Genomic DNA, 144,179 nt, shown 5'->3' with positions numbered 1-144,179 from the left:
GTGCCTTCCTCCATTTTGGAGCTGAAAATGTGTTTCAGAGCTTCATGCTTGAGCTGTCCAGATGGCTGTCCGAACATTCCCCGCAGGGATTCCATGATCTCATGTGCTGAGACCATGAGCTCATAGTTTTTGGCCAACACATCACTAAGACTGGCCAAGATATAGGCTTGGGCCTTCTCGTTTACCCGTGTCCAACGCTCGTATGTCGCCCAAAAATTTCGAGTAGCGTTTTGAGGTGGAATAGGAGGATAGTCCTCCATAAGGCAAACTTCAGATCTTTGGCCATTCAGTTTTTCGACGCTAAGTAAACTGATAGTGGTTGTAGCCATTTAATACTGTTGCTAAAAAAAATGAATAAACTTTTATAAGACTTTGCGAAAACCACGTTTTTAACCAATTAGTTTTAGCAAAATAGATTCCAAGTACCCTAAGTGATAAGAATTCTATTTTGCAATGATGCCCTAGTGAGGCAGGACAGACGTCACCGATAGGGTGATCAAATGTCCTTTATTGGGATGAGACATTCTCAACCATTAGGCAGAACCAACTCTTGGAACTGAACCTAATAACCACCATTTGTTCGATCAAGAATTGTTAACCCTTAACAATTTCGCGTAAGTGTAACCCCTCGTTTTCGACCCCAGAGTCCCACCCTAGTGCACCCACCATAGGAAAAAGGCAGATTAGGACAAGAGACTAAGAAACCTTATCCTCTTACAGGAGATCAAATAAAGAAACGCGCAAAACAACCATCCTATAAGGGGACACTCCCAGGGTGCCTCGAGGCATTGCGCAGAAACTTTATTTAATCCAACGAGAGAGACCATGGGATATGCTGTCGCACTTCCCGCTCCCACTTAATATGAACATTCTCTCTAACCACCTTGATATTGACCTACCCAAACATCATTCTTTAGGGGGACACTCCCAGGGTATCACGGGGCCGAGGATAGATCTCATGGTGTTTACTATGAGGGAGAAACGCGAGAGGTTTAAATGAAGCATCAAATGCCCCAAGTACCTCCCACTGAATGTTCTACCTAAGGGTTTATTGACCTAGACAATCCGGCTACTGATTATAATCTAAGTCATTTATTAAGTTTGCACAAAAAGAACTTTTGTCTTTGAAATAAAACAAGTCCAAGTAGTCACATTAAACTCTTTAATAGATTGTCCTTAACTTGCATGCATGCATCAAATCTATCTAATTCACCTTTCCAGGTAGGGGTGTTCCGTTGCCATCACCTTAAATACCCCAGTCTAGACAGAACCCGCCTTAGACAAAAGGTCCCTAATAGATAGATTTGCTACACTTTAACCTTTTACCAATTATTTTAGTTCTAATTTCATTTTATAACTATTATAAAATAAACAACTAAAACACACATGCCACATAATGAAGTATTTATAATGCTTATAAATATTACGCTAAATAAATAACACATACATAAATATAATCCTTATATTATATGATGCATGAGCATGCACTTACATAATTTAAATCATGCTTCACTAAATCATAACACTTACAATAAAGAGAATATGCATGATCAATGCATAACCTAAGGTGGGATTTATCTATATGTGCATACCATATGACATAAAAGAAAAATATACATCGCATGTATAAAACCATGGATTAATGGACCGGGATGAACCAAGACAAAATTGGAAGGAAAAAAAAACTATCTATTACATTATTCCATCGAGCAAACTAGTTCACAAGCGAACCAGGTCTTGAACCACTGGGCGAAGCTCTCATCGTTTAGTAAACGCCTCCAGGTAAACGATCGTGTAGCGCACACTAGACGATAGCGTGAAAGCTAAACGATCGCATAGACAACAATGAGGTCGCGAATTAGCACACAAAAGGTAAACAATTTACCACACAATTACTCCGCGATCGTATAGTCAGTAACTAAGCGATGAGGCTTGCTGAGCTATACGATCGTCTAGTGTGATACTTAGCGATTGTCTATATGATATGACCAACTCTTGATCATCTTCTTCCTCGAAGAATAGCAACCCTTGCTCCGACCTTCATCACGAATGACTCAAGACTTAAACTAACTTTAAAATTTTAGACTCGATAGCAATTAATTGTGCCAAAAAACGTAGGGGCCTATACAATTAACTGGAGAATTCAAAAAACCGAGGTAACATCCTAAAAAACTCCATTAATCCATACATCTACAAAAGAATTAACAATTAAAACAGAGAGTAGACATGTTACACCTACCGAGAATGTAAATGCAATTCTTTTGCAGCAATGAATTGGAATATCAGAAACCGAAAGCTCTGATACCAATTGAAGGAACTCTTACTCAAGAGTACCTACGAACAGAAGCGGATCTTTCCAATTCATGTGACATAATTTCTACAAATACATTTGAACATACTAATATGAATTTATAATGCAAAATTATTGGCATGCTCAAAGGAACAATAAATAAGAGATCAAGAGATCATACCAGTTGAAGATTTATTCTTCATAGCAAATCTCGCTTTCAGTAAGCTATCGCTCAACAAATCCCAATCATCTACCTTTAACAGTCTCCACACGAACAGAAGAAAACGGGGACGACATAACCACTCAGAGCCCTCAGTATTCTCGGAGTGAGAAATCCAAAGGGTGGGCTTTGTTCGGATTTGGTAGAGGGAAGGAGGAAGGGAGATCGTATACAACAATCAAGCAAGTGGGAGAAAGGCTTGTCTATCGTATAGACAAAATGCTTGATCGTTTAAGTGAAGTATACGATCGTGTAGGAATAGGTAAGCGATCGTCTAAACGATCGTGTTGGAAAAGTAAGCCATCATCTATACGATCATTTAGTAAATGTTTGGCACTAAACGATCACTTAAGAAAAGGTAAACGATCATTTAGTAAATAGCGCGCGCGGTTGTAAGCGTTAAGCGATCGCTCAGCACTATCGTATAGGTAAGAGATCGTTCAAGCACTATCATATAGGCACAAATTTTACTAAGTGATGACACACTTCAACACTATGTCCGTGCCTCCAATGCCTAACACTTCATGAGCTATTTAAGCATCTCAAAGTGATTCTTCAACTTACTCATCCGAGAAAATAGAAGAGACGCCGACCTATTATCCCTTAACCGTCCAATTAATAGATAATGAATATAATCACATTATATTCATAACTTATGGATTAATATCATATATTAATCATAGTATTTTTCGTCCACTAGATATAAATCATATTTATATCCAATTTCCTCTAAATTAATGTATCTCATACATAATGTTAATTATATCATATATAATTAACTAGTTCAATTATATCATACATAGTCGAACTCCCTCTTGTCAATTTGAACATTTCAAACTGACCCAAAAACTGATTCTCAACTTGTATCTAAGCTACTAAGGGGACCTTATGGACCTATGGCTCAAAGCTCCAACGGTACGTGAATAACTGACTAAACTCTTTAGCCACAATGTCCACCATCCGTTAACTGCCAGACATTCCACTAAAGATCGACAGTTGAACTCTTCTTACCATAGATATATTTCTATGTCCATTGGATATAACCAATCATCAATACGATGACCCTTCACAGATGCTCGTAAGTACAGCTTGCCAATTTATCATTTTGCCACTGTAGTTACATCTTACTCCTTAAGTACCACTGATCCCTCTAATGAACAATACAACATAGTCCTACTATGTGTGAACACCTCTCGGGCTATGAGAAGGTGTGTGGCACCACATTGTTCAAACCCTGGGATCAACCCTTAAGAGAGCAATCTATCTACTTACATTTGCTTTGGGGAAGGAGTGAACTCCATCTTATGAAGCTAAGTTCCCAGCTCCGAAATCAGACGAATCCTCAAAGTGGTAGCTTTGAGTCGGCGCTCTGGCCACTCGCATCCATGAAAATAAAAGGACTGCCCTCAACAGCAGGGGTTATCAACTCACTCAAGATTGAGGTCATGTTATCTATGGTCATCCTAGTGAAGTAAAGTCTCTGTCATGAACGGAGTTATATGACGAGACGTTAACACTTCGAGGTCAGGTCTTATACAAACTCTTTGTATAGGACACCCTTGCTTGCATGTCCCTTACACAAATGATCAGGATCAGACCATCTGTGACAAGTCACAACACTTGTAACTATTTCACAAAGCGAGCTGCGTCCATAGTGTTACCAGGATAAGGTTTCCCTCCTATATCCATATACTACAGACCATTTTGGTTGTCACTTAAGACATGATCCACTTGTATGTCACTACAAACATGCTTAAGTTACATAAAGACAACTAAGGGTATTAAGTTTATTGGTTTGTGGTAAAATAAAAACATCTAAATTTGGAAAGTCAAGAAGTGAAGTAAATATCATATATATTATACATCACAAGCGTTCGTATAAAATTGTTTACAAACTACAAGACACGAGACTTTAGGGTATAAACCCAAACAATAGTATGTTTCATTACCTAATTATATAAATGTTATATGTGTTAGTAATGAAATGAAATTGCATGAAGCATGACACTACATTAGATAATTTATAAATGTTATAATTTATTAAAGTGTGTCAAAGCATGCAATGTATGTTTTAATTTGTTTCATTTATTTATAATGTTATAACAAAATGAAATTAGAAATTAAAATTGATAATTTAGAATTGCATGCAAAACTTTGGTTAAAATCATCTTTTAAAATTTTTTTAAAACATGATTCAGATAGACCTAAGATCACGTTTCTAATGAGATTAAAAATTTAAGTTTAATCTTTTAATCAGTTTAATAAGATTAAATTGATTCTTAATAAATGATTAACTTTGTAACAAATATATCTATAAGGGACCTTTTTTTTAAGGCTAGTTTTGTCTAGGCTAAAGTATTTAAGTTGACGAAAATGTAACACTCCTACCTGGGAACTTATCCATAAAGGTGAATTAGATAGATTTGTTACAAACATGTAATTTTTTTATTAAAGTTTGTTAAAGTGTTTAATAGACTTTAATCAAAATTGTTTAACTATCCAAAGGCAAGTGTTGTTTTTGGGCAAATTAAACTTTCACTTAGTTAAAATCAGTAGTCGGATTTTTCTAAGTTAATAAACCCCAATTAAAACACTCAGTGGGAGGAAAATGGGGTATATGATACTTAATTTTTCTTCTTCACGTTTCTCCTTAAAAAGTTCACATCGTGGGATCTATACTCGGCCTCGAGGAACCTTGAGTGTCCCCCTAGGGATGGGCATTTGTATATCAATATCAAGGTGAATGGAGAGGGTGTTTATAGTAAGTAGGAGCGGGACGTGTGACAACACATCCCTCGATCTCTCTCATTAGTTTGAATTAAAGTTCCGTGTATGGCCTCGTGGCATCTTGAGTGTCCCCTTAAAGGATGTCATTTTTGCATGACGATTTATTCGAACTTCAGAAACGGAAAGGATTACTTTAGTTTAATATCCCAATCAATTTTTCCCTATGGTTGGCTCATTGGGGCGGAACTTTAGAATCTAAAATTAAGGGTTACACTTACAAGAAATGTTAAGTGAGTTTAACAATTTATGGACCGAACAATGGTGGCTGATAGTTACAGAAAAATTGAGTTGTTTTGTCTATTGGTTGAGATTGTCTCATTCCAGTGAAGGGACACCTGATGATCCTACGATGGCTTTTGTCCACTCTCACTAAAATATCATTGCAAAATAGATGACACTTAGGGTACATTAGACTTTTTCGCTAAAATTGATTGGTTGTCTTGATGGTTTAATGGAAATAGACTAATATAAATAATCTGTATGGTTTCAACAAACTTATTTGATATGACTTCCGCAACGCTTAATTTATTCGTCGCTGACAAATTAACGAGTGAAAATTACACTTCTTCAAAAAACACGATCAACACAATCCTAATCATCGATGACCTCCATTTTTTCCTAATTGAGGATTTCCTCCTATTCCAGGTCTCAATACTGCTCAAAATGTTCGAGAAGCATACGAGAGATGGACATGGGCAAGAGAAGGCCCTAGCGTACATCTTGGCAAGCCTTTCCGAAGTCTTGGCTAAAAAAAGCATAAGCTCATACTCACGACTCGTGAGATTTTGAAGTCTCTGAGGGGAATGTTGGGACAACCGTCCGCATAGCTCAAGCACGACGCTCTCAAACACATCTTCAATGCCCGTATGCATGAAGGGGCATTTATTCGAGAACATGTTCTCAACATGATGGTCCACTTCAATGTGGCAGAGATGAATAGGCTCGTCATCAATAAAGCCAGTCAGGTTAACTTCATTCTGGAATCTTTACCTGAAAGTTTTCTACAATTCTGTAGTAATGCTATTATGAATAGGATTGACTACAGCCTGACCACCTTGCTTAACGAGCTACGAACCTTCCAGTCTTTGATGAAAACTAAGGAACAGAAGGGTAAAACAAATGTTGCTTCATTCTCTAAGAAGTTCCATAGAGGTTCGACCTCTGGGACAAAGTCTGTGCCTTCTTCTTCCGGCACCAAAAAGTGAAAAAAGAATAAAGATGGAAAGGGGAAAGCTAACCCACTAGTTTTTGCCCAAAAGAGTAAGAAAGACAAGGTTGCAAAGGGAATCTGTTTCCATTGCAACCAGGAGGGACATTGGAAAAAAAATTGTCCCAAATATTTGGCAGAAAAGAAGAAAACCAAGTAAGTTAAATATGATTTGTTTGTTTTGGAAACATATTTAGTGGAGAATGATGATTCGATTTGAATGATTGATTCATGCGCCACTAATCATGTTTGTTCTTCATTTCAGGGAATTAGTTCCTGGTGACAACTGGAAGTTGGGGAGATGAAGATGCGAGTTAGAACTGGGCACGTCGTCTCAACTATTGCCGTGGGAGGTCTCCAGTTAACTTTACAGAATAAATATATTTTGCTAGAAAATGTATATATAGTTCTTGGTTTGAAGAGGAATTTAATTTCTGTAAAGTGTTTATTAGAACAAAGTTATTGTATACATTTTTCTGTAAATAAAGTATTTATTTTAAAGAATGGTGTCAATATTTGTTCTGTTGAATGGGAAAACAATCTTTATTTGCTAAGACCGTTAGCAATTAAAACCCTCCATAACACTAAAATGTTTAAAACTGCGGTAACTCAAAATAAAAGACTTGGAATTTCTCCTAAAGAAAATGCCCAACTTTCGCACCTGAGATTAGGACACATCAATCTCAATAGGATTGAGAGGTTGGTGAAGAATGGACTTCTAAGGGAATTAGAAGAAAATTCTTTACCTGTGTGTGAGTCATGTCTTGAAGGCAAAATGACTGAAAGACCTTTTACTGGAAAATATCATAGGGCCAAAGAACCCTTGGAGCTAGTACATTCAGACCTCTGTTGTCCGATGAATGTAAAAGCAAGAGAAAGGTTTGAATATTTCATCACCTTTACTTATGATTATTCAAGATATGAGTATGTTTATTTAATGAAACATTAGTTTGAATCCTTTGAAAAGTTCAAAGAGTTCAAGGCAGAAGTTGAAAATGCATTAAATAAAACAATTAAGACATTTTGATTTGATTGAGGTGGAGAGTTTTTGGATCTAACATTTCAGAACTATTTGATAGAGCATGGAATTGTATCACAACTCTCAGCATCTGGTACAACTCAACAGAATAGTGTATCAGAAAGGAGAAATCGAACCCTGTTGGACATGGTTTGGTCTATGATATGTTATGCTTTCTTACCTAATTCGTTTTGGGTTCTGCAGTACAGACTACAACGTATATTTTGAATTATGTTCCATCTAGAAGTGTTACGAGAACACCTTTGGAATTATGAAATGGTTGTAAAGCTTGTTTACTTCATTTCAGAATATGGGGTTACCACCATATGTGTTTGAGGCAAATCCTAAGAAACTGAAACCTCGTTCAAAATTGTGCCTCTTTGTAGGCTACCCAAAAGGAACGAGAGGTAGTTACTTCTTCGATCCTAAAGAAAATAAAGTATTTGTGTCGACAGATGCTACTTTTCTGGAAGAAGACCACATAAGGAAGCACAATCCCCAAGTAAGGTTGTATTGAATGAACTTTCCAAGGAATCCACTAAACCTTCAACAAGAGTTGTTAAAGAATCTAACATCTCAACAAGAGTTGTTGAAGTTGGATCATCTAGTATGTCAAATCCTTCTCAAATGTTGAGGGAGCTTTGACACAGTGGGAGGGTTGCGAACCCATCTGTCCGTTACATGGATTCAACAGAAATCTTAGCTATGGTAGCTGACGGAGATGTTAAGGATCTATTGTCTTACAAGAAGGAAATGGGGGATGTTGACAAAGATGAGTGGATGAAAGCTATGGATCTCGAAATAGAGTTGATGTACTTCAATTTGGTTTTAGATCTTGTAGATCTACCTGATGGGGTTAAACCTACAGGTTGTAAATGGATCTACAAGAAGAAACGGGGTGTTGATGGGAAGGTGCAAACCTTGAAGGCTAGACTAGTGGGAAAGGGTTATATCCAAGTTGAGGGAGTCGACTATGAGGAGACTTTATCACCTGTTACCATGCTGAAATCTATTTGAATCCTCCTGTCCATTACCTTATATTATGACTATGAGATATGAAAAATGGACATTAAGACTGCCTTTCTAAATGACAATTTTGAGGAGACTATTTATATGGAGCAGTTTGAGGGAGTCATAACCCAAGGTCAAGAGCAAAAGGTTTGCAGGCTTCATCGATTCATTTATGGATTGAAGCAAGCTTCTCGATCTTAGGACATAAGGTTTTATATTGCGATCAAATCTTATGACTTTGATCAAAATGTTGATGGGCTTTGTGTATACAAGAAGATTATCAACTATTGGGATTGGTGTCCTAATTCTTCCGGTAGTCTCGTAGTTTATAAACATTTTGTACACATATTGTTATTAATAAAATAAATGTTATTTTATAAGCATTTACTCAAATCCAATAAACTAAGATCCATGGTTATTTCATGTAACTTAAGCATATTTGTGGAGAGATACAAGTAGATCATGCCTTAAGTAATATCCTAAATGGTCTATAGTATAAGGATAAATGAGGGATACCTTATCTTGGTGACACTACGGATACGACCCATTTTGTAGATGTTACAAATGTTGTAAAGTGCTACAAATGGTTTGATCCTGATCATTCATGTGGAGACATGCGAGCGGCGGTATCCTATACAAAAAGTTTGTATAAGACTAGACCACGAAATGATTAGTCTCTTTATATAATGCCGTTGATAATTGAGACTTATATTTCACTAAAATGACCATAGGTGACATGACCTTAATGCTGAGTAAGTTGGGAAATCTTGCCTATGAAGGCGGTACTTTGATTTGTATGGGTGAGAGTGGCCAGATCGCTAACTCAACAAGCTTACCATTTTAGGGATCTGTCTGATTAGGGAGCTGGGAACTTAGCTACACAAGATAGAACTCACTCCTTCCTCGAAGCAGGGTTAAGTAGATAAATTGCTCTCTTAAGAGCTGATTTTGAGTCTTAAACATAGTGGCCATACCCTCTCTTTGGAAGATAGGACTCAATCATAGTAGGACTATGACTTATTATTCATTAAAGGAATCAGTGATACTTAAGAAGTAAAATGTAACTACAAGGGGAAAACGGTAAATTGGCCCAGCTGTACTTACGAGCGATTTGTGAAGAGTCATCGCACTGTTGATTGATTATATGGACACAGAAATATATTGGTAGTGCGAAGAGTGCAATATATTTGTAGTGCGAAGAGTGCAACTGTCGGTCTTTAGTGGAGTGACCAACAGTTAACGGATGGTGGATCTCATGATTAAAGAGTTTAGCCAATTATTTACGTACCATTGGAGCTTCAAGCTATAGGTCCATAAAGTCCCCTTGGTAGCTCAATAGGTTCAAGTTGAGAATCAAATTTTGGGTTAGTTTGAAGTGTTCAAATTAACAAGAGGAAATTCAATTATATGTGATATAATTGATATGATGTATTAGATACATTAATTGGAGGAATTAATATAAATATGATTTATATTAAATACCATAAAATAGAAAAAAAATTATGGTTTATATGTTTCATATGATGAAATGTTAAAACTATAGGTTATAAATATAATATGATAAGTTGGTTATTATATTTATTTATAACATATTAATTATATGCTAATTAATTATTCTTTTTCTCTAATAACCGAATTGAGTAGGAGGTTATTGGAAGTTATGGTAACTGTGAGATAAAAGGGTTTCGGTTTTCTAAAATTGGTAAGTTGATGAGTCATTCTGAATATCTCACAAAAATGTGATCAAGTAAAAGTGTTTTACTAAACGATCGCATAGAGAGCATACACGATCGAGCTACGATTTTACTATACAATAGTTACTCGCTTAATCATTGCTACACGATCGAGTAGCAAAGTCTATACGATAGGCTTCCGTTTACTAAACGATCGAGTATTTTGTCTACACGATAGACAACTTTCATCTCCCACTTACTCGATCGTCTACCTCCTGCTTTCCTCAATCCAAGATCATACAGAGCCCACAACTTCTGGATTCTCACACCGAGAATACCAAGGTAACATTTGTGGTGGTGTTCTAATTTCGTTCGAGGATCGAGTTGGACTCGATTAGGATTGAGGTTCATTTAGACGTTCGTTGAGATCGTGTTCTGATCGTTGGTTTGAGTTTGTGCTATTGAACGAGTTGCTGACTGATCAAGGGATACTTGAAGAAGAGTTCTTCAAAGGTATGCATACTCTATCCCTTATATCTTCATTTTAAGTAGCATACTGTAATTTCTGATTATGCATAATTGTTTCCGTGTAAATTGTAATTGTTTGTGTTCATTGTCAATAAGATTTGGAACGATCCACTTCCGCTGCTCAAAGGATGTCTATTTAGATTTCCTTCATCAACTGTTCAGTAGCTTTCCTAGTGTTATAGGTAGACGATATTCTACTCATTAGGAATGATGTAGGTCTACTGACTGAAGTTAAAAACTGGCTAGTAACCCAATTCCAAATGAAATATTTGGGAGAGACTTAGTTTGTTCTAAGAATTCAAATATTTAGAGATTGAAAGAACAAATTGCTAGCTCTATCTCAAGCATCATACATTAACAAGATGCTTGTCAAGTATTTGATGAAGAACTCTAAGAAAGGTTTATTACCTTCTAAGCATGGAATTATATTATCTAAAGAATAGTGTCCTAAGACACCTTAAGAGGTTGAGAAAATAAGACGAATCTCCTATGCATCGACTGTTAACAACCTAATGTATGCGCTGTTATGTACTCGACCTGACTTCTACTATGCAGTAGGGATAGTCAGTAGATATCAGTCTAATTCAGGATATGATCATTGGACTGCCGTAAGAATATCCTCAAGTATCTAAAGAGAACAAGGGACTACATGTTTGTGTATGGTTCTAAGGATTTAATCCTTACAAGATACATGGACTCTGATTTCCAGACTGATAAGGATTCTAGGAAATCCACATCAGGATCAATGTTCACTCTTAACAGAGGAGCAATAGTCTGAAGGATCACCAAAAAAGGGTACATTGTTGACTCCACTATGGAGGCTGAGTATGTAGCAGCTTATGACTGCTAAGGAAGCTGTTTAACTCAAGAAATTCTTGACTGATCTAGAAGTCATTCCAACCATGTCAAAACCCATCGCACTTTATTGTGATAATAGTGGTGCCATGGCTAATTCCTGAGAGCCTAGAAGTCACAAGTGTGGGAAACACATAGAACGGAAGTATCATCTCATTTGAAAGATTGTGCATCAAGAAGACGTGATCGCCACGCAGATGGCTTCGGAGAACAACGTTGCTATCCATTTACAAAGGCCCTCACGAGTTAGGTATTTAAGGGTCACTTGTAGATGGAACATGCCACATTTAGACTAAGGCAAGTGGGAGCTTTGTACTAGGCGTATTATGCCCTAGTTTATTGATTTTTGTATTTTCTATTTTAGTTTGACTTTTACATTGTACACCCCTCTTGCTTTAGATCAAGTGGGAGATTGTTGGGGTTGATGCCCTAAATCTCGTAGGGTCCTATAGTTTGTAATTGTATTGTACAAACATTTTATTTATGTAATAAAATATGTGATGTTTTAATTCAAAATTAGTTGTATTAACCACAAACCAATAAACTAACATCCGAGGTTATCTTGTAGCTTGAACATATATATAGAGACACAAGTGATAACCTAAATGGTCTGTAGTAGATGGATAAGGTTGAATATCTTATCCTGGTGACATTACGAGTATGGCCTGCTTTGTAGATGCTACAATTGTTGTAAAGTGCTATAAATTATCTAATCCTAATCGCTCATGTGAAGATATATGAGCGGGGATATTCTATACAAAGGAGTTTGTATAAGATCGGACCATGAAATGTTTTAGTCTCATTATATAACATCATTCATAACAAAGACTTACATTTCACCAGAATGACCATAGGTAACATGGCTTGAATCTTGAGTGAGTTGTGAACTCCTACCTATGAAGGCGGTCCTTTGATTTTTATGGGTGAGAGTGGCCAAATCGCCAACTCAAATGGTCTACCATTTTGGGGATTCATCTGATTGAGGAGCTGGAACACAGCTACATAAGAAGGAATTCACTCATTCCTCAACGTCGAGGTAAGTAGATAAATTACTCCCTTAAGGTCTGATTCTAGGGTTTGAATAATGTGGTGCTACACCCTCTCCTAGCATGAGAGGAGTTTAATCATAGTTGGACTATGATTTATTGTTCATTAGAGGGATCAGTGGTACTTAAGGTGATATATGTAACTATAGGAGTAAAATGATAATTTTGGCCCAACTGTACTTATGAGTAATTTGTGAAGGGTCATTGTACCGTTGACTGGTTATATCCAATGGACATAAAAATATATCTGTAGTGTGAAGAGTTCAGCTATCGATCTTTAGTGGAGTGTCCAACAGTTAACGAATGCTGAATAATTGATTTAAAGGAGTTTAATTAATTGTTCACGTACCGTTTGAGCTTCAATCTATAGGTCCATGAGGTCCCCTCAGTAGTCCAAAGGAATTAATGAGAATAAGTGTTCGTTGCTATCGTGTTTCGCTTTAGGAGTGTATCGTACAAAATAAATTGTAAGAATAAGTTCTAAGTGATGCGTTGATGCTTTGATACGTTTAAGTATTTGTAACGCGTTGGTGCGTTAGAGAAATGCAATAGAACGCGTAACACTCCTAATGACGTTCAAGTTTTCCTAAACCAGACCCAAGTATAAATCTAATTTAGGTTCCTGGTAAGTCCAGGGTCGAATTCAGGGATTCAGTTAAATAAACACAGACCTTGCGTTATATCTATTGTAGGGGTTTTCCTAAATATATGAAGAGAAATGTGTTATTTACACTAAGTGCTGTGCCTGTGCAAGATGATACAAAAGAGTTGAGTTGTGAGTGATGGATCATGCGAAAATGAAGTTTAATGTGAGTGGATGCGTCGGTCTAAGATGAATGTACACAAATCAAAATGTAACGTGGATGAGATGGGATGATTTGCTTATCTTTTGTTTATGCGTTAGACTTTATTCAACACTTCTTAATGCGAATAACATGCAAAACCTATCTCTAGGATGCATGTGTCTAACACAAAATGCACCTGTAAGTCTATCTCTAGCTGTACTAGACGTCCTACTTGATGTAGCTTAATTATTCTCTCGAATAGTCTAAGTTAAAGATGCTTTTACCAAGTGATCAAGTCGACTTAAGCGTTTGAAATGAAGTTTTGCATAAAGTATGAATGCATTCAACATAAACAAGATATAAACAATGGCAAAAATGTGATGGATCAAATATATGAATTTTATAAAGAAGTAAATTGTCTTTATAAAAACAATATTCAATCAAATGAAACGAAAGTGATAAATGAGATGAAAGGAACTGAGTCAAGTCGCAGAGTACAATCTCTTGCTCTTTAGCTCAATTCTGTTGTGTATAATCATTTGTATAGGAAGGGGATGAAGTGTCTTTCTCAAGCTTGGCTTCCTCCGCTCCCTGACCGACGGTGATGGTGGTTCTCAACCCTTCTGATCGTCTTAGCACCACAGTATAGCTTAAACCCCAACTACACTAATTACAGAGAGTAGGGATCTTGATAATTTCTGAACTGAATAATTTTCTAACTCCGAACTCTGGAGGGACTTCATCTATTTATAGGCGTTGGTCATGTCCACATGGTGAATGGGCAGCATTAAAGTCCATACCCTGGTCAGCATTAAAGTCCATGCCCTGGTCAGCCGCTTGACTCTTGGGAGATTTTCAGACACCGCCTGCTGCTTGGAAGCTTTTCAGACACCGCCTGCTGCTTGAAAGCTTTTCAGACGCCGCCTACTGCTTGAAAGCTTTTCAGGTGCCGCCTGCTGCAGGTGCCCATACTTGCAAATGGTGATATGACACAATCAGCCTTGATCAATGAATCTTCTTTGCGTTGAACTCCCTCCGACGCATGGCCCATGCGTTAGAGCTTTCCCTGCGGCACCTTCTTGATTATGCGTTAGCTTTTTGTAAAGATCCTGCAATACAATACGTTAGTGCCGCGATATTTAGTAATAAAACTTCTTTTGCATGAGTTTGCTATTGTTTGAGTAATTCTATGCGTTTTTACTATAAATGAGGAGAATTTATCATTAAAGACCTTAGTTGTTCCAACTTAAGAGTAAAAATAACTTGTATTTCTACAAGTTATCAATAAGTTTTTGGATTAATTTGAATTCTTCAAATTAATTGAGGGAATTAATTAATTATATGTGTTATAATTAAGTTAATATAATTATATGTGATATAATTACTATAATGTATTTGATGTATTATAATATTAAGTATTTATGAGAGAGTAAATATTTGAATATGATTCAAATATTAATTATATTGGATTCATATATTTAAATGTAATACAAATGGGATTTATATTAAATGTCATTAGTGAGAGAAAAGAAACTATAGGTTATATTGTATATGATACAATATAAAAACTATATTATATGTTATATTTGATATAACATATAATTTAATATATATTATATGATAAGGTAATTATCATATGAATATATATTAAATAATTTATAAATAAATAAATTTTGATTTATTTATTTTTTTCGTTTGAAAATTATTTTTGGGAGGGAGTTGTAACTCCCACAACTCCCTCCCCCTTCTTTCTCTCCACTACGTTAGTGGAAAGAGTTTTTTTAACAGAGGGGTTTTATTCTTTTCTCTTCCTCTTTGTGTTTTAACAGAATAAAGTTTTTCTGTAAATCTCACCTCTCAATCATTTGCTTCTTCCTCTTCTTGCTCCTCTCTTTTTCCTTCACCAAAATAGCCAAAGCCCCATTCCTCCTGGATTTTCATCAAGAGAATACCGAGGTAGTTGTTTGTGGTGGTGTTCATCAGTTCAAGGGAATCCATTGAAGACTCTTCTTCAAAGGTAAGGGTTTTGAACCCTAATTTGTTGGGATTGGTGTCCTAATTCTCCCAGAGTCTTGTTGTTTTGTAAAGATATACATTGGTCAATGAATAAAATAAGTATTATTTAATTTTGGCATTTACTCATATCCTATAAACAAAGCTTCTTGGTTATCTTATGTGAACTTAAGCATGTATATGTGATATACAAGTGGATCATGCCTTAAGTGATAACCTAAATAGGTCTGTAGTATAAGGACTAAGGTGGGATACCTGATCCTGGTGACACTACGGATATGACCCGCTTTGTAGAGGTTTGTAAGTGTTGTAAACTCCTACAAATGGTAGATTCTGACCATTCATGTGGAGACGTGCAAGCGGGAGTTTCCTATACAAAGTGTTTGTATAAGACCTGAACCATAAGATGACTAGACTCTGTATATAACGCCATTGATACTAGAGACTTGCATCTCACCTAAACAACCATAGGTGACACGACCTCAATCTTGAGTGTTTTGGGAACTCCTGCCTTTGAGGGCGATCCTTTGATTAGTATGGGTGAGAGTGGCCAGATTGCCAACTCAACATGCCTACCTTTTTGAGGACTTGTCTGATTTGGGAGCTGGGAACTCAATCCACAAGATGGAATTCACTCCTTTCCCGAAGTAGGGATAAGTAGAGAGATTGCTCTCTTAAGGGCTGATTTCGGGGCTTGAACATAGTGGCCACAACTTCTTTTTGGAAGAGAAGACTCAGTCATAGTAGGACTATGACTTATGTTCATTAGAGGGATCAGTGGTACTTAAAGAGACAGATGTAACTAATAGAAACATAATGATTATTGGCCCAGCTGTACTTATGAGCGATCTGTGAAGGGTTGTCGCACTGCTGATTGGTTAAGATGGACACATAATATATTTGTGGTAAGAAGAGTTCAGTTGTCGATCTTTAGTGGAGTGCCTGGCAATTAACGGATGGTGGATCTCGTGACTAAAGAGTTTAGTCAGTTATTCATGTACTGTTGGAGCTTTGAGCTATAGGTTCATGAGGTCCCCTTGGTAGCTCAATGGATTCAGTTGAGGATCAGTTCTTGGTGTTGATTTGAAATGTTTAAATTGACAAGAGGTATTTTGATTATATATGATATAATCGGTTTGATGTATGAGATACATCTAGTAGAGGATTAATGTAAATGAGATTTACATTAAGAACCATGGAATAAAAAAAGAACTATAGTTTATATGTTTCATGAGATGAAATATTAAAACTATAGGTTATAAATATAGTATGATAAGTTGGTTATCATTTATATTTATAATAATATTAATTATTGGATAATTAATTCTTTTTCTTTAATAACCAAGTGAGTGGGTGGTTATTGAATTCATGGTAACCATGAATTTAAAAGGAAAATGGTTTTCATTTTTTTAAAAAGAAGATTTACAAAACGATTGAAATTTTTTTTGAGATTTTTCTTTCGGCGCAAAGGATCTCACGGTAGTCTTCAAGTAAATACGGATTTACTAAAAGATGGTTAGGCAACTAAACGATTGTGCAGTATTTACTAAATGATCACATAGTTTTGCTAGACGATCGCTTGCCCAAAGTAAACGATCGTGTAGAGTCTATAGGCGACAGACCAAGCTAAACGATGAGCTAAACGATCGCATAGCTTTTGTTAGATGATCGCTTAACTTTATCTAAACGATTGGGCATCGACCTATACGATAGGTCTTTGCCATCTCCCACTTGCCCAGTCGTGTACACGATTGGTGTTTCCTCCTTCGTCTGCTTCATACTAAGTTCGAACAAAGCCCACCCTCTGGATTCTCACACCGAGAATACCAAGGTAGCCTTGTTGGTAGTGTCAAACTTAACACAACATCGTCGAGGTTTTCTGGAGGCCGTTCATGGTGCTGTGGAGGCCGTTCGTGTTGTTGAGGAGTTCGTGGTCGAGGCGATCGTTGAGGACGAGCGCGAAGTGTTCGTTGCTGTGTCAGTCATGTAGATCGAGCATTCGAGGTTGCTGTTGTTCGAGCGTTCGTGAGCAAGGAACGTGGAGACGAGGCGACAAATGTTCATAGAGTTCTTCCTTGTTCATTTGTTGTTCATGCTGTAATTTCTGCATTTTAATTGTATAACAACTTGTTTGAAGTTAACTGTATATGTATTGTTCATTCATGATTGTGCTTTGGAATAATATTTCTTCCGATGCTCATGGAAATCTCAGATCCGATTTTCTTCAATTGGTATCAGAGCCAGGTTCTCTGATATTCCAAATTACAGATCTGAAATTAACGCATTTTTCAGTCGTGGTGGGTTTTTGCATTTATGGTTAACTGTTTTCTTTGTGGATGAATTTGATGAACGTTTCGGGTTTAAATTTTTATTTTGTTTAAACTTTAGTTATTACAAAGTGTTAATTGTAAGGGCCCTTGTGTTTTTGGGCGAAATTAACATCGCAATCGAGTCTGTAATTCAAAAGTTTTGAGTTCGTCGAGTCGTTCGTGATGAAGCTTCGGTACATGGCGATGCAGTTCTCAACGGAGAAGAAGACCAAGCATTGGTCGAATCGTGTAGCCTTAGGTAAACAATCGTAGGGATTTTACTATGCGATCACTTAGTAGTTTTTTCTAGACGTTCGTGTAGTATTTTCTAAACAATCGTTTAGCTAATGCTAAGTGATGGGGTAAATCGTTTACCATATCGCGTAGTGTTGGTTGTACGATCGCGTAGGCGCTGGAGTAGGCGCGCGTTAGAAGATCGAGTAGTTAGCAAGCTTCATCGCTTAGTAACTACCTATACGATCGTGCGTATGCGATACAGAGGTGCTAGATTAGCGATCGCTTGGCGATGGTGCTTCGCGGCATTGTAGTCATTTAGACGATCGCGAAAGACGGGCGTTATGCGGAGCGCGCTAAGTGATCGTGTACCTCAGGCTTCATCGCTTAGTAAAGGTACACAATCATATAGTAATAACTAAACGATCGTTTAGCTCTGGAGCGCTGGTAAGTGATAGAACAAAGAATTTGTTTTATCGTGCAGACGATCGCGGGGTGCATAGTACACGATGGTTGGTTGGAGAAGTGATGCTTTTTCCGAGCGGTTCAAGACCCGGTTCGCCTGTTTGAACCGAAGACTCCTTGTCTTTGTAATAGTTAGCTTTCCTTTTGTGTTTTTAAGGCAATTTTACCCGGTTCATCAACATTGGTTGTTTATACATGTGATGTATGGTACTTATATGTCAAAGCGTTTGTTGTATAGTTAAAACCCACCTTAGGTTGTGCAATTACTCATGCATCATGTATTATAAATGTTATAATATTACATGAAGAAATTACTTGAAAGCATGTGCATGCATCATGAAATATTAGAGTTATATTTTGCATGCATTGAGCATTATCATGCATCACCATTTTCTTATAAGTGTTATAGTCTAAGGGTGAATGGAAGCATGTTTCGCTTGGTTCATTGCGGTTTTGTATAAGTGTTATATAAAAGAAGTAGCAATGAATCGACAATTCATTGAGCATGACACTTAGACAGTTTATAATCATTATGAATGCCTTGCACGTGTTAGCTTAGCATTGTGGTTGTTTCCGTTTATAAGTGTTATAAAGAAAATTAGACCTAAAATCAATAATTCAGAGTTGCATGCGGACTTAGGGTGAACTCAAGTTTTTTAAAAGGGTTTTAAATTTGGATTGAGATAAATCTAAGTTCAAGTGGTTCTAAAGAGTTTAGTAACCTAGATTAATTTTTTAAAATCGGTTTAATAGGATTAAATTGGTTGAATAAAATATTCAAGTTGTTGTAAACCTATCTATAAGGGACCTTTTGTCTAAGGCGGGTTCTGGCTAGGCTGAGGTTCTTAAGTTGACGGAAACGTAATACCCCTACCTGGGAACTTACCTGGAAAGGTGAATTAGATAGATTTTCAATAAGCATGCGACAATTTGGTCAAAGACTCTGTTAAAGAGTTTAATAGATGATGATCAAAAGTTGTTTCACTATCCAAGGTAAATGTTACTCTTGAGAAAACCTAAAGGTCACTTAGTTAAAATACTTAGCCATGTTTTTTTCTAAGTAAGCTAAACCCTAGGTTATAAAATACTCAGTGGGAGGAAAAGGCGTATCAGATATGTCTATGATTCCACTCACGTTTCTCCTTGCATGTTCACACCGAGAGATTCATGCTTGGCCTCGTGGTGCCCAGGATGGATCCTCCTTCGAATGGTGTTTGCATGAGTCAATATCAAGGTGGACGAAAAGAGTGTTTATAGTAAGTAGGTGAAGGGTGTGTGTCAACACGTCCTATGGTCTCTGTTATTGGTTCACATTGTGAGATCATTTTGTACGCCCTCGTGTCGCCTTTGGAGCATCCCCCTTCGAATGAGTTTTGTGCAGTTGTTCAATATCAAGGTGAACTCTAGAAATGGATAGGGTCGCTTTAGGTTTTTCCCCATTCGGATTTTTTCCCTTTGGATTGGCCATTTGGGACGGACATCTAGGGATTAAAATGGCAAGTCACACTTACGGGAGATTGTTAAGTAAGTTAATGATCTCTTGGCCAAATCAATGATGGCTTGTCATTATAGGAACAATAGTTGTTCTGTTATTAATGACTGGTTGAGAACTTCTCAATTCAGAGGAGGAATAACTGACTTCCCTTCAGCGGCTTTTGTCCTAAACTTTGAAGCGTCATTGTGAAACTAGATATCACACGGGGTTCATGTTAGTTTTTCTAAAACCTTATTGGATGTTGTTTTGTTTTACAACGGGTATTTTCTTAAAACCTAACGTAGGTCGATGTGTTTTTCTTTTCAGAAACTCATTAGTATTCCCGTCTAAAGCTTTTAAAATGATCGATTATTTACAGTGGAAAGAATAGTGTGAAACGAATTTCATGGCAAACGACCTCTATCCCACTACTCTCCAAAAGAGGAGACAAGACAGTAAATATGATTTATTGGTCTTGGAGACATGTCTGGTAGAGAATGATGATTCTGCCAGGATCCTCGATTCAGGTGCTACCAATCATGTTAGTTCCTCTTACTAAGGATTTAGTTCCTGGCAAACGTTGCCACAGGGAGAGATGACTCTTCAAGTCGGTACTGGTGAGGTTGTGTCGGCTGTTGTTGTAGGTAGGCTGAAGTTATTTGTTGACAAGAAACGTTATCTGTTACTGGATAATGTTTTTGTAGTTCCTCATATTAAGCAGAACTTAATCTCGGTTTCTTGTCTCATTGAACAAGGCTACACCGTCTCCTTTTTTAAGAATAAAATGTTTATTTTCAAGAATGGAATGGAGATTGGTTATGGTTCAATGGAAAATAACTTATATGTACTAAGGTCATTAGTCGTAAACGCCTTGTTCCACACTAAAATGTTCAGTATGGCAACAACAGCTAAAAGACCAAAGGTTTCTCCAAAGAAAAATGCCCATCTTTGACATCTTAGGTTAGGTCACATCAATCTCAATAGGATTGAAAAGTTGGTGCAAAGTGAAATTCTAAAGAGTTTAGAAGAAAACTCTTTGTTGGTATGTGAATCATGCCTCGAAGGCAAGATGACCAAATGACCTTTTACTGGAAAAGGTTACAGAGCCAAGGAAGCCTTAGAGCTTGTACATTCAAATCTCTGTGGTCCGATGAATGTTAGAGCTCGAGGTGGGTATGAATATTTCATCTCTTTCATAGATGATTATTCAAGGTTTGGGTATCTCTTCCTAATACAACATAAGTCTGAAGCCTTTGACAAGTTCAGGGAGTATAAGGCTGAAGTTGAAAACTTGTTAGGTAAGAAGATAAAAACATTACGATCTGATCGTGGTGGAGAGTATATGGACCTCCAATTCCAGAACTATATGATAGAACATGGGATTGCGTCCCAACTCTCGGCCCCTGGTATACCTCAGCAGAATGGTGTATCAGAAAGGAGAAACAGGACCTTGTTGGACATGGTTCGGTCTATGATGAGTTATGCTCATCTTCCAAACTCGTTTTGGGGTTATGCAGTGCAGACTGCATGTTATATCCTGAATAACGTTCCCTCAAAAAGTGTTTCTGAAACACCTTTTGAGTTATAGAGTGGCGGTAAAGGTAGTTTACGCCACTTTAGGATTTGGGGCTGTCCGATACATGTGCTAATGACTAACCCAAAGAAGTTGGAACCACGTTCGAAGGTTTGCCTCTTTGTAGGCTACCCCAATGAAACGAGAGGAGGATACTTCTATGATCCGAGTGAGAACAAAGTGTTTGTTTCAACCAATGCTATCTTCTTGGAAGAAGATCACATGAGGGATCATAAGCCACGAAGTAAGCTCGTTTTACGTGAGATCTCTAGTGAGATTGAAACTGTTGAGGGGTCAATAAGGGTTATTGAATAGGTTGATAGATCAACAAGAGTTGTTGAGGTCGGAACGTCTAGTCAACCAGCTCAAGAGTTGAGACTTCCTCGACGTAGTGAGAGGGTTACGAATGATCGCTACATAGATTTGACTGAAGCCCAAAACGTCATTACGAATGATGGGGTCGAGAATCCATTGTCTTTTAAGAAAGCAATGGAGGATGTTGACAAAGATGAATGGGTTAAGGCCATGAACCAGGAAATGGAGACTATGTATTTCAATAACATCTAGGAGCTTGTTGATCCACCTAATGGGGTAAGACCTATTGGGTGTAAGTGATCTTTAAGCGAAAGAGAGGTGTAGATTAAAACTTTCTCACCTGTTGTCATGTTGAAGTCTATCCGGATTCTTCTGTCCATAGCCACATTTTATGATTATAAAATATGGCAAATGGACGTCAAGACTGCCTTTCTTAATGGTAATCTTGAGGAGACCATTTATATGATTCAACCAGAGGGGTTCGTAGTTCCAGATCAAGCACAAAAAGTTTGCAAGCCCAATGGGTCCATTTATGGGCTGAAACAAGCATCTCGATCTTGGAACATCAGATTTGACACTGCTGTCAAATCGTTTGGCTTTGACCAGAATGTTGATGAGCCTTGTGTTTACAAGAAGATCATCAATAGCTCAAAAGCTTTCCTGGTATTGTATGTGGATAATATCCTACTCATTGGAAATGATGTAGGGTATCTGACTGACATTAAGCGTTGGCTAGTTGCCCAGTTCCAAATGAAAGATTTAGGTGAGGCACAATATGTTCTAGGGATCTAAATTATTCGGGATCGCAAGAACAAACGGTTAGCCCTATCTCAGGCATTGTACATTGATCAAATGTTGATTAGGTACAGGATGCAGGATTCCAAGAGGGGTTTGTTACCCTTCAGGCATGGAATCATTCTGTCTAAGGATCAATTTCCTAAGACACCTCAAGAGGTTGAGGAAATGAGACGGATTCCCTATGCTTCTGCTGTAGTAAGCTTGATGTATGCAATGTCGTGTACTCGACTCGACATTTGCTATGCAGTAGGGATTGTCAGTTGGTATCAGTCCAATCCAGGATTTGATCACTGGACGATAGTCAAGATGATCCTCAAGTATCTTCGAAGAACGAGGGACTATATGCTTGTCTATGGAGATAAGGATCTGGTCCTTATAGGATACAACATTGCTGATCCCTTTACAAAGGCCCTCACGGCTAAAGTGTTTGAGGGTCACCTGGAGAGTCTGGGTCTGCGGGACATGCGGCATCTTGTCTAGGGCAAGTGAGAGATGATACTGGGGTATGCCCTAGTTTATTGTATATTGTATATTTTTATTGTATTGTACATTAGTCTCCCGTGTCATTAGGATAAGTGGGAGATTGTTGGGATTGGTGTCCTAATTCTCCCGGAGTCTCGTTGTTTTGTAAAGATACACATTTTTCAATGAATAAAATAAGTGTTATTTAATTCTGACATTTACTTATATCCAATAAACAAAGCTCCTTGGTTATCTTATGTGAACTTAAACATGTATATGTGATATACAAGTGGATCATGCCTTAAGTGATAACCTAAATATGCCCGTAGTATAAAGATTAAGGTGGGATACCTAATCCTGGTGACACTACGGATACGACCCACTTTATAGAGGTTTGCAACTGTTGTAAACTCCTACAGATGGTAGATCCTGACCATTCATGTGGAGACATGCGAGCGGGGGTGTCCTATACAAAGAGTTTATATAAGACTTGGACCATGAGATGACTAGACTCTGTATATAACGGCGTTGATACTAAAGACTTCCATTTCACCTAAACGACCATAGGTGACACGACCTCAATCCTGAGTGTTTTGGAAACTCCTGCCTTTGAGGGCGGTCCTTTGATTAGTATGGGTGAGAGTGGCCAGATTGTCAACTTAACATGCCTACCTTTTTGGGGACTTGTCTGATCTGGGAGCTAGGAACTCAATCCACAAGATGGAATTCACTCCTTTCCCGAAGTAGGGATAAGTAGAGAGATTGCTCCCTTAAGAGCTGATTTCGAGGCTTGAACATAGTGGCTGCAGCTTCTCTTTGGAAGAGAAGGCTCAGTCATAGTGTAACGGAAAAATTATTCTTAAACAATGTGCTGATACAAATATGAGATACTACTTCTTAATATGCGTTAATTATGAATATTCTTGTAGTATGTCTTGTGTTGTCACAAGTTTCCTTACGTTGTAACCAAGTATAATTCCACCGCAAGTTTCTCGGTGTGATCCGAGGTCGAACACAGGGACTGTTTGAGGTTATTGTGGTATGTTCATGGTATATGCGACCAAGTTTTTCAATCTTTAAAGAGTGATTACACAAGTATATAAAATTTCGGTAAAGTAAAGGAAAGCAGTAAAATGCGATAATAAAATAAGTAAAATAAACTTAAGCTAGATGATACAAGATATAGGCTCATGATACAAGATGTTGGGGTCAAGGGTGGCTGTGAAGGTTATGCAAAGAACATGGAATGCGGCGGCAAGTCTTATGTACAAACAAAAAGAGAAAGATAACTAATATAAACAGCGCAAGTTTCTTAATTGCGTTGAAGTTATAAGTACAGTTCCATTTTCCCTTGGCGTACATCTTTCAGTGATCGGCCGTGCTCCCACATGTCTGTGGTGAAACAAAGACGAACGTAGTGAACGCAAGGTTGCTTCCATGTCTGGAAGTATTATTTGCTTTAGTTAATGCATTCTTCTAACCTTCTCTCGACAGATCAGAATGGCATCTTCACTTCTGCTCTCAAAGGTGAAGATTTCATCTAGCATGCTTTAGCTAAACGCATTTATCTCTTTAACACAAGTTAAGTACTCGTTTAATTCATAATAACGACTAGGGGATTAAAAAGACATCATGGGGAAAGTGATTCACGGAGGAATAGAAGTAGACATAAATTGGAATATGAAAGCAATCGAAACGTTTAATATCTCTATTAAGCATTTGATACATGGTGTGTGAATGAAGAGATAAAGAGGGTGAAATACAATGATGAAAAGAGATAGAACATATACAAACAAGTGCCAACGTCTTGGCACCGATCCAGGTGGAGATTTGCTTGCCGGATTGGATGGATCAGATGGATGGATGAGATTACCTCTCAGGCTTGCTCAACCGGTAGCAGGATGCTCAACACAGAGCTTCTCGATGGATATTTAACATAATAGAACTGAGACTTACCTCTTGGCCTTGTCTCGTCTTCTTCCCGAATTTCTTCAGTTAAGCACTCAGCTTAGCCTTTTCTCTCAACATTTTAGCAGCAATTAGCCCCGTATCCAGTAGCATATCTTTTCTTTGAAATCTATGGGGTATTTATAGGCGAGGACCTTTGACTCCGGCCTTATGGTCTCCACTTGCTGTTATGAAAATTCCGAAGATGGAGGGATATTATTCCTTCTGTTATGCAATCAGACCGTCAATTCTGCACAACCGTTAGTTGTACACGTGTCTCAATCCTCCACTTTTGCGTTGTTCAGCTATATCTTTCGATCGAGTATTCGCATGCGGTGTTTATTTTTATTACCGCATGCGGTTGAAAGTCAGCTCTGGATCGACTATCACATTGTGCCGACATTGCGTTAATCGTCTCTTCATTGTTGGTTGACGGGCGCAATGTGACAAAGATGCGTTGATTAGTTCTTCTTGAGCCTTGAGCGCAAGCGGTGACTTAGTTTTCCTGCAAAACAGAGTAAAAATATCTTTTTCTTCCATCTTAAAGATGTTAGTGGGTGTAATTGCGATAATTTATATTATTGTATTTCTGAGCTAACGAGGGCATGAGCTTGTAGCTTAGATCAAAATTTTCGTTACAAGTTTATGGCGCCATTTTCGGGAATTAGTTAACGGTTTATTGTTTAAGTGTGTTTTTGGTATTTTGTAGGACAGATCTCATTGTACTGGCTGTTCAACGCGGAGAGCAGTCTGACAGTTTATGAGTACTGGTGCTGAGCCAAAATTCGAAGCTGACCCTAAGATCGAGCATACTTTTCGTGCAAGGGCACGTCAGAATCGAATTAGGCGAAAGAAGACAGCCAACATGGCAGACAACAATGATAATGTGGTATCGGTAGAGAATCAAGGAGTTGTTCGGCCAGCGCAGGATCTTTTTTCCTGATAGCTGACCGCAACATTCCCATGAGGAATTATGCGGCACCCAATTTGTATGATTTTTCGCTTGGAATCTCAAGGCCTACTGTGGAGAAGAACGCGCGGTTCGAGATTAAGTCGGTCATGTTACAAATGATTCAAAATGTCGGGTAGTTCAGGGGTCTGCAAGGTGATGACCCACATGCCCATTTGACCAGCTTTGTCGAAATTTGCGGCAACTTTTCCTTACCTGGTATAACCCCAGAGAGTATAAGACTGTATCTTTTCCCTTATACCTTGAGGGACGAGGCTAAGAGGTGGGCTCACTCACTGGAGCCAAATGAGATCACTTCATGGGATCAACTGGCAGAGCGGTTCATGAAGAAGTTCTTCCCACCTGCCGTTTAACTCAAGGCGACGAAAGGATGTGCTAAACTTTGAGCAGATGGAAAATGAAACCCTAAGAACCGCCTGGGTGCGATTTAGAAGATTGATGAAAAACTGCCCGCATATCGAGATCCCCGATTGTGTCTTAATGGAAAATTTTTATAACAGTCTGAACCGAGCAATGCAGGCTGTTGCTGACGCCTTCGAGGCAGGAGGTTTTATGGATAAAACATACATAGAGGCTAAGGTCATCTTCAACCGCATCTCGCAGAATATGGATGACTGGATCGATGATGGATATGGAGGTCAAGGCACCGGAGAAGGAAAAATGAAACAGCCATTGTCCCTACAGAGACAATGACCACATTGGCCACTCAGATGGCCGCGGTGACCTCGATCCTCCAGTCAATGACAATTAACCAAGTATCCATGGCTCAACAATCAGCATAATTGGCTACACCGGCTCAAGTGGCCGTAATTAGTTGTGTTCATTATGGAGGGGCTCACGGAGAAGACATGTGCTCATTGACTCTTCAGCAAGTATGCGCCATCCAGAACAACCCCTTCAGCAACACCTATAATCTGGGCTAGAGAAGCCATCCTAACTTCGGTTGGGGAGGCAATCCCAACCAGGGGGGGTAGTTAACCATCAAGGGGGTAGTAGAGGGAATCCTCTTTTTCACCACAATCAAGGGCAACCAAGGCAACCGCACACCCAGCAGTCATCATCATTAAACACCTCGGGAAGCTCATTGGAGACACTGTTGAAAAAATACATGGATAAAAACGACGCAGTGATGCAAGCGCAAGCGTCTTCAATAAGAAGTCTAGAGATCTAAGTAGGCCAGCTGGTCTTTGAACTGAGAAGTCGAGCACCGGGAACGTTGTCCAACAATTTCGAAGCCCCAGGATCTACAGGAAAGGAGCAATGTCCTTAGGACATTGGGCAGGCAAGTCTGATCGCCTGCGGAGATTTGGATTACGATCACTCATGACAATACAATTTTCGGTCCATATCTCAATACTATGTTTAATGCTTTCTTAAATTTCTATCTATTTGAATTCTGAATTTTGTCTTTGATTCTGCATTTAATTCATTCTTGACTTTATGGATTTATGTCTTCATTTACTTCTTTGCATTTAATTCTGTCTCGTCTTTAATTCTTTGAGTTTTTATGTAATTAGTGCGTTGAGCTTTAATGGTGAATGATTGAGAAATAAGAGAAAATTTATTGCCGCAAGTCGTAGAAACTTGCGTTGATGGATTTTTTTTTAAAAAAAAATAAAATATATAATATGAAACAATTAACAACAAGTACGCAAGGCGATAATGGACGCATTTTGAACTAAGTAAGACATGCTTTGCGTTCATTCAACCCAAATGCATTGAAACCGAGGGGTGTGTTGTGCGCGTATATATCCTTTACCCGTCCTAGCTAAATGCACTATGTTGAGGTATCCTCCAGAAATGCGTTTGGTTAAGGGCTGTGTTGCGGGGATATATGCGTTGTTGCCCGTCCTCAGTGAAAATGCATTTGCGTTGGTGAAGCACAATGCGTTAATCTTTATCTTGCGTCCATTCGAATAAAATATTAAAGAAAATTCTTTTTGCATTTGAGAAGTCCAATCATTTCGTATCCCAAAGTAATGATGATTCAGCAGACGAAAGGACAATTTTTTTTTTGAAATTCCATAAATGAGGGAAATCGATCGACGCGCCTTTTTTAGCTGCTCGAGGCCTGTCACCGCAAAAATCGCGTTGGGCCCACCACGACCTGACCTATAAAAAGAATCCCTTCCCTTATTGTGAGATTTTTACCACATTTGCACTCTGAAAAATCTTAGCGCCAGCATACATAGCTTTCTTCTTCCCCCAGCATCCCAACGATTTTCCAGTTCTCCCGAGCTTATCGTCCATGGCTGACCAAGCTTCCAACCAAGCTACCTCACCATCAACCCCTTTATCTGACTAAATCGCCATGCGAGAGGCAACATTCCTTGCTGCCAGTCGTAGGCTTACTGCCCAACCACATACCGTCCCAAGAATCATCGATAGACCCAGAGAAACCCATTGTCCTTTCGACCTCCTCTGTTCAAGAGGGGGCAAAGCACTGAAAGTACTCCAATTCCAACCCCAGCTGTCTCAACCGAGAGCGAGAAGAAACGACGTGATGACACTGAGGTGTTTGGCAACATTCTGAGCAATCTGGAGCAATGAGATGGACTACCCGAGGCAGGGGTTATAAACCAACCATTGTCGATGAAGGAGGTGGCAGTGGTGGTGAATGAAGAGGTGGTGGTGCTAGAGGCAGTGATGAACGAAGAAGAGATGGAGCGAGGCACTCTGGCCTTAGAGACTTCTGAGGTAACTGCCAACGCAGAAACCTATGACGGAACCTCAAAAGTTGCGGTAGTGGTGCAACTGGAAGTAGTAGAAGAGGAAAAGAAGAAAAAGAAGAACAAGGGAAAGAAGGCTGAGGAGGCTGAATCTTCCCATCATCGCAAAGAAAAGAAGAATAAAGAAAAAAAAAGGATGATGATGAAGATGAGGAGGCCACGAAGGACAAAAAGAAGAAGGAGAGGGAAAAAAGGAAAATGCGGCAGCGTGAAGAAAGGCGCCTGAAAAAAAAAACAGAGAAGCAGAGGGCTGCGAGCCCTGAAAAGGATGGAGAATCAACCTCCGTGAGGGAGGATAGGGGCGAAACAACACGACTTAGGGAACCGGTGCAACCTGAAACAATGCAATTGGTTACGGCCGAAGAAGGAGAAGAAGCATAAGGAACCCCCTAATGCGGCGTCGCAGGGAGAGTGCGCCACAAGGGTCAACTATTGACCCTCAGAGATTAATTTTGGCATTGGAAGAGGAAGAGAGAAAAAGAAAAGAAGAGGAGGAGAAGCAAGAAAAGATGGAGAGGGGCAAGCTCATCATCGTAGAGGGGAATAGAAGAAGAAGATTGAAGTTTGAAGAAATGCGACGCAACAATGAGCTTGCCAAACTTGAAGGGATACAAGCACGAGAAGGAACAGCATCTGTTGCTGGCCTCTGAGCAATTTGAAGAATAATTTGCGAGAGAAGAAAGAGAAGAAGAAGAAGAAGAGAGGAAAAAGAAAGAAGAAGAGGATAGATTATTGGAGGAAAAGAAAAGGAAAAAGCGCGAAGCCAATAAGCGGCGCTTATATAAGAAGAAGGGAAAAGAACTCGCAGAGCACGAGAAAGAAGAACAGCAAGAAGCGGGAAAAGAAAGAAAGACAAGTAACCCACCTTGCATTGGCTAAGGAAAAAGGCAAAGCAATTGTGGAGAGCAGCAAACCCGCACTGGCCAGGAAGCGTTCATCAAGGGAAAAGAAGAATGATGATATGTTGATCGAAATGGGCTTTTTTCCTGTGCCGAATCCACTACCTGACCTTATCACGAGCATGATTGTGGAACATGGGTGGGACACATTCTGCCAGTGTCCATCCATCATTGTGCCTCAGGTGGTGCAGGACTTCTATCACAGACATCTTCATGGAAATAGGGATGCGGTAACTTTTAAAGGAGAAACAGTATCCTTCAGTGCAAGGGACATCAACGAAATATATCAAATGAAAGACAACCCTGATGCACCAGTGAATAAAATTATTGATGATCCCACAGAGCAACAGATGGAAGACGCGCTGAGATTATTAACGCAACCAGGCACGAAGTGGTCGGTTTTGCTCAAAGGCATCTACACTCTGGAGGTCAATTCCTTGCTTCCGGAGGGAAGGCTCTGGGTTTACCTGGTCAAGAAGCGGCTGATCCCAACAATGCATGATAGAACTGTATCAAGGGATCGGGTCATGGTTGCATACTGCATCGCACGCAGCATTCCTATTGACGTAGGGCAGTTGGTTGCAAGGCAGATCAGAGCATTGGTGGGGCATATCCGGGGGCAGTACTTCTTCCCGGGGATCGTTTCAAGTCTGTGCCTGTCTATGGGCGTAGGCATTGATAAGGAGCCCATGCTAGAAATCCACGGCCTCATCAACAACAAAATATTGAAGCTGCTCCTCAAAGACTCCCCACATTGCCCCGAGATGCCAGCAAAAAGGCCCGCGATCGATTTGAATGCGCCGCAAGAACCCACGCCAAAAAGACGAAGAAGAGAAGACAAGAGAAAAGAGAAGGTCCTGGAGTCACCATCCAAGCCCTTAGAGTCCACCAACGTAACCCTTTTCCCCTCTTCACGAACATTTTACCAATCTCCTCCTTGTCCCAACCTTCTCACCTGTTTACCCAACAGCCCCACCTTCACCATCAGCATCATCATCGCAACCCACCATTCCACCACCGCAAGTTGATGACCCACACGATTTGGGTGAAGGCACCTCTGCCCACCCCAAAATGATGCTGGCGAGACATTGCAGGCACAACCCTCCATCACCTCCATGGCTGCTGAGTTAGCAGAAATGAGATCTCTCTTCTCCCAACAACAACAACGTTTCTCTCAACAACAACACTTCTTCAACAAGCGATTTGAGGTAGTAATGGAGTGCATTGATGATATTCAACACAGTGTTGCCACATCAAGAGAGGCGCTGATCAACATGCAGCGCAACATTTATAAAGTCCATATGCACGAGAGAATGATTGCGGAGTGTAATCAAGAGTACTTCAACTTTCTCACTGCATATCTTCATGGTTCGATAGTGCCCTTAATCTCCGACAACACTTAATGTTTGACGAAGCGCCTCTTGCACCACCTCAAAATCAACCTCCAGACCCGCCAGCCCCTCAGCAATAATCCTCATATATATATATTTTTCTTTCTTCTATGCGACCATTACATATTCTTTTAAATTCATTTATTCCTATATGGGTTAATCTGAATTCTTTGATTCTTGTACAGGCACAAATTTTTGTATTGCGTTAATTTGTAATTATTTGTATACCGTGTTAATATTCAATACAATGAGTACATATTCACTCCATTTTTGCCTGTGCCTTTTTCTTTATCATCCTTTGTCAATATTTGCGATATTCTCAATCTTTTACTTTTGTGTTAATCATTGCATTGCCATGATGTAATATATATGTTATACTTAAAAACATTTCCCATACTTAGTAAATTCAGACTAACACTTAGTTAATTCTTAGTTTAGCAATACTTTACCTTTTATCTTTCAAAGTTCTGCTCAAACCTTCTTTTTGAAATTTTCTTCTAAGTGTTTGTCTAGTCTATCCAAACAACGCAATGAGAACCTTATTTATCTTTAAATTTGGGGGTGAGGAAGGTCTGAGCAGATAAGATCAAGAATATGCAATGATTAAGAAAATTTGTTCATTTTTCGTTCATTTTCGTTCATGTTAAAAATAAAAATAAAAATAAAAAATAATAATAATAAAAATAAAAAGAAATATTCATACAAAGCTCCAATGTCAGCGCAAGGGAAACCGTTAAAAATGTTCCCAACCTGATAAGAGTTTAGTTGTGAAAGGAGCTTGCTCGTAGTTGGATGTTTGTATGACACCCGTAGGAGCAAGCCAAAACGAAGGTGGGTTTCCAAGAAAACGCAATATAAAAATAAAAAAATTAACAAAAAATGCAAGAGACAACTCCTCTGAAATTCATGAGTTAAAGTTGAAATTGGCACACAACCGTAGTTGGATGTTCGCATGATACCCATGGGGACAAGCCAAAACGAAGAGTGTAACCATGACCAACAATCTCTAATAAATAACGCAAAGTTTTGACCACAACATATAGATACATCGAGTTGTTTTGACAAGAAGAGAAAAACATTCTATTTGGAAAAATTAGAAAAGCATCTTTGAGTAGAATTTTGTTAGATATAAGAATAAAGTAGGGCTTTGTTAAGAATTAGCAAGGATAGGAAGAAATTGCAATGTCAAGTAATGTGCTTAAGTGTAACATTCGAAGCAACCAATCGATGCAAAAATATTGGATAGGAATTAAGCTTTATTGCCTAAGTGGAAGATATGCTTGAGAACAAGCATATATCTAAATTTGAGGGTGTGATAACTTGTAGAAATACAAGTTATTTAGACTGCTTTATCTAGATATTGCGGGCAAAAGTGAAGAAATATGCGTTGATTGTATGAAAATTAGCTCAGAAATACAATAATTATAAATTATCGCAATTACACCCACTAACATCTTTAAGATCGAAGAAAAGGATATTTTTACTCTGTTTTATAGAAAAACTAAGTCACCACTTGCGCACAAGGCTCAAGAAGAATTGATTAACGCATTTCTGTCACATTGCGCCAGTCAACCAACAATGAAGAGACGATTAACGCAATGACGGCGCAATGCGATAATCGGTCCAGAGCTGACTTTCAACCGCATGCGATAATAAAAACAAACACCGCTTGCAAATACTCGATTGAAAGATGTAGCTGAGCAATGCAAAAGCGGAGGATTGAGGCACGTGTACAACTAACAGTTGTGCAGAATTGACGATTTGATTGCATAACAGAAGGAATAATATCTCTCCATCTTCGAAATTTCCATAACATCAAGTGGGGACCACAAGACTGGAGTCAAAGATCCTCACCTATAAATAACCCATAGATTTCAAAGAAAAGATATGCTACTGGATACGGGGTTAATTGCTGCTAAAGTGTTGAGAGAAAAGGCTGAGCTGGGTGCTTAACTGAAGAAATCCAGGAAGAAGACGAGACAAGGCCAAGAGGTGAGTCTCAGTTCTATTCAGTCAAATACCCGCGGAGAAGCTCTGTGCTGAGAATCCTGATACCGGTTGAGCAAGCCTGAGAGGGAAGCTCATCCATCCATTTGATCCATCCGATCCGACAAGCAGATCTCTGCCTAAATCAGTGCCAAGACGTTGGCGCTTGTTTGTATATGTTCTATCTCTTTTCATCATTGTATTTCACCCTCTTTATCTCTTCATTCACACACCATGTATCAAACACTTAATAGAGATATTAAATGTTTTGATTGCTTTCATATTCCAATTTCTGTCTACTTTCGTTCCTCCGTGAATCACTTTCTCCATGATGTCTTCTTAATCCCCTGGTCGTTAATATGAATTAAACGAGTACTTCACTTGTGTTAAAGAGATAAATGTGTTTAGCTAAAGCATGCTAGACGACATCTTCACCTGTGAGAGTAGAAGTGAAGATGCCATTCTGATCTGTCGAGAGAAGGTTAGAAGAATGCATTAACTAAAGCAAATAATACTTCCAGACATGGAAGCAACCTTGCGTTCACTACGTTCGTCTTTGTTTCACCACAGACATGTGGGAGCACGGCCGATCACTGAAAGATGTACGCCAAGGGAAAATGGAACTGTACTTATAACTTCAACGCAATTAAGAAACTTACGCTGTTTATATTAATTATCTTTCTCTTTCTGTTTGTACATAAGACTTGTCGCCGCATTCCATGTTCTTTGCATAACCTTCACAGCCACCCTTGACCCCAGCATCTTGTATCATGAGCTTGTATCTTGTATCATCTAGCTTAGGTTTACTGTACTTATTTTATTATCGCATTTTACTGCTTTCCTTTACTTTACCGCAATTTTATATACTTGTGTAAACACTCTTTAAAGATTGAAAAACTTGGTCGCATATACCATGAACATACCACAATAACGTCAAACAGTTCCTATGTTCGACCTCGGATCACACCGAGAAACTTGCGGTGGAATTATACTTGGTTCTAACATAAGGAAACTTCTGACAACACAAGGCATACTACAAGAATATTCATAATTAACGCATATTAGAAGTAGTATCGCGTATTTATCAGCACATTGTTTAAGAATGATTTTTGCGTTACAAGTTTATGGCGTCGTTGCTGGAGAACTGGTAATGGGGGTATGAGCTTGAAGCTTAGATCAAAATTTGCGTTACAAAGATCGACAACAGATATAAATTGTTCACTAATAGTGTGTTAGCTACGTCCACGGGCAGAGGGAGAACAATATTATTAGAGAGAATGTTTTCAAAAAATTACATCATAACGGCTCCTCTAGGTTAGAGAGTTTATATAGTGCACTACTCTAAACCCTAGGGTCATAATCGTAAATAACTACAAATAAATAAATATGCTGAATACGAATTCTGAATAGGTTGGTTGTTCGAAGCACCAACAAACAGATTCAAGGCATTTCAACAAATGCTTGATAGGGACAAGACCCTCAAACTATCTCCACAATGGTATGATATTGTCCACTTTGAGCATAAATCCTCATGGAATTGTTTTCACAATCTCAATTTTTTTTTTTAATTCCCACATACTATTCCCAGACATTGTTTTCCCCTGCACAACCAAACATAGTCATCCTTGATTCCCAGTAATTTTATTTCCAAACATATAATTCCCAGACATCATTAATTCCTGGGCATTGAGAAAACCTCAATTCAAACGACCCCTTAAAGGGTTGTAGGCTTTCTCTATTTTCATCTGTCCTACGACATCCATAAATACCTTTGGTTAATAAGACTTGCTCCATTTTGAGCTTAACTTTAACATTAGAACTTATCATCAAACTTAGACATTCCTTTTAACTTATCATCGCATAGCCTAACTTAACTCATCACATCTCAACCCATCTCATCACATCGTTAATACTTAATCAATTTACCTTACAGTTGGTTGAACAATGACAACCTTGTAAGAGTGTAATAACACGCAGCAGAAGTAACAAGGATCAATAAGTATTCAAATTCACTAATTTTGACAGAAACTAAAGCATGCTCATCTAAAATAAGAGAGTTTGTAGTCATACCTTTGTAGAATTCTTCAAGATCTCGATCAATAGCAGCAGTCTTCTCCAAAGAACACTGTGAACCACCTCAAGATCTTCCCCATTATCCTCTTAGAGCTTTAGAACGAGTTATGGGACTCAAGAACAGCTTGAAGCAACAAAAAACCAAAGGGAAACTCACTGCACCAGCACGCTCAAAGAACTCTTCTTCAGTTCAAAATTTTTCTCTAAGATTTCTATTGAATGCATGCCTCAAATTCACTCCAATCTTCTTTACTTATTGCAGGTGAACATGTAAAGAAGAATGATGTATGACTTGCAGCTCATGCTTGGAGTAAATGAAGATGAGGAAATGGGGTTTGTGTGAGCATGTAGAAGATGGGTAATGGAAAATCTCATTTTTCCATTTGTGCATGTTTTTTCAATTTTTCAATTTTCTATTATCAAAACTGATTTAAAAATTCAATTTTGATTTTAAAACTGAAAACATTAGTAATTTTCTAAAATTAATTTTTAAATAATACTAATTAATTTAATATCAAATATTAAATTAATTTTTGCACAATTCCATCTTCATATATTTAAATCATATTCAAATATATATTCTCTTATTTCGTTTAATTCTAATTTGAACGTTTCAAATTAACTTCTCAAGCTACTTTAAAACTTATCCATTTACGAGCTAGTAGGGGGACCTCGTGAACCTACAGATCATGGGCTCCAACGATCCGAGATTAATCGGCTAAACTCATTAGACCGATCTAACCCCCATTTGTTAACTAATGGGTCACTCCACTATATCCCATAGTTGAACTCCTCTCACTGTAGATATATTGTGTTCACTTTATATAATCATAATCAGTAAGTCGATCCTTCACAGGTTGTTCGTAATCACAGTTGGGTCAAGATAACCATTTTACCCCCTGTTAATACATCTTGTTTCTTAAGTTCCCACTGACCCTTTAATGAACAATCCGGATTCATAACACCTATGAATCAAGTCCTTTCTCTATCATGAGAAGGCGGGACCTCGATTGTTCAAGAGAACAACCTATCTGCTAACCCTAAATTAGGTAAGGGTTCCATCTTGCAGGGCTATGTCCCCAGCTATTCATCCCGTCTTATCCCCAAAATGGGAGGCTTATTGAGTAGTGTTGTTGGACTACTCTCACTGTTTGCAGATCAAAGGATAATCTCGAACAAACAAGAGTTCATAGTGAAAGAACTCTTATACAAGAGTACCTATGAGCGGAAGCGGATCTTTCCAATTCATTGTGATAGAATTTTCACATATACATTCAAACATACATATATGTATTCACAACGCTAAATTACTGGCATGCTTAAAGGATAAATAAACAAGAGATTGAAAAAACATACCAGTTAAAGACTTTTCTTCACTTAAAATATCGCTCTCTCCACGAATGACTAGATATCATTTAGCAACACCCAATCGTCTACCACGAATAGTTTTCACACGAACAGATGAAGAAAAGGGACAACACCACCACTTGGAACACTCAGCATTCTCGGAGTGAGAATCCAAAAGAGTAGGCTTTGTTCAGATTTGGTAGAGGGGAGGAGGAAAAGAGATCGTATACAACGATCAAGCAAGTGGGAGAAAGACTCGTCTATCGTATAGACAAAATGCTTGATTGTTTAGATGAAGTATACGATCGTGTAGGAAAAGCTAAGTGATTTTCTATATGATCGTGTAAGAAAAGCTAAGCGATTGTCTATACAATCGTTTAGTAAAGCTCGTGCGCTAAACGATCGTTTAGTAAAAGATAGGCGATCCTTTAGTAAATGGTGCGCCCAAGTGTAAGCGATCGTTTAATAAGCAGCACTATCGTATAGGCTCTAATTTACTAAGCGATGACCTCTCAAACACTATGCCATCAAATGCTTAACACACCGTGAGCTATTTAAGCGTCTCAAAATGATTCTTCATCTTACTCATCAGTTACCAAAACAGAAGAGACGCCGACCAATTATCCCATAACAGTCCAATTAATAAATAATAAATATAATCACATTATATTCATAACCTATGGATTAATATCATATATTAATCATAGTATTTTTCCTCCACTAGATATAAATCATATTTATATCCAATTTCCTCCAAATTAATGTATCTCATACATAACGTCAATTATATTATATAAAATTAACTAGTTCAATTATATCATATATAATCGAATTCCCTCTTGTCAATTTAAACATTTCAAATTGACCCAAAAACTAATTCTCAACTTGTATCCAAGCTACCAAGGGGGCCTTATGTACCTATGGCTCGAAGCTCCAACGGTACGTGATTAACTGACTAAACTCTTTAGCCACGATATCCACCATCCATTAACTGCCAGGCATTCCACTAAAGACCAATTAAACTCTTCTTACCACATATATATTTCTATGTCCATCGGATATAACCAATCATCAGTACGATGACCCTTCACAGATGCTCGTAAGTACAATTGGGCCAATTTACCGTTTTGCCCTTGTAGTTACATCTTACTCCTTAAGTACCACTGATCTCTTTAATGAATAATACAACATAGTCCTACCATGTGTGAACACCTCTCGGGCCATGGGAAGGTGTGTGGCGCTACATCGTTCAAGCCTTGGGATCAGCCCTTAAGGGAGTAATCTATCTACTTACCCCTGCTTCGGGGAAAGAATGAACTTCATCTTATGTAGCTGAGTTCCCAACTCCCAAATGAGATGAATCCCCAAAGTGGTAGGTTTGAGTCGGTGCTCTGGCCACTCACATTTTGGTTATCACTTAACACATGATCCACTTGTATGTCACCGCATACATGCTTAAGTTACATAAACATAACCAGGGATTTTAAGTTTATTGGTTTGTGGTAAAGCAAATAAAACATCCAATGTGCAAAGTTAAGAAGTGAAGTAAATATCATATATTATACATCACAAGCGTTCATACAAACTGTTTACAAACTACAGGACACGAGACTTTAGGGCATCAACCCCAACACATAGCTAGCTCAGGATTAAGATCGAGTTAACCTAAGTTATGTAATAAAGAAATAGTCAATTTTAACAGTAAACGGTCGTTATAAAGAAAAGTGACTATTTTCGTGGTCCAGTCTATATGCAAACTCATTGCATAGGATGCCCCCACTCACATGTCTCAACATAAACAGTCTGTGGATCACATTGTTTGTAGCACTTTACAACTCTTTGTAACAATTACATAGTGGGTCGCATCCAATAGTGTTACCAGGATAAGATACCCAATTTCATCCATATACTTATTAGACCATTTAGGCTATATACTGTTAACTTGATCCTGTTTATGTCCCTACATAAAGTTACAGTATTCAGACTATAGTCATGGATATGTTTATTGGATTTTAATAATAGAATGCAAAATCAACCACTTATTATTATTGATAAATAGAATGTTTAACACGAACTGCGAGTTCTAGGACATTCCCAACAAACCCTTGCTTACGGGTGCTCACTCAAATGTTAGGACACGCTTATCATGCCTCTGCGATGAGTGTCCACTGTGTGTCTCCCTTAACGTGCCTCAACTACTGACACCCCCTTTTTGTAGCCCCATGCTTTACTCTACGCGCATACCTTACCCAACTAATTCCTTCTCTTGCGTAAGTCCTCACTAATCGTATACATGCGTCGTTGCACACCTCCTTGGTTCAGCTACTCGCTTATTCTTCGGGTGCAACTACCTGCTTGTTCATCCATAATTTTATTCCAAATTTCAACTTCTAAATTTATAACTTAAATCTAGCCATTATTTAATTAAATTTCGTTCGAAGAACTTACTCATAAACATTTTAGCTTTTTTACCTTTGACTTTAAGCTTTAAATTCCTTCGAATAGGCTGGAAATTCTCTAATCTCTCGTGCTTACCTGAGAACTCTTCAACACCTTCTGAACTTTAAGTGGCAGTAATCCTTTTCCTTAAGCATGTGCAAATTAGCTAAACATATTTCTTCTTCACAAGGCCTATTTATACTTGAGATTGCATGTAAACTTATCTTAATTAAATGCCATCTGGCCCATAACCCCTAGTTAATGTTTCTAATACTGCTAGTTGTCCCACTTACTAAGTGATTAATCTGAACTCTTCCACTTAATTTCATCGCATAGGGCTTGCGACCAATTAAGCCCCTCCCTTATCTTTGCTTAACTTTAACATTCAATCATATCACCTTGTTTTAGGCACTTTCACAAGCCTTATCTGACCATCTTCCCTTGAATAATCTTTATAGCATACCTCGTCACATCATCTATGTGACAACATTCCTCAATCAACCATTAATACCAGAACAACATTTGTTTCAATAACGACTGGCCATCATTGATTTGGTCAAGAAATAATTAACTTACTTAACAATTTTCCATAAGCGTGACCCGCCTTTTAGGCCCTAGAATTCTACCCAGCATCCAATCCGAAAGGAAAAAATCCGAGTGGGGCAAAAACTAAAGTGACCCTATCCATTTCTGGAGTTCACCTTGATATTGACCAACTGCACAAAACCCATTCGAAGGGGGACGCTTCTAGGGCGACACGAGGGAGTATAGAATGATCTCACTGTGTGAACCAATGACAGAGACCGTAGGACGTGTTGACACACACCCTTTACCCACTTACTATAAACACTTTCTTCGTCCACCTTGATATTGACTCATTCAAACACCATCCGAAGAGGGATGCTCCTAAGGCACCACAAGGCCAAGCATGAATCTCACGGCATGAACATTTAAGGAGAAACGTGAGTGGAATCATTGACATATCAGATACATCTCTTCCTCCCACTGAGTATTTTATAATCTAAGGTTTAGTTTACTTAGAAAAAACAAAGCTAAGAATTTTAACTAAGTGACTTTTTAGGTTTTCCCAAGAGTAACTTTTACCTTGGATAGTTGAAACAACTCTTGATCATCAACCATTAAACTCTTTAACGGAGTCTTTGACCAACTATCGCATGCTTGCAAAAAATCTATCTAATTCACCTTTCCAGGTAGGTTCCCAGGTAGGGGTGTTCCGTTTCTGTCAGCTTAAGTACCCTAGCCTAGACAGAACCCGCCTTAGACAAAAGGTCCCTCATAGATAGATTTAATACAATTTTAATCTTTTATGCCAATCAATTTAATCCTATTAAACTGATTTAAAAAGATTAAACTAGGTTACTAATCCCATTAGAACCTTTGAACTTAGGTCTATCTCAATCCAATTTTAAAACCCTTTTAAAACATGAGTTTGCCTAAGTTCACATACAACTCTTTCTTATCGATTTTAGTTCTAATTTCTATTGTAACGCTTATAACAGAAACAACCAAAACCATTCACAACGCAAAACAAACATATACAAGGCATTCATAACGCTTATAAACAGCCTAAGTGTCATGCTCTATGCATTGTTCATTCATTGCTACTTTTTATATAACACTTATACAAAAAAGCAACAAACCAAGCAAGCATGCTTCCATTCACCCTTATACTATAACTCTTATAATATAAAGATGATGCATGTGCATGCGTTCTTGTAATTTCCTCATGTCATATTATAACTCTTATAATACATGATGCATTAATAATTGCACAACCTAATGTGGGTTTTAAATCTATATGTCATACACTATGCCATATAAACCAAATACATCTCATGTATATTAAACAAAAATTGATGAACCGGGATAATTTGCCTCAAAATCCAAAAAACCAAAAGCTAACTATTACAAATGCAAAGAGTCTCCAGTTCAGACAGACGAACTGGGTCTTGAACCGTCCGGTTGAAGTCTGCGTGATCGTGTACCAAAACCCATGCGATCATCTACACGAAAGAGTAAACACTTTACTCAATTATTTACCAACGCTTTCAGAGTTAAACGATCGTGTACCTTTTACTATGTGATGAAGCATGGGGTACACGATCGTGCAGCACGCAGTGCACAACGCAAACCTTAAACGATCGTCTAAACGACAATGATGTGGTGAAGCACAATTGTCTAAATGATCATTGAGCGAACGCTTAAGTATCGTATATCACATGATCGTGTAGTCAATGACTATGCGATGAGGCATGCTAACTACATGATCGTTTAGTGCGTGCGTCTTTTATTAAATGATGAGCATCAAATGCTCCCCTTCGATCATTTACCTCCAGTGTCTACGCGATCAGGCAACCAATGCTACGTGAAAGAGCACGTTACCCCATCGTTTAGTAAATACTACACGATTGCATAGAAAAATCTACACGATACGACCAATTGAAGGAAATCAGATATGAGGATTTCCATGAGCAGCGGAATGATCGTTCCAAATTCCATTCGAAATTGAACACTAACAATTACAGTCAAGAAATGGAAACTACCAGGTCATGCACAATACGAAATTACAGCATGCTTAACAATAAAATCAAGGGAAAGATCATACATACCTTTAGAGACTCATCTTCAAACTCCCTTGATCCCGAATGCTCATTCAATCTCCAAGACTGCAACACACGAACGCTCGAACACAGCGATTGCAACACAACACGATCAATCAGCAATCACCACACGAACACCACGAACACAACGAACGACCTCCAAAAACTTCGACCTCAGTCGAGTTGAGTAAGACACCACCACAATGGCTACCTTGGTATTCTCGTTGTGAGAATCCAGAAGTGTGAGCTCTGTGTGGACTTAGTTAGAGGAAGAGATTGGAGGAATAACAATTGTGTAAGCGATTGAGCAAATGGGAGATGACAAAATTCTATCGTCTAGACGAATGCTCAATCGTTTAGAAAATGCCAAGTTATCGTATAGCAAAAGTCCCCCGATCGTTTAGAAGATGACCAGCTGAGTGAACTATCATGTAGTGTCACTCCACGATCGTTTAGTCTCTCTTCAGCTATCGTTTAGTGAATCCTATTCACTTGACAGCAAACCGTGAGTCTATCCGAGAATGGAAACTCTCAAATCTTACTAAATTTAGGAAAATATTTTTCCTTTTATCTCACGATTACCATAAAATTATCAATAACCTCCCACTCAATTGGTTATTAGAGAAAAAGATATAATTATCCAATAATTAATATTATTATAAATATATATGATAACTAACTTACCATATTATATTTATAATCTATAGTTTTAATATTTCATCTCATGAAACATATAAACCATTGTTCTTTTCCTATTTCATGGTACTTAAATGTAAATCTCATTTACATTAATCCTCCACTTGATGTATCTTATACATCACACCGATCATATCATATATAATCGAATTTTCTCTTGTCAATTTGAACATTTCAAATCAACACCAAGAATTGATTCTCAACTTGAATCCATTGAGCTACTAAGGGGACCTTATGGACCCGTAGCTTGAAGCTCCAACGGTACATGAATAGCTGACTAAACTATTTAGTCACGAGATCCACTATCCGTTAACTACCAGACACTCCACTAAAGAACAAAGTTGCACTTTCCTTACTACAGATATATTTTGTGTCCATATCAACCAATCAATAGTGCGATAACCCTTCACAGATCGCTCGTAAGTAGAGCTGGGCTAATATCCGTTATGCCCCTATAGTTACATCTAACTTCTTAAGTATCACTGATCCCTCTAATGAACATAAGTCATAGTCCTACTATGACTGACTCCTATCTTCCAAAGAGAAGTTGTAGCCACTATGTTCAAGACCCGAAATCAGCCCTTAAGGGAGCAATCTATCTACTTACCCTTGCTTCGAGGAAGGAGTGAATTTCATCTTGGGTAACTGAGTTCTCAGTTCCCAAATCAGAAAAATCACCAAAAATGTAGGCATGTTGAGTTGGCAATTTGGCCACTCTCACTCATACTAATCAAATGACCGCCTTCAAAAGTAGACGTTTAAAAAATACTCAGGATTGAGGCCATGTCACCTATAGTCATGTAGGTGAGATGTAAGTCTCAAGTATCAACGATTTTATATAAAGATACTAGTCATCTCGTGGTCCAATCTTATACAAACTCTTTGTATAGGACACCCCCATTCGCATGTCTCCACATGAATGGTCAGGATCTACCATCTATAGTAGTTCACAACATTTGCAAACCTTTACAAAGCGGGTCGTATCCATTGTGTCACCAGGATCAGGTATCCCTTCTTAATCCTTATACTACAAACCTTTTTAGGTTCACATTTAAGGCAAGATACACTTGTATATCTCATATACATACTTAAGTTTACATACAATAACCATGGAGCTTTGTTTATTGGAGATGAGTAAAATAAAATAACTCTTATTTTATTCATAACAATGCGTACAGTTTACAAACTACGAGACTTCGGAAAAATTAGGACACCAATCCTAACAAGATGGCATTTAGTTTAGATAAACTCACATGCAAGCTCGTTTATAAATATGGCTTGCAAAGAAGGAATCCGTTTTTCAAAATTTCCAATGCCTAAGAATAAGGGCGAGTTCCATTTGAAGCTCTCAAAGTATTAAGAGATTGTTGAACAAGCTTGAAGGAACTTGAAGTTTTCCAACCAAATCAAGAGGATTTAGTGATCAAATTCTAAGGTAAGCACGTTAAGAAGATTTTTAGCACATTTATGAAAAGAAATTTAGTTAATTGGAATTAGATTCATAAGGTTTAAAAGATTGGAATATGAAATTATGTTATGGATGAATGAGTAGGCAACTGCATACAAAGAGTAAGCAAATAGCTAGCTGAAGGAACTCGATTTACAGAGAACCTATGAGCGGAAGCGGATCGTCCAAATCCCATTTCGATTGAAAATAAATATTTACAGTAAAACATTCAAATTATGCATTTTTAGCATGAATTACAACATGTTTGTAACTACAAAACAGGGTTCAAGTGATTATACCTTTGAAGAACTCTTCTTCACGTTAATCCCTCGAACTTTCACGAACATTTCGAACAAGTCTCGAACCAAAAGTGAAGGACACTACCACTTGGTGACCTTGGTATTCTCGGGGTGAGAACCAAGGAGTGTTGGGTTCTGGCTATTTTAGTAAGGAGGGAGTTTGTGAGATTGAAGGAGGAAGACAATTGAGGAAGTACAAGATATCACATAGCAAAGTGCTTCAATCGTGTAGTTTCTGGAGACTATCATATAGGCTCTTAATTTCGTGTAGAAAACTTAGGAAGAAGAAGAAGAAAATTGTTTTTCTTTTTATTCCTTTTTCCATAAAAAACCACTAACGTCCCACTAAGGTGGTTAGAGAGAAAAAGGGATTAATTATCTAAATAATTAATAATATAAATAAATATGGTAACCAAGATTAATTATCTAAATAATTAATAATATAAATAAATATGATAACCAACTTATCATATTATATTTATAACCTACAGTTTTAATATTGCATCATATACAATATAAACTATAGTTCTTTTTCTTTATTTTATGGCATTTAATATAAATCATGTTTATATTAAATTTGACAACAATGAATCTTATTCATAGAAAATATATTTGAATCATATTCAAATATTTTTTCCTCCAATTAAACTATAATGTATTAAATACATTATGTCAATTATATCATATATAATTGAATCAATTTAAGTATATCATTAAATTCCCTCTTATTAATTTGAACATTTCAAATTAACCCAAAAACTGATTCTCAACTAAATCCTTTTGAGCTACCAAGGGGACCTTATGGACTTATAGCTTGAAAATTTAATGCTACGTGAATAATTAATTAAACTCTTTAATTACATTATCCACCATCCAACTGTCGGGCACTCTACTCAAGACCGACAGCTGCACTCTTTGCACTGCAGATATATTTTTGTGTCCATTGGATATAACCAATCAACAGTATGATGGCCCTTCACAAATTGCTCGTAAGTACAGCTGGGCCAAATTACCGTTTTGTCCCTGTAGTTACATCTAATTCTTTAAGTACCACTGATCCTTCTAATGAACAATAGATCATAGTTCCACTATGACTAAACCCCTCTCGGGCCAAGAAAGGGTATGGCATCACATTGTTCAAAACCCAGAATCAGTCATTAAGGGAGCAATTTATCTACTTACCCCTGCCTCGGGGAAGAAGTGAATTCCACCTTGTGTAGCTGAGTTCCCAACTCCCAATCAAATGAATCCCCAAAATGGTAGGCTTGTTAAGTCGACGATCTGACCACTCTCACCTATGAAAATCAAAGGAACGCCCTCATAGGAAGGAGTTCACAACTAACTCAGAATTAAGGTCATGTTACCTATGGTCATCTTAGTGAAATGAAAGTCTCTATTATGAATGACATTATATAATGAGACTAAACACTTTGTGGTCTGGTCTTATACAAACTCCTTTGTATCGAATATCCTCAATCGCATGTCTAATACATGAATGATCAGGATCAGATCATTTGTAGCACTTTACAACATTTATAATACTTACAAAGCGGGCCATACTCGCAGTGTCACCAGGATAAGGTACCCAGCCTTATCCATATACTACAAACCATTTAAGTTATCACTTAAACATGATCCACCTGTATGTCTCCACATACATGTTTAAGTTACAACGATAACTATGGATGTTAATTTATTGGTTTGTGGTTAATGCAACTAAAATATCATATATTTCATAGACAAAGTGAATAAAATATCAAATATTATTAATCATATAAACGTTTGTTCATACAAGGTTTATAAACTATAAGACCCTACAAGATTTAAAACATCAACCCCAATAATCTCCCACTTGTTCTAAAGCTAGTGAGGTGTACAAGATAATCAAACTAGAGCATAACACAGCCAGTACAAGATCTCCCACTTGCCGTAGTCCAGTCGTGGTCTGTCCCATAGATCCATACTCTGCAGGTGACCCTAAAACATGTAGCCGTGAGGGCCTTCGTAAACATATCAGCAACGTTGTGCTACGAAGCTATCTTCGTGACAATGAGGTCCCCTTGATGCACAATCTCTCGAATGAGATGATACTTTCGCTCTATATACTTATGCGCTTATGACTCCAGGCTCATGGAAATTAGCCACAACACCACCATTATCACAATAAAATGTAATAGGCTTTGACATGTCTGGAACAACTTCTAGATCAGCCAGGAATTTCCTAAGCCAAACGGCCTCCTTAGCAGCTTCACAAGTCGCTACATACTCAGCCTCCATGGTGGAGTCTGCGATACACCCCTGCTTGGTGCTTCGCCATACTACAGCCCCTCCGTTAAGAGTGAACACTAATTCTGAAGTGGATTTTCGAGAATCCCTATCAATCTGAAAATCAGAGTCCGTGTATCTTATAAGGATCAAATCCTTATAACCATACACAAGCATGTAGTCCATCGTTCTCCATAGATACTTGAAGATGTTCTTAACGGCTGTCCAGTGATCATATCCTGGATTAGATTGATGTCTATTTACTATCCCCACTTCATAGCAGATGTCAGATATAGAACATAACATCGCATACATCAAACTGCCTACGGTAGATGCATAGGGGACCCACCTCATTTCCTCAAACTCTTGAGGTGTCTTAGGACACTGTTTTTTAAATAAAGTAACTCTATGCCTGAAAGGAAAAATGCCTCTCTTGGAATTCTGTATCGAATACTTGATCAACATCTTGTCAATATACGATGCCTGAAACAGTGCTAGCATTTTGTTCTTTCGATCTCAAAAGATCTGAATACCAAGAACAAACTGAGCCTCTTCCAAATCTTTCATTTGGAATTGGGTCGCTAACCAATTCTTAACTGTAGTCAGTAAACCTACATCATTCCCAATGAGTAGGATATCATCTACATATAACACTAGGAAAACTACTGAACTGTTGATGATCTTCTTGTAGACACAAGGCTTATCAACGTTCTGATCAAAGCCATAAGATTTGATCGCAGCATCAAATATTATATTCCAAGATCAAGATGCCTGTTTTAGTCTATAAATGGACCAATTAAGCTTGCAAATCTTTTGCTCTTGACCTTGGATTATGAATCCCTTAGGTTGCACCATATAAATGGTTTCCTCAAGATTGCCATTTAAAAAAGCAATCTTGACATCTATTTTCCATATCTCATAGTCATAATATGAGGCAATGGATAGGAGCATTCAAATAGACTTTAGCATGGCAACATGCGAGAAAGTCTCTTCATACTCGACTCCCTCTACCTGGGTATATAACCCTTTGCCACCAGTCTAGCCTTAAAAGTTTGCACCTTCATATCAGCACCCTATTTCCTCTTGTAGATCCATTTACAACCTATAGGTTTAACTCGTCCAGATTGATCTACAAGATCCCAAACTGAATTGAAGTACATAGACTCCATTTCGAGATCCATGGCTCTGATCCATTCATTTCTGTCAACATCCTCCATTTCCTTCTTATAAGACAATGGACCCTCAACCTTGCCATCAACTACCATAGCTAGGATTTCAGTTAAACCCATATAACGAATAGATGGGTTCACAACTCTCCCACTACATCGGGATTCCCTTAACACTTGAGGTGGATTTGACCTACTAGATGAACCTACTTCAACAACTCTTGTTGAGGTAATAGGATCTTCAACAACTCTTGTTGAAGATCCAGTAGTTTCTTTGGAAAGCTTATTCAACATGATTTTGCTTCTAGATCTGTGCTCTCTTATATGATCCTCCTCAAGAAAAGTAGCATTTGTCAATACAAACACTTTGTTTTCTTTATGATTATAAAAATAACCTCCTCTCATTCCCTTGGGGTAGCCTACAAATAGGCATAACCTTGAACGTGGTTCCAATTTCTTAGGATTGGCCTCAAGCACATGTGTTGGGTAACCCCAGATTCTAAAATGATGTAAACTAGTTTTACGACCATTCTATAACTCTAAAGGTATTCTAGCAACACTCTTGGAGGGAGCATAGTTTAAGATATAAGTTGCAGTCTCTACATAACCCCAAAACGAGTCAGGTAAGGAAGCGTAACTCATCATAGACCAAACCATGTCCAATAGAGTTCAATTTCTCCTCTCTGATACACCATTCTGCTGAGGTGATCCAGGTACTGAGAGTTGGGAAACTATTCCATGTTCTATCATATAGGTCTGGAAATCCAAAAACTCTCCACCTCGATCATATCAAAGCGTTTTAATCATTCTATTTAATGCGTTTTCAACTTCAGCCTTAAACTCTTTGAACTTTTCAAAGGATTCAGACTTATGTTGCATTAAATAAACGTACCCATATCTTGAATAACCATCAGTGAAAGTGATGAAATATTCATAACCTCCCCTAGCTCTTACATTCATCAGACCACAAAAGTCTGAATGCACTAGCTCTAGAGGTACTTTGGCCCTATGACCTTTTCCAGTAAAAGGCCTTTTAGTCATTTTTCCTTCTAGGCATGATTCACATACAGGTAAAGAATTTTCTTCTAAGTCGCTTAGAAGTCCATTCTTCACCAACATCTCAATCCTATTGAGATTAATGTGTCCTAATCTTAGGTTCCAAAGTTGGACGTTTTCTTTAGGAGAAATTTTAAGTCTTTTATTTTGAGTTACGACAGTTTTAAACATCTTTATGTTATGGCTAAGTATAAGTGATGCGATGAACTCATTCATGCTGTGATAAGAAATGCGATAATTATAAGTTAAAGTGTTATGTTAAGCTCAAAAGGAAGCTAATGATATTAACCAAGGGACCTCTTCTTATTACAGGGAAAAGTAAGTGAGAGAGGCTTACATACTCCTTAGATAAGTAGCTTATGACAGTGAGTGACAAGTTTTTACAATGTTTTCCAATGCTAGTTTTTATAAATGAATTTCAATGCATGGGCAGTTCAAATGAAGTTTTATATCACGATTTTCTCAACGAATGCCTTAAAATGAATGTTGATCACATGATCCATGTTTTAAAATGATGAAGTTATTTATGAGTTCCCATGTTTTATAAGCATACTTTATGTTACAAGGCACTATGCAATGATATACAATTTATGAAGTATGATTAGCTCAAATGAGTATTCTGTTTTTTGTTCATTAAATGTTTTCAATGTTTGCGCCTTGTATGAACTCTACTCCAATGTTAGTACCGAAGGTATGGTAAGGTACCCATATTTAAGTTATGTTAGGGATCCTTCACTCCAAAGATATGGTAAGGTGGTCAGTGAAGGATCCACATTGAAGGGATCTTTGAGTAGAAACGGATCTCCAAATCCCAATTCTTTTACATAACATAATTTTTTACAAAGACGAAAAACAATTATGCATTTAACACAAAAAATATAGCATGCTTATGAAAAAGAAAGAAATAGATTAGGTTTCATAAACCCTTACCTTTGAAGATGATCTTCAATGAATCCTTCGAACACCACCACGAACGGCGACCTCAGTATCCTCAGGTAGAGAACCCAAGAGGAGTGAGTGCTCTGGCTATTTTGGAAGTTTGGGGGAAGGAGAGGAATAATTGAGAGGAAGAGAGAAGGCAAAAAAAAAAAAAAATCACACACTTACGTGAAAGTGGGGAGAGAAAAAGGGGATGGAGTTGTAACTCCCTCCCATTAATAATTAAATATAAATAAAATATATTTAATTAAATAAATAAATACTAATATGGTAACTACCTTATCATATAATATATATTAAAGTATATGTTATATCAAATATAACATATAACCTATAGTTTTAATATTTTATCATATGCAATATAATATATAGTTTCTTTTCTCTCAATAATGACATTTAATATAAATCACATTTAATATAAATTTAATAATATGAATCCACTTCATATAATTAATATTTGAATCATATTCAAATACTTATTTATTTCTCAAATAAACTTTATATTATAATGTATCAAATACATTATAACAATTATATCATATATAATTAATTCCCTCGATTAATTTGAACAATTCAAATTAATCTAAAAACTGTTCTCATTAAATACCGTTGAGCTACTGATAGCTTGTAGAAATACAAGCTATTGTAGCCTTTTACTTAGAATTGTGAGAGTTGATGAGCAGAATAGCGTTGATAATACTAAGGATTCATGTAGAAAAATGAGCTTGCGTTGATCAGCACTGAAAATCCCTACTAACCCTATATCATGTGTTATTCTGCGTCAAAATGTCTATTTTTGTAGCTATTGCAGGAATCGATTACATGTGTTGATCCCAGACCATCATAAAGTTGATCACATGCATTGATCTTCATGAAGACCAGTTTGTCGCATGGAATGCTACAACTACAGTGATAACCGTAATAGAAGGTTGATCGCAGGGCGGGTGGAATGCATTGATACTTCAAAAAAAAAAAAAACAATCATGAACACATACCCTTGGAGTATAAAAAAGATAAGATGATGCTGACATTTCACCTACTGCGTCAGAAGTGGCAATGATTCAAAGCGAGATTACCAATGTTGTCAGCGATTAAGCTCTATAAATAGAGCTTTAGAGCCCAATTTCAAAGCATCCGAGTCTCGGCCTTGGGCGCATTCTTGTGATCATGATGAGATTATGAGCAAGACATTCTTTGAGATTTCTTCACTTTCAAAACCCTTTCTAAGTGACCACCAAAGCTTTGCTGGAGATAGAGCTCAAGAGAGACTACTCCACCACCCATCCATGGCACCACCGGCAGCCTTGACGTACATTTTATGGAAGCAAGAGATTGCCTATATCTAGCCCTCTACCTCTCTTTTTATCTCTTTATTATATTACATTTTGGCTTAAGACATTAATACATTTTGTAATTGATGCATCTCTTTGGTTCCTTCAACACCATCTTCATCTACTTTATCATCTTTTACTTTCATCCCAATTAGTTAAGTGTTGATTGCAAGAGTTATCGCATACTCAATCATGCGGCATAGAGATATGACGCATTTAGCAAACCACCAAGAGGTGTGCGTTGCCGAACATAGTGAGTCAATCCTCTTTGCTTAATGCGAGGCTAATTCAATGCTTGTCTATGAGCTGAGTAGCTAAAACCAACTACCCGAGAGGGTAAGTAGTGAAACTTACTAAACAAACTAAACAGTGTTCATAGAGATAGGATAATCTTATGCTCAACGCAACCATGCGTTATAGAGATATAAGCATGTGGTTGACCAACGAGAGGTGTGCAATGCGTTAGTGTGGCAAGTTGGGATTATCCTTGCGACCAAACTTAATGATTTAGTGAATTCATCCCCTCCACAATTCTATTTCTCCATGCATCTTATTATACGTTAACATATGTCGCATCTCTACCAATTCTCATAGTCAAACTTCCATTGCTCAGTCTGTTTAGTTAGGAGTAGGAGTACTGCATAGCAATTTAACTTCTTTCTTTTTATTTTTCATTCACTGCCTCTTCACAAATATCATTTAGTTACAAGACCCTATGTTCGACCTCGGATCATCCCGAGAAACTTGCGTTCTCGTTATACTTGGTGAGAGAGCAAGAAAACTTGTGACAGGAACGTATGGTCACCGCATACATGATTAACGCATATTGCATACTTTTGGAGTCGTTGTCGGGGACTTCAAAAATTTATTGGTAGGAAAATGTAATCTCTTTTGATATGCGATGATTTCTATGCGTCGATGGTCATGCGTTAAACGGAAGAGTATGCAATATGTGTTAATCATGTATGCGATGACCATGCGTTCCTGTCACAAATTTTCTTGCTCTCTCGCCAAGTATAACGAGAACGCAAGTTTCTCGGGATGATCCAAGGTCGAACATAAGGACTTGTAACTAAATGATGTTTTTGAAGTAATGCGTTTGAGGTGGTGAATAAAAAATAAAAAGAAAGAAGTTAAATTGTTATGTGCTACTCCTACTCCTAACTAAACAGACTGCGCAATGGAAGTTTGACTATGAGAATTGGTAGAGATGCGGCATCTGTTAATGCGTAATAAGATGCATGGAGAAATAGAATTATGGAGGGGATAAATTCACCAAATTATTAAGTATGATTGCACGGGTATTACAGCTCGCCACACTAACACATTGCACACCTCTCGGTGGTCTGTCACATGCTTATATCTCTATAACGGATGGTTACGTTGAGCATAAAATTATTCCTATCTCTAGAAGCACTGCTTACTTTGCTTAGTGAGTTCCACTACTTACCTTCTCGGGCAGTTGGTTTTAGCTGCTCAGCTCATAAACAAGCATTGCAATAGCCCCGCACTAAGCAAAGAGGATTAACTTACTATACTCTTGCAATGTATACCTCTCGGTGGTTTGCTACATGCATCCATATCTCTATGCCGCATGATTGAGTATGTGATAACTCTTGCAATCAACACTTAACTAATTGCGATGAAAGTAAAAGATGATAAAGTAGAAGAAGAAGATGAAGATGGTGTTGAAGGAACTAAAGAGATGCATTGATTACAAAATGTATTAATATCTTAAGCCAAAATGTAATACAATACAAAGATAAGAAGAAAGGTGGAGGGCTAGATGTAGGCAATCTCTTGCTTCCATCAGATGTACGTCAAGGTTGTCGATGATGCCATGGATGGGTGGTGGAGTAGTCTCTCTCGAGCTCTATCTCCGACGAAGCTCCGATCGTCACTCGGAAAGAATTGTGGAAGTGAAGAACTCTCAAAGAATGTCTTGCTCACGCTCTTATCTATGATCACAAGAATCCGCCCAAGGCAAAGACTCGGATGCTTTGAATTTGGGCTCCAATGCTCTATTTATAGAACTTAAACGCTGACAACATTGGTAATCCCGCTCTAAATCACTGCCACTTCTGACGTGGTAGGTGAAATGTCAGCATCATCTTATCTTTTTTATACTCCCAAGTTATGCGTTCATGATTATTTCTTCTAAAGTATCAACGCATTTCACTCGCCTTGCGATCGACCTTCTATCACGGTTATCACTGTAGTTGCAGCATTCCATGCGGCGAACTGGTCTTCATGAAGATCAATGCATGCGATCAACTTTGTGATGGTCTGGGATCAACACATGCAATCGATTCCTGCAATAGCTACAAAAATAGACACTTTGACACAGAATAACGCATGATATAGGGTTTGCGGGGATTTTCAATGTTGATCAACGCAAGCTCATTTTTCCACATGAATCCTTAGTATTATCAACTCATGTTCTGCTCATCAACTCTCATAATTCTAAGTAAAAGACTACAATAGCTTGTATTTCTACAAGCTATCACACCCCAAAATTTAGAATTATGCTTGTCGTCAAGCATGTCTTATACTAAGGAAATTCAAAACTTGCCCTCTGACTCTTCCCTTGCATTGACCAGCTTTTTAGAATATAATTCACTTGCACCTCTAACCTTGGCAGCGACACTCTCCTAAAAACTTAGCTACTTCTTATAAGAGATATTTTCTAAGTTTAATTATGGCAAGCCTCCGCTCAAAACTTCTTACTCATTGCAGACAACTTTGTGTTTAGCTTTTTACAATGCAGTCATTTAAAACGATTCAAAGCTTTGTGACTTATTATTGGATTGAAGCGTTGAATCTGGTTACGCTCTTCGTTTTGGCTTGCCCCACAGGTGTCATGTAGGCATCCAACTTTGGTTGCATGCCATATTCAACTCAACTCTTGTCTTAGTTAAATTTAGTTTGTGCCAGACAGAGGAGTTATTATCATGTGTTGATTCTGGTCACCTACTTTCGTTTTGGCTTACCTGCATGGATGTCATGCGAAGTATCCAACTACGGGTACGTACCTTTCACAACTTTAACTCATATCAGCTTGGGTTTCCCCTTTGCACTAATAGTGGAGTTTTATTATAATATTTTTTTTAATAATCATCGTAATGTTTAAAAATGGACACACTTTCCTAGACCATTCCCACCCCCAAATTTAGAGAGTGGCAGGGTCCTTGCCAAAAAGCTAAAAACAAACTCGTTCAGAAATGTAGTAAAAGAGGTTTAAGCAGAGGTCTGCACATAATAAAACGTAAGACTATCAAACTTTGAAGAAGCTACTAAAACGAGATAAGCCATGCAACATTTAGTAAGTGGATGTAGTGACCTTACATAAGTATCATCATGGATTCTATTTTATCAACGCAAAAGAAGGCAAACAGGCCAAAGATAATTTCAAAAGAATAACACAGAAAATATAACAAGAAAAGAAAGATGTGAGCAGAGTATCGATTGCATTAATAACTTAAAAATCATGCAGAGGAAATAGCCATGTGTTGAATGATGGAGAGGATTCTTCTTTCGAAACAATACACCAAGAGGAAATTATTGTCGCACCCAAAAGGAGTGAATGCAACACCACATCCATGAAAAGCAGCCACAAATCCAAAACGACAATAATCAAATAAATAAACTAAAGAAGTTAACTAGGATAGAAAAGTAAAGATAGAGTAGAAGACGTCCCTGGAGAGATTGGAGTGAATTCACCGCAAGGACTCTTCCATGCAGGAGATTGAACTCGATTGTTTAGGTCAAGGAACTCGTTGTCCCGACCACCAGAGCTTCTAGTATTCTTTGGTTGCATGGCAGTTACCACGTTCCTAAGACTGCTTCCAGCTCATGCGATAGATAACCTTTCAATCTCAGGGTCAATATTGAATTCTGGTGCATCACCTTCACTCAAATATCATTTGCAACTTGGTCGCACAAGCCACAATACGCCTAAGACCAAAAGGGGGCCTGCGAAAATACAAAACCAATTATTTATCATTCGTTAACTATCGGACACTCCAACGGTAGCTTGACCTCATGAACCTGTAACTTAAAGCTCCAACAGTACGTGAATGATTAATTAAACTTTTTAATTAAATTATTTACCATTCGTTAACTGTCAGACACTCCACTAAAGATCAACAGTTGCACTCTTCGTACTACAGATATATTTCTATGTCCATTGGATATAACCAATCAACAGTACGATGACCCTTCACAAATTGCTCGTAAGTACAACTGGACCAAAATTACCATTTTGCCCCTGTAGTTACATCTAACTCCTTACGTACCACTGATCCCTTTAATGAACAATAAATCATAGTCCAATTATGACCAAATCCCTCTCGGGCCAGGAGAGGGTGTGGTACTACATTGTTCAAGCCTTGGAATTAGCCCTTAAGAGAGTAACTTATCTATTTGCCCCGACACAGGGGAAGGAGTGAATTCCTTCTTGTGTAGCTGTGCTCCCAACTCCCCAATCAGACGAATCCCCAAAATTGTAGACTTGTTGAGTCGGCGATCTGGTCACTCTCATCCATACAAATCAAAGAACCACCCTCATAGGCAGAAGGAGTTCACAATTCACTCAGGATTCAAGTCATGTTACTTATGGTCATCTTGGTGAAATGTAAGTCTCTATTATGAATGATGTTATATAATGAGACTAAATATTTTGTGGTCCGATCTTATACAAACTCCTTTGTATAGAATATTCCCGCTCCTATGTATCCACATGAATGATCAGGATCAAATCATTTAGAGAACTTTACAACAATTGTAAAATCTACAAAGCAGGCTATACTCGTAGTGTCACCAGGATAAGGTATCCAGTCTTATCCATCTACTACAGACCATTTAGGTTATCACTTAAAACATGATCCACCAGTATGTCTCTAGATACATGTTTAAGCTATAAGATAATCTTGGATGTTACTTTATTAGTTAGTGGTTAATGCAGCTAATTTTAAAATAAAACATCAAATATTTTATTACACAAATAAAAATTTTGTACATTACAATTACAAACCATAGGACCTACGAGATTTAGGGCATCAACCTCAATAGTCATGACCCAATCTAACTCTACGTGCATGTATGACTTATGTTATTGAAATCGATGAGATCGAGCAAAAGGGCTTTCTCTCAACTTAGGCTGGAAGGTGATTGAGCAAAAGATCTTACTCTCCAGTCTAGGCTAACGTAGGAGGGATTGAGCAAAAGGGCTCTCCCTCATGTTCAGATAGTGAAGTAGTGGCATTTTACAGTATGATACTGATAAGCTTTATTTCAGGGTTTTTATTTGATATGATCTTATGTTTTCTAGTTATATTTTCTAAACCCTAATTATGATCATGTAAATGTTTATGAGCATGTTCATGTTACTTATGAACGAAAATAGGTTTTCCTAAATATTCAATCACTGAGTATTTCAAGCTCACGTGTTTAAATGTTTTCCCCCCAGTAGCGGTCGACTTCTCTAAGTCAAGTAGATCTTCCAGTTAGTCATTGAACAAGATTTCTCGAAAAACTTGAGGACTAGGTGGTCCACTATATTGTTCAACCCTGGTTTTGTCTGTATATGTCATGTGGATTCAAGGTAGAGTTGTGTCAAGGATTGCAAGCTCAAACGTTTTATATCGTTATGTCTGTTATGTAAATAAATGTGAATTTCCCTACGCTGTAGCACCTAAGTTAAAATTGGTGTTGAAGTTATGCATACATTGAGTATAAGTTTTAAACTGTATATCGGGTTAACATGTGCTCAGGAAAAAGGAATACAATAGTATGTTGGCAGTAGTTGTCATAAGAGGATTGACAATTACTGTCTTCACATATCTTCTCGGAATAAAAGGATAATCTGGGGAGGAGTGTGACAAGTAATGCACAGGCTTTGAAAATAGCAGGGCATCGATACTGCTACAAGTATGGGCCTATGACAGGTTTAACATTGTAGCACCTCAAGTTCAGTTGCAGGCCCTGGATCATTGTCCACTTAGTGTCAGGTATTATTTTATGTATATATTTATTCTGTTATCATTTTAGCACCATTGCTAGCCAGATCATCATCCAGAAGTTCAGTTACAGGCTCTAAATCACCGTTTATAGATCGTGTGTTGAGACAGTTCGGTCTACAACAAACAATACCGTTGTTGTGGCAAACCCTTCCAACACTACACCAGATTGATTTCAAAGGTAAGCACGACCAAGATCAACGTCGAATTCATGTAGAATATGTATCATTCTAGTGTGCATGTCATGATCGTTATGCACAAAGAGAAGTAACAAATGGGCCAGCTATATCAGATGACTACTTTTCCTAGTACGATTCAATCACGAGACAATTTGTCACACCTGACGACGCTTACTATTACTACATGGTAAGAGTTTTATTATCTTACGTTTTTGAAATGTATGATTTGAACAATATTTAGTATTAATTTTTTCTCATCATAAGGAATAATTTTGCTCAAGATGTACACCAGTATTTAGTACAACACAATTTACCAGAGTTGAGTTCAATATATGATAAAAACTTGGTAAATGTAGAACTATTAAGCAAACAAGACGACTCAATGTTTCTAACACTGATGAAGACGTATTTGTTGTAGACAAAAACAACAACAAGGTGAAGCTAATCTAAAGGAACACGAAGACAACCACCATGTGCAAAATTTAAGTGACTTGTAATTCAAATTTTTAGCTTCATGTGAACTTCTATCTTGAAATAAAAGAACTAGTGAAATTACATTTTATCTTGAGACACTAGATCTAATAAATGAGTGTGATATAAAAGAACAAGGAAGAAAAAACAAGGAAGAAAATTGTTAATTAAAAATAAAAATAAAATCTAAATTGAAAAAAAAAATACTTAAATCGTGGAAGAGATCCACGAGTTTGGTCTTCCTTCATAAGTCCACGCATATGTTGACATGGCAGCCATCTACTGCCCATGGTGCGGTAATGACTTGGATTAATAAAAATCGTGTACCTGGTCCCATCCTAGACTACCTTATTTTTGTCGATACTTTTTTCTCCAGTCCTACTTCTATAATTTATTTCTTAACCACTTTACTTTTGAAATTTCTTTTCTATGTACTCTATTTTTGTCATCACTTTCAAAAAGTACATTATGAACTTAAGTTGTTTTAGGCATAGTTTCCATTTAGTCTATAGGTTTAAAGATATTACACTTTTACTCTTTAAGTTTTGAGTTCGGTTTCAATTTAGTCATGGGGTTTAAAAAAGTTATAACTTTTCACATTAGATTTGAGTTTTGTTTCAATTTGGTTCACATGTTTTAAGATTTACACTTTTAATTTTGATTTTTCACTAAATATTCACTTTCAGTATCATTTTTTTTGTCACTTAATTTAAATTATTAACTAAATAAAATTTTGATTTAATTTTGCATCGAGACTTATGTGTATTTGGTAATGTAAAAGTTTTATAACTATTTTTTAATATTCAAATGCATGCTATATTTTTTTAATTTATATAATTAAATTATATTTAAACTATAAAATAAGAGAAAATGTTAGAGATAAAAAATACAATAAACGAGAAACAATAAATGATTATTAAACAAGTTTCTTTTTTTTTTTTTTTAGTTTTTTTTTTCAATAAATAAGAAACAAAAATAGTTACCAACATATTTATGTTTTAGTTCTTAAAAAATGAGAAACAAAACATAGGAAACGAGAAACAATAACATTATCAAAAGGTTCAAAGTGAATAAAACTTGAAATAACACCGGCTGAGTGACTTCATTAGCAAGTAATCCTAAAATGGAAAAAAAAAATACAAAACAAACTTCATTAGCAAGTAAAATATAATTTTTAAACATCATGATACTAACCTAACATTGGACAGAGATTTGTAGAATAATTTATTGAAATAACTTTATTAAAAGTTTAAAACAAATATGCAAGTGCAGTTACACAACAAAACAGGAGCCATCCTTTTCGCCGTCCAACGACAATCACTGCTCATCCATCGGGTCGTAACTTGAAAGGGAAGTTGAATTACGACATGTCGTTCTCATCTTTTGGAGGGCTGACTTGGTAAATACGTACAGTGTTTGGAATATAATTAGAGAGAGAGAAAAAGGGACAAGTTTTGGCTTAAAAAAAAATCTCGAAATCATTTAGCTTCCATTTATTGCGTTTTTTGTTTTTGAATTTTAAAAATTAAACATATTTTTCCGAGAAATTCTTATAGTGATTTTCATATTTGATTGAATTTTTAGTCAATTTTAAAAAATAAAAATAAATTTTTAAAAGCTATTTTTTTAATTTTCAAAATTTGACTTGTTTTTTTAAATTATTAATAAAAAATAAATAACAAATAAAGAAATTTAGAGGTAGAAATAAAAAAAATTATATAATTACCAAACGTAACCTTATTTTTCTATAAACACATATTAAAAAATGATGGATTTAAACAATATTAAATATTTTATTTAGTTATTAAGGACAAACTAAATGTTTAGTCTAAGGTGTACAGTTAATAGCTATTTGATTCTTAAAGTTTCATAATATATATTTTAGTTTTTGAAGTTTGAAAAATACTTCTAATGGTTAATTTCACTAGAAAAAATATCATATGACAATTGATGCAAATCCTCAAATTTTAAACTACTAATTAATTGCATCAGATTAAACTTCAAATTAGTAATTGTATATACTTAAACCCTCAACTTCTATAAGCTAATCAATTAAGACTATTTACCGATGATTTACAATTATTTTAGTTGTCAAGATAAGTTAGCTCAATTAACAAAGTAGATTATAATAATATTCCAACTCCATTTAGTAGTATATAAATACATTATAATTATATATAACAAAAATAAACACACAAAGTCTACAACTAAATTGATATGTATTAAAGATCGAGGCTAGTTTAAATTGTTACAAAATTAGAAGCTTAAAAATTAAGAGTGTGTTTGAAAGTGATTTTTGTACGATCAAAGTTATTTTTGTCATTGCTAAAATCATTTGACTTTCAAATACCAATATTTGATAAATGTTGAATTGATTTTAGAAAAAATTTAAATATTTGTAAATTGATTTTTTAATAATTAATTAACAGATGATTATATGTCATTCTATTTATTACTTTTTTTTTTCTCATCTTAGTTATATAATTTTTCAAATATAATGCATCATATTTATTTTTCTTATAATATTTTGATGATTTTAAAATCACCTTTGAAAGATCATTTTTAAGTATACGAAAACTATGATTAATCATGTGGAACAAAATATCAATATGTTTGTATAAAATTTGATAGTACATACTTTTTGTGAAACCATATTTCAATAGTCACGTCTAACCATATAAATACATAGACAAGTAGGACAACTGTTTTTTTTTTTTTAAATATTAAATAAATATAAGACAATAATATAAAAATAACATAAGTGCAGCTTGTAATGATCAACGACATGCGCGTCCAATCATTTGAAGTTTAAATAATATTTATAGTTTAAGATCGTTGAAGGGAAGTTTGTGTTGGGTATCGCCAGAACCAGATGAGTTGACCAAACTAAATTTTAAATAATTTTAAAATTTTGACCCAACTCTCTATTCTATAGTATTTATATTCACCACCCTCTACTTATCTGCCACGTCATGGCCATACAGAAAAATTTATTTCCTTAATATATATATATATAATATTGAAAAGCCTGTCAATTTATATATTACATACATATATACATATATTTTCTCAGTATCGCTGACTAATAATCTAATTATATCTTATGATTTATATTTTATGCATTACATATTAGTCGAGTCGGTTTCATTGAATACAATATATTACAAGAACCATCTCTCTCTTTCAATTTTCAACTTCTTTTTTTTCTTTTTTCTTTTTTCTTTAATTATAAACGGAGTTTTCAAAATTTTAAGTTTATATCTGATAAATCATTCCACTTAAAAAATTTCACTTTCAAATTGTAGAAATGAACGATTGAACTTTCTTAAAAAAAAAAAAAAAAAAATAGTAAACTTATTAACTAGTGAAATATTCATAGAAAATAGTAAACATATTAACTAATAAAATATTCTTGTTTTGAATTTAAAGTACAAATATTATACCTACTCAATTATTAAAAATTGATGGATCAAAATTATTAAAAAAATCAATTATTTGTAGTTTTGGATATTCTAAATTTTACGACCAATCAAATTCTCATATTTTTTCACAATCATTTATTATACACTCATACAAAACAAAATAAATTAAAAGGTTCACAAATTCATTAAAATTTAAAATTTAGTAGAATGAAGTTTAAGTTGACAATATAGATTAACGTAACTCAACAGTAATTGACATATACTATTTGTTTTAAGATCGAAAATTTAAATATTTTCACCTCATATTTATTATACTGAGAAAATAGCCAACACCATAAGTGACTAAATTGAAATAGTAATACTGGCGAGAATTTTGAATATCATTTTGGCTATGTTTTTTTTTTTTTAAAAAAAAATAATGTTATTCACAAAAATTCAAAGAAAAAAAATGAGAAAGGAAAGTTGGGCCGTGTGGGCCGAGGGGCTTGTAACGTCCATAAATCCATATAACTCAAATATTGAGTAAAGGAAGCAGTAATCGTTCGACCCGCCCAAGAACGCGATATGCTCTCATTTCAAAGTGGCGCCATAACGGCTACATCTCGGAGGCCACAAATTTCGATTACGGTAGATTTTGAAATGAGTTGGGGGAACTCTGTCTGAATTCTCTGGTTTCACTTCCGAATTGTTTTTCTTCTTCAAGATTTTCAGATTTCATAGGCATCTCCGTTCGCTTTCCAGTGTCTTTTAATTTCTAGGGTTTTGTGCAATTTGGAATTTTTGAAGCTCGCTAGGGTTTACAGGATTCAGTGATGGATCTTCCTCCGGAAGTTGACAATTATATCAAGGAAACAATAGATCATGCATTAGGTCTCCCTGTGTCAGCGGAGACGTTGGAGTTGAAGCTTCGTGTCTCTCAGGATGCTCAGAGGCGGCTTGGCCATTATTGCGACGTTCTACAGTCCAAAATCAAAGAAAAAGACCAGTTGATTGAGCGCAGTAGGGTTCGTATGTGTTGTTGATTTCTCGTTCTTCGTTCTTCTTCGATCCTTTTTCATTTTTTCTCACGATATGGGTTTTTACTTCGTTGTTGATAGGCTGAAGCGACAATGAACGCTCAAGCTCTGAAGAAATTTGTCGATGAGAACCGGAAATTGGCTACTGAGTGCTTTTATCTTTCGAATCAATGTGAGAAATGGGAGAGAGAGTGTTCTTTATATGATCATGACCGAGATGCTTTGATGGAGTTTGGGAACGAGGCGGATCAGCGTGCGAGGGAGGCTGAGAATCGTGTTCATGAATTGGAGGAGGAGGTTAGACGGATATCAGATGAACTGCAGTTCTTTAAACATGAATACGAGATGAAAAGGGTAACTGCATCTCCTCTCATCTGTAGAACTCGTAGTCTTGTTAGTTTTATTTACGCAAATGGAAAAATGAAATAGCATTTTTTGAGATAATTCGTGAGGATTTCACAATTTCTGTAATGGAAAGAAAGTTAAGTGCAACTAATAAGGACATGATATCTGCGGTATCAAACTGGCAATTCGGGTTAAGTAGAAGGGAGGTGTGAGAACTTCCATTCTCTGGGCAGTGTAGTGCAAGATCCTATTTGTGTTATAAAATGCATGTGGGGTGTAGTTGCGTGTGTAAGATTGCATCCTAGATTGTTTGGCTTTGGATATTCACAGGCTTAATTGCCGGGCTTCCATTTTAGGTTGGGTGCTATGCTAAAAGATTTTTTAGCACCTGGGCTATTGTTTGCAATGTTTGTTTCCTTTCTCTGATTGTTTGTTTTTTTTTAGCTGAAGGGTCATCGTCATATAGTATTGATCATGGGACTTAAGTGCTCTAATTAGTGAATTGATGTAAAGTAATTGTTTAAGCTCAATGTTAGATCATTTTTATGGACAAAGAACAATAAAATGTATATAATTAGCCAAAATGTGCATAGGTCAACAGTAATTGGTATGTAAACCTCCCTTGAAATTGGAGGTTCAAATCTCCCCTACCCTTATTTGTTGCACTAAAAATATAAAATGTCGATATCTGGATAAAAATGGTCTTATCTAAAGCTCAAAAAATTACTTTGTAGTCCTTTCATAGAAAATCAACTACTTTGTTGATTACACATTTACTTCAGTCCACAACTGGTTGAAGTTAAAATTGATGAACATGCATGTTTTACAACGATTCAGGTTAATTCATCTGCTGATGGTAGAGATTTGGAGGATAACTTACTTGAGTTGGTTTTACCAACATGTAACTCTAACGATAGAGCTACATCTGCTCATGCATTTTTAGAAACAAGCAGTGATCAAGATTCAAGCCAAAAGCTTATGGAAATGTGGAATTGGTGAGACTTTCTTTTTCTTTTCTTTTTGGTAAACTTTTATTTTCATTATATCATTACACCACTGAAGGTTATGGAACTGAAAAGAACGTAATGGATGGTAGAAGACAAAAAATGCAATTCAATATTAAAGTTCTCAAGGTGTTTGGGTGGGTTCTAACTTTGTTAATCTATGTTGAAATTTTCTCCTAGCTTAAAGCCTTCAACTCAAAAGGCTTTATCACTAGCTGCATACATGAAGGCCGTTGAGAAGGATTGTGATCATCTGAGGGTAAATCTACAAAGAGCTGAAGAAGAGGTACGGGATTGTTGCCTTTTGTATGCTTTAAGAATCCTTATTTGGCCCCAATAGTAGCGTTATTATGCTATGCTAGTTATGCAGGTGAAGTTGTTGTATGAAGAGAATACGCTTCTTGATGAGGAGAATAAGAGGTTGTTGAAACGGTATCGGGAAGATAAAATACAACACTCCGGTGATAAGCAGGCCAACAGTGGATCTGCCGCCAAGGTGAGAATCATCTATATTCTGTGTACTTTTCTGCTGTCTTGTGGAAGTTCAACTTATCTACGACATAGTACTATTTGTTTTCTGTTTTTAAACAGTATTCGATTCTCTTATGATTGTTTCCCCCTTCCTTTCAAATCTATCTTTGAAGCTGTTTCTAAAATCATGGCTAAACTTAACCAGGCCGAGTGGTCAATGAAGGCCATGATTATAATAGAGTTTAGTGGGAATGAGAATCATTAGAGGGAATGATTTCAATTTGTGGTAGAGATATTATGAGTTTTCTTGGCCACAGATATATCATCTGTACATTGTCAAGGGGATTATCTCGTAATATTAGTCGAGATGCATACTACCTCATATAAAAAAATCAGGGCCAAACTTAAATCTAGTTTAGAATCATAGAAAAGAAATAAAGTTCTCATTATTTTTTATATTCATCTGTACATGTGTGCCACACATATATACATTTATGAAACTTGGCTATAATCTGAAGTGTTTTTAAGAAAGTATATTTAAGAAGTGAAAAACTATGAAAAGCTAACCAAAGAAAATATAGAGTTAATTAGATTAGATGTTTAAGCTTAATTTTAAAAAAAAACAAAAGAACAAAAAATGGACTTTTAGTTTTTGTCAAGTGTTTTTATTTGAGATGTGACATATTTGACCTCTTATGCAGTCAAATAAGCGAAAATCATGCCCAAAAATCAGTAGTCCGATTGAAGGGAAGATTATTATTAGTGAAGTTGATTCGGCACGACAACCTCTTTCGCCTTTGCCACATAACTCCCCGGACTCGAGGATGCAAAAGAAGTAGTTGAAACCCAAGAATCACAGGTCATCCCCCTCCATTTTCCTTGTGGCAATTTGTTGCCGGAGTAAAAAAAGCATCTGACCGAGCTAACATAGCAGAATTGGAATACCAGATACTATTGACATATCTTTCACTAGTAAGAACTATGATGTTGAGCTTTTCTAAATGGAAGAGCCTTTCTTTCACTTATGTGTTTTCTTTGCTGCTCAATGTTATCAAGGGACTTCTTACTTTCGTGCCAACTGCCAATCTACCTGAATTCTTGTTGCGCCAAATCATACTTAGGCTTTGGATTTGAATACTGATGTGTAGGTCTTAAAAAAACACTAGATACTCTTTCGGGTAGATCTTGAAAGAAGAAGGTTGGGATGCCAATAAGCCTCCATTATTGAATTCATCTGATTTGATAGTACCTCCTTTTTGGGATGCCAGTGTCAGAGTCACTTAATGAATAAGTCATGTGTAATGTATTTTATCTGTTGGATTATAGGTGGGCATTTTACTAGAGGTTTCTATTGCATTAACTTATTATTGTTTAATTTCTTTGAAGCATATATTTTCTATCGTAGGGTGGATGATTTCAAGTTCCTTTTAGGGAAGTTAGATACATTCTAATTATAACGTAAAAAGGTAGAAAATATTTAGTAAAAGAATGTATTTTACCCTTAAAATTGTCAAAATATATTAAATTTCATCTTGAACTTTCAATTTCATTAGATTTGGTTAAGTATTGCTATTTGTACATTTTGTTTAATTTTTTTAAATTCATCCACTAATTTAAATGTGAAAATCTTTGTAAACTCGTTTTAATAAAATATTGGCTTTTGTATCTAACACGTGAAGTACGGAATCCATACGTGCTACCAATAGCAAGAAAACAATGTTGTCTGATCTTTTTACTCTTATCAATGTGTGAGTTATAATTGAGTCTTCATTTTTGTTCATTTGTTTGTTTGTCGTACTCTCATTCAATTTTTCATCTCACGCTAATTCTCTGTTAAATTTTGTGAGATTAGGTCAAAGATTTTCCATAAAAATTAAGGGAGTGAGATTAGGTCAAAGATTTTCCATAAAAATTAAGGGAGTCGATTTAGTTATTCTTTTATCTAGTTTTTAAAGGTAGAGATTGCCAACAAGAGCTTTGCTCGATTTTTTATTGTGATTTTCAAAATTGCTCGGAAAGTATTTTTAATCTATTAAAATCAATTTTAATAGCATAAAAAATGTATTTAAATATGTAAAATTAAATAATAAATTGATTTTAAGTGATTAAAAATGTGTTTTAGAATGATTTTAAATTCGAAAAAATAATCTTAATAATTTTAAAATTACTCACAAATATGTAATAAATCTCCGTGTCCTAAAAAAAACTTTCCACAAAACAATCCACAATTGCTATCTAAATCTAAATAATACTTTTTTAGTATCAAAATATCTAAATTAATATTTATGGCTTATTCCGAATTCGGGAAAAATATCCAGAAACGACGCCGTTTTTAGCCTTTTCCGAGCTTCCTTATCCAAATCCATGGCGTATTGGTGTAGCTCTATGTTGCTTTCAAACTAGAAGAGAGTGAACAGAGTGCGGTGAGCGCCGGCAATGGCTCTGGTTCGTCTTCCTTGTTCTTCATCTTCCTCATTCCTCCGCTCTAAACAACAGCACTTGATTTTTCTCGCGCCTCTCTCATGTCCGCAAAATCCATCTTATCCCATCAATGGCGACTTCAATCTCTCTATTTCCCGCTCTTCTCCCTCTCTTCTTTCAACTTCCATCGGCCACAATCCTTTAATTTCAATTAGGGGTAAGAGAACCAGCAAGTTTGTTTTCCAGTTCGCCTCAACCTCCCAAGACGAAGCAGTTGCGAGCTCGCCTTCTGATTCTGAAGAATTTTCTCAAACTAGATTGCTTGCTCAGAATGTGCCTTGGAGTTCTACTCCTGAGGACATTCGTTCTCTGTTTGAGAAATATGGTACTGTCCTGGATGTTGAGGTATGCAACTCTACTAACTCTAGTTTATTTCTGTGAAAGAACATTTCTCTTGCCATTTCTGTTTGACGGTTTTGGTCTATTGCAAATTGATGATCGATCTCTTTCTCTCAGCTTTCGATGTATAACAAGATCAGAAACAGGGGCTTGGCGTTTGTCACTATGGGATCACCGGAGGAGGCCCTTGCTGCGCTTAACAATCTCGAATCGTATGTAAGCAGGATGATATTTTTCTTAATTTGAATATTTTCAATTGTCTTATTGTGTTCAATTTCGTCACTGAGACTTAAAACAATGTTTAGCCTCCATTATGGAAGAATACTCGTGATAGAAATTAAGGAATATTTTGATCTGCTTGTGTGTGATCCAGAAGCTGATGAAACAGAAAAACTGAACTAAAAACTTGCATCCTGCTTGTATCTAGTGTGTAGCAGCTGCTTGTATCTAGTGTGTTGCAGCTGTTCGTATCTAGTGTGTTGCTTCTTCTATGCTTTTGGATAAATTATTACAAAGGAACAAGTTGTTGACTAAAAATTCAGTTCACCTTGTTACTTTGGGCTGAAGCAAAGTATATGGTCTTTCCATTCATTTCAAAACTTAGATTGTCACTTCCCGTATCAAACACGAATCTTCTGATTCATTTGCCTCTCACTCCCAATTATTGCACTTGTTTCTGATAAATTCCCACATGTCCTTTTGAACTCTTGTTGGCTTTATTTAATAAAATGGTTCACATAAATGCAGGAATTTGAGGGTCGTACTCTGAGGCTCAATTATGCTAAGCTTAAAAAGGAGAAACCCTCCCCTCCCGTGAAACCAAAACCCGTTACTTTTAATTTGTTTGTGGCAAATTTGCCATTTGAAGCAAGAGCAAAAGACCTCAGGGAGTTCTTTGATTCAGGGAGTGGTAATGTAGTTTCTGCACAAATTATTTTTCATGAGAATCCGAGAAGGTCTTCTGGATATGGTTTTGTTGCCTTCAAAACCAAGAAAGATGCTGAAGCAGCTATTTCCGAGTTTCAAGGGAAGGTAATTTCAGTATTGTTACTGCCTCTTTTATTAAATGAGTAGCCATAGAATCATTAAAATGTGCATATCAGCATTCTTATGGTGCTTCATCTGCTGATGTGTAGATTTTCATGGGGAGATCGCTTCGTGTTGCACGTAGTAAGCAGTTTGTGAAACTTCCCTCAGAAGAGAAATCCCAGTCTGAAGATGCATCTACTGATGATGTGGAGCTAGCCAATGCCGCTGCTGAAGTTTGAAATACGGAAGCCTCTCAATGGAAGAACTAAGGAGTTTGCCATCAGCCTTTCTTTCTTCTTCTTCTTTTCTTTTTTTGGAGGTAATGCTATCTAGTTATTCCATTAAGGATTATGCCACTTTTCTTTTTCTTTTACCTATAAATCTCCAACCTCTAATGTTTAAAGGATTCAAAGTTGGATACCCCAACAGAAAGCGCACATCACTGGAAAAAAATCCGTATGAACTAACGAGTGTATATTAGATCATTTTTGTATCCTTTTCTCTATTGATTTGCATCTAATTCCCTTGAGTGATTTAAGATATTTATTTAATCTCGTTTCCTCTATTGCTAGGTGAAGTCTTAATGGTGCTTTATCGATGGATGTTAATGTCTGAATTTAATATCTAACTAGTGAATAAATACGAATGAACTAGGTTCCATAGTTCCACTAGGATCATTCTACTAATGAATATAGTTAGAAAAATAATAATAATAATAATTTTTTTTTTTTAAAAAAAAAGAATAAACCCAAGGAATTTAAATATAGACACATATATTTGGATGAGTAAAATTTTATTACCTAAAAGGATACTGACGAAAGGGATTGGAGAGTAGATAAGATGAGAAATCTTACCCCCCCGCGAGTCAAGATGATTACAAAAAAACTCTCTTCTTCACTTTAATTGGGTAGAGAGAGAGTTATCAAAGTGCTACATTAAGAGAATTACCTAGCTACTGAAAAGGAATCCTCCCCTTGAAGTCTGTAATATTCTTGGATTTATCATTAGAGGTCTTATTATTTCTTAGATTCATATCTCCCAAGGAGTACCTGAAGTAAGGCTCAGTCCAAGAGTTTTGGTCTTTTCTCTCTAAGTAATTCCCGAAGCAATCAACATTGAAGTCTTTCCCCTGAGGGAATTTCTGAAGCAATTGATTAATGAAGTCATGGATATTTGAGGGGAAGCACCATTTGGAAATGAACAAACATGAACACACTCCATTTTCGATAATCCAAAGGTGTTCTATATATCATGCAAGAGTGACCGATGTCTTATGGGAGAAGGTATAACACACATGTAATGTTATGAATTGCTTATTGTGAATGTCTTTATCATTTCAAACTTAGTTTGCAGGCATACATTGGTTTTTACACTAAACTTACATACTTGTATATTCTCTTGATCACTGAAATCATTACTCATTTGAATGCAACCCAGCGATTCAATTTAGCCATTTTGATCCCCCTTGATTCATTTTGAAGATTCTATCTCCTATTCAAAAAGAAAAATGATGAATGGTTTACTAAACAATTGCCCCAGAATGAGGTAACATGCATCTTCACCTTGTCAGTGGGTAAATCTGTTAGTTGGTGTATGGTTTTTTGTGTTAATTTGTTATGAACCGTACTCTTTTGTTGCAATTCATCTGTTTATTCTTCTTTCTTGAAATAGAGCCAACTTTCCTTGCTTTATCATCAATTAAATTGGCTATGAATCTTGAGCCCGTGCTACTGCTTGCTCATCCCTCAGATCATAAAAAGCTAATTCACATGTTTGATTCTGCCTAATTTTGATTTTGACACCATAAATCTTAGTTAAAATGTTAAAAGCGTAAACAAGTTAAATCTCGCAGTGTATACTTGTTCAAAGGGTGATGTTGGGTTGACATAGCTTTTCTCGAAGTTGTGGCAAATTTAGAATTCGAGGCCATTATTTTACCCATGTTAGCCTAATGACCTTACTGTTCGAAAGAGCTAGGAAGGAGGAGAGTGAGTAATGAAGACATGTTTGCCACCTTTCTGAAAACTTGAGATGGAGAAACTCTCTCCCTCCCTCCCTCCCTCCCTCCCTCCTTTTCTGCTCGGAGGGAGCAGTGGGAGAACTGGCATTTACACTTGAATTGGCATCTTATGATCATGAGCTGTGTTCATTTTCGTCTTTCAATATTTTCCCTCGAGGATGTTTAGGTTCGAGGGGAGTTACTCTATTGCATAGTCACAGTATTGTATTGATTCAAGAACTTTGAAGGACAATCGGTGCAAGTTGATCTTTACGTATTTGCTTTATTTAGATAGGTTGGCGGGTGAATTTAATTCCAATATGCATTTTTGTTGATGTGTACTATATTGCATGGCTCAGTATTGTACTTTTTGTTAATGTGTACTATATTACAATTCCAATATGCATTTTTGTTGATGTGTACTATATTACAGTCATGTGTACTATATTTCACATGCGAGAACATCAAAGGACAATATGTACATTTTGATTTTTTATTTTGCAAGTGTTTGGTTGTTTAGATGATTGCTTTCAATGCTTTAAGTAATCAAGTGCTTTTGAGCTGAAGCATTTGAATGGACATTTTGTTGATTCATGTTTCATGAATGCTGGCTATCCCTCAGTGTGAAGATGCAATGGGAATCGAGTATTTGGACGATGTTATGTGGTTTCTGGAGAAAAGTGAAGATGCCAGTGCCAGACAAATGCAGTGTTCATTGTTTGTTCTTGTTCAACCCATGATAAGTTTGACCTTCTTCTTTAGAGCTTCATACATTCTTCATATTACCATGCTGCCTCTCTGTTCTCTTTCTTTCCTTCTTTTTTTCTTCTTTGAAGCTGGCATGCGGTAAGGCTGCATTTTGAAACCTTTATATGATTCTTTCTGAATTTTGGTGAATTTTTGCTTACAAATGTTGTTTTCCTTTTCATTCGAGTTGTCTACTGTGAGCTTCATAAATTACAAATGTTGGATTTGCCTGTGAAATTGTATCAGCTCTGTTTTGCGACTGATCTGATAAGTTAGTAGCTAAACCACTGCCAGAATCTTCCTACTCCACAGTTTGGACTCCTCAAACCATAGTTCTAGTTGGCTTCATCATCTTGAGCTAGCAAGACTTGATTGTCCTTTGAATACATGTTTTTCCAGCTTGTTCAACACCCACTTCAGAACATTCTTGTCTTGGTTTCTCAGTTGAAGAACAAAGGGAAAAGGTAAAAGAAGAAAGTTTTCCTGTGAATTAGGTAGCACTCTTGTCAAAATTCCAGTGGGAATTGAATATTTAGAAAAGCAACACCAATGACAATCTAATTTTGACTTTAGAACTTTAAGGAACTGTTTGGGTTGCTGTGTTAGGGTGTTGCTACTTTAGTTTGGGTTAATGATAGCCTTTGTTTCGAGTGCATATTATTTTAGTGTGGATTACAAATAAGGAGATAAAATGGTTACAAAATAGTAAACGCCGTGAACAATGAGGATTTTTAATAGTTTCACTGTATTTGGGAACTTCGACTATTATAATTATGAGAGTCCCAAATATTGAGTGAGCTATAATAGTCTATGTTATCTGAGGCAAGTTGGGGGCTAAGAAAATAACACCAAAATACTATCTTTATTACAATTTTAGCTCATTCCGGTTTCGGATAAGTAAACGGAAGGCCTAAAAAAATTGAGAGGATGGATATCATTAGGTAATCTTACCGTTTACATTGCACAAATCTAGCACTGGGCAGTTTTGCTAGGGTTTCACAATGAACCAATTCATTGTGAAGGCAGAAAATTGTGGAGAATAACAGTGGGGTGGTTGGGTTGAAGGCAACGGGTCCCATTAAAGCCACAACTCACGTGGAGTTATGTTAATGGCAATGCACAAATTAGGGATGGTTGAACCAAACCACCTTGATTTGTTCATTTAAACAATAATGCTAACAGTTCATCTTCCTTATGATAGACTTCCTTTGGTCCTTTTACTTTTTTGACTCTTACTTCGTTTGGTGAAATGTTATATCATAACCAACTACATTTCTATTCATGGACTATAGTTTAAAAAGTTCATCAACATGTCTAATTTGTGAGAGTTCAATTGTCAGAATTTGGTTCATTTAGAATTTTCATTCAAATTTTTCATTTGTATCTATATCTTCCTAAAAAATAAAATATTAAATCATAAATTTTGATCCCTATAATTTAAAGAAAGTTAGAACTTAGTCTCTAAAATTAGTCTCTATGTATGAGGATGTTTATCAAAGTATAGAGACTATTTATAAGGTTTTATCAAATCGTAAAATCATACACTTTTTGCAAATCATAGAGACTAAATTTCTAATTAGGTAATCTAATTGCAAATTTGGTCCCTATGATTTAATAAAACACTCCTAAATAGTCCCTATGTATGAGGATTTTATCAAACTATAGAAATTATATATGTGGTTTTATTAAACAATAACAATTATATTCCAACTTTTTTCAAATAATAGGGACTAAATTTATAATTAGTCGAGAGAAAAAATACATTAAATCAGGATTAGTCAACAAGTTTTTCTTGTTGGGATGGTGACAATATCTCAAACGAGATTTGACGAATAATTTTCAGAAGTCTCTGATCTTTGAATTTAAAATAGAAAGAAATTGGCATGTCATTTTAATTCCTCCAATTTCACAGCTAATTCTTCATTGACATGTAGGTTTAGTAAACATGAAGCATTCATTATGCCTCATGCCACCTCCAAAGGATAATTATATCAATTTGAAATTATGGTGTTAAAACTCATTGCATCTTTTCAATCACTTTCTCTAGTCATTATAATCCCAATGACTTTCTACCACAACAACCACAACATTAATCCCAAAGAAATGGCAGCAAAACTATCATTGTCTAGACAAACAAAACCAAGCCAGCTTCACATGCATTTCTTCATTTGCACACAACCTATCATTGACTCATGTCAAGAAATTTGGTCCTAAATACATGTAAAGTAATCGACATGTTTGCCTAAGTAAACCATTTACTTTTTTTTTTTTTTTTTTTTTTTTTGGGTCTTCCAACAGCCTAAGAGAGGTAATGGTTTCTTGAAGATATGGCAAGCTAAATCTAGAATCTAGATGTAACTATAATTAAATGGTTTTAATTAGAACGTAAAGAAATGACGAGGTTGATAATATTTGAACGTGTCAAGGGGGTGTTTGGGTTCTCCACTCCATATTTAAGACTCCAATTATAAGAGTTGGTATTTCCAACAATTATAATCTATCATTAACTAAAGTATTTCAAATTTCTCTTTGTTGCGGTGTTTATTATCTCCTATTCAAATTAAAATAGTTTGCATTTTAATACACATAATATTATAACTCAAACTACAATAATCTGTACCCTAGATACAGACTATTATAACCTAACGGCCAAACACCCTCAAGAGGTTTAAAGAATTAGAGAAAACTAAAAATTTCTTCATATGAAACTAAATTTCCCAAATTACCATTATTGTCATGGTGAAAAGTACTTGCCATAAGTATTAGGTAAAAAGTATGACTTAAGTTATCCCCCACACTACCAAAATTATTTGCATTAACACCAAACTTCACTGACTCTCCTAACAACAACTCCACTTTCTTCCCCATTATATATATGCAAAGCCTTCAATCCTCTTGTTTGCATCCTGAAATTTCTCTCTAGCAAACTCTATTCTAACGCATATCACTTGTTAAATTTTATTACCTTCAAAATGGCGAGCTTCCATGCCGGACTTGTTTGCCTCCTGGTACTTGGGTTCTGCATGGTGCAGCCGAACTTGGCTACTGTTTATACAGTCGGAGACACTGCTGGTTGGTCTCTCGGGGTTGATTATGGCACATGGACTTCAGGGAAGACCTTCGGCATCGGCGACAAACTTGGTTTGCTAACATTTCTTCCACTTTTTCTAAACTGGAATAACTTTGAACATCTTTTGTGCTTTCGCATTTGCTCATATTCATCAATTTTTTTCCCATGGGATTAACATCAAACACCTTTCGTACATTCCTATTTGCTAATATTCATCTCATTGGAATAACGTCAAATATCTTTCATGCATTCATGTTCGCCTCTTAGATAATTTCAAAACCAAATGGGCAATTTAAATAATTTTTGTCCATTCTTTTCTCATGGAAATAACGTCGCACACCTTTTGTGCATTTATATTTGCTTATATTTCCTTCTCAAATTTCTTTTCTCATGGACTAACGTCAAACACCTTTTGTGCATTCTTATTTCCTCATATTCATCTCCTTTTCCTCATGGAAATAACGTCGAACATCTTTCATGCATTCATGTTAGCTGTTAGCTTATACCCATCCATTCTTTGTCTCATGGAAATAACGTCGACCACCTTTCGTGGCAGCGTTCAACTATGCAGGAGGCCACACAGTAGACGAAGTTGGTGCCAACGACTACAAAGCATGTGCCACCGGAAACTCCATAACTTCCGACAGTTCAGGCTCCACCACCATCACCTTAAAAACCCCTGGAACTCACTACTTCATTTGCAGTTCCATGGGGCATTGTGATGGCGGCATGAAGCTCTCTGTCACAGTCGCCGCTGGTGGACCCTCCACTACTCCATCTTCAGGGGGCGGCAGCTCCACCACCCCAACGTCGCCGGCAACTGACACCCCTTCGGCTACCGGAACAACACCGGCGACAACCACGCCGACAACGAAACTTCCAGCCGGTTCGTCGAATTCAGGGTCGTCCATTTTCCCCAATTTCTACATGGCCGTTTTGGCGATTTTGGTAGGTTCATTGGCGTTAGCTGTGGGTTATTATTGAGAAGTTGAGTTCTTTTATATATATATATATATACTGAGATTTGAGATGTTTTATGTGTTTAGTCCGGCGTTGGTTTGAATATGGCCGGGATAGAGGCAGTGCTTTCTCGTTTTCTCATTTGTTTGGTATAAGGTCGTCTATTGTTCACATTATTGTTAGAAATTTTAATTTAATTTTTCCTTTTAAAAAGTTACAAAATTCCTTTTAGCTTCGAGGGTGATTTTCTTTTCTATAGAAATACTCAACTCTTTATAACTTTCTATAAATATTTCTTGAAAAAATACAAAAAAAAAAATATTTTTTAAAAAAATCAAATTAATAAATAAACATTTTATGATTTTTTCTATAAACAAGTTAACATTTTATGATTTTTTCTATAAACAAGTTAACATGTCTATGATTTATTTATGACATTATTATTTCACCCGTTATGGAGAATTTAATACTATGATTCTAACATGTCCATGCTCTTGTAAAGGTACTATCATAAATAGTGACTAAATTATTTATTATTCTTTTTTGGGTAAATGTTACATCGATCTCTGGCATTGTATTTTCAAAGGAAAAGAAAATCCCTAGCATTGCTAGAGTTTAGATCAACTAATGGTGTGTTATGACGTTATATCATCATTTTGCAAGTAATTTCAATGTGGCAATATGTACATAATTGAGAAACAATTCATTACTTTTGAACTTTTACAAGATTAGGAATCAAATTGAAGGGGAAAAAACAATAGAAACACTAAAACTTATGGTTCAGGTTTTAAGAAACATTTCATTAGAGATCAAATTCAAAGATGAAATAAATCAAAATCTAAAGACTTAATTTTGTAGGAACAATTTACTATAGTAGAGTAATGTATTCCCGTTCATGGTAAACCTAACATAATGATCATTACCACTAGAGTATTACTTATATAATACAGCAAAGTTCATATTGTTAATGAAGTAACTTTTTTATTAAAAAAAAATTGGGGTTGAGGTCAATTTCAACATATAATTTATGCAAGTTGAATTACGGTTATTTTGATGTAAATAAAAGAGTATATATATAATAAGGAAATACTATAAAAATTTTCCTACTTTTTAGCCATGTTTTGGGGAATAGAAAAAGTGCTCTCTTCTTCTGATTAAAAAATCATTCACATTGTAAAATGTGATCATTTCAGGCCTCTTAGTTTAAATATCATACACGATCTAACATCAATTCCCAATTTTTCTATGTTTTGCAAACAAGCTATAGTAAAATAGTTCAACATACACTTAGATCTCTCTTTCACACATCCAACAGCAAGTAGAAAAATGCATCACATAGAAACAGAAAGCAATATACAATAACAAAGAGAAAAGAAGAAAAATTTAGCTAATAGTTTTAAAGCATGAAAAAAAATCAGAAAATCAGAAAATTAATCCCATGAATGAAGAAATTAAATGGGCTAAATGGGCCCAGGGCCCAAAAGTTGTGGGCCCAAATGGGAAACTGTTATCTTTTGAAAAAGACGAAGTACTGTTGAAATGCACATGGGGAAAGCGTAGGGGCGCACAAAGCGACAGACCTACAAATCCCTTTGGCGTTTGTTTGTTTGTTTTTCTTAACCTTTTTCATAATGAAACCGCAAAATTTTTTAGAAAAGAGGGCTAACAGAAAAAGCCACAATCACCAGCTGTCTTCGACTCCATTATTATCACTTTATTTCTTAAGGTTTTAAAAGAAATTACAGTTCAGTTTTGTACCTTCGCCGCCGCTATCGTCTCTTCGATGAGCGGAAATTCAGTCGGAGGAAAATGAGAACACGGAGATCCGGCAGATTAAGAGATAATATGAGATCTAATTAGTAACAATAGTAACAATGAGAATGAAGCAAATCGACTCAAGCACAGTAAAAACCAAGAAATCCAAATAAATAACAATTATCATCAAGCGGCCACCGTCTAATCCTCTCGGTTCCTAAGTACACCAAAAATAAGAGTAAATAAAAAATATACTAAGGAAACTACATCAACGACTAATGCCGACAATGAAACCCTAAGATCTGCGTCTCCAAAGGAGAGCGGAAGAGAGAAGACAGACCGATCGCATTTAAAGTAGTAGAGCGGAGGAAATTACGGCCGCGATGATAGATCCAGCGGCGATTCTGTTGACGGCAGCGTCATTGCCAGGGGTGGAGGTCGGCGACGGAGCCTGCGCTGGAGGAGTTGAGATAGAAGAAGATGGAACCGGAGTGCTCACTGGTGACTCCGAAGGAGCAGTAGGTGGAGCCGGTGGAGAAGTAGATGGCGCCAAAGCTGGTGGTGAAGTTCCAGTGGAAGGAGAGGGAGCAGCGGCCGAAGGAGCAAGGGATGAAGACGGAGTCGAAGCCGGAGGAGTCGCCACTGTGGGTGGAGGAGCCGATTTCGGAGAAGAGGCTGGCGGCGACTTGATTGGAGAAGAGGCCGGTGCGGCGCCCGGAGCCTGGCCAAGAGAGCCGGCGACCAAAGCTAAGAGGACGAAGAAGACAAAGGCGGAGGAGGAAGCCATAGCCGTGAAGAATGCGAGAAGCAGAGAGAAGAAAATGGAAGGGAAGTTTGAGTTGAAGCAGAGGTTGAAGATGTGAGAGAAGAGGAGGGTTCTACAATGGCTTATACTTATAAATAAATAAATAAATATAAATATTTAAAAAAAAAAAAAAAAAAACACAGGCGTCGGCGCGTGTGAGTTTTGAAGGGAGACTGTGTAGTCGCCGCGTTGGTCAAAGTTAGTTTGACGGTGTTAAGAGCTGTCGAAGGGTTTCAGGTTTCATCATCACGAGGCCATATACTTTTTATTTAACGGTGACGGAAACTTACCAAGTTCCCTTTAAAAAAAATTTAGAGACAAAAAAAAAAAAAAAAAACTCCTACATTATCAATCTATACCGTCAACTTTCAATTTCATCCAATTAGATTCTAAATCTAAATAGATATGGTAATTTTTGGCTTTACCAAATATATGATTTGATTCACAACAATCCTCTACTTCGAGCCTCCCACAAGAATTATCTATCAATCCACCTCTTATCTAAGACAACCCTTTTTATATTGACTCAACCAACATAGTTAAGTTAAGGCCATAACTCTGATACCATTTGTTGGAACAATGAAACTCTAAATATCTTGCGATCAATGGTATAATATTGTTCACTTTGGACATTAACACTCATATTCTCATAGTTTTACTTTCGATTTCACCCCAAAGATTTCAACCAAGATAGTTGTTCTCCCTTGTATACTAACGATCATCCCCGTAATTATCTAGCTAATGTGGTACTTTATCACATTCAACATGATTATTTTTTGCTAAGTTGCCCAGTATTCTTTACAGGAAATATGTAAAACATTTTAACTTTAACTACATGAGCAAATGTCTTAACTCTTATCAATTTGAGCATAACTCAATAGTTGATAGATAAGCATATCAATTATCATTCTAAAAAAATTGATGATATGATCTCCTACGATGTAAGTGTTGAACTAAAAAAAAGTTTAATCGTTGATCTATGTTTATATTGTAGGTTAAATTATAAGTTTTGTTCTTAAACATTGAGATTTTTGTATATGTTCGATTTGTATCCTTTAAAGTTTTATAATAGGGTGATAAATTCTAACATAATTATATTATCAGTGTATTTTTTCTAATTCAACAATATGCAAAGATCAAGATTCGACCTTTGATTTTTGTTGAGATGATAATGAGCTAATTAAGTTATATTTATACTAATTTATAATTTTAATTTTCTTATGCTAAAAAAGCTTCCAACATTAGCACTAATATTCTACGTAAAGGTGAAAGTTTTGACATCTACTACATTTTAAAAACATATAAACCAAATAGGCAAAACCTCACAGCCTTTCCAAACATAGTTGCAACTTTTTGAAGTATAGGTGAGGAAGTATCATAACTTTGAAAGTTTAGACTAAAATATCCATTAAACTTATAGTTAATCAATAATATATAAATTAAATACTAATAAAGAAGTCATTTTAGAATATTTCATAAAAAAAATAATCAATATAAGATAAATATAGATTATTTATTGAGATTTTAGATAATTTGCTAAACCCGTAATTGATATATACTTTTCTTTTTCAAGTCAAATTTTACTTAAAATGTATATGCAATAAAATCTTTCTTTGTTCTTTGATTCCATGGTAATTTTTTTATGAGACATTTTTAAATCGTCAGGATAGAGAATTACTTAGGGAATGGAAAATGAACATGTCGTTAAAGAAAGATTTTCAATGAGTAAGATATCATAAAAAAAAATAGGTTGTTTTGATTTATTTATTTATGTAATGTTAAGATAATGTAGATCCAAATATGTATATTTTAGGACAAAATTTCATGTGTTGTTTTATTAAAGTAATTCTGTCTTTTTCTGTACTGAGAGGAAAAAAAAATTGTCTTTTGCGAGTAGACGTTGGTAATCGTATTTATTTTTAGTATTTTTTAAAAAATTTATATGGAACATGCCTTTTGCTATTTTTATTTGTAAATTGTAAATATTTAGTTGTTTCTTATTTGATAATTGTGAATAAATAAAATATGTTATAAGATAAGATTTTTGCCCCTTCAATCATATAATTACAAGTAAACTGAATAAGAGGGAGATACTCGAAGTATAGAATGTGAGTTTACAATTTCAAAGGAAATTACATTAAGGTTTAACTGGCAACCTAAATTATTATTTTTATTTTTTTAAAAAATAATAAAATGATTATTAACTTATGGAACTAAATTTGATTTGCCAACGTCTTACTATAACAAAATAATTTAATTTTTTTAGTATTTAAATATTGTTCATTTTATTTTTATCTAAAGGTAGAGATTTAAATCATTAAAGTCACTTATTGTCGAACTAAAAAAACCATTTATTCTTCAACTAATATTTGTGTGACTTGCCAATGTCTCACATCAATATTATTATAAAGAAGAACGTATGTGCAATCCGACTAGCACCCAATAAAAACATGTCACGTAATATTTTTATTATTACTTTTTTAAACTTTTTCTCTGTAGATAAAGAGGAGGGAACGTATAGAATTTGGTGCAACAATTACTCATTATAATAACATAATAGCTACATTAATAAAGAACGTGGCAGTTTTTTTTTTTTAATTAAATCTTAGTTCTCACAGCTAACATTAGCTAATATCCTAACTCTTAGAGGCTGTTTGGGGCATTGAGATGATATATGATGGGGAGAATTCTAATGTCTGGGAGTTCTGATCGAGTATGTTCAAGCACTGAGATGATATACGATACACGGAAGGAAAATGACGGTGAGATAAACACTGAGATGATATAGGATGTGAAGATATATCATCTCATATTGGCCCCAAACGACCTCAAGGTCGAAAATTTGACATTTCTAATTAAAATATCATTTTGATCCATTACTTTGAGGTTGATTCTACTTTTTTTCATTGTATTTTTAATAACTCTTATCATTGATCTCAGTTATTCGTTTCAAGTTATTTTTTTAATCTAATTTTATAAAATAATAATATTTTTCACTTAGGAAAGAACACAACACGTAATTATTTATTTTCAAAACTATTAGAGAGAAGGCTCGTAAAATCTAGTTAAAAAATATTATTAGTTTTCGAAAGCAATAATTGAATCTCTTTAAACTTTATTTGTAATAATTTAGTTCCTATACGTTCATGTTTGTAATAATTTATTCTTTAAACTTTATTATTCAATAAATTCATCATTATATTTTTAGATTTATAATAATGTAGTCCCTACATTTTCAAATTATAATAATTAAATGGGTAAAAACTTTTCAAAAATTAAATATTAGTTATTATATATGACTTAATATTTGAAGCTTATAGCACTTTGTTCCTAATTAGGTTATATCCAAACTATCTAGGTATGAATTTTTATTAAATCTTAACAATATTTTGCACGATAAGAGTCAAATCTTTACAAATTTCAAAATATGTGAGTTAAACTGTCGTATGCTAAAATTTAAGAGCCAAAATATTATAAAATTGAAAGTATAAAGAACTAAATCGTTATTAACTAAAGTTGAAGGGAATAAAAAGTTATTTCCATAAAAGTTAAGGGACCAAATATGATATGATTTTTAATCAACTAATTACTTTTCTAAAACAATTAACCAAATACCAAGATTAAATTTGTACATATAAAAGTAAATAACAAATTCTTAAGCACACGAACAAAGATAGTAGTTTATATATATATACACATATACATTGTTGATACATGATAGTGAAATTTTACAAGTAGAATGATCAAACTGCAACAAGAAAATGTAGGGAAAAAAGGTGGTTTAACATAGGTGGAATAGCAGATATTTTAACAGTAAATTTTAAATTACCAAGAAGAGAATTGTTCCCAAATATCATGTTGAGTTTAGAAGGAACAGTGGGATTCTTGGCCAAATAATTTCATCATTTACCCACACAATTGTCCCACCATTAATGCACAAAAATATTCTTGAGAAAGTCCCACTTCCTCCTTGTGCTTGGAGCACTAGGACAAAGAATAATAAGAAGAAGAATCCAACAGATTCATTGATTAGAACTAGAAGTTTCACATACAATTTTATGCACATTATCAAATTAGCATCGACATGAATACCAAGAATTAATTTAATTAATTTTCTTGAATTTCTTCGATATACAATTTCCATCGTTTTCATAATACAATTTTTTTTGGCTTTGATGTAGATAAAATAAATTATCCTTACACAATATTCAACCAATTTGAACATAGTTAAACCATTATCATACATATGAATTATTGATCAATAGGGCAGAAATTTGAATATCTCATTCTACCTGTTATCGTGAAAGATATAATATTGCAAGTCTCATATAGTCGAGCAAAATTATATATATATATTTTTTTAAAAAGCGCAAAACTATATTTTATTTCTAAAAATTAACCCATTATTATAGTAATCCTTTGTTTGATTGCTCTATTTGTTTATGGGAGCTGGTGGACTACAAGCCATAGTGGTGTTAACACTAAAAGTGATGAACTAGATACCTGCACAAGGCCTAGTGGAGTTGGGAAGAAAAGCAAAGAATGAGAATTTGAATAACAAATTACTACTAAAATAACCATGGACAACTACTAGGATATTCAAAGATCAAAATTAGACCTTGGTTTTCGTCACTTATATTAGACCAATTTTCAAAGTTAAATGTATGTTTCGGTTCTTAAAATTTGAATATTTTCTCAAGGTATAGTCTCTATGAATGTTTGAATGAGTTGAGTATTAATTATAATTATTTTTAATTTGTCATTTAGAAAAGTTAACTTATTGCAACTACATCAAAAATCAAGATTTCTAATAGGATGTTGTAATTGGTTAATGATAAATTTATATGAAATAATACTTACTAAATTGACAAAAAAAAAAAAAACAAACAAACAAACAAACATACAAAAGAAAAAGGTCATTTAGGAAAACAAATTTCAAAATTTTTGCCAATTTCTTAAAAAATTAGAGAAGAAATTAAAAACTCTGTTTTTATATGAATCTTTTTCATTCTCCAAATATTTGTTAGTTCACTCAATATTATACCACGCAAATTTACCAACAACCAATTTTTATATTCATTCGAGGATATAGAACTCAATTGAAAATGTTTGAAATATAAACAACTAAATTGAATCACTTTAAACAATAAAAGACAAAATAAAAAAAAAAAAAAAAAAAAAAAAAACCCCAAAAATTTGAGAGTAAAACACAATTCTCTTTCACCAACCTTAACAAATAAAATAGGTTTTGAGTTTAGTTTTTATTTGGCCTCTAAGATTCAAAATATTCAAAATTTAACTCTTGAATTTTTTATTGTTTCAATTTAGTTTCTAAATTTCAAAATGTTTTACTTTTGAAATTTGAGTTTTGCTTCAATTTGATCTCTAAGTTTAAGATTTAACATTTTTAATCTTAATTTTTCATTAAACACTCACTTTCAATTATTAACGTCGATGTCTCTTAATTAATTTAAGATAATTATGAAGTACAATTTTAAATTTAATTTTAAAATACTTAATTAAGCAAAATTATTGTAATTATTTAAAAATTTATTAACATACATTAATCCTAAAAATGAAAATTGAATATTTAATGAAAAATTATGATTAAAAATGTAAATCTTGAAATCTAGAGACTAAATTGAAACAAAATTCAAATGTTAAGGATAAAATTGTAACATTTTTTAAACATGGGACAAATTAAAATTAAACTCAAAATTTAAGAATTAAATATGTAACATTTTAAAACTTTAGAATTAAATAGAAACTAAATCTAAAACTTAACTACCAAACAAAATAATTTTCCTTAAGATCAATCATAAGGCAATGCATCACGTCCAATTGTATTTTAAGGAACAATGGTTTAAAACATTGTTGATTCTAGTGGTAGAAAATAAAAAAATAAAAGAAAGGGAGGAGGGGGGGTGGGGGGGCATCTATTGATAGTGGTAATTGGGTTGTCACCGAGTGGGCCGGTTAAGATGACAGTTGTCACAGCTAAAAAGCAGGAATCGAATAATTACGACATTGTGACTCCTTGTGACGTTCCACGTATAGTGGTTAAGGAAAGCACCAGTCACCGGTCACCACCACCACCACACACCCAAAAAAAAAAAAAGAAAAAAGAAACAAACCCCCTTTCCCCTAAGAAATGGAAAGAGGGCAGCTGTCCTATGCCTTTGTCAACCGTACTATATTATTTTCCACATTTTATCTTGACACGTGTTTCTTACAACCATCTTTCTGTCCTCCTTTAACTTTATTTGTCTTTCTTATCTTACCGGTTAAGTTTTTTCTCCCTATATTACTCTAACAAAATGAGATATTACTATATTTTATAATTTCTCAGAGACATAAATTATACAAAATATTGTTTACCCAAATAAATCATAATTTTGTACTTCTAATCAATGTACGACAATTTACGTTTCGAATAATTACTCCAGTGACGTTTGAATTCCCAACTTCAATTAGACTGAGTAGACTATTATAGTAGACTCATATTTGAATTCCAATTTTAATAATTAATGTTTTCAATTATTATAATTTATAATTATTACAATATTACTATTTCAAATCACTATTTCCTATACTTTGCATACTAGACACAAACTATTATAAGCTACGAAACAAAGTATATAGTTAGATTGAGAACTGGTTTTGATTGAGAACTGGTTTTAAACTCTATTTAACTTCTTTTGTCACATTCTATTAGAGAGCGAGCTCAATCATGAATCACTTGAGATAGTTGATGAAAACCATTATTTGTCACATCTTTAATAATCTTGTATTAAAATAACGATATTCCGAGCATTCTCTCTGTCTTTCTATTAGAACAGGTAGCCGGTTTGATCTTTATCACTCAAACTATATTATTGCTAAGAAACTGACGTAGTCGAAGAATCGTCTACAACTATATATTACATCACCAAGGCTCATCACTTCTTTTTTTTTGGCACCTAAAATGTTTTATCTTTCCAAAGTTTGAAGCAATACTCTCATGAAACTTGTGAGAACACTTCTAGTTCTTTCCTAACAATTTCTTGCCTATACCAAGTGCTAAAACTAATATACTTCTATTCCCAAAAATATTAATCACAATCTGGTAAGATTTTATTTCACAAGGATTTATATTTCATTCATTTAAAGACAAAACAATAAAAATCATAGAACGACAATCTCCTTTAAAAAGAAACAATTTTCATAAAGACAAATTCTAGAACATGTTGTCACGATACGACACTAATTTATCTAATGATCATAGATTTATCACATATATCCAATTATTGAAAGTAATTGCAATAATAAACAACATTCCAATCTATTTAGAAAAAAAGAATAATACTATAAACATAAAACAAGTACTTGAATTCCACGTTGAGGTTAGCTTTACACGCTCTCCATTAGATTACATAATTTATTTCTTCCGTGATATTTCAATGGTAATCTTGTACAGAACTGAGTCATCTGGCCCATTATGGTTTGATTTATTATAGAGTTATGATCAAAGTTCGTTTTCTAACTTGGCTTTCAGAAGAATTGAGGAATAGGGAGCCAAATTATAGGTGCTTTCAACCCCAGGAATGCCATCCAGTACAAAGTCATGGGGAGACTCCAGATTTGTGTCCACCTGCATTTGAAACGAAAAGCCACAAAATTTCATTCACGAATATTGTTTGAAAAAATATGCATTAAAATGTGAATATTAGTTATACCAAGCTAGATTTGTTGCAGGATGTGTTGTACACTGAGTTTTAATATGTAGGATAAAAAACATTTTTGGTAATTTAGTTCCCGAGTTTTAGTTGATAACGATTTGGTCACTGCACTTTCAAATTTGTAATAATTTAGTTGCTGAACTTTCCTAAATAATAACTTGGTCTCTGTACTTTACAATTTGTAGCGATTTAGTCCCTGTTATGAAAAATATTATCAAGATTTAGTGAAATTTCTTACCTCTGTAGATTGATAAACTGAACGGAAATCAATTTTATTTATAAACTCTAAAGACTAAGTCATTTGACACTTAATTTTAATGAGATTTTTCATGATAGGGACTAAATTGTAAAAAAAATTCTACCTATTGAAGTTAAGAGATGAAGTCAAGAGATTAAATTGTTTCAAATTTAAACGTACGAGAACTAAATCAGAAAACCTTTATCAACTAAAGTTCATGGACTAAACTGAAGTAAATTGTAAGGATGTGCATAATTGATTCTTCGGACTTCGAAGTTTTGGAAAAAGACAAGTATCAACAAATTAGAAGCAAAAAAATGGCAAGGGAGAAACTAACCACACGAAACCATCTCCGCTTTGTCGGAGGAGAGGGTAACGAAACATTGACAGAATAATCATGAGCATTGAATGCCAAGTAAACGTCTTCTCCATTATCATCATGAAGCCTGTAAATAGTAGTAATCGTCAAAACATAAAACACACAGGTGCCTCTAACTACAGACCAAAAACATAAATAGTTGTTATATCTCATGCATAATGGACTAAGCGAAACAAACATGAATTTTCAAGTTTTGCAGAATTCAGGAGTGCTTACGTGTAGGCAAGAAATTTACTTTCAGGATTGTCCCAATTGCTTTCATGCCAACTTATATCATTCTGAAATGAATCCTCTGTTAATCCCGGGGGAAAATATTTTGAAGGGTTAAAAAAAAAAAGTGAAGAGAAATCACCTTGCTTAGAAAATTTTCCCGGCTGAATAAATGGGGATGCTTCCTACGAAACTTTATCACTTCAGAGAAAAATCTGAAGTGATCCGTCTTCCGTGCCTCTAACTACAGACCAAACACATAAATAGTTATTATATGAACTTCGACTTGACAAGGGCTATGAAAGGTTATTGACATAACAAAGACCTGATCCCAAAGGAAATGGTTAAGAGCATTATCATGTCCATAGCTATTGTTATTTCCATAACGAGTATGCCCGTACTCATCCCCCATTAACATCATTGGCGTTCCCTGAAAATAAGCAAACAGAAACTAACGTTAGTCCCCATAATTTAAATAGAGCGAAGATAGAACCAACAGAATTCCAAAACCACGTTAGAGATATTATAAGAAAAGTACATGCCACCAGAGACGCAGAAAGCTTCACTATGATGAACAGAAACAACTCAGAAATGATTTTTTCAAGGTGTGTAAAAGAGTATTCTCTACTAAATCTAACTTTGTAAAAAAATAAAAAATAAAATAAAATAAGAACATCCAGATCTATGAACTTCGAAGCTTACTATATCTATTGAGGGCAGGGTATTGGAAATGTTATACCTGAGATGTCATTAAAGCCAAATGGAAGTTTTTCATTTGCCTTGTGCGCAAAGCTTTAATGCTTGTATCTTCCGTTTCACCTGTCATATAAGTTGGCATTGAAAAACATTTATACGTATTGACTCTAAAAACACTTTATTATCAGGAAATGATGAAGCTGAGTTTAAAACGTGTATGATTCTGCCTAGAAAGGTTTTTTCATGTTGCAAGGCACATGAGGATGTAGGCAGCTTAACATGTTCTTGTCTAAAAACATAATCTGTTGGAAGGTGGTTCCAAGTTAAGGGGGGAATCGAACCACAGTCTCTAACACTTTCGTATACCATTTGAGCTATGCTTGCTTTGGCAAGATGGCTCCAAGGTTCAAGGTTCCATACCTCATTGTGCTTGGTAATATGAGGATTTGACAGCCACTAGACCTTTTTTTTTTTTTTTTGGTAATAATACTGAGAAAAACACAAAGGTTGATAGCCTGCCGGAGGTTCTCCCTCCCCTGCAATTTTTTGCCCAAATATTTGCTTGTCTTTAACTTTCCTGACTCAAATTCGTAATTACCATTACCATTTGTGACCTCATTAAAAAACTCACCCACTAACAACTATTTTGTCCCTACTAACAAGATCATTCCTGAAACACACGTCATTCTCAAGTTCGTAAAGGTTGTTTCTAACACTGGCTTCAAATCAATAGCTACAGCCAGCGTATTTTCTTAGAAGCAATTTGGATATTGTCTATGGGAGTTGTTCACAGCAGTGATGCTCCCACGAGAGGTGGAGGCATAGAACAGATTGTTGGTCGCATGTCAAGTGAGCCATGTAGAAAGTATTTGCATGTCAACGGTCTCAAGATCGAGTGAGCAAGAAAGAAAGCAGCAAGGGTTGATAGCGCTGTTCAAATTTCATGCATGAGGCGAAGACTTAGTGCAAGAAGGAAGAAGGAACGGGGCACTTCAAATTTCAAGCAAGAGGCAAAGATAGAGTGCAAGAAAGAAGAATGCAAGGGGTTATTTTAACGGCTTCAAGTTGTTTCCTACCTCATCTTAATGTAAGCTGATTCCACCATGTAGAAGTTCCCCCCGAGCTTGCAGACAACCAACTTAACTATTTTTGTTTTTGGTTTTCTACATTATTTAACCAATTTTGGACTTATTCCAAATCATACCATCAAAACAAAGGCAAATCTTCTTTCATTTTAAATCTGGAACCTTCTTGATGGATGGAATTGTGCTTGTGGCTTTCTTGCATACCATGTTCTTAGTTTGCTGAATCAGCCTCAATTTCATTTTTGTTGGTCACAGTTGGAAATAGGGTTTTTAACCTAAGGGCATTTATGTAATTGTGTAAGACCCCGGGTCTAGGATTTCCTACTGTCTATTTATATAGTGTGTCCCTGTATATTTAGTGTATCGGTTTTAAAAACAAATAAGAAAAGACTTTATATCGTCGTGTTCCACGTAATCTTACTGTTCTTCTCTTCCCTATTCTCTATTTTTAACATGGTATCAGAGCACGATGACGAAAACCTAGCCGTTATGGAAGAGAATCAACCTCAATCCTCCTCTGTTGATGGGTCTTCAAGTTTTGACATGAGAACGGCAATCCGAGCAGCGGTAAAGGAATGTTTTCAGAGCCCTACCGGAATTAATATCTGCCGTTCAGGTATAATCCTTGGAAAATCGCCCTCAGCCGATCGGGTATCACCATTTCGAAACTAGTCAGAATCCGATCGGAGCTGGAGCCGGCCGCGAGGAACCAACGATTCATGATCGGAGCTATCACAATCATGGCAGAGTCGGTGGTCTCGGACGTGAAGAATAGGCTGGCCGCGAGGAGATGTTGACCGTCGATCGAAGCTATCAGGGCAGAGTGAGCAACGTCGGAGGCAAGGAGCAGAGGAGTCGTGATGATCTGATTAGGGTTAGTACCGATCTGGAGCAAACCGGACCGGTTCGGGTTGAACCAGGGCAAACCAGCCAGACCCGGTATTTTGATTTTAATTCCAACCCGAACCGGTCCGACCCAAGGCTAGCCCGATTCGAGAACGCAACTTTTAATTTCGACCCGCGATCCAAGGCTAGACTTGTTACAAGAGGCTTTACCCAAACATATGGAGTGGATTATTCTGAGACGTTTTCACCTGTGGCTAAACTTAACACGATACGAGTGCTTCTGTCAGTAGCTGTGAATAAAGATTGACCCCTACACCAGCTTGATGTTAAAAATGCGTTTTTGAATAGGGAACTTAAGGAGGAAGTCTATATGAGTCCCCCTCCCGGGTTCGAGAGTCAATTTAAAAATAAAATGTGTAGATTGAGGAAATCACTATACAGATTGAAACAGTCTCCAAGGGCTGGTTTGACAGGTTCACGACATTTGTGAAAGCACAGGGATATGTTCAAGGACATTCCGATCACACTCTTTTTATAAGAAGATCAACATCAGGGAAAATAGTTGTTCTTATTGTCTATGTTGACGACATTGTTTTATTTGGGGATGAAAGACTAAAAGCAGAGATGGCTAGAGAGTTTGAAATTAAAGACCTCGGGAAGCTAAGATACTTTCTGGGAATAGAAGTGGCTCGGTATATCAGTTTCTCAACGAAAATATACACTGGACTTGCTAAAGGAAACAGGTATGACTGGGTGTAAACCTGTTGACACGCCAGTAGAATACAATGCGAAAATCGGTGATAAGAATGATGGAATTCCTATTAATAAATAAAGGTATCAGCGGTTAGTTGGGAAGTTGATATACTTGTCTCACACAAGACCAGATATTTCTTATGTAGTAAGTGTTGTGAGTCAATTCATGCAAGCTCCTTGTGAGGATCATATGATAGCAGTTGAACGTATTCTTCGGTATCTAAAAGGAACTCCTGGTAAAGGCCTAATGTTCAGGAAAACCGATAAACGATCTGTTGAAGCTTACACTGATTCTGACTGGGCAGGGTCTGTTGTTGATAGAAGATCTATGTCTGGATATTGTACGTTTGTCTGGGGAAATCTAGTCACCTGGAGAAGTAAAGAAAAAAGGAGTTGTTGCTAGAAGTAATGCTGAGGCAAAGTATCGGGCCATGAGTCTAGGGATTTGTGAAGAAATCTGGTTGAAGAAAGTATTATCAGATCTCCAGCAAGAGAATGAGCTTCCAATGAAATTATTTGGTGATAATAAAGTTGCCATCGGTATTGCAAACAACCCAGTTTAACATGACAGAACTAAACACGTGGAGATAGACAGACACTATATTAAAGAGAGGTTGGACAGTGGAAACATATGCATCCCTTATATTCCTTCGAATCAACAAGTTGCTGATGTACTTACAAAAGGGTTATTGAGACAAAATTTTAATTATTGTGTAAGCAAGTTGGGGCTTGTTGATATCTATGCACCAACTTGAGGGGGAGTGTTGGAAATAGGGTTTTTAACCTAGGGGCATTTAAGTAATTGTGTAAGACCCCTAAGGTTTCCTACTGTCTATTTATACAGTGTGTCCCTGTGTATTTAGTGTATCAGTTTTAAAAACAAATAAGAAAAGATTTTATATCGTGGTTTTTCTCCCTGCACTAGGGTTTCCACGTAATCTTGTTGTTCTTCTCTTCCCTATTCTCTATTTTTAGCAGTCACTAACATCAAATCTCGCTTGTTTAATAAAATGTTTATTGGGGAAAGTTAACACTGGACATGTCCAAATCTTTGACAGTTCGTAATTTACAGGACATCTTCCAATTCTTTCATGAATCAAGTCTCCATCGCCCTTCCTATTTCCTGTGCACATTTCAGCTCCAAACTTTACTTTAGAACATATCCCGTTCAGGTAAGGTTGTAGCTCTGAACTTTGCTCCTTGTAATTGATTGTTTAAAGCACTTGTTTTCAGATTAATTTTGCTCATACTTAAAGTCATCAAACTGATTTCAGTGAAGGCCTCCAGTCTAGGTTGACCATGAGAAGAGGAGAAAACTAGCAATATTTATAACCACTTTTCACTAACTACACTTGCTAATGACAAACATAACATCCTAAAATTTTTAACAATATCATATATATTTCCCAGCATGTCTATGAACATTGGCTTGAAGCTTGTGATTGTCGTGATACTCACCAACAGCAGGGGAATTTCCGTAAGAAACTCTGCTTAGAATATTATGTATTCACGGGTTCCCTCGTTTTCATCGCCTTTCGATTAATGGTTAGGTCTTAATTCTACAATAGAACCCATAATAAAATTTATTCTTGAATCAATCTTCTCAGTCTTTATTGTCTCGGGGCTCTTGGCTTTCTAATGTTCAAACCTAACGTTTATAGAGGCAAGTTTGGAAAACTTCAAGGAAACACAACTCAAGTAAAGAGTATAGTAAAATCTATTCTATTTAACTTAAAGCAAAAAAATGTTGCAATAATTAATAATAACGTTGAAGATGCCCCATTTAATCAGCTCATTTCATTTGAGATCTCTGATTTCTTTCTCTTCTTATCCTTCATCACTCTGGAAAGGCCCATGTTGGGTCTGTTATTTATTCTTTTATTCTATTCATTTTGAAAAAAACATAAAATAAATTGATAGTATTTTTGAGTATTGTAACAAAGCAATGTTACATTGAACTCAACTGACTAATTAGCAATACACCAATTCAACTGACTAATTAGCAATACACCAATAGATTACTTTAGAAAAATAATAATAATAAAATAAAAAACTACAATCAACCAAAAGTTTGGCCACTTGGACATACCTTCAAAACCACAATTCCAGCTGAAGTTATCATTGCTTCCATCATTTCCACCTTCTCCATTGACATCATTGTGCTACACAAACGAGAACATAAAGTTAGATTACAGATTTAAGGATCAATTCAAAAAAAAATTGGTACATGAAAACCATACATACCTTGACATTGTAAGAAACTAGATCACGAAGTGTAAATCCATCATGAGCAATAACAAAATTAATACCATGATAAGGCTTACGCTTATTCACCTGTAGAAAAAGTGAAAAGCGTAAACAAGACATTCAAAGAGCTTGTATATATCTATTGATAAAATAAGATAGAAGTTAAGTACTAAACAATTATGAAGATACAGAGTGATCTACACAATTAAAACCAACATTTTATTGCAGGGATACAACCAAGGGCCAAGTAACATAGCCAACATTTCACACCATAATCCCATATCACAATATACAACCGTGCAACAAGAAACTTTCACATTTGTCTCTAACCAAAGAAATGTAATTATTCTGTTCTCACCAAGATCAGTTTATATGTATGTGTGTGTGTGTGTTTATAATTCTTTTTTAGAGACTATTCTCAACAAGGATAACTTGAAAGAAACACCAACACTTACTTTGTAAAGATCAGAAGACCCAGCTACTCGAGTTGCAAAGCTTCCCTTCATGCCACAGTCACCCTAATATAGGAAAAGGTTTAAGAAAAATTATTAAGGTCTGTTACCGTTGGCTTCAGAGTTAAAGGAAAGTAATGTTTAATATCATATCAAATATATGTCTTTTCAAAGGGAAGAACAGCCAGTAGGGTAGAGTTACCAGCTGGGTTTCACATCCCCCATATTCAGTGCGGCTAATCCTCCAGAGTACTATCCTTCTGATAGTTTTCAATTAGCATCCTAATACTCAGACAAGTTTCTAGATGGAAGAAATTTGATGTACTATATTGTATATGGGCTATTGTTAGTTACTGAATATTCTAATATTTACTGCAAAGTTAGACAATTGGGGGTTTAATTGAGTTACCTGTTTATCAAGTTTTTACCATTAGTTAATCACCTACTTATGCCCACCTTCACTCGAAAACATGAAATTTCAATCAGATTAATGAAATTAATTGGTTTTCTTAAGTTCCTGCCACATCACTTATATAGTAATTACTGGGGTTTTTGAAGATTTTCCAAACTTAATTTGCATCAGCTACTCAAGTAATCATGAGTCCAGTCTCCACAAATCAGAGAATCCTCTTCATAAAAATATTCCATTGACACACATTCAGCAAGAACTTTATTGAACATGACACTACTGTCTATATCCTGCACTTCAAAATTATACAAGTATTAAGAGCCATTAAAAATATTATATAATTATGAAAATAATTTCCTTTCCATGTTTACTTATTTGATCCAATATCGACTCACACGTCAGTTAGGAAAAAGATGGAAATAAAGAAATAGAACTTTGTTCCCACTCAACATTACCTTAATAAATTTCCGGATATCATCACGGTATATTCCATTCCATTCAGCCCACCTGCATGAATGAATGTACCAAAAATGGATGGATGCTTAACAATAAACTAATCTAACAAGACAATATTCATTAAATGTTAAACTAACCATATGTACATTTACAATCAAGAACATGTCTACAAAACAGCCTTGAAGGACTTGACTAGCCTTTAAAAGATAACTTTAAATTTGGGGCAAAAAAAACCGATGCTCAATAAAATTTAAGGAAAATTGCACAAACCACTCCTAAAGTATGAGGTTTGTTACAATTACACCCCTAAATTTTTAATTTAATCAGTCACCTGTCCTAGACTTTGTAAAGTGTTGCAATCGACCTCTTAGATTAAAATTGGGCAACTCACACATACGTAGGAGAAGGGCAAATTGGGTTAAAATTCTCTCTGTATTCTTCTCTTCTTCTTTGCTTCATTTCCATTTCCATCCACTTCATCGCTGCCATTTTTCCCGCCTGAAGCTCTTTCCACTAAATCTGGCTATCTTCCGATCAATCCCACCACCGATCCGCCATTTTCTTCACCTTCTACGAAGCCCAAACCCCGATTTCCCCCCTCTCGAAAACCCCTCTTCTAATTTGGCTTCAAGGCGGCCCTGGTTGTTCTTCCATGGTTGGCAATTTCTTCGAGTGCGGTCCATGGCGAATCAATTTCCACAAACAAAAAATCGAACCCATTTCCCTAATCCCCAATCCCGGCTCATGGAACCGAAGATTTGGCCTTATTTCTCGACAACCCAATTGGAACTGCCTTCAGCATTGCAACAACAAAAGATGATATCCCTAAAAGCCAATACTCTATTTCTAAGTATCTTTTTACTGTAATTTCTTCGTTTATTGAGCTAGAGTTAGCATTTGAGAATCGACCTATTTCGATTACAGGGGAACGCTGTGTAGGGAAAATATGTGCCTTCAATTGGGTATTACATTTTAAAGAAAAGCCCCAAATTGTTTTATGATAAAAGGGTTAATTTGGTTGGTGAAGAAGCATTGAATCACGTCGAAGCAGAGAGCTTATACTTTTATTCCATTGCACAAACTCTCTCTGCCATTTCTTCTAGCGATAAAGTATCTTCTCTTCTCCCTATTTTCACTAAACTGGTCACCTTTTCCTCTTCCTCCTTGATTCCTCTGTAATGCTGAGCAAAGAGTTTTTTTCTTATGACAAATTTGCTCTTCTCCTACATATGCCTGAGTTACCCAATTTAACCCAAGGGGGTTGATTGCATCATTTTACAAAGTCTAGGAGAGGTGATTGATAAAATTAAAAATTTAGGGGTGTAATTGTAATAAACTTCATACTTTAGGGGTGGTTTGTGCAATTTTCCCTAAAATATACTATACAAAAAAGAATAAGAACATATCACATATTTCATATCATATGTCAGTTATTAACTCATACCTCACTTGTTAAATATCACTAATTTAAGCTTAAGCTTCTGAGATAAACGGTAATCAAACAAAAGACATGCACATATATATATTTCTGACATGTAACTCTAACAAAAGATATATTGAAACTCAAAATCAATAATGCAGAGGGAAAGAGATAGCTACCGATCCCAATTTGGAAATCTTCCAACAAGATAAAGACCTCCACAATCCCAAGGTTCTGCAATTATTTTACACCTTGAGAGAATAGCATCTTTTGAGATCGCCTGAAACAATAAAAGATGTAAATCTAGTGCCATATCTACCTGACACATGCTAAGATAAAATGAAACAGACAAGAGGAAAATATGATATCTACAGAGCAAATAAAGACGGCTAAATTTACACCAAACATACACTTAATTAGATTGCAAGATTAACAAGACGGCAGAAGAATCAAGAATTTTGTCTTTCAAAAATTGCAGAACGAAGGCCACTATTATATCAATGACAACAATTGTGTGAAACTATTGACAAGAAAATCTGTGTTTTTTTTTAATGGTTAAAATACCATTTTGGTCCCTGTAATTTGGGTTCCATTATATTTCAGTCCCTGTATTTTCTAATGTCCAAATTTAGTCCTTGTCTTTACAATAATCTTAAATTTCGTCCTTCAAAGTTAATTTTGATCAAAATTTGTTAAATATCAATAATAATTTTCATGAAAGACAAGACACCATGTGAATATAGTTTCAAATTTTATAAAGAGAATGTTAATTAATATTGACTATTTTAAAAAAAAAAAAAAAAATCAACAATTGAACAACAATAGGAGCTAAATTTATGATTTATTGAAAGTACAAAGACTAATATTAAACATTTGAAAGTACAAGAATAATATGAATCAAAACTAAAATTACAGGGACCAAAAATGATATTTTAACATCTTTTTATCAATAGAAAATGTTAAATCATCGATTGACCCAAAAGCTTAAGCTGATGTGTCAAGGTAGTAAACTTAATATTATATCAACATTTGTAACACTTTCCCTCACTTGTGTGTTTGAAATATATAGAAGACCCAACAAGTGGAAATCGATATTAATTGGGAAGGAAATAAAATTCTAGGGGTGTGAACACAAGACCTCCTTCTCTGATAACAGGTGTTTGGGACAAAGAGTGGAGTTGTGAACTCTAAGGAGTTGTGAAATTTGTGGAGTTTGGGAACTCCTAAGACCCATAGTTTAAGTAGTTAAAAAGTATAAAATTGATGTTTTTAGTCGTGGGGCCCACGAACTTCTTGGGCGAACAAGGAGTAGAGTTCACAACTCCACACTTACCAATTCCTACTCCCACAACTCCTTGGCCCAAACACTCCCTCCCTGATTGATCCAGAAATAGAATGTATAAGTAACTAGAGATAGTAGTATGCAAAATTACAGGATTGAAATTCTACAGATTGCAAATTTGAATGAAGGGAAAGAGATTTGAAATTCTATAGGAAGATGAATACAGTCTCAAGGAATTCAAAAACCCAACAGTCACAAAATTATCAATCTTACCTTACCAGTCAGTCCCCATTTCTCTATTTTTACAACTAGTGGTCTCTATCAAACTCTCAGCAAATGCACACTTACTATACCATCCCTCCATTGACTATACAACCTTTCCTGCTGGACTTCAAAAAATAGAAACTAAAAACAGGCTACTTTATCGAAAAGACCCACAAAGTTAAATAGACGCAGCAATGGGTTCTTTGTGCAAAATGTTCTAGTTTCTCTCCATCCAGATATAGAATAAAATGTCATGTCTGTAGGTTAACAAAAAGCCACGTACACAGATTTACATACCCTTATGAGTGGGGGAGCACTAAGTGGAGCACCATCCGTTCCCCGGCAAAGAACACTAGCAAGATCAAATCTAAAACCATCTACATGATAGTCAACTACCCTGAAATTGAGTGTCGTAAGATAAACAAAAATGTAGTTAAGTTACAAGATATCATCTATAACTCCTTTTTTATTATTACCATTATTTTGTTTTGATACGAAACAAGAAACTGTATTAATCACTTATATATATATATATATATATAGAGAGAGAGAGAGAGAGAGAGCCTAAAGATAGAGAGGCGAAAAGCCCCTCTGCCAAGAGAACTAAAGCAACGAAGCCTCCCAGTTCTGGAGGATTTGAGCAAGACTATAATTACAAAAGAAAACCTTTTGTCCAAGAGTCCATGAAAAAGAAAGTAACTTGTACAAGGTTACAAAAATCAACAAAAGGCTTAGACTCATCTTCAAAAAGCTCCCACAAAAGAGCCCGAGCCACACACCCACAAAGAATTTTTGCTTTACCTTTAAAGCACCACATAATTAGAGCTTCCAAAAGCCTCCCGAAGACAAATTTTTAAGTTTAGAGCTTTAAAAAGTTGCTCCCAGCAGAGTTGCATTTAAGGACCTAGTGGTTACTAGGTTCCTCCCCGATAAAGGATAATGAACACACCAAAGGGGGCAAACAATCATTTCTAAGCTTCCTTTGTTTTTCTTCTTTTTAAACACATCAAATCCAATGCAGCAGTAATCGACTTCGGATAAATGAAGTTTTCCAATTTCAAGCAGCATAAAATGGAGTATGTACATGGTAGAATATGACAAAAAATTACATACTTAAAACTATAAGGTCGTATGAGGAAAGTTGTGCCTGTTGCTCATTTGCTGGGGCACCCATTTAAAAAGGAGAAAGAGCTTCTTTATTTGAACATTAACCAGGCCTTTCTTCTGGTCAGTTTGGATCGAGACTCGAGAGAAATCACCCTCTTTTTGTAGGCAAAGAGCTATCTTTTGAGAGCTTTTTCGATCGTGTTATGTTTCTTGCAGTGACTAGGTGTGAAGTCTTTTTAACTCCTTTGGATGGGGTTATTGCCCCTTTCTTTTGTAAGTTTCATATATATCGATAAAAAACTTCTTATTAAAACAATAACATAATAACAAAAGGTCGTGTGCAAAACCATATTTAGAACTGAAAAGCATGTTTCACAGTCTAATAGGTCAATTTCTTCCCAATAAGTTTCTGACGAAGCTAGTGTGAAGCCTATACCAGTGTCTTAAGCTGTCAAGAATTAGTTCCATCACCACCGGATGATTACAGTTTAAGGTGTTGCCTGCAAAAAAAAGGAAATCAACTCAAGACTACTCATAGATTATTGACATTTTAAAACAAATGATATTTATCCCAATTTGGGGCCTTTTTTTTTTTTTTTCTCTTTTTTGTAATGTTCATATATTTTTAGGAGGAATGGTTCTTTTTCTCCACTCCAAATGGGAGCTTGTTTTATTCAACATGTTGTAACTTTTCAACCATCAATGGCTGAAATTTTCGTTTCTTGTTACAAAAATACTTGAAAAGATGTAATATATTTGAATTGTATATTTTTGGAATCCAAAATAATCTGACAATTGCGCCCTCTCCGTCAACTTAATAGCATCTCTCACTGACCAAATACAGTTGGCTAAGCAGTAACTTACCTAACTAGCCAACAAACTATATAATAATGGCAATATATCCCAATTAATCTATCAGCATTAATTGCCAGGAGCAACTACATACAAGTACAAGGCCTGTAAGTAAAGTAGTCCTCTTACATCAACTCTCGTCCCCCACCCCCAAAATTAGATCTTCTCTTTGAGCAAGTAAATAAGGTATGGCTATTTTGTAGGAGCCCTGTAATGTATTTCTTCGAACACAAGCAGGCTACCTTGTAGCAACCATACATAATGTCCAATCTACACAAGTTCCACAGGGGATTTTCCATGCTACATGAATTAAATGTCTCTCTTACTTCCCGTTTGAACCTTTTCCCTACTTCTTAAAAATAAATAAATAAATAAAAGAGAAGATTTAGTCCATGAATTTATGTGCCTTATGGAAATACTGTATTTCTGACATTTTAATGTAGAAAATGAAAGCCCATCCTATACGAAGAAATATGATAGAATTAACTAAAAGGACCAAGAAAGAATTAGGAGCCTCCAATGTCTCTCCTGAAAGTCATCTTAACTGCTCCATTCCCCAGCTAACAGCATGCATATCCAGGCATACCCCTAACCCAATACCATCCTATCTTGCATGAAGATTTAATCAACTCCGTCCACCCATTCTCCAAGCATAAGTGAAGTACAGGAGGCCTGGGGCTAGAATTACTCGTGAAGTGTAAACTCAAAGAAAGCTACTATAGTTAGTTTCAAAATTTAACTTAAGAATGTAAATTGAAGAGACAGAGTTATGCATTCAGTGTAAAGCTTCTGTTTGTATAAGCATAATCCAAGAGAAACTAATTTACCACAGCCAGAGAAGTTCAAATATTGACCATTATTCCTTAGGTCCAACATGTAATAAACCTACAAAAGAAGTTAATGAGAAATTTAGAAAATTCAAACATACCATTTACTGTTGATAGAAACTAGTAAGTTACCCAAGCTAAAACATGTAAACTTGCAAACTTACTTAAAGAGATGAGTACAACACCTTATTATCAATGCCACGAAATGAAGTAGTATAAGGATTTACATCATCCGCCTCATTAGTATGGTTGTACACAACATCCAAAATGACCTGCAACAAGAAAAAGACCTCACTCCATAATGAAATAAAGATTATATATCAAGGAAATTTACTGCCAACAAAGTGACTGAGACCAAAATCAGATGTAAAATCACATCTATGTACATGATTTACCTCTATCCCAGCAGCATGCAAGGCTTTAACCATTTCTTTAAATTCCCGCGAAGCATTAAGAGGTCCTCCACCAGCACTAGCATATCGACTCATTGGTGCAAAAAAGTTGATTGTGGAGTAGCCCCACATATTGATCTTTAAGGAAAAGTAGGCATACAGGCCAAGTTAAAAAGAACGTGACAGTGGAGTATAAAGTTCACTTTCATACAAATTATCATTCAAAATTTTATTTGGCTGGCATATTTCTAAACCATAAAATTGAATCGCATACCTTTATGAGATTTATCATCATCATCACAAAAAAGAAGTATGGATAATAGAGACATGATGGGCCCCAACCACAAAGACATGAAAGAGGAACAAATTAGTTTAGGTGTTTGGGTATCAGAATTTGCAAGTTGAGCCACTAGTCTCAGTCTTTTTGGCATTTAGAGGGGATTAAGTTTATCAGAACAACCTTCATTGAAATTCTTTTCACAAAAAGTATCTAAAAATCAACATTTCAAGTACAAAGATCTCCTTATCTCTATAGCCATGACACCTAAAAAAACCAAAGAACCAATTTTTCACACTTGTGGGTACCATCAATTTAAATGAAGAATGTGGTATAAGACCTCTGATCTAAGCATTTCACAACAAAGATAATGACGATGTTCAGTAATCGCCAATAAAGGATAATCAAGTTATTGTGTAAAATTTACCATGTGATCCCTGGGGTTGGGATGCCTCTGAAACTCTAACTCATCAAACTCAAAGACAGGCAATAATTCAACTGCATTGACACCAAGCTCCAGCAGATGTGGGATCTCAAAAATTGGAAAGGTAAAAGATTAGATATATAGATCACTATAGAAGGGGAATTGCAAAAGAGGCAAAGAAAAATGAGAACTACTGGTAAATTTTCAAAGCATTAAATGGAAAATGAATCATTTCCTTTGTAGATTCAGGATCTTACCATTTTATTAGCAAAAGGCAATCATTAACACAGAAATCTTCTGTTGCCAATGATTGTATAAAAAGGGGCAATGAGAGAAACTATTTCACTGTTAATCTTCAACAAATACTGTTTGCACCCTAGGTTTATATATAACAGAGGAAGAAAATACAAGAAACAATGGCCAAAAAGGCCTAGTATATTCTGTCACCCAGAGAAGAAGTTAGAATGTAAACTGTATCAGCCAAAACAAATCAACTACACTGAGCTATGTTTAAACAAAGAAGACAAAATATAAACAATAGGAGTAGGAATTGCTACATAACAAAAGAACAATTCTCCCATAGATAACTGATATGCTGACAAGATTCTACGACACCTAAGAGTTCTAAATTATTTATGACCAAAAAAAATCAACCAAACTCCGGGTTTAGGCACTCACAAACTGCGGTGGACAATGGTCATATTCCTTACTTCCAGCACATCCTTAAACCAAATGTAGTTACTTTAAGTTTCTCTTTTTTGTTTGAAGAAAAAAATTTAAGCCTAAATGGAACAAAATTCCAGGCCATCCATACATCTACATCACCTCTGATGATAAAGCTAAAACAGATTGATGTCTTAACATGCTAAATCTTATTTTTGTAGTATGTCATAAAGCCTTAATTGTTCATTTCCCCAAGACTTTTGATAGCTCCTTCGCTCAACTTATTTTAGGGACTCAATTCAATGATCATGCTAGAATTATATAGTCTGATGCCATGTTCGCCAGTTTCTGGAGGTTGTGGTTCAAAACGGATCAACAGAATTTCAAGGGGACTGAATCAAGCACAGTAGACCTTTTAGGACCTGATGAAAACTTTTTCTTATTGGTGTTTCCTTTCCACTGAATTTTGTAATTGTGTTTTTTTTTTTGCATATCTTTGCCAACTGGGAGGCCTTTTCGTAACCCATTTGGACATGTGGGGAGATATCTCCCGATCCTCTTCTTTTCCAATTGTTCTCTGGGGCAATATAATTTCTGTTTCCTATTTAAAAAAGATAATAGTATGTCACAAAGACAACTCTCCATCAGCCTAAAAGCTTCTGCAATATTATATGCACAAGCACAACAGTCATTCCTTCTCTAGGATATTACTATGATCGAGAATATAGTGCTGTAAATCATTACACCATTGCTAAGTTATCTCTACTAAAAGCAGATACAAACAGAATTAATGTATGTGCCATCAATCATACTTTCATCACGGTTCTTGCGAAATTAGAACTTGTAACGTCCCACAAGGCAAAGAAAAAGGAAAGCATGACACTAAGATTTAACACAATAATCTCTACCTTTTCAATAACACCCAGGTAGCTTCCCCGTGTGCTTGAAGCCAAGCCACTAGATTCATCAGCTGTAAATCCACGGACATTCATTTCATATATTACAAGATCTTTCTGCATATAAGTTTGAAAATACGTAGTATGTCAAGATCTAAAACAAAAATACAAATATTCTTAAGAAAAATAAAACCGTATTGGAGAAGCAGTGGAAGAATTCACGAGCAGTAAATATTTTTAACAAAGCTAACACTTTCATTTATAGTTCTTATTGAGATAAATGAAAGTACAAAATACCTTACTTGAACAATATCTATTTTATAGGTTGTACAACTATATCCTTGAGTTCCAAGGAGATAAATGAAAGTACAAAAGAAGGCAGTAAAACACAAAGAGAGAAAGAGAGAGAGAGAGAGGACAATAAGACTTAAAAGCCACCGGGACTTGAGAAAGAAAATTACAAGGACCTAAAAATGTTGGTAATCAAGACGGTAAAAAAAGAAAAAGAGAAAAGAAGAAGTTTGCGAACAGGAATTCAGAGAGAGATTAAAATGAGCCAAAGCTTAATGATCCTCCCATAAAATATCAATACCCCAAAAGGTTATCTCATTTCTTTCTAACCAAATATTCTAAGAAGACCACAAAAGATGATTCAAGTCCCATAAAGCTTTAAAAGAAGTAAAAATAAAAAAGTAAATATCACAGAATTGGCAACAAGGACAAAAGCAAAGCTCTCCAAATGAATTCTAAGGCCCTAATCCTAAATAAAGACAGCCTAATTCCCAAATTAATATTGTCACGGTAAAATCTTGCAATCTAAAGTAGTAATTGGGTAAAGAAAATCTAACACACGTATTTCACTCCTAAATCTCTGTCTTATACAGTTATACTTCATAGACAAATGTGTTAATGCATTTATTCAGGTAAAAGATATACCTTAAACATTAACACGTGTGTGTGCGCGCACGCACACACACACAAACAAAAACAAAAACAAACAAACATATATATTTGTGCATGGACCTCAAAATTATTCTAGCAGTAGATAAGAAACTTCTACCTCTAGTATATTAGGAAGCTTATAGTCATTTCCCCAATCAAAAGGCAAGCTATCAAAATCATAAGTCCCAAGAAAACCAGATGACTTATTTTCACCCCCAAAGTATCGGCGACCTTCAACAAACTTGGCATATGGATCTAAGAGCACAGTGCTGCCATCAAACCGATGCCCATGATGCCAACCTTGCGGACCATCAATCCTATAACCATATAGGACACTTTTTCGAGGTAAATCCTGATCAAAGAGCATTATCAAAATTGTAAAACACATGAATTGGATCGTTTTCTTCACAAGTAAACTAAACAGAGAAGGAGAAAACTCAAACAAAGGTCTATGAGATCTATCTAACTAACCAACATCACAACGGAAAGAAAACGATAGAACTACTTTGGTATATGCATGCCCTCTGGATTACCTCCATTCCCCACATAATAACAATAATATTTAAAGGAGAAAAAAATGGAAGAAGAAGAACTGATGTGTGTTTCCATGCTTGCTTGTGCGTTTCAAACTCTTTTTGACAGGTGATTGATTAATGTGCATGCAACTATTATTCCACCTTCGAACTTATTGACCACTAATTGTTCAGCTTACAAGTGACTTCATTTATTTACATCTTAAAATCAGCATGACTACCATTAACAAATATGGAAGAAGAAAGAGCATGCAAAGCATAATGGAGCTGCATGACCCTGAATACCATATTGACGCCACAGGATATATGAACTACAAATAAATAAATAAATATCAATCTTTAAAACAAATGCCTGAACCATATTCCATAATTCTATTCAACAATCAGGCTGAATCAAACAGTCAATTATCAAAGCTGATCAATATGCTAAAACCTGCAAGAATCAAGGAAGATGAGGGCTTTCCTTGTACAGAATAGCCAAATGGGCTGTGGAGAATAATAAGGTAAACTGTGAAACCAATTAGTCAAAACTGCAAGGTAGAAAACTAATCAGATTCTCAAATATATATGAATTTTGATTCTGATGGTCCAAGTCATGTCCAGCCATGCCTGCATAAGTGACTCCACTAGTTCTACTCCCTTGCCCTCTAAAAAGGAAGCGACTCCAAGAACTTATCAAGGAATTTTTAATACATGACTTAGAACTTAGAAGCCTTTCCTCTGATTGCCAACAAGCAAAATGCCACAGATCAGAAAGTAACACCACATTATCACATGCAACAATAAAAACCCACAAAACAATGTGTTGTACCTTCTAAATACTAGAAAGGTATATAACATGAGATTCCAAATAAGTTACAGTGACGGAAAATGATGACTCTAGATTAAAGCAACAGCACTGCAAAAGTTGATCAATATATTTTTCCTGCCCAACCTGGAAACAAATGTGCCAAATGTCTCCAGTTCTATTGTTATCAGGGTCCAATTTGAACTCCAGCATTCTATCATCAATCCTGAAAGGCCATGTTAACACCAAAAGCTTGGAGTTGAATGAATGAACAGGAAAAAGATGTGTGTGTGTGTGTGTGTGTGGTGGTGGTGGTGGTGTGGGGGGGTGGTAGTGTTGGGGGAATGCTGATATTACTACTAAACTGACAGTTCAAACAAATATTCAAGAAGACAACCTCAAGCACCATGAGAGAGAGAGAGAGAAGAATTTGAAATTTGATTTAAATATAATGTGGAAGATAGAAGTAGAGGCCACTTCAATTGGTATAACTTTTGCATCCCAAGCATCACATCCTTTCAACCACAAGCTAGCCAGTGGAAGTTGTTCATGGATGATAAATATCCATTACATGTTGCTAGCTGATATCTTAATAAATGCATCGCACCGCACCCAAATTTAAAGCAAAAAGTTTATATGCGGGATTTTAATCCCATTACATATTGCAAGTTAGAAACGCACCTCTCATTAAGTGATAAACAAATGGTGACAGATGTAGCATGCTGTGAGAAAATTGCAAAATTGATCCCATCGGCAACTTCTGAAACGCCCAATGGAAATGCTTGGCCTGGGAATATTTTCAACATCGGGCCAGTGTCCAAATTTTCAGGAGCTTCTTGCTGATGTTTGAAACAGAGACCATGGGCCATGTTAAATGGAGGGTGCTGATAGCATTCATTGCCAGGTAACATGACATATTTGGCTTAAATAAAACCAAAAACAGATAGCAACTTCTAACCATACAAAGGCATCCTACATTATTATACATAATGCAAAGGAAAATTGAAAACACGTCCTCATTTCTCTCCCTATCGATCTTGGCAGAAATTGTTATTTACTGTCATAATGGAATATCATTTACCATAGAGAAGTAGTCCATGAAGTAAAGACATGGCTTCACATTCTGAAAATAAAGTAACTGCTTAATTCGCAAACATCTAAAAGTTGGATATCCCGCATTCATTTTCCAAGTCCCAAAGATGTGGCAGTAGATATCAGTTTGGATTCTTGTGTTGGTTTTGAACTAATTTTCATCCCAAAATCTATTGTAATTTATATTAATATCCTCTCCAACCGTGATGATTTTTCTCAATCGTATGAGATTTTCTTTTTTAATTTGCAGACATCATTTTCATTCTCCCTACAATAAATACACGATGGAACTGAAAAATAAACACGTCCATTAGGAAAGAGTATGAACCTCCAGCACACGTTCTTGATCGCGACGACCAAATGCGCATACAGTGCAAAGCTTGACGCCTCCCTGCTTTATCTAACCTAAGCAGAAAAGTTCGGCCAAGTCACTAGCAAACACAATAACATTCATCACAAGATGAAAGCAATCAAACTTAAGCAGCGGATATCACCATCCGTACCTCACTAAAAATATCTTGGCTGCAGCTGCTGCTTCCTGGCGCTAGCTTCCCTTGCGGCTTCGATCTAATCAAACGAACAAGGAAAATAAAGTCAAAAGGACAGAAAGAAACATCCTAAGCGCCTCACACAGCCAATAACACCTAACAAACAAAATTAACCAATAGAACTCCATATCAATTAGGACGGCATTGTAGACAGCTCCATTTCCGATTTAAGAAGCAAATTAAGAAACTACTGAAAGAAGCAGAACTGCGCCAGTAGATTAAAGAAAAGTACCGGAACTCAACGGAATAAGCAGCTCTCGTGCAGGATGATGCAAAGAGAGGAAGCTGAAGAGAAGCGGAATGGTGGAGAGGTAGATAGCGGACCATCGTCGATCTTCAAAGCTGGAAAGTGATCAGATTACTGAGAAACTGGCGCTGAAACAGTGATGAAGATGAAGATGATTGCATGTAGTTAGTTAGAGAGATGGGAATTTGGGAAGGTTTTTGGAAATCGGAATTTACCGATTTGGAAAATCGAGCGCGGCGGCAACGAAATCGGATGCTTCTTAATTTTCATGTCTGCCACGTGAACGGACGGACCGGAAGGATCGCCAACTTGATTTCCTTCTTCGCCCCCCATACGTGGTTACTTTAGGATTAGCTATAGCTTTGCTTGTCCTTTTTCTTATAAGATATCAAATTTTTTGTGGGTCCCACCCATAAACCTCTGAAGTCTGACCTGACTTTATTTAATTCATCAGTTGGATTCTAATTTTTTTTATTTCATCAAAATGATCCTTAGGCTTAATAAGTGTATGAAATTTTTTACGAATTTAATTGAAAGTTGGGTAGAAATTTTGACCAAATTGTTAGGTTGCATCGATTTGAAAACTATTAATTTAGGTTACTATGATTCGGAGAAAAATATAATTTAATCTAAATAATTTTAAAAGTTAAAATTTAATCTTTATAATCAATAATACTTCATAAATTATTTTGATTTAAGTATAATTGGGGGTAGTGAATTCGAATTATATACCTACTAGTCTTAATTATCAACATATTCAACATAGAATGCAAGTGAAGTTTTGTAATTAGAAAAAAAACTAGCATGTAATGAGCAAATATGTATAGTTTTGTTATAATTTATAATTACTACAAATATTTAAAAATTAGAGAACATAACCAATTTTATTTTAATGTTTTCCTGATAAATTCTTATAAAAAGAAAATTCCCAAACATATTTATATATATATATTTAAAAAGAGCCCTAAAATTTCTTCTATATATTACCAAGTAAAATATTAATTGAAATTTGAAATTCGTTTATTCATTAATGGTAATTTTTATTGTTTTTAATTAGATTCCATTCAAGTATTTAGTTTTATTTTTTAGTTTAATCGATTTCTGAAAAAAAAAATAATAACTTTTCACGTTAAGTAACTCTAATCCTTTTTATTTTTATTGTAAGAACGGTACTAAAAATATTCACAGGGAGAGCGGGACCTTGATGATCTCTCCATCTTCGTCCCACCTACTCATTTTATTTCTCGTTCCTATAAAATTAAATGGAGAATTTTGCAAGAATCGATACGGAGATTTCAGCCGAAATTTTTTTCTATTTGTTTCTTTAAAAAATTTAATTAACTAAAATATTTACTATTGAAAATATTTATTTAAATATTTAAATTTTTCACTAAGAAAATATAAATATTTTTTTCAAATACTTAATCCATTGGACAATTTGAATTAAAGAGAAAATAGTCAAATATCCTGAACAAAATAATTTTCTATCAAATTATTCATATATATAATTCAAAGCTAAATGTTGAATTCAAACATATAATAGTCAATGCGAGCATAACTCAATTGTCATCCGTTATATGTTAGTGACCAAAAAATATGGTTCAAATCCTCCACTCCTATTATACAAAAAGTCCAAACATATAATAATAATAACAATGACGATCTTTAATCTGAAATATATCTCAACTACTCGACAATCATAGTGCATTCAAAAACACATCTCAATCCAATTTTCCAATTTGAACATAGAAAAACATCTAATTTTCGTAAAGTAGGTTTTTTTTTCTCTTTTTAATAATATTTGGATTGGGGGAGTCGTTATTTAGTTTTTTTTTTTCTTTTTAACAATACTGATCAGTCGATTTTTTTATAACTGTTCCTATTTCCTATTTCTCGAAGAAAATAAATAAGAACATAAACTTGTTTGATAACTATTTATTGTTTTTCGTTTCTTGTATTTTTTCCATATTGTATAGTTTAAATATAATCTAATTATATAAAATAAAAAGATATATAGCATGCGTTAAAATATAAAAAATAATTATCAAATATTTAAACTATCAAATACAAATTAGTTCCGATATAAAATTAATATCGATAATATAATTGTTTCTATCATTGATACATTGCTAAATTTTGATTTACAATATTATTTCTCACTCAAGTCATTTGTTTTAAAATTTAAATAATATAGACTCAAATCTAACTTAATTATATTATTATGTAAATGTCGTGATTGTAAAAATATCAAAACGAACCTAAATGAATACTTTAGTAAACAAAATGTATATTATTTTAAAATTATAATTGGTTTCATATATAAGAATTTTTTTTTAAGAAAAAAATTATATATATATGCATATTGCAAAACTTAAAATTCAAAATTCAAAAAATGTTTATATACACATATTGAAGAGAAAAATTATTTTAAATGACAAAACTATTAAAAATATTTATAAATAATAGCAATATACCACAGTCTATCCGTGTTAGACTGTGATAGACAAAGAAATTTTACTATATTTGTAAATACGTTGGTGAATTTTCCTATATTTGAAAACAATCCTTTGAAAATTTGAAATCTGAAAATCAAAATTATATATAAATCTAAATATTTGAAAATTCAAAATTCAAAATTAAATTTATCATATTTATAAATATTTTAGTTTATTTACCTATATATGAAAACAATCTTATTGAAAATTTGAAATTTGAAAATTAAAATAATATATAAATCTAAATATTTAAAAATTCAAAATTCAAAATTAAATTTGCTATATTTGTACATATTTTGGTTAATTTTTCTATATTTAAAAATAACCTATTGAAAATTTGATATTTAAAAATCAAAATAATATATAAATCTAAATATTCGAAAATTCAAAATTTAAAATTAGATTAACATATAGATATAAAAATAATAAAGAGAATAAATATAAATAAAAGAAATGAATAGTTATAAAATAAATATAAAAATATATATAAAGAAAGAAGAAAAGAAATAAATATATATATAGAGAGAAAAAGGAAAATAAAAGAAAGAAAAATGAAATGAAAAAGTCTCAAATGAGATTTTGGTCCCAAGACCATAGAGTTGATAAGTGATATGGGTCAGCTTTCTCACCAACTAGTCAAATCCCCATTTTAGTATAATTTAGGAATTTTAAATAAAATAAGAATAGAAATTGAGGAACTATTTTGTGTAGTCCCTCAATTTTGACCTCATTTTTAGGAACATTTCTCAAATTTTAGGAACAAGAAACGTGAATAGTTATTAAACAAGTCAGTTTCTTAAAAATTGAGAAACAGGAAACAAGAAATGAAAACGTTATCAAATGGACCATGAATTTCCTCTTTTTGATAAAAGTATTTTATAAAATCAAAATTATATTAAATTAGAAGTTTAAATTTAGTCCTTGAAATACATTCTTATGGTCATAAAATCCACCTAAATAGTTTTATGGTGGGACTATTTTGTTAAACTTCCAATTGTGAATCTTTATGCTAGAAGGGGTAAAAGAGAATTTCATCACAAGCAATAAGGGCAACTAGTAGTTTTTCTTATGGGATTGTTAGTGGCCCTTTTTTTATTTTAATAATTTTCTAGTTAAAAGGAGTTATAACTTCATCGGTTGATTCGGTTGGTTTCTTTATATGAATAGTTTTGTAATCACCAGAGTTGGTTCTTTTCTTGGAGAAATCAGTCTAAGTGTGGTGAAATTATAACCCTCTCGAATTGATTACAGTTGATAGGTTGTATGTAAATATCAAAAAAATGGAATTTAACTTTTACAACCCTAACAACTAAATTTTAACTTTTTTTCAAATTACATAGACCAAATTTGTAAGTTAACCTAAAAATCATCAGTCTAAATGAAAATGAAAGAGAAAGCCCACACATCTGATGATCCTGTGATGATATATATGAGGATAGAAATGAAAAGATAATAAATATTAATAAAAATGAAAAATGTGTAATAAAAAATTGTTCTCCCCTTTTAAACTGATTGTCTTAGCTCAACAATACAAGATTCTTGTTCCATGTTTTTCACTGCAATCATTTAGATTACTTTTTCACCTTTCTAACTGACAGTATAAGTCATGAACACGTTCTTAGCCTAAAATACAATGAGAAATCTCTCTTCTACTCATGCAGAGTTCTTGATACTAAATTGAAGAAGTCACAACATGAACATAGTTCAACAGGTCTAACCACATGCTCTGAGTCAAGAGGTCAAAGGTTCGAGTCCACCACTCCACTTGTTAAACAAAAAGTACTAATAATAATTGAGAACCGTCGTTATTCGTTAAAGCTTCAAATTAAACCACCTCTTTAACAGAACTCTTCAAAGCTGCTGCCATTGAGGAAATTCTCACAAACAAATAAGTCCGTTTAAAAAACAAGCAATCATAATATGATAGCTTTGATCGGTTCAAGATCTATACTACACCAAGGGGAAAAAGAAACCTTCAAATTATGGGTAAAAAAATAAACAATTTGAACAGGCAGCATTTAGAAGCTATCATGAGATACGAACAAACAGTGGTAACTATATATGCATCCCAGGGCAATATGCTCGTGATGGGTACGATAGGCCAACAAAGTAAACACTAATCATTACCTCGAAGCTAATCTTGAACTTTCATTCAGGTTACTCACCCAAAGATGAACATATGAAAAAGATCAGAATAGAAATAGACAGTGAATACGATCTCACTTGTCAGGCTTCACTTCACTTGCATTACCTTGTCTATTCTTCTACCCAAAGCCTATTTAGTTGCGGCTGCTGCTGAGGCTGCAGCTGCTTCTGCTACTAAGGCAATTGGTTGACGAGCCTGCTGGCAAGCACCTATATCGAAAGGATGTAACTCGGTACCATCAAAAATCATATTCACACCGGGGAGTACTACTTCCTTGCTGTCCGCTTCATCTGATTCACCTTTTGTCGAATTAGCAGGAAGGGCTTCTTCAATTGGCCTTGTGGCAGCCTCATACACGGGAGATAGAGCATAGGATCTGAAAATATCATTCATACCATTAGCGCGAGATATTGTAAAACCATTGCCTCTACAGCTCTACAATGATGATTGATGACAATTATATCTCGTCAGTGTGAACCTAATACTCTTAGGAACGTGAATAAAAGGATAAAAATCTAAAATTATTATTATTATTATTATTATTATTTAAAAAATCCACCTCACAGAAGATAAACTATGCCAGAACAGGAAGGTCAAAGTTGGTGACTTAAAAATTAGCAGACTCTAAACAAACAGCTAACAAATCTAAATGAAATCCTGGAGGTGAGATTTCATAGAAATTGTTTTTAGGTGAAGAAATGTAGACAGACCTAAGAATGGCACCATCAAAACTCAAAACTTCAGTACGACAGCGATGCCGATTAGCAAGCTTAAGTCTCTGATGTTCATTCCCAGCTCCTGAAATAGGAGATGAAGGGTCCACTAGTGGATTCCACCTTCCACTAGCATAGTTCATAAGTTGTTTGGAAAGTTCTTTAGGTTGTTCCTTCTGATACAAAAGTCTAGCAGCTGGACCTGTTGCTTGGTATTCCGCACAAACATCACGTAATCTCTTTCTCAATCCTTGCATGGCTTCATGATGCTTATGCAGTAGATCTGATTGAAGTAATTCAGACGAGACCACTCTTTTACAAATACTATCACATAACTTGGGACTAAAAAGTGGTATCCCAAATTCTACACTCAATGGCACCCATTCATAGGTCTTTTCATCCGAAGAAAAGTTCTCCAACTCCCTTTCTTTGTAGAGTTTCAACAGCCGAATATAACCAACCGTCCACAGTTCTATCTTGTTTGCTAAAACAATTAATAAGGAGTTCAAGTCGGAAATCTCTTCTTCAGATAGACCCAGATCATTACCTACTTGAGCAATTGAGCCATCAGAATTTTTTAAGGGTAAAGGAACATCGACGGTAATAGCTCTCCCAGTTTTATTAAGATCATATTTACTAAGGGGCTGCACCAATACAGCTGAATGTTTGAGAAGTGCGTTTAAACAATGTAAAAGTACACTTCCTTTCACAAAATTTCCTTCAAATTTTCCTCCCAGGCCACCAATATTTGAACCATCCCAAGACCATATTAGAGCTTTCTCACATCCAGCCAATGGTGCAGGAAGCATGCGCAAACATTGGCCTTTCATTAGTATAACTGACAGTGGCCCACTGGATACAGTTGAATATAAAACCAATTTCATCCAAGGTGTCATAGATGAATAAGATGGAGGACCAAAATGGATAGGACCTGTTGGTCCAGGAAGAACTGATGAAGGAGGAAGAGGAATCATAGAAACAACAACATCATAGTCGCGAAGAAACAGCCGATTTAACGTTGAAGGAGCAAGAGAAGCCAGGCTTTCACAGCGAAGAATATCAACTTGATATTTCTTTATTCTCTTGAATGACTCTCCTCCAATATCTAGCTCATCAATCTGCATTGATTTGTTATCAATTCGGAGATGAGGAACTGGGTCAGATGCTTGACTAGAGGATATCCCACTATCTAAAGAGGTAGCAGAATTCATATCAGCCCCAGTATTGTTTTCAAGAGATTCAGATAAGGCAGAACCCTCAAGAAGCACCGCAGAACTGCTAGAATCATCAGCACATTTCTGATCATCCGCAGTCAAGGATTCTAACTTTTCAATTGAAGCAGTGTCTGTTATCAAAGATGAAGATTCATTGTTGTCAGCAGCTTCTCCATCTTGTTTTTCACAGGTTCCCTCCTCTCCTTTCACATTAATGGCAACTCCACCTACCAATAAACATTCCAAAACACAACGTAGGCTAAATGCATGGTTTGCAAATTCCTGCAGTTCACCCTCAAATTTTGCTCCTTCTAAGGTAGTTAGATCTTTGCAAAGATCTGCGATGCAAGCATGGCCTAGTTTTCCCGCTTCATACAAGGTTACAGCATGGGATTTCAGTCCTGACAAAACAATTAAAAGCAACAATAAGGATTCCAAATGCGTAAGCTTACACATTAATAAATATAAAGCAACATGTATTACAAAGTAGGGCACGAAGATACAAGGACAGCACTAGTTAAGCCACCTACGGGAAAATGGAACAAGTGTAGAAGAAGATGGGAGGCAAGTTGTAGGTCGTGTTAAATTTTCTACAAAATGCCGTATATCTACATCCCCACCTATCTCTTTCTACGCCAGTTTCTTTCTTCTTCTTCTTCTTCTTCTTCTTCTTTTTCTTTTTTTTTTTTTTTTTTTTTTTTTAACAAATATTCATAAAGCTGGAAAAGCATAATACACAGTAGTTTATGAGATATCCAGTAAATTAGGACTCAGAACTGGAGATTTGAAAAATAGTTAATTTCCTCCATCCCTCAAGATTTTCCACCTTGATGGAGGGAACTGAGGGACTGGAACAAATTAAAAAGTGAAACATTCATAAATAAAGAGAACTGAATCGGCTATAGTTACATAATCAGAAGAAAATATTGGTTTTGGAAATTGGGCCGCCACCAATTGAGAGCATTTGAAATTATATTGAACTAACGTGGTTTGATTTTGGATATGAAATCACTAAAAGTACTTCCTTTCGAAGCATTTTAATAAACACACTGTCAACAGAAACTGAGATCATCAAGACAACCATAAATGTATCCCATCCAATTGCAACAATTAAAACAAAGGCTTTATATTCCTCAGGCATTTGATAATGAAGTCTCAGTAAAAGGCAAAGGGTTTATCCAATCTCACAAGATAAAGTATCAGTTGCCCTAACCAGCTTTTCAATTCTCTTTGTAGGATATTGTGTTCTATTCTCTTGGTGGGTTCGTTTCTTTCAATAAATTTTGTTTCTTTAGTTTGATCATAAAGTCAAAGAGGAAAAAGACACTTGTACAAATAAAATTATTACCATTATTATTATTATAAAAAAACAAGTATTAAAGAAAACACCAATAAAAAGCTACAAGACAAACCTGGTGAATCTAAAAGACAGACCTGGTGAAACTGACCCCATCATGAGATATGATGTTATATTAGCATCTACAACAAAAGCAACACGATGAGCAGAATCTGGTCCCAAACCATCTGTCCCAGAATACCCTTGTTGAGAACCATCACCATCAGAAAACATGTTTGATGAACCTGAAGCAGCTAGAGAGGCATCCTCATCACCAAAAATTGTCCTGGGAGAATTAGGTATGCTAGTATCTTGAAGAACGGATGCTGGATCAATTACTTTTACTGCCCATCCCAATCTACAAGCAAAAGATGCAGCAGCCTGGAGCTGCAATAAGTCAGCCTGTAATGTCGCTGCCAGTTCAGCCACAGTTGCATTTTCACTTGAAACAACAAAAACTGCATACAATAACCTGAATAATAGACTTTTCTTCATAAGGCCCAATCAGAGATAATACTAAAAAGAAAATAAACAAGCTGCTGCAGATAATTGCCTTACTCCTCAATCGGGTCTTCGTAGGACTGTTCTCGGTTGGAAACAAACCCTTCAAGCCTTGAAACTGTATCACTAAAGGTATTAGTATCTCCAATTAATCGTCTCTTACAAGTTACATGGGACAGGAATGGTTCCAAGTTTAACAGAAGTCTACTAGCCAAGTTTAAGACCACAAAACTGTTATTATATTGTCAAACCAGACACTTAATGCATACATAAAATGATATCACATACTGAAATAAACATTTTGTAAAGAATCTCAAAGGAACAGCAGTAGTAGCCAAAGAATGGTACGGCATTAGCATATGGTTGAATGAGATAAACCAGCAAACAGGAGAGCTGACTTCTAAATTGAATATGAGATACAAAGTCCATACACTAATTGGAGGGTTTTCAGGCGTCAGTCCAGAAAAATGTCTGACAGGAAGCGTACCAAATTGAAGAAATCCATCTCTCATCCAACCCAAAAAAATTAACATATATTCCAAAATTGATTGCTTACCCTTAAAACGGTCATCTGGATAAACAGGAACATCAAAGTAGATCAGTCCCCTTCTGAAGAGACCTTTTACAATGTCTGGGTCGAAGAGAATAAATGAATTAGCCTCCTCCTTACAAACTTTGTCAATTGTTGCCATTTCTTCTTCTGAGAGTTTCTACATTTTTTAAAAATAGCAAAAATTCAAATCAATTTAATGTTTGTTGCACACTAAGATTCTTTTGAACTTTACCTTAAATTCTTCCAGCGTGAAGTTTACAAGACAAACTCCCCACCATGGTTCGATAACAAAATCAATAGGTTGGTTCGGTAAAAGTTCTCTTGCAATTGACTTGTTTAACTTCCACATAATTTTCTGAAAATTCAAAGGAAGAGAGATAATTATTGCACAAACAAACTCAACGTATTAGAATGATTGAGAAAAAGTTCCACGTGTGATGTGAACACAAACCAATATTTGCAGGTGGAAAAATGACAATACCAGTGTAAATGTACGTAATAAATTAAATGAAAATTTATGGCTTTCTGGCCACAGAGGTGCATCTGTAGTGAACATGTATATAAATCTAAACACTTCATTTGTGCTTTCCATATTTTTACTAGTTTTTGGCAGTGGTTCAATGAGGTCCCTGGGTATTATGGATCACGTCAGCAGTTAGAGAGAAATCTCCATCCTCAACTTGAGAAACAGTCAAGTCATTAAACATGGCAATTACATCGGCTTAACATTTGTAGGTACACTCATCTTTGATCAATACTTTTCTTCTCTCCGGTTGTTTTTTTTTTTTTTTTTAATAATAAAAAGAGGCTAATGCTCAAAAGGTACAAAGCTCCACAAAACAAATGCAAAGGAAATAAATAGAAATCCAAATAATACTAAAACCTCTTCAACAAGGAACCAAAATTAAACATCAGACTGAAAAACCCAAATAAAAGTCAAGAACGTTGTTCTCTCTAGTTGCATTCACTATCTTTCAAACTCGGTAATTTACACTTTTGGTTTTAAGAGGGGCTCCCGGCCGTCTTCTTATCTAGATTTGTCTCTTGCTGGTAATTCTAAGTATATGGCTTTTTGGCTCCTTGTTGAGAAAATTAAGCAAAAGCTTCATAACTGGAAATGTGCATATATCTCAAAAGGTGGCAGACATACACTTATTCAGGCTACTTCGTCTAATTTGCCTACATACTACTTATCTTTGTTTCGAGCTCCCAGCTCTGTCATTTCTCTGTTGGATAAATTCGTCCGCTATTTCTTTTGGGATGGTATCTAATAAGTTTTTCTATTCAACTTTGTTCTAGTGATTTTCTATCTTTTCCATCCCACTCTATATTTATCTATATTTATTTCATTTTTTAATTGTAATTCTTTTTTCCATGAAAATTTCATTTCACTTGATTATTTAGACGCATTAACTAGGTACGCCATTGATAGCCTCTACTCGTGTCCTAGCTCGTCTGAGAGCCAAATTTGCCTCGATTGTTTGTCTCTTGCCCTGAGCTTTCCTCAAGTTAGCTTCCGCTATTGGGTGGTATGCATAATGTGAATTGGGAAACTACACAGCGTGCCAAATTGATGGGTGGCCTTGATATTGGTAATTTCAATCACCGGAATTTTGTGCTTCTAGCTAAATGGATCCGGCATTTTCTTACTGAACCTAATGCGTTACGGCGGAAAGTTATTGTAGCTAAACATCATTTGCCTACTAGAGGTTGGTCATCTTCTAGATATCAAGGTTCTTATCTTTCCCCTTAAAGATATATTTGTCAGAACATTGGGTTGATTGCTAGTCGTGTTCATCAACGTATTGGAGATGGTGCTACTACCTCTTTTTAGATGGATCCTTGGCTTAGTTGTGGTATTTTATCTACTACTTTCCCTCGCCTGTTCTATCTTGCCCTTCATCCTAATGATATGGTGGCGGATGTCTGGATTGCTTATACTAATTCTTGGGACCTTCACCTTCCTCGTAATCTTAAAGATTAGGAAATTTCATAATGGCATGTCTTATCGCACCATCTCACATGTAAAACACCATTCTATTGCTGATGTCTGGATCTGACCTTTAGACTCTTCAGGCTGCTATATTGTCAATTCTTTTATGGTCGATTTGACTGGTTCTGTCGATCCTCACTGGAAGGACCTCTATTATGCGATTTGGAAGGACTTCTATCCAAAGAAGATTAAAATTTTTTTATGGGAACCCAGTCTTGGAGCTATAAATACAGCTGATAGATTGCAACGTCATATGCCTTATATGCATCTCTCCCCTTCTTGTTGCTCTATGTGTTGCCATATTTCTGAATCTCAGACTCATTTATTTGCTCATTGCTCCCTTGCACGGTCGTTTTAGGATATCATTTTGGATGCTTTTGGCTGGTATTTGGCTCACCCTAATTCTATTTTTGATCTCTTGGCTACTCTGTTCGTGGAGCATCCCTTTGGTGGTTCTAGAAGAATTCTTTGGTTGGCTATTATAAGAAGTTTCTTTTGGACCCTTGAGGTGATCGCAATGGCCGCATCTTTAGAGACACATTCTTTCCTTTTGACAATTTTTTTGAATTCGTGCTTACTCATGCTTTCAATCGGTGTAATTCTGAGTCTTCTTTAAATTTTTATAGTTTTTCTTTCTCTCTCATTGGCGAGATTTCTTGTAACCACCTATTTCATTCATCAACGAAAAGTTTCTATTTCCAAAAAAATAATAACAATAATAATAGCTTTCATCTCCTCGCCGATAGAATTTACCACAAGTAAGGTCAAAAACCTTCATCACATGCTCGACAAACGTCTTTTTGGGAAATACAAGATCTTGCATCCCAATTCAATAGATAGGTGGTAAAATTAGTAGGTCTATGGACTACTGAACTTTTTTTTTTCACACCCTATGGACTACTAAACTACATCTAAATTGACTATGCAAGTGTAAACACGGTAATATGTTGTCTCAAAGAACAAATGATCGTTTATCCTGGACTTGACCATATTTACTCACAATTACCGTATGCAAAAGAGAAACTCTCCCAAATGGGAACCTCCACAAGCTCTTGCTTAACAAGAGCAATCAAATTCATTTTTCTATTTCAATTCGTGTGCCTAAAACCTCCTCTTACAATGGTCGCTCCACAGTACCCATCTAGCCTGACGATTTCCCCTTCCATTTGTACTACTACCAGTAAGATGATATTTGCTCTTTTTTTCTTTGGGCAAATATCAATTTACACCCCCGAACTTTGGAGGTTTAAACCCTAAACTAATAATTGTATCAATTTAAACTCTGAACTCTCACAAGTGTATCAATTTAAACTCCAAGCTAATTATTGTATCAATTTAAACCCTTCGTTATGTTTTATTTGAATCCACTTAACTTGAACAATTATAATTTGACCCGATTTTAGGTGTGGTCTATTTTTGGCTACACATACATTTTCAAAAAAAAACTGTCCAAGGCTAATTCTTGTAGGTGTTTCTTCACAATAATTATGGTGATAATTATGATACAGGGTTTAAATTGATATACTTATGAAAGTTCGGGGTTTAAACTAATATACTTATGAAAGTTCAAGATTTAAATTGATACAATTATTAGTTTGGTGTTTAAATTGATATTATCCCAAAGTTCAAGGTTTAAATTGATACGACTATTAGTTTGGCGTTTAAATTGATACAGCCCCAAAGTTCAAGGGTATAAATTGATATTTACCCTTTTTTTTAGTGATCCTGACAAACACCTTTCCTTTGATAACAAAAAATCAGTTTCTTATCAGTAAAAAATAAATAAATAAACCCCCTCCTTTACTGTTTTACACCAGTGGTTCTTCGTTAGACTGGTGTGGCCAATATTTGAAGAAATATTGGCTAAAACATAATCGGTGTTACTATGAGCCTATAACTAGTTTGTTACCAAACCAACTAACAGTAAGCCAATCATCGATAGCACAACTTATGTATTCATTGGAATATGTACAAGGCCTTCTAAGCACAGACAGACAACAAGTATTTCAGCACATTTCGATAAGAATACTATTAGAAAATAGTGACTACATGTGCCTTAAACAAGTGTAATCAATTTATAAGTTTGGTCACAATTAGATTTACATAATTAACCTATAAACATAACTCCGTACCTTGGATCTACATTTATTCATGATATCAATAAATTCATTTCTGCCAATTCCTGTCAACCGCAATGCATCAGCCGCACTAAAATTTGGGATGCTATCATAAGGATTCTCTGCAAGTAAATAAAAGCACACATAAATTATCAAGTCACAGTAATTATCAAGAGCCATCAAAAGGATATGGGATGCTGAAGAAGAGAAGGGATGAAACAAAGAATAGTATATGTTCCAACAAAACATTACAATACCCTTGACTTGATCTAAACATTCATTTTATCAAGTCACAATATTTATCAAAAGCCACCACTTCCCGTCTTTCAAGAAAAAGCAAGCCACTACGGAATGACAGAATAAATTTAGGACCACCATGCATCGTAGGAAAAAATACTAATTGGAGGAAGAGATTTAAGGAAACTCCAGGAACTCAAATTTGACCAATGCAAATTAATGGCAGAAAATTCTTCCAACATTTTTTCTTAATTTGATACCTAAGTCTCCCATCCTAAGGAGCCGGTGGTCTTGGATGATACAATCTGAAGACTTGTAATTCCACCCTTCTCACCAAATGGATTTGGAGGAGGTAAATCAATGAGAAAACACCCTACGGAGGAAGGTTGTCGATGCTAAATATGGAACCACCCCTATGAACTGTAAACTGGCACTCTCCGTTATCGTTTCTGCTAAAAGTCCATGGAAGGCTATTATGAAGTCCTACAATCTAATATTTGATCATGTATGTTTCAAAATTGGGGACGGTGCTTCTGTTTCTTTCTGGAGCGATATCTGGCTTAGAGAGGACACTACGGCTAACAGATTCTCATTGTTATATGCTCTTACTCGTGACAAACATGCTGTTGTCTCATATTTGGGTTTAACTTGAAATATGCTGAAATTGTTGAGTTTGCAGCCTTAACACACGATCGCTCTTCTGTCCATCTATCTCACAGATTGGATAGAAGTTTATGGAAGATTGAATCCAATGGTATATTTTATATTACCTTTTAATGTACGTCTGACATTGCTCAAGATGAATCTCTCTCTATGAACTATGTGATTTAATTTGGAGTGATCACTATCCAAAGAAAGTAAAGTTCTTTCTGTGGGAAGTTAGTCATAGAGCCATCAACACTCAAAGACACAAAGGAGAATGTCATATATGTCTCTCTCCCCCAATAGAATCTTTCTTTGTAAGAATAGCTTGTAAACACAAGGCCACATGCTTCTCTTATGTGATTATGTGCTACCTTTTCGGGATATTATTCTCAATACTTTTGGCTAGTCCAGAGTCCTTCCAAATGATCCCACCCTTCTGCTATGTCATAAGATTCGACATCACCCCTTTAAAAAGGAAAAAAGTTTATTTGGATGAATTTCATTAAAGCTTTCTGTTGGAGTATTAGCAAGAAAGGAACCTGTCCAATCTTTCAAGATAAGAAACTACAGTTTCACCCTGTTTTTACACTATAGTTCTGTTGGTTGTATCCTGGTTTACATGTTCTCCTCTTTTTCATCAATATAGCTATAATTGTCTCCTTACCAATTGGAAAGGTTTTATGTAACTACTTTTTTATTGGGGCATTGCCCTTCTTTTGTAATTTCAAACCATTAATGGAATTGTTCCTTATTTAAAAATAAAAATAAAAATAAATGCAAGTCTCCCACCCGTTAGTGGTCACCAAGTTCAAAGTTGGAACAAACTTACAACCCTACAAAATTCAGTAATTTGTAAACTTGAAAAGATATTTGGAACCTTTTGTTCCATGACCATTTGGTTTAACCTATGAGGCGCAAATCATATTCCATTCAATATATAAATGTCCTGTCAATTACTTGTAGATTCCAATATTACTTGAATTCATAATGTGCATCATTCACGCAATGAATGTAAAAATGGGGAAGGAACATGCAAGCAGATATCTGAAGTCAGTCATACTCATACCATGATGAATTATCACAAACCTCAAAGGTTTTAGCTACTAGATTATGACTTATTTAACTGTCTGATTAATTCTTAAGAACTTGGTATAGTACACTTAATTAATTCTTAAATAATAAACTTACAATAGTTCCACAACAAGTGCATTGCATAGGTTGTAAGAAGGCTCTTACCATTTTTCATGACCTCAAATATCATATCGCAGTAATATCTAAATGGCGATATTCTCATTACACGGCAAACATACTCCGCAAGGTGATAAGGAAATAGCTGCAAGAAAAACAACGTTGTTTTATACACAAATGGTAAAAGAAAATTTAAACAAGGTGGTGCAGTGCGATATGTGTGCATGCCAATGTGATTTTCTGGTCCAAAAATTCTAACATAGTTCAGATCCCAAATACCCTTTTTGTACTCAAAAGTCCTTCCCTGAGACTCTCAACCTTCTTTGGATCCAGAACTACTGATTGCCAACTATTTGCGGTCAAGATATATGAGATACTTAATATTATAAACGAATGGACCCAAAAGGACAATTGCCACTATGTACAACCCTTCAGTTAGGACCCCGACAAACTTAGGATTTTGTTTTACAGCATGACTGGTTTTGTTTCAGAATAAACGTAAAAACCAGTCTTTCTACAATCCTTGTGTGGCAATACTCCAAGTTGATAAAAGTATAAAACATGGACTATCAAGTTCAAAACATCACAACCATCTCTGAGAAAAAAAAATTTTATAGTTGTGCCTCGCAAGCAATTTAGGTAGAAATCTATACTGCAATAGAACTCTAGCAATAATCAAAGTGGCACTAATTTGATAAATAGTAGGAGAGCTATTGCTACAACACAGACCGCTAGGTTCCTTCGCAGATACCGCATCATATCTTCATAATATTCACTTTCTTTGCATACTTTGCGAGCAAAACTAGTGTTCCATTGGAGTCTCTTCTTTATACAGTGGTCAATAATCCTGCATGAAATTAACATGCATCAGCATAAAAGAAGTGATCCCATTTAATAAATCAGGGGAGCTTAAATTATTAATGCTCATATATTTTAGCATTAAAATCTGTCAACTGTCGATGTTTAAATTGCTGCCAGCCTGCCAACTTTTTCATTGGTTAAGTGACAGGGAAATCACCAATTTAAGTTCAAACTTTGGATGAATACCAAATGTGCTGTCGCTAAGGAAATATATCTGCAATAAATAAATTATTTTTTTGAGAATTACACAAGAACAAAATTGTTTTCTATAAACACGTGAAAAACTCTGGTTGAAGAAAGAGAAAATGAAGAATTCTTATTTGACAAGATGGAGTGAGAGAAAATGAGAGTCTTCCCAAGCCAAGCACTAGGCATAGGCAATGGCAGAAATACTCCAATCAGCATAGACCATGAAGTGTAGTTTCAGAACCAAATAATTTCTTGTACAAAGTAATGACACAAAAAATCAAAGTTGAAGAAACAAATGGGAGATATTGACATACCTCCATGTAAAAACTTTAATCCAAGGGGACAAGTCTCAATATTTTCAAGCCACTAGACAACATAATCCATAACTCTTCCATCTTTTACTTCTTCAGAGATGAATAAAGGACCATTCATGACAAATCAAAAGGTCTTATCAAAGGTTTTTAGGTAATTTCACTAGCAAATAGTTCCCCACCTGCCAACCGAAGTAAAGTTCAACTGATTTAGGCATATGCCCTCAACCAAGAAGTCAAAAGTTCGAATCTCCTCTCTCATTTGTTGTTAAGCTCAAAAGTAGTTCTTACACCACCTGACTCCCCATTGAACTCAGTGAAGAATTTTTTTCATCTGAACACTTCATGTTTGAGAGGAGTCATGAACTCAATAATAATAATAATAGTAATAGTAATAATAATAATAATCCACCCTAATATCTTACTTTTACCAAATTGGTGCATCTTGTGCATAAACGGGATTAGAATAATCAATCATTTATTCTTAAACTGACATCTTTAAATGGTGGTGTCTCTTGCTCTACATTTTTGGCATGTGGAGAAGTATTGAAGCAAATTCTTTGGAGATATCCATTCAAGGATAAGAGGAAACCCCTTTTAGATCAATGCATCAAAATCTCTTCTTTGGAAATCGTGGTTGGAAATAAACAGGAGATTCATCTAAAGAGGATGATAACTTTTGGGAGATGGTGACAATTCTTTGGAGAAATCCATTAGAGGACAATTTTGTCCTCTAATTCACGTTCTCTATGTAATCAAATTTGCAATGATCCTTTGTTGTTGATTGTGTCAACTGTAGTGCTCTTGTGTGAGTTTGACTGCCAGATATTATCATTTCTTGTCTTCCCCCTTTTGTGTTCTTATATTAATAATCATAAGGGAATGTTCTACCAAGGGCACAAGCGTGAAATATGAGAGAAAAGAAAACTCAGCGTTAACAAGGCAAAAGGTGGATTAAATAGCATGCAAACATAACAAACATGCCCAAAAACAAGATGTTACAACATAATTAACAAACTAAAATCGAGGGGGGTAAAATTACCATAAGGAAGAAAGTGAGTTTAACAGTACATAAGTCAGTCTCTTGTGACAAAAACAATATCAAACAGAACAACGATAAAACAGAGTGTTTGAACAAAAATTTGAAGGTGACACTTTTTCTAATTTATTCATAGTTAAACAAAAGCTCGAACTTTGCCCTACAGTTCTAGGAAGAAGATTTTGGCTAATGATGCCCCGTTACATGAATGTCCTTATATATATGTCTATAAGTATTTGGCCCAGCTCACACAACTTGACTACTCCTACAGGACAAACGTCTGACACTACTATATTTGGTTGTCAAAAAAACACGTGGAATACTAAATCCGATATAGGTAGCCACCATAACTTGAACTCATTCTTTTTAAGCCCCTTGTTATACTCTTGTCCTTATTGACCTCCGTGATTGGTTACTAATGTACTTGAACTCTAACCCAACAAGGTGTAAAGTATCTATATTTAGTAGGATAAGAGTGAAATGCAAAAATCACATGTGAGCAAACTCCCCGGTTATCAGGAGATTATGATAGTTTACACCTCTTGGTTTCCTGAAACAGGAAACGTACCTAAATCTACTAAATAATTGCGCTATCGGAAAAGTCAAAGTAAAACCTAAAGACAGCCGACACATGTTTCTAACCTTCTATGCCACTCTTCTTTGGACGACAATGTTGCTTGCAGCCGCTTCGGGAGACTCTCCCAAGCACATTCTTCCTTGATTGCTTTCAATAACAACTGTTCCTCGAGAGTTGCTGGAATGTGCTGCATTTTCCAAAAACCTCAACGCTACTCCTTGTAACTAAATATTGAGCTGCGAACACGTATAACTGCAAAAATAAGAAAAAATCAAAATTAACCAGAGTATACCATCGAGGACTATCTTGAGGATGCTGATACATCCGAAAACCATTCGGTAAACAGAAGAACTGAATAATTTCGTGTTCGAATTTCGAACAAAAGGAAACGGAATTAACGCTATAAGCATCAAAAGATCAGTCAACTGTGAAAAGCTCCGCGTGCAACAGCTCCTAGATTGAATAAATCAAACGGTGAAAGAACAGAGATGAATAATTCCAACCTTTGGTCGGCAGTCGGTGTATCGCCCCTAAGATTGCGATCAAGCAGGCCGGTTTAGTAGATCGTCAATGCCAGTTATGAGCATGCTCTGTATGATCAGATTGAACTTGAAACAGTCGAAAGATTTGTAGATCTTCCGTTTTACAGTAAGTAAATGAGGTGGGAGCTTGAAATTGGGATTGAGATTGAGAGTTGAAGAGTTCAATTCCGATGGCGCTTGACAGCTTGCGCCGATACCCCGATGAGCGTTTGTCCTTCGGATTGTTTGTTCGGATTTGGATATTTTATGACCCGAGATATTCGACATGTTCTATTCTTTTGAAGATGGAACGTGGATGGGAATGTAATTATCAATTGGGTTGTCGAGTCAAGTTGTCAACTCTCGTTAAATTACAACTTTAATCCTAAGGCCATTTGTTTCACAGGAATTGTCAAAAGGATTCCACAAATATATATATATATATTTTTTTTTTTTTTTTATTGTAGTGTATGTTTTTATATATATATTTGGTAATAAATTCAGAAATTAAACTATAATTAAAAAGTTATTTTAAAATATATTTGATGCTACATAAAATTAGTTGTAGTTATCAATTGACTATAATTATTTTTTATTTATAAACATATTTTGTGTTTAAAAAAGTTATATAATAATTATTCTGTAATATTGTATAATTTATAATACATATTATCTTTTTAAAATAATTTTTTGAGTTTATAACTTGATATATTGTATTTCTAAATATTTTAATCTTTGTTTTATATAATTATCTATTTTAAATTTTAAGAATCAAAATTCGGATAAAATGAAAACAAAAAATAATGTTTTCAAAATTTGTACGATTTGGATCACATAATTCAAAAACAGTTTTTCATAAACAAGATGTGGATTATTGTCAAACCTATGTTTTTTAACCTAATGAATTTGAAAGCATGAAATAAAATTGAGATTCTTTACTAAACCGACCCTTTTGTTTCATATTATTTCACTTTTTTTATGGGTTTGTGGGATTTTAAATCTAGGACATAAAAAAAGTATGGTTAATTAATAAAGTAATACTAATTCATCATTATAATTAACTATTAAAAATAACTATATTATTTAGACTTAATAATTTCAAATAATATTTTATATTATCTTGATATTTAATATAAATTTTTTTTATGGATTATTAATATTCTAGTTAATTTATTGTTTTTTTAATTAATTTAATTAAATTATTTAAGTAATTGTTTGATTAAAAAATCGCTGGTTGATATTTTAAGTGAATAAATAATTAATCGATAGAAAAATATAATAATTAATTACATTTTAATTATGACCACATCATCTGCGTCTTATATTTTACTAAATAATTATTTGGTATTGGTTTTTATGTATAATATTGGTAAATCAAACACATTCATTCGACTTTCAGACATTAATTATCATATCTAAACACAAACGTTATTAATCTCAAACATTTAAATTACAGACATTTAATATTTATATCCATAAAATAATGTTTGTGATCCAAACGGCCCTTGAGTTCTCATAATAATTTGAAGTTAAAAATATCATTTTAATACTATACTTTTATATTTATTTTATAATTTTATTATAGGGTGATTGCTTTTAATTGTAAGGTCTGTTGCAGTCTATCTTCGAGAGACATTGACATTTTACTATATTTGTAAATAAGTTAACTCATCTTTTCTATATTTGAAAACAACATTTCATTCTAAGTTATTTTTTTTTCGAAATTTAAAATTAGTTTATCTGTTTTCAATAAAACTAAATTATAGTCCTTTTTTTATCGAATTTATTTAAATGAGAGTAACAATAACTTTCATGCAATTGATGGATTTTTTTTTAATAAATAAAGACAAAAATAGGGTTGGGGGAAAGTATTCCCAAAAATAGGTGTTTAAATCATGTACCCAGTATACGATAAGGCCTAAATCGTGTACCAGGTACACGATTCCCTGGCCACCTGGCACGCCCAGTCTGGCGTGCAATGACTAAGGAAATCGTGTACCGGGAACACGATTACCCTAAGTCGTGTACCGGGTACACGATTTCCACGCCTTAAAAACTTCGCCCCAACCCTTCTTCTTCCTCATCGAAACGACTACTCATATTCCTTACCGTCGATTTCCCTCACTGAAATCTTTCAAAACTTTGATTTTGCTTGATTTCTGACAGACATAAGGGCATTCTTGCTGCAATTAATAATGAAGAAATTGGTTGGAGTGAACTCGGAGCTTACCATCGATATTGTCTTCGCCATGTTGCCAGTAATTTCAATACAAGATACAAATCGAAGCAACTAAAAAATTTGGTGTTTAAGGTCGAAAATCAACACCAAAGGCGTAAGTTCATTCGATGCATGAAATAATTGAAACAATTACACCCTGAATGTCTTGAATTTTTTTCAGACATTGACTTAGAAAAATAGACACAGTCATATGACGGTGGGTACCGCTATGGGTGGATGACTAGCAATGCAGCTGAATGCATGAACGCCGTTTTTAAAGGTACTAGAATGTTACCCATTACTTATTTGGTTGGGCTAACATTCTATCGCACAATATTGTATTTTGAACGCAGAGACAAGAAATCAGTGAAGCACTCGATCGTAGGGATATATATACCGAATATGCCCTAAAGAAACTAAAGAGGTGGGAAAAACGAGCATCGGCACATACGATGACATCCATTGACAGGGAAAGTCAAACTTTTGAAGTACAAACTGACGTAAGTATGATTTCTTCCTATAAAGGACAACACGCCCAAGTTTTAAGCTTTAAAGAAGGGACATGTTCTTGCAATAAGTGGCAATCATTCAAGATTGAGAGAGCGAGATAGTAAGAGAGAACGAGATTGTAAGAGAGAGCGAAATTGTGAGAGAGAGCGAGATTGAGTCTGCCACATGGATTAAACGGTCAAAAAGTCGTGGTCAGCTGACTGGATTAAATGGACTCATGTACTCGGTACAAGAGTCTGCCACATGGAAATCATGTACCGAGTACACGATTTCACTACCTTAAATCTGTCAATACTTTTCCAAAACACCTATTTTCAAAAATATTTCCTCCAACCCTATTTTTGTCACTATTTAAAAAAAATCAATTGATGTGGACATATTTTCAAATTTCATAAAGTAAATACTCATAAAAACTGATTTTTTAAGAAAAATATTTGGAATAAACTAGTTGCATGGAGTAATTTTAATACTCATTGCATGTATAAATATTGAAATTTGACATTAGAAATTACAGCTACCAGATTAAAATAAAATTTAAAGTATAGGATCACAATTATATTTTACCAAAAACAAAAACAACAAATTTAGTCTCTTTCTCCTAGTAACTTTTTATTTTATAACGCATTTTTTTACAGTTTATTTTTTTATTTACTATAAAAAAACATTTAAATCTATAACCATATATAAACAAAATAAACACACGAGTTCTCAGTAGTTTCTTTTAAAATTTAATTTAAAATTTTCTATGACTTCAAGGGATCGTTTGTTTTGCGGGCATCTTAAATTTTTTTGGAGGGGACATTTGGATTATCGTACTTATTTTACGATATTGTGAAATACACAGCATCTAAAAATTTTCAGACGTCCTAGGATGCTTGGACGAAGGACATCTGGAGAGTACTAGATGCCCTCATGAAACATAGATTTTTCAGATTCTCGTGTAGAGGACATCCCCATTTTACTTTTTTTCACACACACGCATGCGCACGCACGCACCCATGTTTCATGATACATGCGTAAAAGGGCATCCCCATTTTACGCACGCACCCATTTACATTTAAATCAATATTTATTTTATAAAAAAACATGATATTGTTAGACATATTTAAATAATAATATGTTTAATTAAAGTATGAGTTATGTATGTAGATTAATAATTTATCACATTGGGTTATTTTATTAGATTTGACCCTGTTATGTGATCTAATTAATTAAGGCCTAGATTCCTAGTATGGACTTAATGGGTAGAAGTTCATTCCTAGTTAATTAGGGTTTAATGGAACCCTAATTGAACTAGTATATAAAGAGACCTTAGGGCTATGGTCCCCGATATACCAAAACAATAAACATTAAGTCTTTCTCGAATCCCACTAAGAGCATTCGGAGTGTTGGTTGAGGAAGACCATAGTCATCCATCATCATCTTGAAGCCATCATCAATTTTGCAATAGAATCCGGTATGTTATTCTTGACAAGTTGACATGAATAATCCTAGGGTTTATCTATTCAATATAGATATGAAGAATTTATGCTAACAAAGTGGTATCAGAGCATGAATTTCATGTTGGATTGTTAGTTTATGCATTTTCCATTGGCATTGTTGATTAAATTTTGGTTTCGATAAATAATTTAAAGAATTTTTGTTTTTTTAAAAAAATGTCAGCTTACTATAACAACGTTATAAACTCATCGATGGTAGAATGGAAATCTCGGCAGTCATTTTTTTTCTTTGGCAATATGTGTTCTTGCAACCCGTATTCTTGTCTGTGGTATTTGGTGGATTAAAGTGATTTTTTTCTGTTGATTGTTTTGATTGAACGTGGTTTCCTTAAAAAAAAAAAAAAAAAAAAAATTAGTTCTATTATTGTCAAAATTAAGGATGTCCAGTTCAACATTCTTGACAAAAGCCCACCAATCTCGAAAAATGTTAAAGACCAATCAAAGGAGTTAGGTCTTTAGTTGCTGCTCCCATCAAGACTTTTGGTTAATGACTGACTGGAGTTGCCGTTGGGTGAAGGTATCGATCAATTATCGATTAAAGTCTTGCCGGCGATTCTTGGTTTTAATTATCAGTTTTTTTTTCTTTAATTCTTAATTGATGACTTTATGAGTTCAATTTTAAATTTGATTGATAATGGAAAGTTAATGTTGTCGCTATTTTTTTTTTCTTTTTTTTTTTTAACTGAAAAGTTATGTTAATACTTAATTGATGAATATGATTATATATATATATATATATATATATTAAAAAAAAAACTGATTGAATTTAGTGAATTTATTTTTTAATAGTTTGATAATATTGAATTTGTTGACTATTTGGATTAATTGCTGGTTGAACTTCTTGCCCTCATTTCTAAGTTTTATTTATTAATAACTTGGTGAAATTCTTGGAAAGGGTTTTTAGTTCTTGATTGATAAATTTGTGAATTAAAATCTACAATTTGATTGTTTTTGTGATATTCACATGTTTATGTTACTTTAATTGTATTATGTGTATGCAATTATTAAGTGAATTTTGTAAAAGACTATTTGTTGTTCTTCCTCCTTTATCTTTTATACAATAATATTATTATAGTATTGTATCTTATATTTTAGATTGAATTGGTCAAAAATAATATGTTACCAAAGTAGCCTCTATTATATAGATCGTTTTAATTATGAAATATAAGATGTGCATATTCATGAATTTATGCGGATAATTATCGGCCCAAAGAAAGATAATTATTTGGCCAAATTGTGGGTATGCATGTGGTAATGAGTATGTGGAAATTATAAGGATTGCTCATGTGAAAAGTAGTCGGTCCAAAGAAAGGCTATTTTTTTTTTTTTTACAGAGTTAATTGTCAGTACTTTGATTACTACGTTGAGAGTATCATTTACAGTTGGTGTTTTTTGCCCAAAGACTGGACATCAATATCATGCTAGGTATCTTGTTAGAGGGGCCCACCACATATGTGAAATTATTTTGTTATGTTTTAATTGTGAGCATATGTTTTGTTGTTTATTGTTTCAGTTGGTCTTACTCAAATATCTGGAAATATAAGTTCAATCCCTAAGTTGAATGGATCGAACTTCAAGATTTGGAAAGAAAGCCTAGAGATATTTCTTGGGTGTATGGATTTGGACTTTGCATTAAGGACCGATAAACCTACTTCTGCCGACGAACAACCAAATACTGCTAATATAGAGAAGTGGGAACGGTCAAATTGCATGTGTCTGATGATCATTAAGCACTCCATTCCGGAGTCTTTTCGGGGCTCTATCACAGAAAGTGAAAATGCCAATAAGTTCTTTGTTCAAATTGATAGATATTTTGCTAAAAATGAGAAAGGGGAAACAAGTAGTCTTTTGACTTCTTTAACTTCTATGAGGTATAAGGGCAGTACAAACATAAAGGAGTACATTATGAAAATATCCAATCTCACTGGTAAATTAAAAGCACTCTCGGGGTTTCAAGTTTTATGATCCCACTTCTAGATCATTGTTTGAGACAAGAAATGTTAGATTCCTTGAGGATGTTGAGTTTGGGGGGAAGATAACATAAGGAAAGTTGTCTTTGAAGAGGAATTAGTTTCTTTTCCTCATGTGATCATAAATGATGTTCAAGCTCCAATTCCTGACTTCATTATTGAACCAATTATAACAAGACAACATTGAAATCCCTGTTGTTGAACCTGAAGTTCAAACTCAACAACCTCAATAAGTGCCACTAAGAAGATCTATTAGAGAGAGAATAAGTGCAATTCCAGATGATTATATTGTGTTTCTTCAAGAACATCAGGATGATGTGGGCGTAATGGAAGACGATCCAATCAACTTCCAACAAGCTTTACAAAGTTCAAACTTTCAAAAATGGATAAGTGCTATGGAAGAGGAAATAAAATCCATGAAAAACAATGACGTTTGGGAACTTGTCGAACTGCCATCAGGAGTGAAACCCATAGGTTGTAAATGGATATTTAAAACCAAAAGGGATTCACATGGCAATATCGAAAGATATAAGGCTCGTCTTATTGCAAAGGGTTTTACTCAAAAGGAAGGCATTGATTACAAAGAGACTTTCTCTCCAGTTTCACGGAAAGACTATTTTAGGGTAATCATGATACTAGTAGCTCACTTTGATTTAGAGCTACACGAGATGGATGTAAAAACTGCGTTTCTCAATGGGAACATTGATGAGACGATTTATATGGTGCAACCAGAAAACTTTGTGTATGATAATTCAAAGTCTATGGTGTGCAAATTAAAGAAATCTATCTACGGTCTCAAGCAAGCCTCTTGTAAATGGTATCACAAATTCCATGAAGTGATAACCTTATTTAGGTTTAAGGTGAACATTGTGGAAAATTATATATATCACAAGTTCAGTGGGAGTAAATCAATCTTTCTGGTGTTGTATGTTGATGACATACTCATAGCTAGTAATGATGTCGGTTTATTGCATGACACTGAGAGATTTCTCAAAAGAAATTTTGAGATAAAGGACCTTGGTGATGTTTTTTTGTATTAGGAATTGAAATACTGCGAGATCGTTCTCGAGGTATTTTGAGATTGTCACAAAAAAACTAGATTGAAAATATCTTGAGTAGATTTGGCATGAAAGACTGTGCACCGGGAGATACCCTGATCGTTAAAGGTGATAAATTTCATTTAGGTCAATGCCCCAAGACCACACTCGAGACTAAGGAGATGCAGAAGGTTCCCCATACATCGGCCATTGGAAGTCTAATGTATGCTCAGGTATGTACGCATCCAGATATTGCGTTTATAGTTGGAGTGTTATACAGATATTTGAGTAACCCGGAGATGGATCATTGGAAAGCAGCCAAACGGGTTATGAGGTATTTACAGAGAATAAAATATTATATGTTCACTTATCGGAGATCAGAAGTTTTGGAAATCATTGGGTATTCTGATTCTGATTATGCTGGATATCAAGACACTTTGCGATCTACTTTAGGCTATATCTTCATGTTGGCTGAAGGAGCTGTATCCTAGAAAAGTGTTAAACAAACACTTATGGTTTCTTCTACCATGGTTACGGAGTTTATAGCATGTTATGAGGCATCTAATCATGAAATATGGTTGCGAAATTTTGTCACTGGGCTGCGGATAGTGGTTGGCATAGAAAGACCATTAAAATTATTTTGTGACAATAAGTCGATTGTGATGTATTCCAACAACAACAGAAGCAATACGAAGTCAAAGCATGTAGACGTGAAGTTTCTGGTTGTTAAAGAAAGAGTTCAAAATGGTCAAATTTCGATAGAACACATAGGAACAAACTCTATGGTGGCAGATCCATTGACTAAAGGTTTATCACCTAAAGTTTTTCATGAGCATGTTGCTCACATGGGTATTAGTCACTTTTATGATTCCATGGTTCAGTGGGAGTTTGTTATTGAGGATGTTCTTTGACCTTATTTTGTTTATTTTCTATATAGAATAAAGTTGATGATTTATGTTTTATTATCTGAACTTGTTTATCATGCATGTAGTTTAGCATCAAGTTTTTTTTTTTAGAATGATCTCATTAAGGAATTTGGACCAGTTGGAAACAGACATGATCTAGATCACTTTGCATGTAGTTTCCATGCTATCCATCCATACTTGATCTATGTCATTGAATGTATTGGAATTGGTGATCAAGGAAGATTTAGTTACAATGGTAGTGACGAAAGCCACTTTGATTCCATGTTAATACAGGAGATGGACCAGATTGAACTAAAGGGGAATTCTATTATTGAAATAACCTGTTTATGCACGTTTAAGGTTTATGTGATTTAATTATATTAGGTACATAGACATGGCCCAAGTGGGAGATTGTTAGACGTATTTAAATAATAATATATTTAATTAAAGTATGGGCTATGTATGTGGATTAATAATTTATCACATTGGGTTATTTTATTAGATTGGGCCCTATTATGTGATCTAATTAATTAAGGCCTATATTCCTAATTGAGTATGAACTTAATGGGTAGAAGTCCATTCCTAGTTAATTAGGGTTTAATGGGAATCCTAGGGCTATGGTTCCCGATATATCAAAACAACAAGCATTCAGTCTTTCTTGAATCCCATCTAGAGAGAGATCCCACTAAGGGCATTCGGAGTTTTGGTTGAGGAAGACCATAGTCATCCATCAACATCTTGAAGCCATCATCAATTTTGCAATGGAATCCGGTATGTTATTCTTGACAATTTGACATGAATGAACCTAGGGTTTATCTATTCAATATAGATATAAAGAATTTATGCTAACAAATATATTGTTAACATATAAAAATAACATAAATTGCATTAATTTTAAAAGAAATTCAAATTGATAAAAAAAATGTTATATAAGTTCAAAATATATCAAATTAATTATAAAGTAATAAATAGTTGTATAGGGGCCTTGTTAAAACTTTATGTAAATTTAAGACATTTTCGAGTAAAAATCCTACAAAACAAGTAGTCACTGCAAAAATATTCCTACAAAACAAATATGGTAATCTAAAGATGTCGGACATTTATAATCCTTAATATATATAATTTCGGAGATTTAAGATTTTGGTTATCTATATTCTAAAAAAAAAAAAAACAAATGACCCCTAAAAGGCATCCATCAAACGTACAACCCGATAGAAACTCTATACAACACAAATAATAAGCTTATGGGTGATGAAAAAGGAAAAAAAAACAATAAAGAATAAAAAAAATCAAGAGTTGAAGTAATGTTCGTTATAATAAGGATGTTCAATAAATAAGGGAAGGAAAAAAAGGAAGAACGTAGTTCAAATGGGAGGGAAGACTGGGATGACTTCGTCATCCTCATTTCCCTCTTCTTCTTGAGATAACTCACATTTTAATTTTTCATCGCAGCAAATTTTCTTTTTCATATTTCATTTGGATGGGAGCATAAACAGACATGGCAAAGGGAGAAAGATGGTTAAAAAAAAATTAAAAAAAAAACCCTTACCCACTCATTTTTTCGAGTTTTGGGGTTGATCTCGTTGATCTAAATGAATCATTCTTTTGGTCTCTCTTTACTCCCCGCCCTGAAACTGACCCACAACATAACGCCAATTTGCTTCACGCGCAAGAAGGTGATCAACAAATAAGATCAATATTTTATAAACTTGATTTTCAAAAATCCTAATCAAAATTAAATGGTTATTGAAACTGTTGAATGATAAATTTTGGACCAATCATAAATTGCCACGTCATTTACTAAATTAATGACGAAATTCCAAATCATTAAATTTGAGCTCAATTAAGAGTTGATATATGTCTTAAATTGAAGTTGAAGACAAATTTCGATGATGCCACGTGGTTTTATCATGACCGTTGAATCAGATATGATTAATTTGACCAAATTTGATATTATTATTTGGGTCAAAGTCCAACTAAGTCCAAAAATAGGTTGAATTTGACCCAAATGTCAAATCAAAGCTTAAATCCGATTAATTGGGCCTAAAGGCCAAACCCATGGACCAACTAATTGGGCCCAAAGGCCAGGCTCATGGATCAACCAAACCCAAGCCCATCTATGAACTCTATAAATAGAGAAGCTCTCCTCATTTGGAAAGGTCAACAATTTTATACTCTATAAAGTTTATAGGGAATTCTCTACAATTAAAAGACTCTTTGACTCTTGAAGTTGACTACGCCTGAAGACTAAAGTCCTTCAAAGATACAAGCATTCTGAAGACTGATGTCCTTTGAAGATACAAGCATTCTGAAGACTGAAGTCTTTTGATGATACAAGCATTCTGAAGACTGAAGTCCTTTGAGGATACAAGCAATTCTACATTCAGAGATCCTAAAGAGAATTCATCAAAGCAGAAGACTCCCAAGACTCTGAAGCTGCACTCCTAGAAGATGGAAGACCCTTAAAGACACAGACACTCTTCCAAGACTTATATTTTAAGAACGTTCAGTACTTTTCTTCTTTAAGTCAAGCACATCCACCCAGTCGAGAGAGAATTAGAGGATCAAACACTAGAGATCGAACCACATCGCATCTCAACATCAACACCAACTCAAGTTCAACTTCACAAAACAAGTTTCTCCGGAAGCCTCGTGCGAACAATAATCCTCAAAGAATATCAATAAGCCCGAAAATCGATCATCCAGGAAGATCAACAAGCCCAAAGGCCGATCATCCAAAAAAATCAACAAGCCCAAAGGTCGATCGTTCAAGAAGATCAACAAGCCCAAAGGCCGACCATCCAAGAAGATCAATAAGCCCAAAAATCGATCGTTCAAGAAGATCAACCAACTTAAAGATTATAATTTATTTTGAAAGTATAAAAATATTATGTATTAGAGATTGTACTCACTTTCCACAAAATTAATACAAATACAAAGTTCAAGTTTCACGAAATAAATTTCTCTTGAAATCTCGTGCGAACAGAAACAATACCGATGTTTTGTTATTTAACCTTGTATATTCTCAACTTTATGAAATGTGTTAGTGGATTTCGTGGATTATTTATTTGGTAGTAATCCCATAAACTTTGAAATTTTTTAGGAAATTTCAATGTTATGTCAATAGATCTAATGTATAGTATATTTCCTACCATTCGCGTATTTGTGATATACAATATCTAGACATCGAAGTTATATTAGATGCCAAATTAAATAATGTATTCGATGAGTCAGCGAGTCTAAAAAATACCAAATATAACATTGACTTGTTTGTTAAGAAATCTACCATTTAAAGACTTACCACAATGGCAAACTCATGGGACTTCCTAGATGATGAAATGAAAATATTTGAGACATGTTGAATATTTTAAAAAAATTACGATCTATTATGAAAGTCTAGTTTAACTATGTAATTACGGTCTTTGTTGTCATTAACAACATAACTCAACTCATGTAGTATTTGTATTTGTTGGGGTCGATGCCTTAAATCTCGTGATCTTGTAGTTGTAAATTGTATTTATACAAACATATTGTTTATTTAATAAAATAAGTATTATTTTGTTTGATATTTAGCTGTATTAACCCAAGAATCAATAATCTAAGATCCAAGGTTATTCAATGTAACTTAAACATGTATATGAAGACATACAAGTGGATCATGTCTATAATAGATGGATAGGATTGGATACCTTATCCTAGTGAAACTACAGATACAACCCGCTCTGTAGTTGTTACAATCATTGTAAAGTGTTACAAATGATTTAATCCCATCATTCATGTGGAGACACGTGAGCAAGATATCCTATATAAAAAGTTTGTATAAGATCGGACCATGAAATGAATAGTTTCTCTTTATAACACGTTGCTATAAGAGATTTACATTCTACTAGGATGACCACAAGTAACTTGACATTAATCTTGAGTGGGTTATAAACTCCTACCTATGAGGGTGGTCCTTTGATTTGCATGAGTGAGAGTAGCTAGATTCACCGACTCGATATGCTTGCCATTTTGGAGATTTGTCTTATTGGAAAGTTGGGAACATAGCTAAACAATAAGGAATTCACTCGTTTCCTTCGTTGGGATCAATAGATAAATTGATCCCTTAAAGGCTGATTCCAAATCTTGAACAATATGGCACCACTCCCTTTCCTAGCTTGATAGGGGTTAAGTTAAGTTGGACTATGACTAATTGTTCATTAAAGTGATCAACGGTACTTAAGGAGTTAATGTTACTACGGGGGTAAAACGATAATTTTGACCAAATTGTATGTACGAGCAATCTGTGAGTGGTCAACACACTGTTCATTGGTTATATCCAATGGACACATAAAATATATCTATAGTGCGAGTAGGGCAGATGTCGATCTCTAGTGGAGTAGTCAACAGTTAACGAAAATTGATTAATTTAATTAAATAATTTAGTTAATTAATTAAGCATCATTGGAGCTTCAATTTATAGGTCCATAAGATCCCCTTGTTAGCTTAATGAGAATTAATGGGAATCAAGTTAATTTTTGATTAATTTGAATTGTTCAAATTAATTAAAAGGAATTAGTTGTATATGATACAATTAATATAATGTATATGATGCATTATACTATAAAGTTTTAGTGAGATAAATAAATATTTGAAAATGATTCAAATATTAATTATATGAACATAATTCATATAAAAATTGTAGGTCAAAATTAATATGAATATGATTCATATTAATACTATAGGTTATATGAGAGAATAATAAACTATAAATTATATTATTTGTGATACAATGTAAATTATAGGTTATATGAGAAAATAATAAACTATAAATTATATTAAAAGGAATTAGTTGCATGTGATATAATATATAGTTTAATATGATATATATTAAATTAGTTAATATATGTTATTATTTAAAATTTAATTTTGAATTTTGAAAATTAAAAAATGGAAGGGAGTTATTTTGATAACTCTCTCGACCCCTATTTCTCTCATATATGTGAAACACAAAAGGAGTGGAGGTTAAGTTTTTATTACTGTCTTTTTTATTATGCTTCCTCTCTGTGTGCAATTCTCTCAAACAAGAAATTCCTCCTTTCACTTAAATCAACACTTAGAAACTCACACCTCTCTGTCGATTTTCACCTTGAGAAAACTCAGATTCACTTGTGGTGGTGTCTTATTGTTTTCGTTCATTGGGTCCGTGTTGCTATGTGAGGGAGAAGAAAAAGGTCAGACATGTTTGTGATCTTGGTTGTGGAGAGGATACATTAAGAGTTTAGTACTTCAAGGGTGAGTTTACGTCTGTCCTTTCCTCTCTGTATTATCTATGTAGAAGCATGCTTAAGAATAAATTGGTTTATCCTATTAGTTTCTGTCCTTTGCATTGTAATGTTACGTAAAACGAAATTAGAGACATAAGCACATTCAATTGCTTCGGCCTCGGGGAATTCAAATCCCTTCAATTGATATCAAAGCCAAGTTCTGTCTCTATTTTTGTGTTTTCGAACTTCAATTCAAAGTTTGGTGGGTATTCTTGATGCACTATGAATGTGTGTCAGTTCTGGCACTTGGATGTTTCGAAAATTGGCTTAGTTTTACAGCTTTATTCGGTCATTTTGTTAGGGCCCAGTGTGTTTTTTGGACATTTTACTCTTGCAATAGAGTTTGTAAAAACTTCGCTTGTGGTGAGTTTTCAGCTTCATTGGAGGAATTGGAGCAAGAATAGAGTAAAATAGATGAAGGATCGAAGCATAAGAAGCATTATGCCCTAGAATATAATGCACGACATAACGATATTGTGCATTACGCTATAAGGCATAATGTTCAGTGTAGCTACGCTCAGCAGCAACCTCGTGGCGCTGCATGCAGCGTATAGGTACGTTGCGACAACTCAAAAGCCAATGTAGTGGCGTCGCGTGTAGCGTAGCCCTACTATGTGGCAAAGCAAAATCCAGTGTAACAACATTGGCACTGAGCATCATTACACTCCAAGGACGATCTGCACGCATCGAATGGCTTACAAATCGTGGCTTCGAGTCTCTTGGCCTGCTATTGAAGGTAGTTTTGCTTTATTTAATTATTATTTTGTAATAATTATTTATCTATTTGTATTTTCATTAATTGAATCAATATATGAGTTATATTAATTTAATCAATGTTTAGGATGCCAATTTTCAGTCAAATGTTGCTTTTATTATTTTATACATGTGATGTATGATTTATTTAATTATATAGCATATTGTATACCATATAGTATAAAAATCCCACCATAGGATAAACATTATTTCATGCATCAATTTTAGTATAGGTGTTTTATATATAGTTGCATGATTTCATTAAGCTTGTTCATGCATCATAACAAATATATGAAGGAACTCTTATTCAAGAAAACCAGTGAGCGGAAGCAAGATCTTTCCAAGCCCATTGTGAAATAATAAATGCATTCACAAACATACAACCACGGTTATGCATCTTAGATGAAATTACAACGTGTTTTCTTAACTTAAGTACAAAGGGAATCAAGAGACATACCTTTAAAGAATTTTTCTTCACGTATTCCCTTGATCTACACTGGTCAGGCGTCCCAACAAAGTTTAAAAGATCACGAACGCAACGAACACCCAGTGTAATCACGAACTGTCTGATCCTCGAACGACAACCCTCGACACTACCACTTGGTTACCTTGGTATTTTTCGAAATGAGAACCCATGAGGTATGGGCTCTATGTGATTTGGTAGAGGGAAAGATGATGTATACGATCGAGTTACACGATTGAGTAAGTTGGAGAAGTAGAAAGTCTATCGTATAGATAAAGGGTACTTGATCGTTTAGTAAACGAGGTAGTCGTGTAGCTAACTTGCTCATCGTTCACTCTTTCAAAAGTGTTATCATATAGTTGTCTCTTTTTCACTCTATCAATTGTATGCAATAATGCAATCCTTCAAAAAATGAAAATATTTTTCATCTTATTCTTCAGTTATTAAAATTGAAAATAATCTCCCATTTGCACGGTTAATGGAGAAAAGAAAATAACCAACTAAAACAATTATCTCATAATTGTTTTTATTATAAATAAATATAATAACTAATTTATCATATTATATTTATAACATATAGTTTTAATATCACATCATATGTAATATTTAAACCATAGTTATTTTCTCATTTATTTAATATAAATCATATATATATTAAGTTCTCCAATTAATGTATCTAATACATCAAATTAATTATATTACATATAATCGAACCAATTTAATTATACCATATATAATCAAATTCCTTGTTAATTTGAACACTTCAAACTAACCCAAAAACCATTTACCGTTTTGCCCCTGTAGTTACATTGAACTCCTTAAGTACCACTGATTCCTTTAATGAGCAATACATCATAGTCCTACTTTGAATAATCACTTTTCAGACCATGAGAAAATGTGTGACACCGCATTATTCAAGTCCCAGAATCAGCCCTTAAGGGAGCAATCTATCTACTTACCCTTGCTTTGGGGAAGGAGTGAATTCCATCCTGTGTAGTTAAGTTCTCAGCTCCCCGATCAAACGAATCCCCAAAGTAGAAAGTTTGAGTCGGCAATCTGGCCACTTGCACCAATGCAAATCAAATGACCGCCCTCAGAGATAGAAGCTCTCAACTCACTTAGGATTTAGGTTATGTTACTTATGGTCATCCTAGTGAAATGAAAGTCTTTGTCATGAATGACATTATATAACGAGACTAAACATTTCGTAGTTCGGTCTTATACAAACTCCTTCGTATATGATACCGCTGCTCGCATGTCTCCACATGAATGATCAAGATCAGACTATTTGGAACACTTTACAACACTTGTAACATCTACAAAGCGGGTCATATCCATAGTGTCACTAGGATCAGATTTCCCTCATTTATCTATATACTACAGACCATTTAGGTTATCACTTGAGGCATGATCCATTTGTATGTCTCCACATACATGCTTAATTACAATGATAACCAAGGATCTTTGTTTATTGGTTTGTGGTTAATGCAACTAAAATACCTCATATTTCATAGACAGTAGTAAAGAAAATATCTCATATTATTACATCACAAATGTTTGTTCATACATGTGTTTACAAACTACAGGACCCTATGAGATTTAAGGCATCAACCCCAACAATATAATTGTTATATTATATGATTGCATACATTGATAACATGTTAATGCATCATAATATATTATAATTGTTATAATATATAGTTTGGATGAATGGATATGAGTGTTTTCTACTCTATAATATAATTGTTATGTTATGTGATGAAAATGAATATGCATGAAGCATGACACTACTCTAGAAAAATATAACTGTTATATTCTTAAGTATGTCATTAGATGCATATATAAGTTTTAATTATTTCATTAATTTTTAGAAGCGTATAAGTTAATGAAATTATAATTAAAATCTATAATCAAGAGTTGCATGACAACATAAGTTAAATTAATTTTAAATCATTTAAAATGGATTTCATCTAGACCTACGTTGACAATATTTCTAATGAGATTAAAAATAGGTTTAATTTTTTAATTCCATTTCAAATGATTAAATTTGATTAAATAAAAGATTAAATTTATAATATGATTGTCTATAAAGGACCTTTGTCTAGAAAGTTTTGTCTAGGTTGTGGTATTTAAGCTAACGAAAATGAAACAACCTTACCTGGGAACCGACCTGGAAGGTGAATTAGACAAATATGTTATAAACATGCAATAAAATGATTATATTTATTAAAGTGTTTAATAAACAATAATCATTATTGTTAAACTTTATTATATAAGTGTTATATTGGAAAATTTTAAGAATTACTTGGTCAATTTGATTAGTCAGATCTTTCCAAGTTAATGAACCTCATGTTTAAAACATTTAGTGGAAGGAAAATGATGTATATGATATGTCAATTTTTCTTTCATGTTTTCTCCCTAAATAGTTCACACATGAGATTTATGCTCGGCCTTGAGACACCTTTACTTGTACTCCCTACAGATGGTATTTATGTATGTCAATACCAAAGTAAATGGAGAGAGTGTTTATAGTCAGTGGGAGAGAGACGCGTGTCAACACATCCCACGGTCTCTTTCATTGGTTCATTGTAAAGTTTCATGCTTGGTCTCCATGCACCTTTGCTTGTGTCCCCCTACAGATGACATCTGCACGAAATTTTACACAAACTCCACAAATAGATAGGACTTCTTTAGTTTTTTGCCCTAATTTATTTGTCCCTACGGTTGGTTCATTGAGGCGGAACTCTATAGTCTAAAATGAAGGGTTACACTTACAATAAATTATCAATTAAGTCAATGATTTATTGACCGAATAATGGTGAATAGTCGTTATAGGCATAAAAGTTATTCTGGTGTAACAATTGATTAAGATTGTCTCAATTCAGTGAAGGGGTAACTGATCACCCTATGGTAGCTTTTATCCTAACTCACTGAAGCATCATTGCAAGATCGATATCACATAAAGTACAATAAATTTCTCTTAAATTGATTGGTTTTTCATGGATAATGCTTTAATAACTAATACAAATAATTTGTATGGTTTCAGCAATCTTCAAAATGACCAATGTTACATTGAACTTGTTAAATGCTGACAAATTAACGAGTGTAATTTGGAAAAACATTATAAACACTGTGCTTATAATCGATGATTTGAGGTTTGTCCTTGTCAAGAAATGTCTGAAAACTCGCAGTTCATAATTTCTAAATATGTTATATTTTGCAATAAAACCATTATCCAGACTTCATTAAATAAAAGTGTGATTGAAATTACATTCTGTTACAAAATCCAATAAACGAGCTCATGGCTATAGTATGAATACTTTAACTTTATGTAGAGACATAAAAGATGATCGAGTTTTAGTTTATAGCCAAAAAGGTTTATAAGTATATGGATGAGATTGGGTACCTCATCCTGAGGATACTATAGATGTGGCCCATTTTGTATACTGATACAAACATTGTGATCCCAAAATCGTTCATATGGAGATATGCAAGTGAAAGCATCCTATGCAAAAGATGTTTGCATAAGATCGGACCACAAAATAGTTACTTTTCTTCATCACAACTGTTTACTGTTAAAACTGACTATTTCAAATTGATGGCCTAAGGTAACTCAATCTTAATCTTGAGCTAACTATGAACTCCTATTTATTCAGGATTATCCTTTGATCTGCATAGGTGAGAGTGGTTCAACATCAATACTCAATAAGCCTCCCATTTTGGGATAAAACCATATAGATGGCTGGAGACATAGTCCTACGAGATGGAATTTACTCATACCCAACTTGGGGTTAACAGATAAGTTGTTCCCGTAAGTACTGATTTCTGGTATTGAACAAAGGGGACCCACCCTCTCATGTCAAAACGAGATATGGTTTATTAGTTGGACTATAAACAATTGTTCAATATGTTGGGATTGGTGTCCTAATTCTCCCGGAGTCATGTAGTTTGTAAATTGTACACATTGTTATGAATAAAATAAGAGTTATTTTATTTTGCATTTACTCGTATCCAATAAACAAAACTCCATGGTTATTGTATGTAAACTTAAGCATGTATATGAGATATACATGTGGATCATGCCTTAAGTGATAACCTAAAAAAGGTCTGTAGTATAAGGATTAAGAAGGGATACCTGATCCCGATGACACTACGGATACGACCCGCTTTGTAGATGTTTAAAAGTGTTGTGAACTACTGCAAATGATAGATCCTGACCATTCACGTGGAGACATGTGAGTGGGGGTGTCCTATACGGACCATGAGATGATTCATCTCTTTATATAATGTCGTTGATACTTGAGACTTATATCTCACCTAAACGACCATAGGTGATATGACCTTAATCCTGAGTTTTTTTAGAACTCTTGTCTTTGACAGCGGTCCTTTGATTAGTATGGGTAAGAGTGGCCAGATTGCTAACTCAACAAGCCTACCTTTTTGAGGATTTGTCTAACTTGGGAGCTGGGAACTCAATTACACAAGATGGAATTCACTCATTCCCCGAAACAGGGGTAAATAGATAGATTGCTCCCTTAAGAGCTGATTTCGGGTCTTGAACATAATGGCCACAATTTCTCTTTGGACGCGAGGACTCAGTCATAGTAGAACTATGACTTACGTTCATTAGAGGGATCAGTGATACTTAAGGAGTTAGATGTAACTATAGGGGCATAACGGTTAATTGGCCCAACTGTACTTATGAGTGATTTGTGAAGGGTTATCGCACTGTTGATTGATTGATATATATACAAAATATATTTGTAGTAAGAATAGTGCAGCTGTCGATCTTTAGTGAAGTGCCTGACAATTAATGGATGGTGAATCCCGTGACTAAAGAGTTTAGTCAGTTATTCACATGTCGTTGGAGCATCAAGCTACAGGTCCATAAGGTCCCCTTGGTAGCTCAATGGATTCAAGTTAAGAATCTGTTCTTGGTGTTGATTTGAAATGTTCAAATTGATAAGAAAAAAATTCAATTATATGTTATATAATCAGTGTGAGTGGAGGATTAATGTAAATGTGATTTACATTAAGTACCATAAAATAGAAAAAGAACTATGGTTTATATGTTTCATGAGATAAAATATTAAAACTATAGGTTATAAATATAATATGATAAGTTGGTTATCGTATATATTTATAATAATATTAATTATTGGATAATTATATCTTTTTCTTTAATAACCAATTGAGTAGGAGGTATCGGTGGTTTTATGGTAACCGTGAGATAAAAGGGAAAATGTTTTCCTAAATTTATAAGAGTTGTTATTCTCTGAAAGAAACTCACGGATTGCTGTCAAGCGGAATTTTTTCACTAAATGATAGCTGACAAAGAGATTAGACGATTGTGGAATGTTACTATACGATAGTTCACTCAGCTAGTCTTAGTAAATGATCGTAGGGCATTATCCATACAATAGGTTGTCGTCTTCTACACGATTGAGCATTCGTTTATACGATAAACACTTCTTAGCTCCCACTTGCTTAATCGTTTACACGATTGTTGTTCATCCAGTCTCTTCTTCTAACCAAGTCCACACAGAGCCCATACTTTTGGATTCTCACACCAAGAATACCAAAGTAACCATTGTGGTGGTGTCCTCACTCAACTTGACTAAGTTATAGGTTTTGGAGGTCGTTCGTTGTGTGTTCGCATTGTTCGTGCGGTAGTTGTTGTTGATCGTGTTGTGTTGCGGTCGTTGAGTTTGAGCCTTCGTGTATTGCTATCTTGGAGACTGAACGAGTGTTCGTGATCGAGGGAGTTTGATGCATGAGTCTTCAAAGGTATATATACTGCATCCCTTGATCTCATATGTAAGTATGCTGTAATTTCGTATTGTGTATGCCCAGTTAGTTTTCGTTTCTTGGACTGTAATTGTGTAGTTCAATATCGAATGGAATTTGGAACGATCATTCCGCTTCTCATTGAAATTCTAATGTCTGATTTCCTTCACAATAGAGAATCAGTGGAGATTTAAAGAGCAAAATGTATATACTGAGACAAAACAGTATTTGACCTAATTGTAAATATAAACAATTTGTGAATGATCGATTTACTGATTA

The 144,179-nt window shown here is 35.1% G+C and overlaps 5 protein-coding genes and 1 pseudogene across 8 annotated transcripts; 4 read left to right on the top strand and 2 right to left on the bottom strand.

Annotated features, from left to right (window-relative positions):
• Nucleotides 1–61,273: 61,273 nt before the first annotated feature.
• Nucleotides 61,274–64,964, top strand: LOC120085209 (uncharacterized). Its single transcript, XM_039041101.2, has 6 exons — nucleotides 61,274–61,757; nucleotides 61,851–62,123; nucleotides 62,952–63,109; nucleotides 63,299–63,404; nucleotides 63,489–63,614; nucleotides 64,291–64,964. The coding sequence occupies exons 1-6, from the start codon at nucleotides 61,566–61,568 to the stop codon at nucleotides 64,426–64,428; spliced, it is 993 nt and encodes a 330-aa protein (XP_038897029.1). The 5' UTR covers nucleotides 61,274–61,565; the 3' UTR covers nucleotides 64,429–64,964.
• Nucleotides 64,965–65,862: 898 nt separating this feature from the next.
• LOC120085774 (RNA-binding (RRM/RBD/RNP motifs) family protein) lies at nucleotides 65,863–70,421 on the top strand. Of its 3 annotated transcripts, none has more exons than XR_016531867.1 (5): nucleotides 65,863–66,415; nucleotides 66,527–66,625; nucleotides 67,157–67,441; nucleotides 67,546–67,757; nucleotides 70,060–70,421. XR_016531867.1 is itself a non-coding variant. In XM_039041959.2 (4 exons), exons 1-4 carry the CDS (start codon nucleotides 66,026–66,028, stop codon nucleotides 67,675–67,677), a joined length of 906 nt encoding a protein of 301 aa, XP_038897887.1. In that variant the 5' UTR covers nucleotides 65,863–66,025; the 3' UTR covers nucleotides 67,678–67,989. The 3 variants fall into 3 exon arrangements, 1 of the variants encoding a protein (XP_038897887.1); XR_016531868.1 differs by lacking the exon at nucleotides 70,060–70,421 and adding an exon at nucleotides 68,466–68,887; XM_039041959.2 differs by lacking the exon at nucleotides 70,060–70,421 and having other exon boundaries at nucleotides 67,546–67,989.
• A 149-nt stretch (nucleotides 70,422–70,570) lies between these two features.
• Nucleotides 70,571–74,427, top strand: LOC120085776 (blue copper protein-like). Its single transcript, XM_039041960.2, has 2 exons — nucleotides 70,571–73,325; nucleotides 73,811–74,427. Exons 1-2 carry the CDS (start codon nucleotides 73,157–73,159, stop codon nucleotides 74,236–74,238), a joined length of 597 nt encoding a protein of 198 aa, XP_038897888.1. The 5' UTR covers nucleotides 70,571–73,156; the 3' UTR covers nucleotides 74,239–74,427.
• Nucleotides 74,428–84,098: 9,671 nt separating this feature from the next.
• Nucleotides 84,099–105,175, bottom strand: ISA3 (isoamylase 3). Of its 2 annotated transcripts, none has more exons than XM_039040364.2 (25): nucleotides 105,032–105,175; nucleotides 104,802–104,944; nucleotides 104,525–104,588; nucleotides 104,350–104,421; nucleotides 103,611–103,768; nucleotides 103,077–103,155; nucleotides 101,728–101,961; nucleotides 100,680–100,784; nucleotides 99,112–99,216; nucleotides 98,411–98,545; nucleotides 98,201–98,287; nucleotides 98,016–98,073; nucleotides 96,773–96,836; nucleotides 95,527–95,626; nucleotides 93,863–93,963; nucleotides 92,263–92,314; nucleotides 91,402–91,464; nucleotides 90,944–91,033; nucleotides 90,789–90,861; nucleotides 86,059–86,138; nucleotides 85,645–85,749; nucleotides 85,462–85,563; nucleotides 85,326–85,387; nucleotides 85,068–85,176; nucleotides 84,099–84,404 (listed from the first exon to the last, which is right to left on the bottom strand). In XM_039040364.2, exons 2-25 carry the CDS (start codon nucleotides 104,894–104,896, stop codon nucleotides 84,279–84,281), a joined length of 2,319 nt encoding a protein of 772 aa, XP_038896292.1. In that variant the 5' UTR covers nucleotides 104,897–104,944; nucleotides 105,032–105,175; the 3' UTR covers nucleotides 84,099–84,278. The 2 variants fall into 2 exon arrangements, with proteins under 2 accessions (XP_038896292.1, XP_038896295.1); XM_039040367.2 differs by having other exon boundaries at nucleotides 104,350–104,426; nucleotides 105,032–105,174.
• LOC150034070 (serine carboxypeptidase-like 50 pseudogene) lies at nucleotides 92,713–93,442 on the top strand (annotated as a pseudogene).
• Nucleotides 105,176–109,148: 3,973 nt separating the features above from the next.
• Nucleotides 109,149–123,802, bottom strand: LOC120085502 (FAM91 carboxy-terminus protein). The gene is made up of 11 exons (XM_039041502.2): nucleotides 123,435–123,802; nucleotides 122,997–123,183; nucleotides 120,684–120,801; nucleotides 120,003–120,099; nucleotides 117,900–118,006; nucleotides 114,007–114,129; nucleotides 113,778–113,931; nucleotides 113,279–113,339; nucleotides 112,819–113,192; nucleotides 110,168–111,785; nucleotides 109,149–109,833 (listed from the first exon to the last, which is right to left on the bottom strand). The coding sequence occupies exons 2-11, from the start codon at nucleotides 123,122–123,124 to the stop codon at nucleotides 109,587–109,589; spliced, it is 3,027 nt and encodes a 1,008-aa protein (XP_038897430.1). The 5' UTR covers nucleotides 123,125–123,183; nucleotides 123,435–123,802; the 3' UTR covers nucleotides 109,149–109,586.
• Nucleotides 123,803–144,179: the final 20,377 nt, after the last annotated feature.

This window comes from Benincasa hispida, chromosome 9, assembly GCF_027475165.1.
Source record: "Benincasa hispida cultivar pf3 chromosome 9, pf3_genome.v1.1, whole genome shotgun sequence".
Taxonomy (NCBI): domain Eukaryota; kingdom Viridiplantae; phylum Streptophyta; class Magnoliopsida; order Cucurbitales; family Cucurbitaceae; genus Benincasa; species Benincasa hispida.
Note: the sequence above shows the minus strand (reverse complement) of the source record. Positions and strands in the feature narration are given on the sequence as shown.

What these genes read in the sequence shown, in the direction of transcription:
- LOC120085209 (XM_039041101.2), top strand. Translation starts at nt 61,566, where the DNA reads ATGGATCTTCCTCCGGAAGTTGACAATTATATCAAGGAAACAATAGAT. An exon ending in ATGAATACGAGATGAAAAGG is followed by an intron (nt 62,124 to 62,951) that starts GTAACTGCATCT and finishes ACAACGATTCAG; the next exon opens with GTTAATTCATCTGCTGATGG. An exon ending in TACAAAGAGCTGAAGAAGAG is followed by an intron (nt 63,405 to 63,488) that starts GTACGGGATTGT and finishes CTAGTTATGCAG; the next exon opens with GTGAAGTTGTTGTATGAAGA.
- LOC120085774 (XM_039041959.2), top strand. Translation starts at nt 66,026, where the DNA reads ATGGCTCTGGTTCGTCTTCCTTGTTCTTCATCTTCCTCATTCCTCCGC. An exon ending in GTACTGTCCTGGATGTTGAG is followed by an intron (nt 66,416 to 66,526) that starts GTATGCAACTCT and finishes TCTTTCTCTCAG; the next exon opens with CTTTCGATGTATAACAAGAT. An exon ending in TTAACAATCTCGAATCGTAT is followed by an intron (nt 66,626 to 67,156) that starts GTAAGCAGGATG and finishes ACATAAATGCAG; the next exon opens with GAATTTGAGGGTCGTACTCT.
- LOC120085776 (XM_039041960.2), top strand. Translation starts at nt 73,157, where the DNA reads ATGGCGAGCTTCCATGCCGGACTTGTTTGCCTCCTGGTACTTGGGTTC. An exon ending in CGGCATCGGCGACAAACTTG is followed by an intron (nt 73,326 to 73,810) that starts GTTTGCTAACAT and finishes CTTTCGTGGCAG; the next exon opens with CGTTCAACTATGCAGGAGGC.
- ISA3 (XM_039040364.2), bottom strand. Translation starts at nt 104,896, where the DNA reads ATGGTCCGCTATCTACCTCTCCACCATTCCGCTTCTCTTCAGCTTCCT. An exon ending in GTGCTCCCCCACTCATAAGG is followed by an intron (nt 93,964 to 95,526) that starts GTATGTAAATCT and finishes TTATTGTTTCAG; the next exon opens with GCGATCTCAAAAGATGCTAT. An exon ending in AGATTTCCAAATTGGGATCG is followed by an intron (nt 92,315 to 93,862) that starts GTAGCTATCTCT and finishes TCATTCATGCAG; the next exon opens with GTGGGCTGAATGGAATGGAA.
- LOC120085502 (XM_039041502.2), bottom strand. Translation starts at nt 123,124, where the DNA reads ATGCAGCACATTCCAGCAACTCTCGAGGAACAGTTGTTATTGAAAGCA. An exon ending in ATTTGAGGTCATGAAAAATG is followed by an intron (nt 118,007 to 120,002) that starts GTAAGAGCCTTC and finishes ATTTACTTGCAG; the next exon opens with AGAATCCTTATGATAGCATC. An exon ending in TCCAGATGACCGTTTTAAGG is followed by an intron (nt 113,340 to 113,777) that starts GTAAGCAATCAA and finishes TTAGTGATACAG; the next exon opens with TTTCAAGGCTTGAAGGGTTT.